The following is a 136,938-nucleotide window of genomic DNA, read 5'->3' on the forward strand; positions in this document are numbered from 1 at the left end:
TGGACAAACTAGTGAAAGTGGCCTCAAACTCTGCCACAGACATACCCTGCTGATTAAGTCGGCTAAACTGATCCCTCAGCTTCTCCCTAGCAACTGCAGACAAGAACCTCTCCTGGAAAGCATTCACAAACGCCTCCCATGTTCCACCAATACGAGCTTTCTCGTACTTCCACCATTGACCTGCATCTCCCTTCAGCTAGAAGGATGCCAAGGTCAATTTCAGTGCTCCGTCCTCGATGCCAAGCATCTCGAACGTCTTACTCATTTGTTCCAACCACTCGTCAGCCTTCAGTAGTTCCTTCGGATCCCCGACAAACTCATCCGGATTAGACCGGAAGAACTCCCTCTTCAAGAAAGAAGGCCCTGCCTCAGCTGCCTGATTTCCTATTTTGAGAATACCCAAAGCCCCTGCTATCTCTCATGCCAAGGCACTCATAGCCTGCTGGCCCGCTGGCTCGGCCACGTTGGCCTGACCAACACCCTCCTGCACTGCCGGAATATCATCCGGTAAAGGTACTTCCTGCCTCGCAGGCCTACCACGCCTAGCACCTCTTCCTCGCCCTGACATCCTAATAAAGGTAATACAGAATGTTAGCACATTCACAAATGTGCCAAAACTAAACACTCACGTCCTAATACATGGACAACTGTAATTCACTCCACGTAAGCACATAAACACAAAAGCACTTACGAATTCCATTTCCGGATAATGATAGTCTCGAGGCGTTACTAGAGTTCTGGTTAGAAACAGCATTGATCAAGTGCCTTTCCAACAAGACTCATAGAAACCCAAGGATCCAATCAACATCCTAGAAACTAAATCCCATACCCACATAGTCACATAAGCATGTTATCAATTAAACACATAGCATGCAACACTATTCCGAAGTCTCTATCAAGCGAGACAAACCCATTGTGATACTAATCACTTCCCACGTACCCAAAGTATTCGAACCCGGTACGCTCTGATACCAAGTTGTAACGCCCTCAAAATAACACATTAAACCCATCAATATAGACATGCATTGGTAATAAAGATAAACATTCTTCTATTCACCAGAGTAGTTTTTAACAAAATTATTACATGTTAATCAACAAAAGCAAATGCCCTACGGGCTTACAGCTTTCCAAGTTAACACTTGGTTACAACAAAAGAGTGCTAACTCATTTACACATTAAGCCCTTGGCTTGAATATACATGTAATACATCAAGAAATAAAATAACAAAAGTCCGCCTGCCTCTAGCCTCCCAAGCTACGTCCTTGGAGGTGGCATGCTACCTGTACCTGAAATTGATATTCCCATATAGGGTGAGCCACAGCCCAGTAGAAATACACTAAACCAAATATGAACAATGACTAAAAGATTAGCAGTTGATAGATGGTCAACACTGATACTTTCCTTTATCACACTTTACATTTTCATGACATATAAGTCCATATTACCATTAATTTTCCAGTTCCTTTCAATTCTCAATTTACAACCATGGCTCAGAACCTGGCCAACAACTCATATGAGACAGTAACTCATATCAAACACTTCCCATTTTATAATAGATAAGCATACTAGCTATATCACACAACAACAGATAAGCATACAAGCTATATCATCACTTCCACATATATGCATATGAGCACTATCACACTTCCAACGACAAGCATATGAGCTCTGTCAATATATCACTAGATAAGCATATGAGCTCTATCTACGGAGTCCATCCCCTATCTCCTCCCAACAACATCCGGTTTAGAGGTCCATCCCCTATCTTCCCCTAAACCGCGGAGTACATCCCCTATCTCCTCCAACACAACCCAATGCATATAAACAATAATTATACACATCATCAACCAATACATAACATTTAATGTATTCATTCAACCGTCATACTCAATGACACATTCAATCGATTAGTTTTAGTTTGCCTAATTATCATGCATTGTCTACAACAATCAAGACTATCCTCCACCGATAGCCCAAAGCAGTTATTTCTATACAGAAAATAAATGCAACAATGGATATATAATCAACATTCCAACTCGGTGAGTGATAAATAATCCAACTACACCTTTTTATCCCATGACTTCCCAAATCAATTCCCCATTTCTCATAATTAATTATGCAAATTAATTAACCAATGTAATTAGGGCATTTTCCATAAATTACATTACAACCCTTAGGTTCCATTTTCATCAATTTCACATTTTCCATGCCAAACATGCATCTAGGTTTGATATACTTAAAACCCCAACCCTTGTAAATTTACACAAAAGCCCCCAAACTTTCACAAATTACTAAACCAACCCCAACATCTCAAAATACTAAAATTTAAAGACAAAGCTCATAAAGAAGAGTAGGATATCCCTACCTCAAAGTTTGAGCTCCAATGGAGATGAAGACCAAAACCAAAATGCTTCAAATTTCGAAATTTTCAGATTAAAATGTAGCCCTCGACGATCAACACAACTTTCGTAAAGACCAAAAGTGAGCAAACAACTCCTACTAGATCAAATCTAAGAGAGAAGGGCCGGTTTTAGAGTGAGAAGCTCTGAAAATGGCTTTTTGGAAAAGTAAGAGAGAGAAAAGATCTTGAAAAAGTGATCCAAAAGTCGGATCTCGGATTTATATAAAAGTCGCCCCGCTCGAGCGTCAAACTCCCCGCTCGAGCGTCACTCACAGACTCCCGCTCGAGCGGCGGATACATACTCCCAGAACTTTTGCAGATAGGTCTCCCGGTCGAGCTTCCAACTCCCTGCTCGAGCGACACTCACACAATCCCGCTCGAGCGGCCAATCCCACGCTCGAGCGTCGAACACTGCACAAGAAATACTGGATGGGTGAAACTCTCGCTCGAGCGTCAAAACCCCCGCTCGAGCGGACAGGTCAAAATTTGGGCAACTAGTTTTGGTTTCTAATCTCAACCAACCTGTAACAAACCTGCCCAACACATCCTATAACTCAAATACAAAGTAAGAAAGGATGTACACCAGGTAATAATCAACTACTATCATCCATAGACACATGTTTAGATCACTGTACAACAAGGGTAAACCCGGGATCGCTATACTTTGAGTATGAAATGGACCAATCTTCCTTGTGTTCAATATAACGTCCGATTGAACACAATGCAATGCAACACAATATACTTATCTTAGTCATGTTTTACTTGTCCAATTCTTTTTTACACATTTTAGCATTACCAAGCCATTCTTTAGTTAATTTGTCCAAGGTGAGTGTCCTCTAATGAGAGAGAGGCCAACCAAAGCATGATTCAAGACATGAGAGAGATCATGCCTTTGGCTAGGAGGAACCCTCAAAAGAGGGTTAAAACCATTGAGCACAAGCTTTATCTCATGATTAAACACAATCATAAGGTTAACCAACCCTGAAAACAAATGGAAAAATGAAGAAATGAGAGAGGTTGCAAACTTTTCAGTGCTGAAATGGCATGAAAAATGGCACTAAAACATGCAAGCAACACATGCACAACATGTTCAAAAGCCAAAAGCATTAAACTAGTGAAGAACACTACACTAGAGGCATGCAATATAAAGCTCAAATGACTAAACCAGCTCAAAACAGAGCTAAAACATGCCAAAACAGTGGTTAAAACATGCTGAGATTAAAGCATAGAAGACAAGAAAAACATGCTCATTTGTTAGCTCGCAAGCAAGGCTCAAGACACAACTCTCAAAAGCAATGAAAGAGTGAAATAAGTGAGAGTGTGATAGATTTATATACACTGAAATCACATGCAAAATGATGCTACAATATGCAAGCAACTCATGCAAATCATGTTTGAAGCCTTAAAACAATGAGCTAGTGAAGAAATTTGCACTATAGATATACAAAACAAGCCTTAAGTGGCCAAACCAACTCAAAAAAAAGCTAAAGCAGGTAAAAAAAGTAGCAAAAACATGCTGAGATCAAGTCACAAAATGGTAGGAAAACATGCTCACATGTTAGGTTATCTACACATGCAAACAAGACATAAGGAAGGGAGGCCAACCCCTCCTATTTTGGACCTAAAAACATGGTTTTTGTCACTGAAAAACCTCTGAGTTTTAGTGGTAAAAAGGCCCAAAAATTTTGATTTGAAGGTGATGAGAAATGGTGCAAAAGGCTTAACAAGCTAAAGAGTAAAAAAAGGGGGACAACCCCCTAACTCACAAAGGCTCAAACCACCACTTTTAGGACTAAAAAATATGGCAAAGCACCAGCCAAAACCAGCCTTGAAATGGTGGAAAAAGATGGCAAAACAAGTATGAAAAACAAGCTTAAAGGCAGAGAGTTATACCTCTTGAAGCACAACACAATTTTAGGCAACAAAACCAAGAAAAATCACCTCCAAGAGCTCCAAGAAGACCTTATAGAACCTCAGCTCAAGGATAACCAACTTTGATCAAGGATGTATAGGCAAAGGAGAAGTGTATCTACACTTGTATGCACTTATGCACAAAGGTTCAAGAGAGAGAGAATTGTAGAGAGAGAGGCTCCCAAAATTTTCTTCCTCAAATGTTCTAACCTTGAAAACCATAGAGAAGGCTCTCTATATATAGAAGAATGAGGCTTCAGGTCGAAAATATCTGAAAATGGATAGCTGGAACAGCTGGAGAACAAATATCTGTAAAAAACTGCCTTTTTGCATCAATGGCCGGCAAGCCATCATTGATGATCGGCACATGTCCCTTGTTGGCTGGCAAGGGTCACTCTTGGACGGCAGGTGGCCGGCATAGGCCATTCATGGTTGGCACATGGCCAGAAAATCCCATTCATGACTAGCAACCTCTATTTCTAGTTGGTCAGAAAAATCTGTTCTTTGGGCCCAACTTCAAATAGGAATATCTCCTTCATCTGGACTCCTTTGCAGGTCATTCTTGAGCCTAAATTGAAGCCCTGGAAGTCTTATTTCCAATGGTGGAAGAATCACATCAAAATTACAAGTGTGCAAGAAGTTATGCCTCTTTTAGTGAAGACTGCTCAGTTTCGATCCTACCCGAATTCATGCCTAACTTCTCCTCAGCTAGTTTTCTTCCTTCCTCTCCTCTTTTCTTCAAACCCAAACCCCTAAATAAGGTGTTTTGAAATATTTTTCAAAGAGTTCACCTCTCTTTCATTTATTTCCACTTTGTCCTAGCTCGGTTTACTGAAAAGTGCAACATTTAACGAAATGCGAGCCTCGGAACATCGTAGGAACTTTGTTTCAAAAATATTTTGAAAGAGAGGATTTTAAGGTCTAAAATCTTTGGTAAAAATAGTTTTAGTCCAAAAATGGGGTGTAAGGTTGGGATTTGACTCTCTCCTTGCCGAAGAAATCGAATCTTTGCATAGTATAGCCTGCACCATCGAATGATCCAATCAGTGGCGCCCAAGTCTTAAGGACGGTCAAAAATGGGGTGTCTACAGCTAATTTCTCTTAAAAATACACAAATATGATCTTAGACGCCACACGGTTGATGGAAATAATTTGATAGTAAATTTGTGTAGTGTGGTTGGCTGTTTCTATTGAGAGATGAAATGGTGTTGTTGTCGGATTACCTTGGAAACAAAAGAATTGACTTAATAAATTATTCAATATTTCTAAAGCAATATTTTATTTTATTCTATATAAAGATTGACACTTTATTTTTTTAAATTTTAACACAAAAATAACAGATTTCATAATTTAAACTAATAACTACTGATTTAAAACGCTACTTAAATTTGCTTTAAAAACATTAAATAATTTCTTGATTGACTTAGGAAATACTCCAAAAAGTATATGAGTAGTTGCTAGCGTTGATATAGTAATGTTTCAACTAATTCTTTGAAGAGGAAACGTGGGCATTAAAGAGCGTGCATGCACCATCGGTTGTTCTCTTTGGATCGTGCTGGCAGGTAAAATGGTAATCATTGCATATATACATATTATGGGTCCATTTGGGAAGAAAGATTTATAGCTAAAAATTTAAAAAGTAATTATAAATTATCATTTCATTCTATATTTTTTACACATTATTTTATAAAAATTTAAAATAGTCAATTTCTAAATGAACCCTATATATATGTGATGGGTGTGTAAGGTGATACATATAAAGAAATACACAGTGAGTGTTTTGTATGTGGTAACATTGTGTGCAAATAGGAAAGCAACACTGTATTTGTGTGTATTATCTCCATGAGGATATGAGATTGAGAGCAATAACAGTAAAGGGTGTGAGAAAATACCAAGGAATTATAGTTGTCTCATCATTGTAATTGTTATATTATTCAGTAGATTACTTCTCACTCATCCTAGACGTAATATTTTTGCCAAATCACATAAAATTTGGTGTTCTCTATTTTTCTTGTAACTATTTTATTTTTAATTGCTTTCATTGCTATAGGTGATATTTATGGAAAATGCTACATGATAGGTGATGCTTTTATGGATCTTGATTTGTTTGTGAGGATTCACTGATACCACACAATTGTGATTTGGTTATTGCGATGCCTAGATCTTGGATGAACCTTAGAGGTACGACCCTATTTCTTATCTCTTCTAACGTGGAAGAACTTTTATGGCCCAATAGCTTTGATATATGCACCTTAAAGATTTCTTTTATTTTCATTTTTTGGCTTCTTCTTTCCATTTTTAATTTTTTTTTCTTTTCAAAAATCTGATTATGGAGTTGCCAATTCACACGTCATGTTTGAATCAAGCTTGAATTCTTAAATTGCTTAAAGGATTTCCTGTGGCCTATGTTTTTGGTTGAATAGAAGTGAAAAGGGAAGGGGGAATTAAACACCCTAACTATGTTTATGTCCTATTTTTTTCTTTCCTATGTTTGTTTGGTACATTGAGTTACCAAAGAGTTGGTTGATCTTTATATCTCAACCTTGTTGTTTTAACCTTTAACATAGCAAATAAAATTGACATGAAACAATTTTATCATGGATAGCACATGCACTATGATATTTTCTTCTTTGCTTCTTTGCATCTTTTATATCCTTTTTCTTTGAACCAGAGTAGAGCATACAAAATAACATAGTCATGTTTTGTGGGTATAGCTTCAATTTTTGTTAGAAAGCATAGTGCTTCAAGATTTTATATGGAGGAATACTTGCCAACAATTTGTCATAACCCCTCTCTTGGTAAATGCTAAGAAGTTTATCTCCTAAGGATATGCCACTCTACTTCAAAGAAGGTTATCACCTCTTGATCCAGGTATGAATTGAAGATTATCTACTCATATTTTGATGATTTCAAGTTGTTGCCCTTGATTTTTAGAATTTCCAAATATGCATTGTATTAAAATAAATAATATATTCACGGTGCAATTGTTGATACCTAATAATTTATTAAGGATCAATTTAAAATGTTACATTTGAGATTGTTAGTGTTAATTTTTTATTATTGCATTTGTAGTTTTTATATTATAGCGATCCTGGTTTTTCCTCTCTTTATTTATTGTATTTCGGACTCGGTTCTGTGGATGTGTTGTTGTCTCATTCTCGTTTCCATCCTTTGCTCTTTGTATTTGAGTCTTGGGTTGTGTTGGGCAGGTTTGAAACAGGTTGGTTATGCTTTGAAACCAAAAGTTGATGCCCAGAATTTGGCCTTCATGCTCGAGCTGGCCCTTTGTTGTTGCTTCTCCACTCGAGCGGGCGTTTGGACGCTCGAGCGTGAATTTCCATCTCCCAGTATTTTTCTTTGCAGGTCTTCGTACGCTCGAGCGGGAGTTTTGACGCTCGAGCGTGACCCTTTGATTTTGTTCCTTCGCTCGAGCGGGGAGTTGACGCTCAAACGGGGACCATGGTCTGCAAAACTTCTGGAAGTGTGCAATTGACGCTCGAGTGGCGCTTTTGACGCTCAAGCATGAGTCTGTGTCTGACGCTCGAGCGGGGGTTTCCACGCTTGAGGGGGGCAACTTTTATATCAGTCCGAGTTTCACCTTTTTGGATCACTTTTTGATTTCCTTTCTCTCTCTTACTTTTCGAAAACCACCATTGGAGAGCACCTCACTCTAAAACTCTACCTTCTCTCTAGGGTTTGATCTAGTAGGAGTGACCTTCTACCCTTTAGCTTTTGTAAAAAGTGTGGAGTTTGTCGAGGGCTACATTTTGATCCGAAAATATTGGGGTTTGGAGCACTTCGAATTTCTTCATCTTCTTCCTTTGAGCTCCAAATTTGAGGTAGGGATAACTACTCATTTTTATGATCTTTGACATAAGTATTTAGTCATTCTAATTTAATGTTGAAGTTGGGTGATTTTGGGTGTTAGGGTTTCTAAATGTATAAAGAGGGGTTTTGTTATTTTGGCTCATAAATGTGTATTTTGGGTCTTAAAATGATAGTATTGATGTTATTGAAGTTATTTTGGGCCTTTGGGTCAATATTGAGAAAAGGGGGAAAAAGCCATAAATTGTTATGACAAATTAATCCATGTAATTAATTTGGGAAATTATGGAAACATGAAATTAAGTTAGAATCCATGAAATTGGCATAATATGAGATGGAGTAGTGGAGTTGGATTTATTAATCACTCACCTTTGAAAATTGTTGATAAATTATCTGTTGATGTAATTATTTTCTGTTTAGAAATAATTGCTTTGGGCTATCGGTGGAGGATAGTCTTGATTGTTGTAGACAATGCATGATGATTAGGCAAACTAAAACTAATCAATTTAATATGTCATCGAATATGACGGTTGAAATAATACATCAAATTTATGTATTGATTGATTATGTATATGATATGTGTTTATATACATTGTATTGTGTGGGAGGAGATAGAAGTTGTACTCCACGGTTTAGGGGAAGATAGGGAATGGACTCCTAAACCGGATATTGTTTGGGAGGAGATAGGGGATGGACTCCATTGATACAACAAATATGTGTATCTATTGAAGTATTGATACAGCAAATCTGTGTATCATATATGAAGTACGGAAGTGTTTTGTTTGAGATTGATACAACAATTATGTGTATCTATTGTGAAGTAGGAAGTGTTTAATTTGAGTTTTTATCTCAATTGAAATGGAAGTACTGTTGATATGAGATGTAATCTCATTTAAATTGTTTGGCCAGGTTCTGAGCCATAGTTATGAATTGAGAAATTAGATAAAAACTGAAAAGTGGAATGAAACATGGACACATTTGTCATGTAATTGAAATGGGTTATGAATTGATTTATGTGAGTTAAACATTTATCAAATGCAAATGTTTTAGTTATTGCTCATATTATGTTTAGCATATCTCTATTGGGTGTTGGCTCACTCTATATGGGACATCATTTTCAGGTACAGGTAGAATGCCACCTCCAAGGACGTAGTTTGAGAGGCTTAGTGGCTGGGACATCTTTTGTGATTACATTTGTGTATTACATGTGTATCAAGCCAAGGGCTTATTATCTGTTTTGAGTTAGTACTCACTCTTTTTGTAACCAAGTGTTGGCTTGGAAAATTGTAAGCCCGTAGGGCATTTACTTTTGTTGTCAACATGTAATACATTTTGTAATGAATACTCTGATGAAATGTAATTATGCTTTATTCTCTTATGTCTAAGCATGTCAAGAATATATGATTGATGGGTTTATTTTAAGGGCGTTACAACTTGGTATCAGAGTGTACCGGGTTTGAATACTTTGGGTACGTGGGAAGTGCTTAGTAACACAATGGGTTTGTCTCCCTTGTTAGAGACTTAGAGGTAATGTTATGTACTTATGTGATAACATGCTTATGTGACTACTTGGGTATGAGATTTAGTTTCTAGGATGCTGATTGGACCCTTGGGTTTCTGTGAGTCTTGTTGGAAAAGCACTTGATCAATGCTGTTTCTAACCGGAACTCTAGTAACGCCTCGGCACTATCATTATCCGGAAATGAAATTCGTAAGTGCTTACGTGATTATGTGCTTACATAGAGTGAATTACAGTTGTCTGTGCATTAGGACGCTAGTGTTATAGCTTCGGCACATTTGTGAATGTGCTAATGTTCTTCGTTACCTTTATTAGGATGTCAGGACGAGGACGAGGACGTGGAGGTAGACGTGGTAGGCGTGGTAGGCAGGAGATGTCTTTACCGGATGATATTCCGGCGCAGCAGGAGGGTGTTGGTCAGGCCAATGTGGTCGAGCCAGCGGGTCAGCAGGCCATGGGTGCCTTAGCCCGCGAGATAGCAGGAGCTATGAGGGAATCCATAGGCATTCTCAAAGCCGAGAATCAAGTTCAGGCCCAGGTTGTTGATGCAGGGCCTTCCTTTCGGAAGAGGGAGTGTTTCCGGTCTAATCCGGACGAGTTTGTGGGGAATCTGAAAGAGCCACTGAAAGTTGATGAATGGCTCAAACAGATGACGAAGACGTTTGAGATGCTTGGCATCAAAGACGGGGCTTTGAAGGTGACCTTGGCATCTTTCCAACTTACGGGGGATGCGGGTCAGTGGTGGAAGTACATGAGGGGTCGTATTGGTGGCACGTGGGAGGCTTTTGTAGATGCTTTCCAGGAGAAGTTTCTATCTCTAGCTGCCAGGGAGAAACTGAGAGACCAGTTTTGTCAGCTCAAGCAGCTAAGTTTATCAATGGCCGAGTTTGAGGCCGCATTTACCAGTCTATCTAGGTTCGCACCTGAGCTTGTGGCGTCTGAGGAACGTCGTTGCCTTGAGTTCGAGAAGCAGCTGAGGCACGGGCTCAAGATGAGAGTTGGGGGTTCTATGACCCAGGATTATGGGCGCCTTGTGGATGCTACGGCTCATATGGAGTTTATGATACAAGAGGAGGAGGAGAGACAGAGGGGCTCCAAGAGGAGTTAGGATGGTTAGGGGGACGGTAGGAGGCAGAGGGGTTCTAACCCTCAACAGTCCCAGGGAGCTTTTGTGAGATCGACCTTTCCAGTACCGAGTTTGGGTTCTGGGAGAGGCAGTCAGGGAGACATCACCTGTTACAAATGTGGTCAGCTGGGCCACAAGTCTCCAGCTTGCCCGCAAAAGGGCAGAGGGCAGAGAGCAGCTTCATCTCTTGCTCGACCTCAGAGCCAGAGTCAGGGCAGAGGCCAGCCACTCTCTTGTTACCAATGTGGTCAGGCGGGGCACCTGAAGAGGTTTTGCCCGCAGTTGAGTGGCACTTCTGGTGCATCTGGGCAGAGGCAGAGTTTTCAGCCAATTTAGTCAGTTCAAGCCTCGAGGGCCAATCAGGGGGCTTCATCGTCCCAGTCTGTGCAATAGTCCTTTGCTCCGAGAGGTGAGCAGGTAGATCAGGGGCCTTCAGGGCGCGTGTATGTTGTTACCGCTCAGGATCTTGTACCGGCTCCATCTATTGTGAGAGGTACCTTTTTGTTTTGCAACTCGATTGCCAGTGTGTTGATTGATACGGGTGCATCCCATTCTTTTATATCTGCTGCATTTGCATATGTTTTGGGTTTGGAGTTGGCACAGTTAGCATCTCCTATTTGTGTTGTATCACCTATTGGGGGTGAGTTGATTTTGAAACAAGGGTGTCGGGGCAGTGATATAGAGGTCGCCGATCGCCGGCTTCCATTTTCTTTTGTAGTTATGGCTATGTCGGGTTTTGATGTGATTTTGGGTATGGACTGGCTATCGTCATACCGGGCTGTTATTGATTGTTACCGCCAGAGGGTCACAGTATGTACCTTGAGCGGGGATTGTTTCCATTTCTTGGGGGATCGGGTTGATAGTGTGTTACCACCGGTGTATGATCCGCGAGGGCGGAGTGAACTTAGTGGTCTTCTTGCTAGCCTTATGAGTAGTGAGTATGATGAGACCCAAATTGTATTGCCGAGAGTGGTTTGCGAGTATTCGGATGTTTTTCCCGAGGATCTTGTTAGTTTGCCACCACATCGAGAGATAGAGTTCTCTATTGATTTAGTGCCTGGCACAGCGCCGATTTCTACGGCACCTTACCGTTTTGCCCCAGCTGCGTTGAGTGAGTTGAAGATTCAGCTCCAGGAATTGCTGGATAAGGGTTTTGTCCGCCCTAGTGTTTTGCTGTGGGGAGCACCGGCCCTCTTTGCTAAAAAGAAAGATGGTGCCTTGAGACTTTGTATCGATTATCAAAAATTGAATCGGGCTACGGTTAAGAATAAGTACCTTATGCCCCATATTGATGATTTGTTTGACCAGTTGAAAGGGTCCCATTGTTTCTCTAAAATAGACTTGAGATCGGGTTACCACCAATTGAGGGTCAGGGAGGAGGATATTTTGAAGACGGCATTCCGTACGCGGTATGGCCACTATGAGTTTCTGGTGATGCCTTTTGGGCTCACCAATGCACCGGCAGTGTTTATGGACTTGATGAACCGGATATTCCAGGAATTCTTAGATCGTTTTGTGGTCGTCTTCATGGACGACATTCTGATTTATTCACCTTCTGAGGAGGAGCACTAGGAACACTTGAGAGTGGTGCTTGAGTTGCTTAGAGTCCATAAGCTATATGCTAAGTTTGGGAAGTGTGAGTTCTGGCTAAGAGAGGTGAAGTTCTTAGGCCATGTAGTCTCCGAGAAAGGGGTGTCTATTGATACATCCAAGATAGAGGCAGTGCAGGATTAGGCACAGCCTAAGAGTGTTTTTGAGATCCGCAGTTTTCTGGGGTTAGCTAGGTATTACCGCCGGTTTGTGAAAGATTTCTCCAGGCTAGCTTCATCGTTGACTAGATTGACGCGGAAAGGGGTCAAGTTTGTATGGAGTGAGACTTGTGAAAAGTCGTTCCAAGAGTTGAAAGTTAGATTGACCACCGCTCCTGTTTTGATTATTCCAGAGAGAGGTTTGGGTTATGCGGTTTATTGTGATGCCTCACGAGAGGGTTTGGGTTGTGTGTTGATGCAAGAGAGGAAAGTGGTTGCTTATGGCTCACGTCAATTGAAAATACACGAGAAGAATTAGCCTACACATGACCTAGAGTTAGCAGCCGTGATTTTTGCCTTGAAGATTTGGAGGCACTACCTCTATGGTGAGAGATTCGAGGTATTCTCGGATCATAAGAGTCTGAAGTATCTATTTACACAGAGGGACTTGAATTTGAGGCAGAGAAGGTAGATGGAGTTCATTGAGGATTACGACTTCGAGTTGCACTATCACCCGGGTAAGGCCAATGTTGTGGCCGATGCCCTTAGTAGAAAATCCATTAGTGATGTAGCTTGTATAGCCATCCGGGAGTGGGAGATGTTGGGTGCACTTGGCGAGTTTGATTTGCTTCTAGGCGAATTCGTTGAGGCTGCGGCCTTGTTTTCTGTTGTTGCGTAGCCTACACTTGTGAATCGAGTGTTAGAGGCACAAAGAGGTGACCTTGAGGTAGAATCCCTTCGAGAAAAGATCTCCAGTGAGAAGGCTGAGAAGGGTTTGTTTGTGTATCCCGACCTGAGTGTGAGATTCCAAGACCGCTTGTTTGTGCCGGAGTCTTGCCGAGAGGAGGTACTCCGAGAGTTTCACCATTCACGCCTTGTGGTGCATCCGGGAGGCACCAAGATGTATCGTGATTTGGGTCGCCAGTTTTGGTGGCGGGAAATGAAGAAGGATGTGGCAATTTTCGTGTCCAAGTGCCTTACTTGTCAGCAAGTGAAGGCCGAACATCAGAGGCCAGCGGGTTTGTTACAACCCTTGCCTATAGCCGAGTGGAAGTGGGAGCATGTCACTGTGGACTTCGTTGTAGGTCTTCTGAGGACTCAGCGGGGTAGTGATGCTATTTGGGTGGTTGTAGACCGGTTGACTAAGTCGGCGCACTTCATCTCTATGCGCGTGAGAGATTCGGTAGATCATCTTACCGACTTGTATATTCGGGACATAGTGAGGTTGCACGGGGTCCCAGTGTCGATCGTCTCTGATAGAGATCCTCGTTTTACTGCTAAGTTGTGGCAGAGTTTGCAGAGTGCTTTGGGCACTAGATTGACCTTTAGCACGGCTTATCATCCTTAGACTGACGGGCAGTCCGAGCGTACTATTTAGATCTTTGAGGATATGCTTCGAGGTTGCGTCCTTGACTTTAGTGGGACGTGGGAGAGGCACTTGCCCTTGGTGGGGTTTGCCTACAACAACAGTTTTCAGTCGAGTATCGGTATGGCACCGTTTGAGGCTTTGTATGGCCGACCGTGTAGGTCTCCAGTTTGTTGGGCCGAAGTGGGTGATGCACCTTTGTTAGGCCCGGAGTTGGTGAGGGAAACGACGGAGAAGGTTGAGCTTATCCGTAAGAGGCTTGTCACCGCCCAGAGTCGCCAAAAGAGTTATGCCGACCGTAGGAGGAGGCCTTTGGCATTTGAGACGCGTGATCTTGTCTTTTTGAAAATATCGCCTAGGCGAGGTTTGATGAGATTTGGGAAGAGTGGGAAGTTGTCCCCTCGGTTTATTGGTCCCTTCCAGATCCTTGAGAGGATTGGTGAGGTTGCCTATCGTTTGGCTTTGCCGCCGCAGTTATCCGGAGTGCATGACGTATTTCATGTTAGTATGCTTCGGAAGTATGAGCTGGATCTGTCCCATGTGCTGGATTGGACCGATTTGGAGGTTAACGAAGATATCTCGTATGAGGAGAGACCGGTTCGGGTCTTGGATAGGCGGGATCAAGTCTTGCAAGGCAAGACCATTTCCTTAGTAAAAGTTTTGTGGAAACATCACGGAGTGGAGGAAGCCACTTGGGAACGTGAGGTGGATGTCCGTGAGAAATATCCGGACTTGTTCGTAAATGTTTAACCATGTACTGGGATTTTGTAATATTGATGAACTTTGAGAGCATTAAATATGTCTTGAGTTGTAAAATATTGTATATGTTTTAATTTATGGAAGTTTAATGTTACAATGCATATGTTGAATGTGTTGTAGAAATGGAAATATATCATGAGCATTGAATATGATATAGAATTATGGAATATGTGTTGAAATTGGTAAATTTCAAGGAATAGCATGTTGTTAATGCATATTGAGTTATATATTGTAATTTGCCTCTTGAAAAGAGATGGGATGACCGGTATTGGGTCAAGTTGATGAATGTTGAGTTGTAATACTGTTGAGAATTGAAAAAAAAAAAACATGTTTTTGAAAACCTGTACTTAATTTCGGGGACGAAATTCCTTAAGGGGGGAAGGTTATAGCGATCCTGGTTTTTCCTCTCTTTATTTATTGTATTCCGGACTCGGTTCCATGGATGTGTTGTTGTCTCATTCTCATTTCAATCCATTACTTTTTGTATTTGAGTCTTGGGTTGTGTTGGACAGGTTTGAAACAGGTTGGTTGTGCTTTGAAACCAAAAGTTGATGCCCAAAATTTGGCCTTCATGCTCGAGCTGGGCTTTTGACGCTCGAGCGGGCCCTTTGTTGTTGCTTCTTCGCTCGAGCGGGCGTTTGGACGCTCGAGCGTGAATTTTCATCTCCCAGTATTTTTCTCTGCAGGTCTTCGTACGCTCGAGCGGGAGTTTTGAGGCTCGAGCATGACCCTTTGATTTTGTTCCTTCGCTCGAGCAGGGAGTTAACGCTCGAGCGGGGACCATGGTCTGCAAAACTTCTAGAAGTGTGCAATCGACGCTCGAGCGGCACTTTTGATGCTCGAGTGTGAGTCTGTGTCTGACGCTCGAGCGGGGGTTCCGACGCTCGAGCGGGGCAAATTTTATATCAGTTCGAGTTTCACCTTTTTGGATCACTTTTTGATTTCCTTTCTCTCTCTTACTTTTCGAAAACCACCATTAGAGAGCACCTCACTCTAAAACTCTACCTTCTCTCTAGGGTTTGATCTAGTAGGAGTGACCTTCTACCCTTTGGCCTTTGTAAAAAGTGTGGAGTTTGTCGAGGGCTACATTTTGATCCGAAAATAATGGGGTTTGGAGCACTTCGAATTTCTTCATCTTCTTCCTCTGAGCTCCGAATTTGAGGTAGAGATAACTACTCATTTTATGATCTTTGACATAAGTATTTAGTCATTTTGATTTAATGTTGAAGTTGGGTGATTTTGGGTGTTAGGGTTTCTAAATGTATAAAGAGGGGTTTTGTTATTTTGGCTCATAAATGTGTATTTTGGGTCTTAAAATGATAGTATTGATGTTATTGAAGTTATTTTGGGCCTTTGGGTCAATATTGAGAAAAATAGGAAAAAACCTTAAATTGTTATGACAAATTAATCCATGTAATTAATTTGGGAAATTATGGAAACACGAAATTAAGTTGGAATCCATGAAATTGGCATAATATGTGATGGAATAGTGGAGTTGGATTTATTAATCACTCACCTTTGAAAATTGTTGATAAATTATCTGTTGATGTAATTATTTTCTGTTTAGAAATAATTGCTTTGGGCTATCAGTGGAGGATAGTTTTGATTGTTGTAGACAATGCATGATGATTAGGCAAACTAAAACTAATCAATTTAATATGTCATCGAATATGACGGTTGGAATAATACATCAAATTTATGTATTGATTGATTATGTATATGATATGTGTTTATATACATTGTATTGTGTGAGAGGAGATAGGGGATGTACTCCACGGTTTAGGGGAAGATAGGGGATGGACTCCTAAACCGGATATTGTTTGGGAGGAAATAGGGGATGGACTCCATCGATACAGCAAATGTGTATCTATTGAAGTATTGATACAGCAAATCTGTGTATCATGTATAAAGTACGGAAGTGTTTTGTTTGAGATTGATACAACAATTATGTGTATCTATTGTGAAGTAAGAAGTGTTTAATTTGAGTTGTTATCTCAATTGAAATGGAAGTACTGTTGATATTAGATGTAATCTCATTTAAATTGTTTGGCCAGGTTCTGAGCGATAGTTATGAATTGAGAAATTGGATAAGAAATGGAAAGTGGAATGAAACATGGACACATTTGTCATGTAATTGAAATGGGTTATGAATTGATTTATGTGAGTTAAACATTTATCAAATGCAAATGTTTTAGTTATTGCTCATTATGTTTAGCATATCTCTACTGGGCGTTGGCTCACCTTATATGGGACATCATTTTCAGGTACAGGTAGCATGCTACCACCAAGGACGTAGCTTGAGAGGCTTAGTGACTGGGACATCTTTTGTGATTACATTTTTGTATTACATGTGTATCAAGTCAAGGGCTTATTATCTGTTTTGAGTTAGTACTCACTCTTTTTGTAACCAAGTGTTGACTTGGAAAGTTATAAGCCTGTAGGGCATTTACTTTTGTTGTCAACATGTAATACATTTTGTGATGAATACTCTGATGAAATGTAATTATGCTTTATTCTCTAATGTCTGAGCATGTCAAGAATATATGATTGATGGGTTTATTTTGAAGGCGTTACATATATTGTTTCATATATGTTTTTTTTCTAGTAAAAAAATTGATACATTTTTATTAAAAAAAAAGTAATTGTATTTCTTTCCACCTTCAATTTTGACAAGAAAGTTATAGTTTGTTTTATGCATACATCCCATTCTTCACTGGACTTCTTGTGAAGTATGCAGTTTTTATTAGTTAATTACACATTTATATAATAGTATGATAACTACAGTTAGATCTTTGCTTCTTTTCTTCTTCTTCTTCTTCTTTTTTTTTTTTTTTTTGTGGTACCATTTGTTTTGCAAGTATGACTGCAAGTCGACAAGTCTTGCTCATTTTGACAGTGACATGAATTAATTTATCAATATGGAGGAGCAGAAGACCCCACTTTAGATGATGATGAATGGTCGCAGATATCTGAAATGCACTCAAGGTATTTGCACAATCAACATTCAATTGCATTTTTTTTGTAGAACATTAAATATTTGAGATAGATAGACCCTCTGGTTATAGTAAAATTTCTGTTGAACTTGCAATTTCTGTAGGTAAAGTGACATTTTGTTTTTATATGCTTCATGTCATGCTAGAGGTAATGTTAAGACATTTGAAGGGGTGTGATCAGTCAGACTTTATCTTTTGTAAGAATAAAACAATCTCTACAAATAGTTAGTTTCTTCATAGCGGTTTCTAAATTAATTTGTGGTTTCATTTTTCAGGTTAGAAATTTCTTGGAGAGATACAAAATATGGTCAAAGAATTCAAGAACTTTTTTCAAGTTTTTTCATTTTTAAATATATGTAAGCACAGTTTAAAATTTTTTATTTAATTTCTTTGTATATACTTTTGAAGATATTTAACTTTCATTTATGAAATGTATGACATTATTTCATTCAATATGTGGTTGTGATTCAAAGTATAATATATAGTATGTATTACATTATTGAAATGCGTGTACAAAAATAATATTGATTATTCTTTAAATATGTTGAATCTTTTTTTTATCACACGCATTAACTGTGATGAGAAATACATATAACGCGTGATTTTATCTCATTATTAATCACATGTTTTATTAGGCATTAATCACACTTAAAAGATGTGATTTAACTGCTTATTATCACAGGTTCTATTAGTTTTTAATCACACTTAAAAAATGTGATCTAAATGTTATTAATCACACTTAAAAGATGTGATATTAAATGTTATAAATCACACTTAAAAAGTGTGATTAAACAACATAGATCACACAAAAAAAGTGAGATCCTTATCTGTTTTTGTAGTAGTGATTATTTTTTCATTTTTCTTCTTTGTTTCATTTTCATGCATTCTTGCTCTACCCATTCTCTTAGATATTTAATTCTATGACCCAAGGTGTCACTTGTAGCATCTCCTAATTCTTTTAACCATTTTTCATATTTTTATTCTATATTAACATTTATAGAATATGGTAATTTATGAAAAAACATGGTTAAATTAATTTTATTTCTACCTATTTGATAATAATAATAAGAGTATTCACATATATAATTTTCTATATATTTCATATTACATATTTCTATGTTACTTAATTTCCTGAGCTATTCTCTTTTTCTTTTATCTTCATTCCACTCTTTTCTTACAAATTCTTCTTTAATATATTTTACGAATATTTTTAACATACCATCCGGGGTAGTTTTTGTTGTTAATTTTTCTTTGTCACTTTCTCTTAGATTGTCATACTAGCTTGCTACTATTCCTATAAGGCTATGTTCAATATAATTTAGAAAACTATGCGCGCACCAACTACTGCTATGGATATTTAAGATATGGTGTATACCTCTCTTCCATTGTTTTATTACCTCACTTGTGTTTATAGCACAATCAATAGCTAATAAATACCCTGTATTACTTACTGGCTTTAATGGTACCTCTCGTAAGAATACTTCCTTCCTAGGGGTAAAATCAGCAAAATTTGATGTTCCTCTAGCAAAAGGCCCTCTATTTAGATAACTATAATGTCCCGTTCTTCTTCTATATTCATAATTTCTGGTATCATTTTCTAGTTGTTGTCTGTAAAATTTCTAAAATCTAGATGATTTGGATTAGGTGGGGCAGACGAGATACTTCCTCCTTGTTTTACTACTGCCATATTCATATCATTAACGTTATTACTTTCTTCTTCTAAGGCATTATTTTTTCTATGTCTTCGAAATTTTCTAGTACATTATTTTCTTTTTCAACCATTTCTTTTAATTGTTTTAAGCTATAGTTACTTAACTCCATTATCTTTTGGTTTTGCAAGTGAAATTAATTCAAAGGGCTCTTCCAGATTATTTCCTTTATATGGATGGGGATATAAGTTTAATTCTTTTTTTTTTTTTTCAAAAAAGGCTACTTGTTTTTCCAGGTCTTGTACAAAATATCTAATTTCACTTATTATTTCTAATTGGTTAGTTCTAAGTTTTTCATTAATTTATTTTAATAGCCTAATTAAGGTATTATTTTGTTCGATTAAATTTAAAGAAGTATTGTTATTTAAATTATCAGATTCTACTTCTTCACTATATTTAATACTCATGCAAGAGTTATTGGCAAGGCCGAGAAACCGGGCTCTGATAACAATTTACAAATTTATTTTTGCGTTTTTGTTGGATCTAATTTAATATTAACTCTTGTAATAATTTTCGTTGATAATTTACACTTTCCTTTTCTAAAGATATTTTATTTTTTACACTAGCAATTCTTTGGCTATAATTTATTATAGATTGTCCAGGGGCAATAGTCAAAAGAGAATTTAATCTATTTAACTCACTCTCTAATTCAGAAATATAATCTAAAATATCTTTTATTTCAACTCTAGGTGTTGTTATTAAAAGCATATAATTACTAATTCTAAGTTCCAATTTTATTTATTTATTTATTATTTTTATTTTTATTTTTTGGTCAATTTATAATTTTATGAAAGTTATTGATGACAAGGATTGCTAAGGTGGCTTTGCTTTGATGAGGTGGATGTCCAACTAAGATTTGAGCTAATTGTGGCTCAATCTTTCGAACTACCAAGGATAATTGTTTTTTAAATATGTAAAATATATATATATATATATAAAATAAGGGAGAAGGGTTTTTGAAAATGTATAAAATGTATGAGAGACAGATTTCATTTGGATGGCTCAGATGAATCCTAAGTGTATATCAATGGTTTAGATCAATGGGTGGTTCCCGCCCAACACATTTCATTTGATTTGCCTGTGTCTCCCTCAGTATCTACCCTCTGTCTCCCCATACCCTCTGTCTACTATCTGTCTTCTCATACCCTCTATCTACCTTCCTTCTCTATCTCCCTCTCTGTCTACCGTCTATCTCCCCATTCCTACTCTACACTAACTCTCCTCTCAGTATCTACCTTCCCTCTCTATCTCCCTCTCTGTCTACCGTCTGTCTCCCCATTGCGGAATTCCCTGCTCTGTTTCAATCTTCTGGGTGTGTTTTTGGGTTTACCCACATTGAAAAACTCCTACAGATTTATTGTTGGTGTGATGTATGTTGTGTGTGCAAATTATCTTATTTTATTGGGTTTGGATTTTGAATGATATATATATTGAGTTATACGGGTGATATTAAGTTATATGGTTTGGATTTTGTATTGGGTGTGTGCAGATTTGGATTACACGGGTGATATGCATTTTATTATGGTGTGTTCTGGGTGTGTGCAGATTTGGATTAATGCTAGATTTCAATGATATATATATATATATATATATATATATATATATTGAGTTATTATGGAAAAGATACACCGTGCAACAGATTTGGATGATATAGATATATGGAAAAGAAATTATGCAAATAAGACAAATGATATATATATTTAGTTATAGGGATTATATTAGACAAATCTATAGTTATTGAATTCTGCACAGAAATTCTGCACAGACCAATCTATAGTTATTGAATGATATAGATATATAGAAAAGTATTTTTAACTACTGGGTTCAATAGAGTTATTGAAAACATGAATTTAACCAATGCAGTATTATTATTTAGTGTTGAAAACATGACTTTAATTGCTGGGTTCAAGAGAATTGATTCGGGATTATTTAATTGAATTAGTTATTTAATTGATTCGGGATTATTTAGTATTCTCTCATTTTTATCTTAACTAATCCAATATGTTCTTCTTGAATTTTTTTTTTCCTCTCTCAGCTTTTGCCTTCATCAGAGCTTCTGTGGATCACTCTGACCACTCTCACTGTTGTTCACTCTGGTTGTGACATCACTTTGGCTGCTCGGCTATTCATTACAGTAATTTTTTTGTTCACTCCGGCTATTCACTTCGGCTACTCGACATCCTGCTCAGCTGCTCGGTTAGTTTATTACTTTGGTTCTTATTTTTTTTCTTTTGTTATTGCTTTGGTACGCATGACTATTGAGTAAAACTGAAGAAGAAGAACAAGTTGACTACATTAAAGAGTAGTCATCAATCTAAAAATAAAAAATTAAAGAGTAGTTGCAAAGGCTATGTTTTTTATCACCAAAATCACTTGGCTCTGTTTTTTATCACCAAAATCAGTTATTGCTTTGCTATGTTTTTTACCAATTTTTCTCTCCCCCTTTCTCTCAATGTGTTGGGTCCCAATTATTAACCAAAATCAGTTATTAACTTATGGTTGTTTTTTTCAGTGTGCTAGCTCTGTGCTTATGGTTATTAGCCATTAATTTGGTTTTTTCAGAGTCATAGAAACTCCCTTTTTTCAGAGTCATGTTAATAATTTTTAAGTTATTTACAGAACCAAACAAGCATCAGACATGCAGAAGTATAGCATGGGCCAGTGGGTGTGAAGTCCATGTCCATGCAGTGTTGTTAGTGAGTTGCTATGACTCTGCTCAATTTGGAATAGTAAGAAAAAGAAACATATAGAAATTCCTATTTATTAGGTTAATAACATCTAAATTCATGCTCACATGCATATAGCATCTAAACTGTAATCTCACACCAAATTTATCAATAGAATCTAAACTGAACATATAATAGATTAAACATAAAGAAAGCTGCAAAACACCAAATTTATGAATTCATTCATATAAGAAATTGGAAATTTGTAACTAATAATACTCACAAAATGTAATCGATGCTCTGGAATAATACTCACTGAGAGAAAAGAGGAGAGACAAAATTAAAGAGTAGTCATCAATCTAAAAATAAAAATTAAAGAGTAGTTGCAAAGAAGGAAATGAGGTAAGCTGTTTGACTCTGTTTTTTATTAGTTGGCTTTGTGCTCATGGTGAGGTAAGCTGTTTGAGTGAGGTAAAGAAGGAAAGGAGGATTGGTAGGTGATGGTTGATAGATATAAACACACTGAGAGAGAGTAGCTGTTTGAGTGATGGTTGATAGATATATACACATTGAGAGAGAGTTGCTACATTGTGCTCATGGAGAGACAAAAATTGGTAAAACATAATTATTTGGCTATTATACACAGGAAAAACATATTTGGCTATTAGATATATTTGTATAGTAGCTGTTTCAGTGAGGTTATACACATTTGTATATTTGGTAATTAGAAGGAAAAGCATAATAGATAAAACTGGTTTGGAGTTGGTGTTCAAAAAAAAAAAAAAGGTTATACACATTGTGTTTACTGTCAACTGTGTATAGTAGTTGGTCTGTCAATTATTGTCAATTATTTGAACTATTAAGCAGAAATTATTTGAACTAAATTTCATCAAAGAATTAAAAAAAAACATTGTGTGAACCAAATTTCTGTCAATTTTGATTAAACATTAAGCAGAATTATTGTGAACTAAATTTCTCTCAGAACTATTAAACATTGAGGAAATGTGTCTCTCATCACCAAATTTCTGTCAATTTTTAATCATAATTATTGTCAATTTTTTTTAATCAAAAAAATATTAAGCAAAAATTGGTTTGGTGTTCAAAAAAAAAAAAAAAAAGTTATACACATTGTGTTTACTGTCAACTGTGTATAATAGTTGGTCTGTCAATTACTGTCAATTATTTGAACTATTAAGCATAAATTATTTGAACTAAATTTCATCAAAGAATTAAAAAAAACATTATGTGAACCAAATTTCTGTCAATTTTGATTAAACATTGAGCAGAATTATTGTGAACCAAATTTCTCTTCGAACTATTAAAGATTGAGGAAATGTGTCTCTCATCACCAAATTTCTGTCAATTTTTAATCAGAATTATTGTCAATTTTTTTAATCAAAAAAAACATTAAGCAGAAATTGGTTTGGTGTTCAAAAAAAAAAAAAAAGGTTATACACATTGTGTTTATTGTCAACTGTGTATAATAGTTGGTCTGTCAATTATTGTCAATTATTTGAACTATTAAGCAGAAATTATTTGAACTAAATTTCATCAAAGAATTAAAAAAAACATTATATGAATCAAATTTCTATCAATTTTGGTTAAACATTGAGCATAATTATTGTGAACCAAATTTTTGTCAGAACTATTAAACATTGAGGAAATGTGTCTCTCATCACCAAATTTCTGTCAATTTTTAATCAGAATTATTGTCAATTTTTTTAATCAAAAAAAACATTAAGCAGAAATTGGTTTGGTGTTCAAAAAAAAAAAAGGTTATACACATTGTGTTTACCGTCAACTGTATATAATAGTTGGTATGTCAATTATTGTCAATTATTTGAACTATTAAACAGAAATTATTTGAACTAAATTTCATCAAAGAATTAAAAAAAAATTATGTGAACCAAATTTCTATCAATTTTGATTAAACATTGAGCAGAATTATTGTGAACCAAATTTCTTTCAGAACTATTAAACATTAAGGAAATGTGTCTCTCATCACCAAATTTCTGTCAATTTTTAAATAGAATTATTGTCAATTTTTTTAATAAAAAAAAAACATTAAGCATAAATTATTTTTTCATCAAAGAATTACTGTCAATTATTTGAACTATTAAGCAGAAATTTGGTTCTTACACATATGGTTGGTCTCAAAATTATTTGGCTATTATACACAGGAAAAACATAATAGATCCAAAATTTTCACTAAATCAAGGATGAACAAAAAATTTCACCAAATCTCCAATAATAATACTTTTAATCTTTTTTGATAAAATTTTAAAATAGAGTATGGATAGGAGATGGTTTTCTTTCATAAAATTTTAAAATAGAGTATGGATAGGAGATGGTTTTTAGGATAAGTTTGGAATTTTTTTGAAAAGATTTGAACATGCGAAGAGAGTAAGGATTGGAGTATTCATATCAAATCAAGCTTTTAATTAAATTTTCACTCAAATTTGATGAACAGAGAGAGAGAGAGAGTAAGTTAAGTAATTTACTAATCATAACCATCATGGTTTGGTTGTCCTGACTCCTTATTGTTGTTGTTAGAACTTAAAGCTTGGATTAGGATTGGTTGTCCTGACTCCGGTGGGTAAATTGAACTGTAAAACATTTGGCTGATTACGTCACTATTCATAAAATTGGTCTGTCTTAAAATTTTAAAATTTGGTCAAGATTTGAAACAAATAATTGGAAAATTTTGTTTAAATTTGGTCAATTTTGCTGCAATATTAGAAAGAAGTCAAGTACTCTCTTTCATACCCTAACCCAAGGACCTTCACAATTATTTATTTTTTGGTTCTTCTTGGAGGCTTGAGTGCTAGATATAGTAGCAGTGGGTAGTTTTGTAGATTAACTTGGTATTGAAAATCATGTGTGCTCTGCTACTTGCATTGTGCCCTTAGTGAGGCATAGTCGGGTTGCTTCATCGTAGTTATGTGATGATATCTTTTGATGTAATGTGGGCTTCCATTCTCCCTTTTATTTATTTATTCTTTCCAAAATAAAAACCTAGGCTTAGGCGCCCATAGGATTGTTTGAGAAAAAGGCATTATTCATTTCTATTCAACTTACTAAACCATCAAGCGCATCACTAATCACTGGAATGCTCAGTTGAAGAACTCTACATGCTCAATTTTGTTTTTCAAAAATAGATGCAATCAACCATGATTTAGTCACCCTTTTAATGAAAGAACATTTCATTTAGTAGGTCACACATGTATGCAAGATATAGAGAGAGACATCACTACGATATACCTTTACACAAAAATTGTACCATTCAAATGTAGTATATTTGTTGTGTGATTCTAAAAAGAAAGGGACTATTTTTTTCATTTAATTTTTTTTGAATATTTAGAGTTCTTAATTAAAAGAAAAATTTGAAAGACTTGGCATTTTAACATTTATGTGTAATATGGAAAGAGAGTTTATGTTTTTTTTGTTTTTTTTTGTATAGATGATAAATATTTTTATCATTTTTTTTTTGAATATTTTTTTATAAATATTTTAGTGCTCTGTGTTGTACAGATGATAAATATTTTTCATAATTTTTTTTTTGAATATCTAGAGTTCCTAATTAAAAGAAAAATTCCAGAGACTTGGCATTTTAACATTTATGTGTAATATGGCAAGAGAGTTTATGTTTTCTTTTTTTTTTTTGGCACCTTTTTAAAGGAGTATAGTATTCTATGTTGTATTTCATGTATTTAATTTAACCCAAGTATTTAACATAATCCGTTTTGCTTTGAATCAAATTCACCAAGTATTTAACTTAACCCACAAAAATGTATTTAACATTTTATTATAAAAACAAATAAAAAATTATACCATTCTGTGGGGATATATTTTCTGAGTACCAACACGTGGCTAAGGTGACGCCGACGTGCTACATGCCCAGATCATGACGCCGAGGTGATCTCGATCAAGCCGAGGTTATCTCCGAAGATATCGGAATCTGAGATAAGCAGATACGGGACAAGAGTCCTAGAATAAAAAGGAGACTTAGCCAAGATAAAGATAAAGCTCTTAGGGAATTTATCTTTATCTCTAAAGGAGTCCAAAGTAAGTACTGAACAGGAATCCATAGAAGTCAGGCTTCTATTGGTATTAGGATTGAGGAAACTATAAAAGAGAGGCACCCCCATGGGTCTAAGGTACGCAATTTTATGCTTTGAGCATTGAGTTTAGCATTATTGATTATCTTTGAGAGATATACTGACTTGATCGTCGAAGTGCCCCTGGGTGGACGAACCACCGCCAGAATCTTCTCTTTCTGTTACAGGTTAGCCAGGTGTCATCTATTCTGCCAGTGTTCTCCAGCTGAGTACTGAGTTGGACAGTGTGATCGGAAAATCACTCACACACATTCAAATGTAGTATATTTGTTGTGTGATTCTAAAAACAAAGCGACTGTTTTGTTCATTTATTTATTTTTTTTAATATCTAGAGTTCCTAATTAAAAGGAAAATTTGAAGGAATTGGCATTTTAACATTTATGTGTAATATGGCAAGAGAGTTTATGTTTCTTTTTTTTTTTTACACCTTTTTAAGGGAGTATAATATTCTATGTTGCATTTCAAAAATTCTGGTCAATGCATATGTGTGTATTACTTTAGTTGCTTGATGAAATAATTATTCATTATTGCTTATAAAATGGCTTTCTTATCTAGTGATTTTTTTTTTCGCATAAATTTATTTTGGACTTTCCAAGTCATAAATGGTGAACTTCAAAATATTTATTATTATAATGGGTTTTGATTTTGGTTTTAATTTCATCTCTATAAAATTGAAGTCAGTTAAGAAAGAGAAAAGTTCAAATTTGGACAATTATTGTACTCCAGTTTTAATTTATCATTTTAATGTGATTGTTAAAAAATATCTATTCTAAACGCTGGGTTGACTCAAAAAATGTAAGTTTGATTATGGGTTTCTCATAGAATGTAGATAGAGAGAGAGAGGTTATTTGGGACTTGGTTTGTGATTAGTGCTCAGTGTTATACAAATTAGTCTGATAGGGAAGGAACTGTTTGTTTGGAGCTATTTAAAAAGAAATTAAGGATGATTTATTTAGTTGATCTTCCTACAACAAAAAAATTAAACTCGCACTCAAAAAAAATTATTTAACATTTTATTTGCTGTGTAATATATTTATTTAGTTGTACCATTCAAATGTAATATATTTGTTGTGTGATTTTGGTTTTAATTTCATCTCTATAAAATTGAAGTCAGTTAACAAAGAGAAAAGTTCAAATTTAAACAATTATATTGTGCTCTAGTTTTAATTTATCATTTTAATGTGACTGTTAAAAAATATTTATTCTAAATGCTGGGTTGGCTCAGAAAATGTGAGTTCGATTATGGTTTCGCAAAGAATGTAGTGTAACGCCCTCAAAATAATAACATTAATCCCAACAAATAAGACATGCATTGATATGTAAAAGTTCCACATTCTTCCATTTAACAGAATTCCATTACATAAGTATTACATGTTAACAACAAAAGCAAATGCCCTATGGGCTTACAGCTTTCCAAGTTAACACTTGGTTACAACAAAAGAGTACTAACTCATACACATTAAGCCCTTGGCCTGAATTTACATGTAATACATCAAAAAGTAAAACGACAAAAGTATGTCCGCCTCTAGCCTCCCAAGCTATGTCCTTGGAGGTGGCATGCTACCTGCACCTGAAAATGATATTCCCATATAGGGTGAGCCACAGCCCAGTAGAAATATACTAAACCAACCATGAACAATGACTAAAATATTAGCAATTGATAGATGGTCAACACTGATACATTCACATAAATCACATATTTATGCCACACGACTTATGAGTCCAAGTTACCTTTCATTTTCTCTTTTTCAACGGATAGGCATATAAACACCACCCACATTCTAAACAGATATGTATAACAACAATATCCACATTCTCAGATAAGCAAATAAGCTATATCCACATTCTACAACAGATATGTATATCAACAATATCCACATTCTCAGATAAGCAAATAAGCTATATCCACACTTCACCAAGATAAGCATATGAGCTCTATCTTCACTTTACTAGACAAGCATATGAGCTGTATCTACGGAGTTCATCCCCTATCTTCTCCCAACACTATCCGGTTTAGAGGTACATCCCCTATCTTCCCCTAAACCGCGGAGTACATCCCCCATCTCCTCCTCTACACATAACGTATACAAACACAAGGGTTCTATATACAATCACTCAATACATATAGTTAATGTATTCTATCAACCGTCAAATTCCATGACACATTCCATTGATTAGTTTCCGTTTGCCTAATCATCATGCATTGTCTACAACAATCACGACTATCCTCCACCGATAGCCCAAAGCAGTTATTTCTAAACAGAAAATAAATGCACAATGGATATTCAATCAACATTTCATTTCCTCATTTCTCACAATTAATTATCCCAATTAATTAAACAATGTAATTAGGTTGTTATCCATAATTACCATTTCAACCCTTAGGTCCCATTTTCATCAATGATTCAATATTTATTCCATTTCTCTATGCCAAACATGCATCTAGGTTTATTATGAATAAAACCCCAACTTTTGTAAAATTGCACAAAAGCCCCAAACTTTCACAAAATTACCAAACCAACCCCAACATCTCAAAATACTAAAATTTAGAGACAAAATCCATAGAGAAGAGTAGGATATCCCTACCTCGAAGTTTGAGCCAAAAAGGAGATGAAGACTCGAAGATCAACGTATTCCAAATCCCAACTTTTTCAGATTAAAACAAAGCTCTCAACGCCCTCTATCTTTTTAACAAAGGCCCTAGGCTAGATTCACACTCTAGGGAGATCAACTCTTAGAGAGAGTGTAAGTTTAGAGAGAGAGAGTCTCGGATCTAGGGTTTGATAAAAAAAAAGAAGTGAAAAAGTGATGTTCAAAAACGCTACTGTCCGCTGATATAAAACACGCTCGCTCGAGCGAAGACTTGGTCGCTCGAGCGACCAGACACAGAAACTCTCGCTCGAGCCAAGGAACTGTCGCTCGAGCCAAAAACTCAGAAGTGCGCTCGAGCTAAGGAATGCTCGCTCGAGCCAACAACTCAAACCCTCAGGTCTGTAACCAGCAACACGCTCGAGCGACAGATCTCTCGCTCGAGCGAAGAACAAACCAGACCGCTCGAGCCAAGAAAAGCTCGCTCGAGCCAAGAAACACAACTCTCAGGTCCAGAACCAGACGCCATCACTCGCTCGAGCGAAGCCACTCTAGCTCGACCCACCAGACACAAACTCAACTATCGCTCGAGCGACCAACTCCTCGCTCGAGCGAAGGTCTAAAAATCTGGGCAGCAACACTAGGCTCCCAAATACAACCAACCTGAAACAAACCTGCCCAACACATCCTATAACTCAATATACAAAGTAAAGAGGATGCAAACAAGGTGATAAACAACTACCAACATCCACGGACACATGTCCGGATCACTGTACAACAAGGGTAAAAACCCGGGATCGCTATAACCTCCCCCCCTTAAAGAATTTCGTCCCCAAAATTAAGCACAAGTTTTCAAAACAAGTTTTCCTCCATTTTAAACAATGTTACATTTTAACATTCAACATTTCGACCCATTACCGGTCACCCCCTTCATTTAACAAGAGGCATCTCACAATATGTAAATCACATATGTACTTTCAACATGCATTAACATTACGCATTATCTTTCCAATTTCAACAATACAATCAACATATATAATGTCACATTCAACTTCCATATGAGGCAAATTCTAAAACATACTTCCAATAAACCAAACCTTTTCAATGTTTCACAACTTAAGACATATATAAAAGCTCTTAAGTTCAACAATAGTTCGAAATGTAAATACAAGATTACATATCAACAAATAAGTCCGGATATTTCTCACGGACTTCCAACTCACGTTCCCAAGTGGCTTCCTCCACTCCGTGATGTTTCCACAAGACTTTCACCAAAGGAATGGTCTTGCCACGCAGGACCTGATCCCGTCTATCCAAGACCCGAACCGGTCCCTCCTCATACGAGGCATCCTCATCTACCTCTAAATCGGTCCAATCCAACACATGTGATGGATCTGGCTCATATTTCCGAAGCATACTCACATGAAACACGTCATGCACTCCGGACAACTGCGGCGGTAAGGCTAACCGATAAGCAACCTCGCCAATCCTCTCAAGGATCTCAAAAGGGCCAATAAACCGAGGGGATAACTTCCCACTCTTCCCAAACCTCATCAAGCCTCGCCTAGGTGATATCTTCAGAAAGACATGGTCACCTACCTCAAACGCCAAAGGCCTCCTCCTATGGTCGGCATAACTCTTTTGTCGACTCTGGGCTATAACAAGCCTCCTACGGATAAGCTCAACTTTCTCCGTCGTCTCCCTAACCAACTTCGGACCAACAAAGGTGCATCACCCACCTCGGCCCAACAAACTGGAGACTTACACGGTCGGCCATACAAGGCCTCAAACGGTGCCATACCGATGCTAGACTGAAAGCTGTTGTTGTAGGCAAACTCTACCAAGGGTAAGTGCCTCTCCCACGTCCCGCTAAAGTCAAGGACACAACCCCGAAGCATATCCTCGAGGATCTGAATAGTACGCTCGGACTGCCCGTCAGTCTGAGGATGATAAGCCGTACTAAAGGTCAACTTAGTGCCCAAGGCACTCTGCAAACTCTGCCACAACCTAGCAGTAAAACGAGGATCTTTATCTGAGACGATCGTCACTGGGACCCCGTGCAATCTCACTACATCCCAAATATACAAATCGGTAAGATGATCTACCGAATCTCTCACGCGCATAGGAATGAAGTGCGCAGACTTAGTCAACCGGTCTACAACCACCCAAATAGCATCACTACCCCGTTGAGTCCTCGGAAGACCTACAACGAAGTCCATAGTGACATGCTCCCACTTCCACTCGGCAATAGGCAAGGGTTGCAACAAACCCGCTGGCCTCTGATGCTCGGCCTTCACTTGCTGGCAAGTAAGGCACTTTGATACGAAAACAGCCACATCTCTCTTCATACCCCGCCACCAGAACTGGCGACCCAAATCCTGATACATCTTAGTACCTCCCGGATGCACCGCAAGGCGCGAATGATGAAACTCTCGGAGTACTTCCTCTCGGCAAGACTCCGGTACAAACAAACGGTCTCGGTATCTCACACTCAGGTCGGGATACACCGTCAAACCCTTCTCAACTTTCCCACTGGAGATCTTCTCTCGGAGGGATTCTACCTCAAGGTCACCTCTCTGTGCCTCTAACACTCTAATCACAAGTGTAGGCTGCGCAACAACAGAAAACAAGGCCGCAGCCTCAACAGATTCGCCCAGTAGCAAATCAAACTCGCCAAGTGCTCCCAACATCTCCCATTCCCGGATGGCTATACTAGCTACATCACCAATGGTCTTCCTACTAAGGGCATCGGCCACAACATTGGCCTTTCCTAGATGATAGTGCAACTCAAAATCATAATCCTCGATGAACTCCATCCATCTCCTCTGCCTCAAATTCAAGTCTCTCTGGGTAAACAGATACTTCAAACTCTTATGATCCGAGAATACCTCGAACCTCTCACCATAAAGGTAGTGCCTCCAGATTTTCAAGGCAAAGATCACTGCTGCTAACTCTAGGTCGTGTGTGGGGTAATTCTTCTCGTGTATTTTCAACTGACGTGAGCCATAAGCTACCACTTTCCCTTCTTGCATTAACACACAACCCAAACCCTCTCGTGAGGCATCACAATAAACCGCATAACCCAACCCTCTCTCCGGAATAATCAACACCGGAGCGGTGGTCAATCTAACTTTCAGCTCTTGGAACGACTTTTCACAAGTCTCACTCCACACAAACTTGACTCCCTTCCGAGTCAGTCTAGTCAACGGTGACGCTAGCCTGGAGAAATCTTTCACAAACCGACGGTAATACCCAGCCAATCCCAGAAAACTGCGGATCTCAAACACACTCTTAGGCTGTGCCCAATCTTGCACTGCCTCAACCTTGGATGTATCAACAGACACCCCTTCCCCGGATACCACGTGGCCTAAGAATTTGACTTCCCTCAGCCAGAACTCACACTTCCCAAACTTGGCATACAGCCTATGGGCTCTAAGTAACTCAAGCACCACTCTCAAGTGTGCCTCGTGCTCCTCCTCAGTAGGCGAATAAATAAGAATGTCGTCCACAAAAACGACTACAAACCGATCCAAGAATTCCCGGAAGATCCGGTTCATCAAGTCCATAAAGACTTCCGGTGCATTGGTAAGCCCAAATGGCATCACCAGAAACTCGTAATGGCCATACCGCGTACGGAATGCCGTCTTAGGAACATCCTCCTCCCGGACCCTCAACTGGTGGTAACCCAATCTCAAGTCTATCTTAGAGAAACAACGGGAACCCTTCAACTGGTCAAACAAATCATCTATACAGGGCATAGGGTATTTATTCTTAACCGTAGCCCGATTCAACTTCCGGTAGTCAATACACAATCTCAAGGCACCATCTTTCTTTTTAACAAAGAGGGCCGGTGCTCCCCACGGTGAAACACTAGGGCGAACAAAACCCTTATCTAGCAATTCCTGGAGCTGGACTTTCAACTTAACCAACTCTGCTGGAGCAAAACGGTAAGGTGCCATAGAAATCGGCGCCGTGCCGGGCACTAAATCAATAGAGAACTCTATTTCTCGGTGAGGTGGCAAACTAACAAGATCTTCGGGAAAGACATCCGAATACTCACAAACCACCCTCGGCAACACAAGCTGGGTCTCACCACTCTCACCACTCTCAAAGCTGGCAAGTAGACTACTAAGCTCACTTCGCCCTCGCGAATCATACCCCGGTGGCAAAACACAACCAACCCGGTCTCCCAAGAAATGGAACCACTCCCCGCTCAAGGTACATAACGTGACCCTCTGGCGGTAGCAATCGATAACAGCCCGGTATGACGATAGCCAGTCCATACCCAAAATAACATCAAAACCCTTCATGGGCATGACAACAAACGGAAAAGGAAGCCTATAATCGGCGACCTCAATATCACATCCTCTAACACCCTGTTTCAGGATCAACTCACCACCCAAAGGCGATACCACACAAATAGGAGATGCTAACTGTGCTAACTCCAATTCCAAAACAGATGCAAATGCAGCAGATACAAAAGAATGAGATGCACCCGTGTCTATCAACACATTAGCAGCCGAGTTGCAAAACAGAAAAGTACCTCTCACCACCGATGGAGCCGGTACTAAATCCTGCGCGGTAACAGCATACACGCGCCCCGTAGGCCCCTGGTCTACCTGCTCACCTCTCGGAGCAAAAGACTGCTGCACAGTCTGGGATGACGACGCTCCCGGATTGGCCTTCGAGGCCTGCACAGACTGAGCTGGCTGAAAACCCTGCGTCTGCCTAGAACCAGACGCTCCCGAAGTGGCACTCAACTGCGGGCAAAACCTCTTCAGGTGCCTAGGCTGTCCACACTGATAACAAGACAAGGGCTGCCCCCTGCCCAAACTCTGACTCTACGGTCTAGCTGAAGCAGAAGCAGCTCTTTGATCCCCACCCTTCTGCGGGCAAACAGAAACCTTGTGACCCAACTGGCCACACTTGTAACAGGTGAAATCCCCCTGACCACCTCTCCCGGAGCCTGCACTCGGGACTGGGAAGGTCGATCTAGCAACACCACCCTGCGACTGCTGAGGGTTAGAACCCCTCTGCCTCCTGCCATCACCCTGGCCATCTTGGCTCCTCTTGGAGCCTCTCTGCCCCTCATCCTCCTCCTGCATCATGAGCTCCATATGAGCTGCAGCGTCCACTAGGTGTCTATACTTCCGCTCAAACTCATAGCAACGGCGTTCCTCAGACGCCACCAGTTCAGGTGCGAACCTGGACAGACTAGTAAAGGTAGCCTCAAACTCGGCCACTGACAAGCCCTGCTGATTAAGCCGGCTAAACTGATCCCTCAGCTTCTCTCTAGCTGCTGCAGACAAAAACCTCTCCTGAAAAGCATTCACAAATGCCTCCCAAGTACCACCAACACGAGCCTTCTCGTACTTCCACCATTGACCCGCATCTCCCTTCAGTTGGAAAGATGCCAAGGTCACTTTCAGTGCTCCGTCCTCGATGCCAAGCATCTCGAACGTCTTACTCATTTGCTCTAGCCATTCATCAGCCTTCAGTGGCTCCTTCGGATCCCCGATAAACTCATCCGGATTAGACCGGAAAAACTCCCTCTTCAAGAAAGAAGGCCCTGCCTCAGCTGCCTGATTCCCAGCTCTAAGAATACCCAAAGCTCCTGCTATCTCTCTGGCCAAGGCACCCATGGCCTGCTGACCCACTGGCTCGGCCACATTGGCCTGACCAACTCCCTCCTGCACTGCCGGAATCTCACCCGGTAACGGTACTTCCTGCCTCGCAGGTCTACCACACCTAGCACCTCTTCCTCGTCCTGACATCCTAATAAAGGTAACACAGAACATTAGCACATTCACAAATGTGCCGAAACTAAACACTCACGTCCTAAAGCATGGACAACTGTAATTCACTCCACGTAAGCACATAAACACATAAGCACTTACGAATTTCATTTCCGGATAATGATAGTCCCGAGGCGTTACTAGAGTTCCGGTTAGAAATAGCATTGATCAAGTGTTTTTCCAACAAGACTCCCAGAAATCCAAGGATCCAATCAACATCCTAGAAACTAAATCCCATACCCACATAGTCACATAAGCATGTTATCAATCAATCACATAGCATATGATACTACATCTAAGTCTCTATCAAGCGAGACAAACCCATTGTGATCCTAATCACTTCCCACGTACCCAAAGTATTCGAACCCGGTACGCTCTGATACCAAGTTGTAACGCCCTCAAAATAATAACATTAATCCCAACAAATAAGACATGCATTGATATGTAAAAGCTCCACATTCTTCCATTTAACAGAATTCCATTACATAAGTATTACATGTTAACAACAAAAGCAAATGCCCTATGGGCTTACAGCTTTCCAAGTTAACACTTGGTTACAATAAAAGAGTACTAACTCATACACATTAAGCCATTGGCCTGAATTTACATGTAATACATCAAAAAATAAAACGACAAAAGTATGTCCGCCTCTAGCCTCCCAAGCTATGTCCTTGGAGGTGGCATGCTACCTGCACCTGAAAATGATATTCCCATATAGGGTGAGCCACAGCCCAGTAGAAATATACTAAACCAACCATGAACAATGACTAAAATATTAGCAATTGATAGATGGCCAACACTGATACATTCACATAAATCACATATTTATGCCACATGACTTATGAGTCCAAGTTACCTTTCATTTTCTCTTTTTCAACGGATAGGCATATAAACACCACCCACATTCTAAACAGATATGTATAACAACAATATCCACATTCTCAGATAAGCAAATAAGCTATATCCACATTCTACAACAGATATGTATATCAACAATATCCACATTCTCAGATAAGCAAATAAGCTATATCCACACTTCACCAAGATAAGTATATGAGCTCTATCTTCACTTTACTAGACAAGCATATAAGCTGTATCTACGGAGTTCATCCCCTATCTTCTCCCAACATTATCCGGTTTAGAGGTACATCCCCTATCTTCCCCTAAACCGCGGAGTACATCCCCCATCTCCTCCTCTACACATAACGTATACAAACACAAGGGTTCTATATACAATCACTCAATACATATAGTTAATGTATTCTATCAACCGTCAAATTCCATGACACATTCCATTGATTAGTTTCCGTTTGCCTAATCATCATGCATTGTCTACAACAATCACGACTATCCTCCACCGATAGCCCAAAGCAGTTATTTCTAAACAGAAAATAAATACACAATGGATATTCAATCAACATTTCATTTCCTCATTTCTCACAATTAATTATCCCAATTAATTAAACAATGTAATTAGGTTGTTATCCATAATTACCATTTCAACCCTTAGGTCCCATTTTCATCAATGATTCAATATTTATTCCATTTCTCTATGCCAAACATGCATCTAGGTTTATTATGAATAAAACCCCAACTTTTGTAAAATTGCACAAAAGCCCCAAACTTTCACAAAATTACCAAACCAACCCCAACATCTCAAAATACTAAAATTTAGAGACAAAATCCATAGAGAGGAGTAGGATATCCCTACCTCGAAGTTTGAGCCAAAAAGGAGATGAAGACTCGAAGATCAACGTATTCCAAATCCCAACTTTTTCAGATTAAAACAAAGCTCTCAACGCCCTCTATCTTTTTAACAAAGGCCCTAGGCTAGATTCACACTCTAGGGAGATCAACTCTTAGAGAGAGTGTAAGTCTAGAGAGAGAGAGTCTCGGATCTAGGGTTTGATAAAAAAAAAGAAGTGAAAAAGTGATGTTCAAAAACGCTACTGTCCGCTGATATAAAACACGCTCGCTCGAGCGAAGACTTGGTCGCTCGAGCGACCAGACACAGAAACTCTCGCTCGAGCCAAGGAACTGTCGCTCGAGCCAAAAACTCAGAAGTGCGCTCGAGCTAAGGAATGCTCGCTCGAGCCAACAACTCAAACCCTCAGGTCTGTAACCAGCAACACACTCGAGCGACAGATCTCTCGCTCGAGCGAAGAACAAACCAGACCGCTCGAGCCAAGAAAAGCTCGCTCGAGCCAAGAAACACAACTCTCAGGTCCAGAACCAGACGCCATCACTCGCTCGAGCGAAGCCACTCTGGCTCGACCCACCAGACACAAACTCAACTGTCGCTCGAGCGACCAACTCCTCGCTCGAGCGAAGGTCTAAAAATCTGGGCAGCAACACTAGGCTCCCAAATACAACCAACCTGAAACAAACCTGCCCAACACATCCTATAACTCAATATACAAAGTAAAGAGGATGCAAACAAGGTGATAAACAACTACCAACATCCACGGACACATGTCCGGATCACTGTACAACAAGGGTAAAAACCCGGGATCGCTATATGCACACACACAGAGAGAGAGAGAGAGAGAGGAGAAGGGACTGTTTGTTTGGAGCTATTTAAAAAGAAAGTAAGGGTGATTTATTTAGTTGATCTTCCTACAACAAAAAAATTAAACTGACACTCAAAAAAATTTATTTAACATTTTATTTGCTTGTAATATATTTATTTAGTTGTATCATTCAAATGTAATATTTATTTGCTGTGTGATTCTAATGCACAAATGATAAATATTTTTCATTTAATTTTTTTGTGAATATCTAGAGTTCCTAATTAAAAGAAAAATTTGAAAGACTTGACATTTTAACATTTATGTGTACTATGGCAAGAGAGTTTATTTATTTATTTTTTTTGGCACCTTTTTAAGGGAATATAATATTCTATGTTGTATTTCAAAAATTCTGGTCAATGTATATGTGTACGTATTACTTTAGTTGTCTTCATGAAAAAAAAAATGTAATAAACTTACAAGTATTTAACTTAACGCAAGTATTTAACACAATCTGTTTTGTTTTGAAACAAATTCACTGAGTATTTAACTTAACCCAAAAAAATGTATTTAACATTTTGTTATAAAAAAATTTTTTTAAAAAAATTGTACCATTCTAAACAGAGAAGGCACGTGCCTTTGGTATCTATTGAATTATTTTTTTTGGCATAAATTTGTGATTATGATTATAACGAGTTTTGATTTTGGTTTTAATTTCATCTTTATAAAATTGAAGTCAGTTAAAAAGAGAAGAGTTCAAATTTGGACAATTGTTGTACTCCGATTTTAATTTTATCATTTTAATGTGATTGTTAAAATACATCTATTCTAAACATTGGGTTGGCCTTTTTCTTTTTCTTAGAAGTTTATATTTTTATTTATTTCTTCTCCTCTTGATTGTAACTCATTAAGTATTTTCTATTCATGGCAGTTATTCATTTAAATAAAATTTTGAATTTTATTATTCGATTTGGTAGCAACAGATTTGGAAATAACATTTCATTGCCAATGAAATCCATGTTAACTTTTATTATTACTAATTTTTTTGTTTCTTTGTGTCTAAACTTATATAACCAAACATTTTTAGGTTGAGGTACAACATTTATGAACAATATCACTATTTTTGGTCAAGTAAGTTTTTTTTTTTTTTTTGTCTTTTTTCTCTTCATATAAATTTAAGTACCTCTCTTATAAATTTAAGTACAACAGTTATGGACAATATCAGTATTCTAATTATTTTTTTTCCTCATATTTTATAGGTGGATGGGGACTTACACCGAACCGTAATATCACCTCCCTTTACTATTTTTCTTATCTATGTGTATAAAGTTTTATTTATCACTCTAAAATTTTTGTATGTATAGGTTCGATTTCTTCATGAAAGAAATGTTAATGTTGTTATTCGCGATGAGCGTGACCTTAATACTATTCGCATTCATGAGGTAAGCCTAAAAGTTACTTGAACATTGGACATGTATTTTCTTATCATTTTAAAAATAATTTATAAATATATTTTACTTATTTTTTATAGGCAAAGACAAAGGAAAAAGACAAAGCAATATCAAAGGAAACAAAAAAAAACTATTCCTTATGGCAAAGGAAAGGAAAATGCACATCCCATGGTATGGTTTCTCAACAATTTTTAAAAGTTTCTTTTTCGAATGTTAGATAGATTTTTTTAGGAATTGCATAATGTCATATACTCTTTTTTATGTACATTTTTCAAAAGTTTCTTTTTCAAAAATTTATTCAATTCTTTTTATTGAATGTGAAATGTTTTTCTAAAGCATGTTAAAGTAAGCATTTGTACAACATTCTAATGCATTTGTATAAACATTAATTTGAATTTTTAATATGTTTGTCAATTTGTATGATAAAAATATGTTGCATTCGTACAATATGTTGCATCTACTACATAGCATAATAAAAATATAATAGAAGAAAACGAAAAAGGGAAATAAGAAGAAAGAACAAATATGTGATGAAAAGGAAACTACATAATATAATTTTTTTTAATTTTTATTTTTCTTATAAGAAGTTCTTAAGGAAAGAAGAAAAAGACAAAAATGCATTTTAATATAACAGAAACAACAAGAAGAGTGAAAAGAAAAGTACAAGACATTACACGTTAATATTCACATTTTACGTACCCAATGATCTAATATTTACCTTTTCAACGTACATTTTGTAAAGAGATGGGTAGTGTCTTTAAACCAATAAGTGCGTGCATAGTGAGTTTGCAGTTTTGTGTACTTAATGTGTTTTCAAATTATTTTTCCCTCCCTTTTTAAATTTCATCAATACATGCATTGATTCTTATATGACTAACAACTTAACCGAGTGAAGATGAAAAGTTAGTTAAAAGGAAGAAAAAAATACATGATGAAAGGAAAACAAGTTAGTTAATCTTCACATTTTATGCACCTTCTTATATAATATTCTCATTTTAGGCACACAATGATAATGTGTTATCAAAAGCTGCATTGGCCCAACGTGCACCGCGAGAACGTGAAAAAAATCAAAAGCCATGTTCTGCATACCAATTGGGACAATGCCTGCGACAAGAATGAGAAAGAGAAAGATCGAAGGAATGTATTAACCCAAGACAACCTTCTTTAACACCAAATTGGTAAAAGAAAAAGAATTTTTTACCCAAGACAATCTTGAATTTTTTTCTCTTACTAATACCACTTTATTATATAGATTTTAATTTGTTCACAATCTATTTCTGTAGGCCTCCTCCTACAACTCCATCTAGAAATATTGATGTGGTCATCCGTGATGAGCACGACCTTAGTGTTATCCGTGTTCGTGCGGTAAGTATAAAATCAAGTCAAACATTGTATGTATTTTATTTATATAAGATTATATAAATTTTTTTTAATCTTTTGAATATTTTATTTATATTTGTTAGGCAAAAGAAAAAGAAAAGGTCAACCCAATGTCTAAAGGAAAAGAAAAGATGGCTCCTTCCGGCAAGAGAATGACAAATGCATGTTAAGTGGTGCATATTATTTTTTAAAAATATGATTCAAAACTAATCAAAATTTTGAATAATTAAAAGATATGAGTGTATAAAATGAATTTATTGTTTTATGTTGTTTTTGTAGAATGATTGTAATATGTTTTCCTGTAACTTGTTATTATTTGTATGTGTTTTTCAAATTTATTTATTTTTATTTTGCATGGATACATGTGCATTTATAATGTACCATTCATAAGTTGCTACTTATATAAGAGAATAGGAAAAAAGAAATGAAGGAATAAAGAAAAAATATATAAAGAAAGGAGAAACTAAATAAGATAAGTTTTTAATTCTTATTTAATATATAAAATAGAAAACAAAGAAAGGGAAAGGGAAGAAATAAGAAGATAGAAAGGGAAGAAATAAGAAGGAAGAAATAAAGATAACACTATTAAATGTATAAAACAAATAAAATAGAAAACAAAATTAAGAAAAAGGGAAGAAATAAGAACATAGTTTCATTTTAAGCATAAAATATTTACATATTTTGCTTCAATGATAAAATATTTCATTTTAGGCATAAAATGATAATGTAATATCAAAAGCTGCATTGGCCCAACAGGCATAGCGAGAGCGTGAAAAAAATTGAAAAGTCATACTTTAAATTTCAATGCTTGCAACGAGAACAAGAGGGATTAGAAGAATGTGTTCAACTAAGACAACGTTCTTTAACACCAATTCGTCGCAATCGCACTTGCTTGGAGTGGGAAACAATAACTGAAGATTCTCATTCGGCACAAAAACGAACAATGGTTACCCATCATTCTACATGTTTGTTTTCTATGCCAAGCACATCTTTAGCTCCACCAAGGAATCGGTAAACTATTGTGTCTAATCTTGAAATACATACTTTTATTCATACCATTTTGTTTTACAGAATTTTATTGATACACAAATATTCGTAGATTTACTCCTATAAATCGATTTGTTTAACAAGATCTATGTACTGATGATAAATTAGAAGATCTGCCTACGAGTATATCAATTGACGCCCGAGCACACAAAGATTCTTGCCACCATTATCTTGGCAAGATGGATGTATTATGTCCTTATTGTTCAGCCTTACATTGGATGGATGAAAAATTGACAAAATCATTTATAAAGCGTCCCTTATTCGGAACTTGCTGTTTGGAATGAAAGATTAGGCTACTTTTACTTATTACACGCCCTTCACCACTTCAGGCATTGTATGATGGGAATAATGATCAATCAAAATCCTTTCGAAGTTATACTCGAGTGTACAATGCAGCCAATGCTTTTACGAGTCTTGGTGGTACATTGGATCCTAGAGTACTCAGTGGAAGGGGCCCTACATCATTCACAATTCATGCGGAATTGCGACATCGAACAGGATCACTACAATCACAACCAGGGCAGGATGCGAGTTATGCTCAATTGTATATCTATGACCCTTATTCAGATTTAGAAATTCGTAATCGTAGAAATCCTAACTTGAGAAGGGATGTTCTCAAAACTATTCAGGATAGTTTGTTGCAAGTCAATGCATTTATAGATAATATCGCCAGGCTCATGCCATTTTACATCAATTAGACTCGGTAGGACAGAATCTACCTGATCATCTTCATTACAATTCAACAATTGATCGACGTCGGTATAACCTACCAACTACAGATGAGATTGCAATTGTAATACCAGGTGATGGAACAGAGGTAAATGGAATTAGAGATATTATCTTACATTTTCGAGGAAATAATGAGTTGATGTAAATTAATGAATGTCACCCAGCATACTTGCCATTACATTATGTTCTATTATTTCCATATGGAGAGCTTGGATGGGAACCTGAGTTGAAATTGTGGAATGTTCAGTATGATCGACCTTCAATTGATCGACTTACTCAAATGAATTTTTATAGTTATCATTTGTTTGAATGACCCACAGAGTATTCAACAATTTTGAGAGATGGGAAACCATTTCAAGAGTTTTTGGTAGATGCTTGGGCTACAACTGAGCAAAATCGATTGAAATACTACAAGCTTAATCAAGGAAAACTTCGGGTTGAGCTTTACCAAGAGTTGTCAGATATGGATCCAGATTATGTGCGACCTGGACAAATTGGTCAAATGTTTGTTTTGCCATCTTCATTTACTAGTAGTTCTAGACATATGTTTGAAATCTTTCAAGTTCAATGGCTTCACACGATACAACCAACACCCAGATATTTTTCTTACCATGACTGCAAATCCCAATTGGCCAGAAATTACTTCAGCATTATCACCATATCAAAAACCTATTGATCATCCTGATTTAATTGCTTGTGTTTTTAAGTTGAAGAGAAAATGTTTGATGAATGAGATAGAAACAAATAAAGTGTTTGGAAATAAAGTTGCACATGTTTTTACAATTGAATTTCAAAAACGAGGACTCCCTCATATGCATGCACTTTTATTTCTCAAGGGTCCAGACAAAATTTGGACATGTGCTCAAGTAGACAAATTGGTCTGTGCAGAATTTCCAGACCCAAAAGATGATCCTATGCTTTTTGAAACTATCAAATGTTGTATGGTACATGGACCATGTGGTGCTCGAAATCCGCAAGCACCATGTATGGAAAATGGTAGATGTACTAAGAGATACCCTCAAGCTTTCACAGAAACAACAACTATGGATCAAGATGGATACCCTATCTATCGTCGTCGCAATAATGGTCAAGTACATACTGTGAGGGGACAAGAAGTTGATAACAGGGATGTCGTACCATACAATGTATATCTTTCAAAACTTTTCAACTGTCATATAAATGTGGAAGTTTGTGCTGGAATGAGATGTGTCAAGTGTATACATAAGTACATTTATAAGGGTTATGATCGTACAACGATAGTATTAGGAATGATAAATGAGATTCAACAATATCTCGATGCAAGGTATATTGGACCTCCAGAAGCTGCTTGGCAAATATTTGGTCATCCTTTGCATGCAGAGATGCCAACAGTTGTACAATTGTCACTTCATTTACCTGGAATGCATCGCGTTGTTTTTAACCCAGAAGAGTCATTACAAACGATTCAATCTAGAGATGGTCAACAAATGTCAACTCTTTCTGGCTTCTTTGCATATTGTGCTGCCAGTGAAGATGAATGTCCATTTACTTATCAAGAATTTCCATAACATTTTGTTTGGCTCAAGTCAGAAAAGATATGGAAATCAAGAGAAATGGGATATGCAATTGCTAGATTGTACTTTGCTAGCCCTAATTGTGGTGAAAGATTTTATCTACGTTTGTTACTAACCGTTGTCAAATGACCAAAGTCGTTTCAGTCTTTACGCACGGTCGATAATGTTGTGCATGACACATTTAAATTAGCATGTGTTGCAAGGGGGATTTTAGAAGATGATGAAGAATGGATACAATGCTTGAAAGAGGCTACAGTTATAAAAACTGGATATCAATTGAGGAGATTGTTTAGTATTATTCTCACCTAGTGCTCTCCACTAAATCCATGTGCATTATGGAATCAATTTTCAATGCATATATGTGATGATCTTGCACATAAAATTTGTACATTGTTTGTCATTTCTAAACCAACTGAGGCTCAAATTGAAGATTATGGTCTCCATCTTTTGAATCAAATACTTCATGAATTAGGCAAAAGTTTAATTAACTTCCCACCCATGCCACTACCTACTGCAAATTGGAGTGCAGTAATTGGTAATCGATTGATATTTGAACATCAACAACTGTAGAGTGAGGCACAACATGTAGGTCCACAAATTACTATTGATTATCTCAATAATGGACAGCGGAATGCTTATAATACAATCACTTCTTTAGTTTTTCAAAATAAAGAAACTGTTTTCTTTCTGAATGAGGGTGCTGGAACAGGGAAAACATTTATGTATAATACGATTGCATTAAAATGTCGCAGCCTTGGGCATATCGTTGTTACTGTGGCTTCGTCTGGAATTGCATCATTGTTACTGGTAGGAGGTCGCACTACACATTCAACATTTTTTATTCCGTTAGATGTCTTGGAAAATTCACTTTGTGGGTTTAGCAAACAATCATTACAAGCTGAGTTATTTAGAGAAACAAAACTCATAATTTGGGATGAAGTTCCTATGTAACATAGACATTGTGTTGAGGCGGTTGATCGTACATTGAGGGATATTTGTGATAGTGAAAAGCCATTTGGGGGTATTATTGTTGTTCTTGGTGTAGACTTTCGACATATCTTACCAGTTATACCCAAAGGAGTTCGTGAGCAAATTGTGAATGCATCATTAAGACACTCTGTTCTATGGAAGCATATATATCTTGACTTTGGATTTGACTATGCGCTTGAATCATGAAGGCAATGAAAATGCTAATTTTGCAAATTTCTTGATGGAGGTAACACTACTTTAACCAGTATTATATAGATTATTTTAAATTAATAAATTGTGTTTACACTTACTTTTTTATTGATTTCACTTTTTTTTAGATTGGGACCAATCCTCCAGAAATCGTTAACCTTTCATCAACAATACACAAATGTCAAGATTTGAATGAATTACTCTCTACAGTTTATCCACAATTGAATATGATAGAGACGTCAACCCCAACATTTTTAACTGAATGCACAATTCTGTCTGCGCGTAACGATGATGTCAGTGACATTAATACTACTGCGCTGAATATCTTTCCAGGGAGATTATATACTTATCTTGCAGCAGATAAAATGTCTGAAGATAATGAAATTGATCTTACCATTACAAATAGATATCCTAATGAATATTTAAATTCATTGGATCCTCTTGGGTTGCCAACTTTTAAGTTAAAGTTGAAAGTGAGTTGTCCTATAATATTGTTGAGAAACATTGCACCGAAAGATGGACTATGTAATGGTACAAGATTGATGGTTACTAGGTGCGGCACTCGCATAATTGAAGCTCAAATTTTAACTGTAGAAAAGTTTGGCAATTTGGCATTTATACCAACGATATCTTTGGCACCATCTTCTTCAGAAATGCCTTTCCAAATGACAAGACGTCAATTTCCAGTCCGATTGGCATATGCCTTGACCATTAATAAATCTCAAGGACAATCTGTGAAATTTGTTGGGGTTGATTTGCGTATACCAATGTTTAGCCGTGGGCAATTATATGTAGCATTGTCCAGATGTACATCCTTTGATCGTATAAGTATTCTCTCCCATAAAGATAGTTTGGATTCTACTACAAATATTGTTTATCCTGAAGTGTTGCTGTAGTATTCTATGCAGATTAAATGACGTTTTGTTAGAAGGTAACCATGTAGATTTATTTCTGTTGATTATATAACTTTTTATAAAATTTCAATTTATTAATAATTTGATATTTGGACTTTTGTAGGATTGGACCGAAAAATCTATGGAGCTTAAAAAGAGAAATACGACTAGCTTGCTTCGACGAGGATGTAATAAGGTAATTTCAATCTCAAAGTATTTTGACATGTATATTTCCAACAAATGTACTAATCTATATTTTTTTTGTTTCCACAAATTACTAGATTGTTGTGTATATTCCTCATTGAGGATACATACAAGTTGATACAAAGACTTTTTAGAAAGCAATGAGGAGGAAGTTTGGGCAAACACATATTTGAAGACACGTTATTGACACATCTTTTGTAAAGCATACATATTTTTGGTGTATGAAAATATAATTTTTGGTGTATGACATGTTATTGACACATCTTTTGTAAAGCTTTAACCCACTTTTTATAAAGTTTTAACCTACTATTTTGTTGTATGACAATATAACTTTAATTTTTGTTTTTTGTTTAGTGTTTAAATTTTTTTTTACTGCCTTTTATATTTTGATATGCAATATAACTTTAAATCTTATATGTTTGTTTCTTAATTTGCATTAAGATTAGGGAGAGTTGTTATTTTATTTGAGTTTTGTTGAGTATGTAATACAAGTAAAATTGTTATAAGTTCTTTAAGAAGAAAAATATTTCAATATATTTTTTCAGTATCTTTATCAAAAAATGATACAAACTTTATAAATTTCAACATAATACGTATAAATTATAATTACATTTTAATCTTAAAATTATTTGCATCGCGCCTTTAGACACAGGCATACGCTAGTATATATATATAAGAGATGTAATTTAAAAAAGTTTTAAAAAAATTGTTTTTAATCATGTTTCCAAACAAGATGGTCTTTTGGCCATAATGGCCTAATTAATTGTTCAGTCCAAATCACTCACTCCGGCCCTGAAGCCTAAATCTTTTATAACATAGAACCAATTTGTTTTTAGAGATAGAATGGAAGTGATTTTAGTGAGGTAATTAATAGTGAGAGGATTGTTAGTGGGGAGATTGATAGTGAGAAGATTAAGTAAAATTGTGTTTGTTTTCATGATAATTGTTGGTGTAAGAATTGTTAAATTATTTTTATATAAAATAAATATAAAATAATAAAACAAATAAAAAAATATTAAACATTAATGTTAAAAAAAATGCCCAAGATGTAAAAAATAAATAAAAAAAATCAGAAAAAAATAAAACAAATAAAACAATGATTTTTACTTAACAACAAATATAAAAAAATAAACATTAATGTTAAAAAAAAAAAGTCCAACATGTAAAAAATAAAATAAAATAAAAATTACGAATCTTAATCCCCTTCCCAAGGGGATTCATGAAAATTACAAATCCTAAAAATTACGAGCCTATTTAGTGAGTTTTTTAAAGTTTTTTTTTACAAATATTATTTTTAGGTATATCTAAAAATTAAAAAAATTGTTTAGAATATTTTAAAAAATTCAGTGAAAACAAAAATTACGAAAAATAAAAATTACAATTTTTTAAAAAGTGAATCTTGAAAGTTTAAACCAAACAAGTTGAATGACTTTTCTTGTTCAACTTGAAAAAAAATGTGTTTAACCTGAAAAATTATTATAAAAGTTGACATTTTTTGGGTACTTTTGTAGGTGTGGTGAGGTAAAGATCAAGATTTGGTTTGAGTTGATGAAAAGTGATTTTTTTAGTTGTAATTTAACTTTACACAAGTTAGTATTCTATAATCTTGATTAGATATGTGAGATGAGAAGAAGACCTAAATTATATATTAATGTAATTGATCATATAGCAATTGATAGACCGAATTGGTGGAAAAAGATTTAGATAATTCACTTAATTGAGTGACAAGATTGGTGATGTAGGCCGAAAAGTACCATATTGAGGCCGCTGAAGTTACATTTTTAGTATTTCAATATTGTTTATTTAGTGGAGATGATGTGTTTTGTGCACTTATACAGATTTGGCAGGTAACATACAAATTCAATCAAAAAGTGCGTGAAAGCAGATTCTTCGAGCGAGAAACGAAAAATCCGAGCCAACTAGACCACCGCACATGCGGCCCACCACCGCTCGAGCGGCCCACCTAGGGACGCGTGCGCATAATTTTTGGGTCTGTTTTGCTGAGAATAAAAGGAAGAAAAATAGGCAAAATTAGGGTTCAAAATTTATTTTGGAGAAAAGGGAGACTATGGTTTTAAAGAAGTGATTTCTTCTCAAGCTTAAAAGAGACTTCCATGGAGGCTTCTTCTTCATCCTTTTCCTCTTCCCACTCCTTCATGAGTGGCTAGTCTTCTTTTCTAGGATTTTGATGAAACCCTAGCCATGTAATTGGATTTTTCATAAGCTTTGATTGTGAATCGATTTGAATCAATGTATGGATGATTTAAAAGTTTTTAATCATTGTTCTTTTAATCTCTTCAAGTATTTTATCTCTGTGATTGTTTAATGCTTTCCATACATTAGTTTTCTTTGTATTTGTATTCAAAGTACGAGACAAGTCATGCTACAAGAGACAGGTTGTGTTGCTACCGTAGTTTAGAGCAAATGCCTTGTGCTACTCGGGATGACTTGTGCCTGTACGTTGAATGCAACAACTCTCTTGATCAATATTTCAAACTTGTAGTTGTGAAATATTGGGTATTTCAAATCGGATTACAATTGATAGCCGATGTTTAATCTCGTTTATATGGTTAGTGGTGAATTCTTTGCCCTAGGATTTTTCCCAAAAATTAATACCTCAAACCCTAATTTTAATTGTCAATTTAATTTATCAATTTCATCTAATTCATTTTTAGTCATAAAATCTCGTAATCTTTTTAATCAAAATTAATTTAGGAATTTAGCGATTAAATTAGTCTAATTTCACAATTGTTTCTGTAGATCGATACCTGGACTTGCCATTATTCTAAAAGAATTTGGTATAGTTTAGTGTTTAATTTTGGTGTGTAACGTCTCATCAAATTTTGGCGCCGTTGCCGGGGACTTTTGGCAAAATTAATTAATTTAAAGTTATATTCTTATTTTAATTTTTAGTTTAGGATTTTATAAATTCGTGTTGCTAAATGTGCAAAGCGTTTGAAAGTGGAAGCTATCACTGAAGTGCAAGCGGAGCCAATTGAGCTTTAAAAAAGATAAAATAAACATACCACAGCACTAAAGTGCTTAAAAAAGAAGCAAACACTTGTAAGCAAGGCACTAAAGTGCAACAAAGAAAGACAAAGCTCAATTGGAGGTTGGAGACAACATCTACACACCAAGCACCCGCAAGACGAGTAAAGCATTTTCGTTAAATCGCTGTGAGTATTCTTCTTTGGTATTTTTGCTTACATAACTTAGTGCACAGAGTCGGAACTTAGTGTGTGTGAGTGAGTAGTGTATGCACGGGCACCGTTCTTGTCGCCCTGAATTGTGGAGTTTGGACCTTGAACTAGAAAGGACTCTTAGGAAACTTAGAGCCTCTGCCCGTGCTCCTAGGCTTGAATATTCATATCCATACATTGAACCAATAGAGATGAAAAACCTGAATGGCCTAAATGGGCCCAACCAGACCCTTAAGGATTACTTCACATCCACTGCATACACATCACCATCATGTATCCAACTAGCAGACACCACTGCTGCTCATTATGAGATTAAGTCCAGCACTAAACAAATGCTCCCATCATTCCATGGACTAGCTCATGATGATCCTTATAAACATTTGAATGAATTTCTGGAAATTTACTCTATAGTAAGGATCTAGAATCTCACAAATGAGGCCTTAATGTTGCGATTATTCCCATTCTCATTAAAGGACAAAGCCAAACACTGGTTGAACACCTTACTTGCTAATTCTATCACAATTTGGGACCAATTACAACAAAATTTTTTGGAGAAGTACTTTCCCATTGGAAAAACCAACCAACTTAGGCAAGCCATCACCAATTTTGCTTAAATTGATGACGAGCAATTTCACGAGATATGGGAGAGACTTCGTGACCTTCTCCAACAGTGTCCCCACCACCAAGTGCTTGATGGGCAACTTGTTCAAATATTTTACTATGGCTTAATTGAGCCTCACATCCAAATGGTGGATTCATCCTGTGGTGGGACATTTATGTCCAAAAATGACTCCGAGGCATGGCAATTATTTGAGAACTTAAGTGATAATTCCCTTCACCATGCCTCCGCAGCCCGGCAAGTTCGACAATTAGTAGTTGGAGCCCCGAAAAGAGGGGGCATTTATGAGGTGGGGCAAACCTAGAGTTAGCCCAACAAGTAGAGGCACTGTCCCACAAAATGGACCAATTATTAGTTACGGGACATGCCCCTACACAGCAAGATCAATCTCAATTTCACGAGGCGTGTGCTATTTGTGCGAGCCCTGCTCATGACTTGAGTGAGTGCCCTTCGGCATCACAATTTCTGTAGTTAGTCTAAAAGCATGTGAATGCGGCTCAAGAATTCTCCAACCCGGGTAATGACCCATACTCCAGCACATACAATCGGGGATGGAGAAATCACCCTTAATTTTCATGGAGACCTCTTTCATAAGGCACTTTTTATAACCTTCTACCACGGGACATGCCCCTATGTATGCAAAAGTGTAAATCTATGACACATGTGTCCCAAAAGGTCATACTCACGAAGCAAGTAAGCTCCATTTTGTTGAATGGCACTCCCCCTGAGCTTAAAGACCCAGGTGCCCCAATCATTGCATGCATTATAGGAGACCATTTCATTAATAGGGCCTTGTTAGATTTAGGGGCTAGTGTCAATTTGTTGTTGTACTTTGTGTACGAGGAATTTGGGCTTGGTGAGTTGAAGCCCACTACTATTACTCTCCAGTTGGCTGACTGGTCCCTCAGAGTGCCACGTGGCATGATTGAGGATGTGCTAGTAAAGGTTGATAAGTTTTACTTTCCTGTTGACTTTTTGATGTTAGATATGGAACCGGTAGCCAGTTCTAGGGAACAAATTCCGGTGATCTTAGGTCGACCTTTCTTAGCCACAGCCAATACATGCATAAATTGTCGTACAGGGATTATGGAAGTTTCATTTGGAAATATGCAAATGAAACTTAATAAGCATCCCAACAACCCATGAGAGATTTGGCTTTGGATAGACATATTGGATATGAGAATTTGTTTCTAGGTTGCAATTTTCAAGCTACTTACAAATATCGCTATATCATGGAGATTTATTAAGAATTTTTTTTTTAAATACTTGTATATTTTTATATTTTAATAAATTCTATTATTTAGACATTTGATCATTAAATCTTAATTATTATATTAAAAACATTTTATGAATAATTTTATTTTTGTAAATATTTTTTGAACAGTTAGCAATTTTTATCTTTATAAATAAATTTTGAACAGTTAGCAACTTAATGATGTGAATATTTATATTCTTACAATATGAATTTTTATGTTGACATGTGAATATTTACATTGACGGTGTGAACATTTACATTGATAATGTGAATATTCACTTTATAGAAACATTCACACTATCAATATGAATATTATTATTTGGAATATTTTGATAATTATATTATTTATAAGACTTATTAGAATATAAAAAAATAATTTGAATTAAACGAAATAGATAAAAAGAAATTTATAAATAAGTGCCCTGCCTATCAATTATTTTTACCAAACTTGAGTGGTTTAAAATTCTTGTTTCTAGTGAGTGCCATTTTCAACTCATTTTGTAAAACCCATGTAATATTTTGTGAAGTCTGTTTTCCATTGAACTTGTTTTAAACTAAATTGATGATGCCTAGTCCTCCAGATCAACCAAGATTGGGTTGGGCCTTGCTTAGGCCTTTTGATTGGCCTCTGTTTGATTTCTTCAAACTCGATACAGCTAAGCCCAAACCCACAGTGAAGGGCAGTTACGGATTGGGACTTAAACCAAACCACGCCTTAACCCCTTTAAATGAAATCGGCTATATGAATAATTCTTCTTTACTTGACTTTATCAATAGCTATTTGGTTATGTAAATTAAGAAGATTCATATTTCTATTTATTACACTAGTTCACGTCAATTTAAGTCTGCTCTTTACCTTAATACTTCATCTATCGTTAGCGTATCGCATCTATTTGTAATTGTTCCAAATTTTTAATGATAAATTTATTGTTGTATATTTTAATAAAACAATAATTTAGCTACTTATACTTTAATAATACATCATAAAATTAATATATAAAAATAAATAAATGATTATAAATAAAAGTAAAAAATGTCATACATTACTTTTATAAATTCCTTAATATTGTTACTAGTACCAAAGCACAAATAATAATAATAATAATAATAATAATAATAATAATAAAATAAATAAATAAATAAATAAACTTGTATTTTTTAAAAAAAATATATCATTATCAAAACAGGCAAATATGTAATTTTTTTTACTTAGTACTTGTCAACAATAAGTCCGGTTCATAAGATTGCTAAAAATTATCTTTAAAATGAATTAATTGACTAATTGAAATTTTGTCTTGGAATAATTCATAAGGTATAAAATAAGTAAAATTTGAATATATTTTAAAATATAAAAAAAAACTTAATAATAATTAATCAAAATGGTAAAGATTTAATAATAAGATCGAGCAAAAAATATAAGCAAATTAATAATTAATTATAAAAATAAAAATAAAATTTAATTTAATTATATACATTATGAAAAAAAGTTTAATTTGAGTTCCACCCCAAAAAATAAGTAATTTAAATTAAAATCCATCAGGTAGGTTTCTGCCACGTTCGCGATTTCACGAAAGCCCAAAATCACAACAGGCCAAAATCATGGGTTATGCTGGAGAAATAATTTGCTAAATTTTTTATCAAACACATGATATGAAACCTGCACATGTAAATTTGTATGGCACTTCCACTAACACTGTGTTTGGAAAGTTAGGAGAAAAAAAAAAATGAAATGATTACTTAAGTAATAAGAGAAAATAATAGAAATGAAATGATTGTAATTTTTCTTATTTTTGTTTGGATAAGAAAGAGATAAAAGAAATGAAATGATTATGATTTCTCTCATTCTTTCATTAACAGAAAAGAAAAGAAAAGAAAAGAAATTATTTTATGTTATATTATCAAAATAACTTTTATATATTTTCAATTAGTGTATTTCTTTTATTTTTTAAGGATAAAATTGGTATTATGAAAATAGTGATTTCTTTTCTCTCCCAATCTCTCTACTTTTAAGAAGATTGAAAATGAGATGAGTTTCTCTCTATTTCTCTCAATTTCTTTTCATTTCTCTCCATTTAAATTATTCAAACAAATAAAAAATATACATTTCATTTCTTTTTTTTTTTTTTCTTTGTTCCCAAATCACTCCGTCCAAACATAGTCATTTGGTCCATTTTCACAAATCACATGAAATTAAACGCATGATTAGCACGTGGAGGGTTGACTCATCCACGTCTTTTCCATTTCATTGCCATTGCACGACACGTGTCCCAACTCAACGGCATCCATATGTATAAGGGCAAGGAAATCGCATCAATCAATCATCGTCGATTAACAAGTTAAGTGCGTGAATTCACCAATGGGTACTGCACGAACTGTAGGAATTGTTGCGATCTTCTACAATGACGAACCCTAAGGTCTTCTTCGACATGTCGGCCGGCGGCGAACACGCCGGTCGAATCGTGATGGAGCTATTCACCGATACGACGCCGCGCACGGCTGAAAACTTCCGAGCTCTCTGCACCGGCGAGAAAGGAACCGGACGGAGCGGCAAGCCACTTCACTACAAGGGGTCGTCATTCCACCGAGTTATCCCGGGGTTCATGTGCCAGGGCGGCGATTTCACTGCAGGGAACGGAACCGGAGGGGAATCGATCTACGGATCGAAGTTTGCCGACGAGAATTTCATCGAGAAGCACACCGGACCGGGCATTCTCTCCATGGCGAACGCTGGACCGGGAACGAACGGTTCGCAGTTCCTCGTATGCACGGCGAAGACGGAGTGGCTCGATGGAAAGCACGTGGTGTTCGGGCAGGTGGTGGAGGGAATGGACGTGGTGAAGGCGATTGAGAAGGTCGGATCTTCGAGTGGAACGACGGCCAAGCCTGTTGTGGTCACTGATTGTGGTCAGATTTCTTGAATTAGGGTTTAGTTTTTTCTATTTTGATTTTTGAGTTTCGTTCAGTCTCAATCCATGGGAAGTGAATTTTTTTTTTTCCAACACCCCCCTAAAATTTGATGTTCTAGTGGAGGTTCGGATGGTGAGAAGATATAGAGCGATAATTAAGCTGTAAAATAAAAGACTTATTTTTAACGGAAATTTGCTTTATAATATGAAAAATGCTAGCACTCATGGCCACACTGTTTGGTACCTTTTTTTTGGTCTCTAGGTTTTTTATATAAAATATAATAAAGTGTATCTTATGCATATTTGCTAGGAGTAGGCTGATTAACGAGTCATACGAGCTGAGTTAATTTTTTGGACTTAAGAGTAAGTTTTAAAAATTTGTTCAAATCATTAAGGCTCCGTTTGGTAGAACTTTGTAACTATGATTTGAGAATATGAGTTGTATTTTGAGTTTGTGTGTTTTAGAATTATGATTTGAGTGTAGAAAATTTGTTTGGTTATGGTTTTTGAATAAAGTGTTGAATTGAGTGTGGAATTGAGTGTAGAATTGAGTTTTGAAAGTTTGATTTGACATGTGAAGTAAGAAAATTTGTTTGGTTATGAGTTTTGAAAAGAGTTTTCAAAACTTAATTCAAATTGTTATAACTCATAACAAAACACATTACTTTCACATTATTGAAAATTTTGATCAACACTCATAACCCAACTCTTTTTACAATTCAATTAAAAAAATTTATTATTAACAAAAAATAACATTAATCAATTTTTTAATTGAAAATACTACAAAGGAAATAATTTTTTTTCAAAATAAATATTCAAAAAATTTAAATTATAAATATTTAAATAATTTAAATAATCTAAAAAATTTAATAAGTAAAAAATTAAAATAAATATTCAAAAATTTTAAATCGTAAAAATTTAAATAATTTAAATATTTAAAAAATTTAAATAATTTAAAATTTTAATATTTTAAATTTAAAAACAACTCTACACTCAAATCGTAACCAAACACATAAAACAAAACTCAATTAAAAAATTATTTTTAAAACTCATAACCAAACACATAAGTCGAAACTCCATACTACTTTCACAACTCTATACTCAAATCGTAACTAAATACATAACAAAAAAATTAAAATATTTAAAAATATTTTTATAAAATAGAGTTTGAATTTATTTTTATAAAATATTTTAAAATTTAAAAAATTAAAATCGTAATATTTAAAAATATTCAAAAAATTAAAAAATTAAAAAAATTGTAACATATTTAAATATTAAAATATTTAAAATCTTAACAAAATTAAAATATTTTTAAAATATTGATTTGAATGGAGTTTTGAAAAGAGTTTTGAATTATGTGTTTGGTTATGAGTTTTGAAAAGTAATGATTATGTTTTGAATTGAGTTTTGAGAAATGAGTGTAGAATTATAATTTGAAAACCCTAAACAAACACCACACTCAAAAGTGAGTGTGGAACTAGATTTTGAAAACTCCACCAAACGGAGCCTAAATTTCTAGTCATTCTCAAACGAATTTTGTGTGAAGCTTAAATAATTTAATATTTTTATATAATTTTAGATTTATTGAATCAATTTAGAGAAATTATTTGTTTGAGTTTGAAAATTTTAACAAGTTTTATTTAACAAAATAGATGAAAATAAATTTTTAACCAGACGAACATGAATTTAGGTGAACTTCTTCCGGTGTTTTAAACAAGTTATTTTAGTAATTTTTTTATTTTTTACGAAAAGATATGTAAAAAGATAAAGAGTGATGTGACAGTAATGTGATAATTTATAATTATTTTTTGATTAAAATGTGGAGTTGTTAAATGAAAGATTAGTTCATTTAAAAGTTTGAAAAGGTGAACAAAATTGATAAATGTATATAATTACCTTACATTTCTTCACACAATCACTCTCTAGTCCTAATATTAATAATTGGTTCATTTCTACCTTTTATTCATATTTTTACCATCTAAAAAAAAAAAAAAAATCATAATTTGTTTCTTGTTACTTTTATTGTTTTCTATACTAATTTTTTGAAATATGATTTTCAATAGCATAATACATTTGATTAATTAGTAAGTCTTGTGTAATGATTTAAAATCAATAAATATTTTATTTGTTTGAAATTGATAAAATAAATAAATTCTTTTTTTTTATTTTTAATTTGTTCAACTTTTTGAAAAATTCACAATCCATCAAAGTGGATGATCTCTCCTTAAAAGGGGAAAACATGTGAGTTTACAGTCTCATACTTGCATATAGTGTTTGGGTGTGCAACTTAGGTGGGTAACGGTTTATCCGATCTGTAAAATCCTTCCGACTCGTATATAAATGGGTGATTTCGCAGACACAATGCGGATAGATACGGTTTGAAATATGACATGTTTGCGATTTGCAGACGAGTTGCAGGTTTAACCCACATCCACAATAACCCGCTTGCACTTTATTTTTTTATTTATTTTTATTAATTTTAATCGTTGATTTCATTCCTATATTCTACCTAAATATTTTTGCCCAAAACCAAACACCTTTTATTCTTTGAACTTACTCTAGCATTACATTGCTAATAGTATTATATCAACTGAAACTAAATAAATATTGATCATATTATTATTGTTTCATAACTAAACTTGTTTCGGATGAAGTGTGATTTGGAATTTTAAATTCCTTAGTGAATATGGAGTTCTAGTTTAGGATTTTGAAATATGTGCTTGTGTTAGTTTATGATTTGATTTAGGATTTTGAATGATTTATTTGTGTTACGAATTGATTTTGTTGTGTTTTTAATTTTATAAGTTTTAATTCATTAATTATTAATGTTGAAGCATTTTAGAAAATGGGAAGAAAATGGTCCAAAATAAATATTTACAAAATGAAAAAAAAAAGGCTCAAAAAAAAATTTTTAAAGAAAAAAATTCAATCCGCAAACCGCACTGTAGACGATTACGAGTTAATTTTTTTCCAAATTACATACATGCAGACGGGTCCAAACCGATTCGTAAACCGGCCAAATTCAAACCCTGGACCCTTAATGCAACCCACCCCTTCCCTCAAGGCGTTGTGCAAGGGGTGAGGGGTATGTAAATTTGTGTAAGTTTTCATAAAAAATAATATTTAAATTATTTTATAAAATTATGTAATTTATATATAAATTTGTATAAATTAACTTACAAAAATTTGGAAAATTATTACTTAGTGTAAATTATTACAAAAATACTTAATTTATTTCATAAAACGGTGTAATTTAAACATAAATTTATGTAAGTTAATTTATAAAAATTTTGAGAAATTATAACTTGATATAAATTATTTTATAAAATTGTGTAATTTAACACAAATTCGCATAAGTTAATTTATAAAATGTGCCATAAATTTTTATAAAAATGTATAATTTAAGTCACAAAAATATATAAGTAAATGGCATATTATATGCCTTGTACACTCAATAATTATCTATAAAAGAATTGTTCGGATCAAATTTTATTTTTGGGTGAAAGACAATCTCAGTCAACGCCTTGAGCCGATATATATATATATATATATATCTATTTAAAATATTTTTAACAAATTCATTAAAATATTTATGTTTAAATATTATGAGAGGTTTAAATATTATTTTTTCACAATTAATATTATTTATATTTTTAATAAGATTGTTAGTATGGGTAGAATTATTCTTATATATATATATATATATATTGTCTAGAGTGTGAAGGAATATAGAATTTGATTTGAGTTTATTAATTTAAGAAATTGAAAATTTGAATAAAAATATTATTAATAAAATGCGAATTTTGTCATTTTTTTAATAATTCATATAACAGGCAATTGAAAATTGTAATTAATCAAATTTCTCTCGTATGAAAATATATTGAGAAAGTTTTGAAATTAAGAAATTTCTTATTTTTGTGAATATCAAGAAATTTCAAGAAATTTATTTTATTTTTACATAGTTTCATATTAATGAAGATGAATAGGTGCCATTTTTTTTTTGTTTATTATAAAGTTAAGTATAACGTAAGTTTTGATGTTTTAAAATTTCAAACAAAAAAATATATAAACCATTGTCTTGTTTTAAAATTTCATATAAAATATAAAAGTCATGGTTGAGTCATCATGTTCATTAGGTAACAAGGGGTGTTTTGAAAAGATAGTTAAAACTTGAATTTTTATTTTTGTTTTTTTTTAAATGTGTAAAAAAATAAGTGTGACAGATGATGTGGCAAAAAAATGAATTAAAAATTAAAAGATGATTTTTACTCATCTTTTCAAAATAATCCAAAATACTCATCATTTATTGATCATTCAAATTAAGGATCTTGTTTTAAAATTTCAAATAAAAAATAAAAAAAATCATCGCTAAGTCGTCACGTTCATTATGTAATAAAATGCCTATCGTTTACTGATTATTTAAATTAAAAATAGAGTGAATAATAATGAAATTGTATTTTATATAATTAAATGTATAATAAATTAAAAATTAATACTTAATAATTTTCTCTTAAAAAAATAGAAACATTATATGAAAATGAAAATTAATATATAATAATTTTGTCTTAATTGCTTTGATCTATTTTTTGTATAATTTTTTTTTTTAAAAGTCAATTAAACTTGGTGAAAATGACTACTATAAATTGCATTTACTAATTCAAACACCTGTTTTCAGAGGACACGGATCTCACGATTGTATAGAACAAGTCAATCTGGAAACTTATTTTTATTTTTATTTTTAAAATTTTATTATAACAATCTTCAACTAAGATGGCACGGTACAGCCAAATCCACCCAATGAGAAGAAACCACGTGGGCAAATTCAATGACCTCACCTCACGGCACAACCGACCTATATAGGTGCGGTTTGGACGGAAAGTTTTAGACTAAAATAATGAAGATAAAATAAATTAAAATAATTAATAATATAAAATATTATATATAAATTACAATTTTTTTATTTTTTATTTTATAGGTATGAAATCAATTAAAAAAATTAATTTTCTTTCAAGGCATATCTTTTTTTAATCAAATTAAAATAATTAATTAAAATAACCACTCCTAACTATTATGGCTCTGTTTGTTTATATTTTCAAACTAGTTTTCTACACCAGAGTTTGAATATGATGTTTGTTTAGTGTTTTGGAATCACGTTTCCAAAGCTCTGCGAAGAGCTCTGTCTCAGCCGTGCTTTTCAGAATTTTTTTTTAAAAATTTGCCTGACAGGACGTCTGGCTGGTTGACCAGAATAGTATTTTTTTTTAGATTTTTTGCAATTGATATGTTAATTTTTATACAATCGAAAAAAATATCTTTTGAAATTTTTAAATTTTTTTATGTGCTTTAAAATAATTTTGAGTTGTATGTTTAGTTATGAGTTATAAATTTTTGTATCAAATATCAAATGTCACATCAATAATTCCTCACTCAAATCAAAACTCTTTTCAAAACTATTTACCAAACAAATTTTCTACACTCAAATTATAATTTTAAATCTCACAAATTCAAAATATAACTCACACTCTCAAATCTTAATTACCAAACACAACAAGCATAGTTTCTCTCATTTTTTAATATTCCGAATAATGACTTTTTCCATTCACAAATTCGTCTACTAGTAACAAAGACACCCCACAGTAATGGTGGTGGGCCTGTTTTGCTTCTAAAGTCTACGACCCTGACAAGTCTGACCGACGTACATATTGGTTTAGTCAAAGTGACAATTACGCCCTTTCAGTTACGCTTTGTACTTTCGCGTGGATTAATACTCATTAATTTAGGGGTGATTTGAATGATTAAATAAATATATTTTTTAATTTTTTATGAAATATGAATTAAATTTGAAGTAATGTAATAGAGATAATATGACTTAATAAGATAATATAATTTTAATAAAATAATAATTTTTTAATTTTTTAACTTTTTTAAAGTATCCAAAACAAGACTTCAATATACTAATTTCTTAAAAAAGTCAAAATGATATAAACAAACTTTGTCTTATCTTAAACCATATTAGGTGCAATCATTAATTTAATTGGGGAAGTTTGATTCAGGTGAAAAGCTTGACCAAAACCATAATTAAGGAAGATGCCAATTTTCGTCTCTTTCATCGCCCTTTCGTGATGACCGGTATAAAGTAGTTGTTGTTATTTATTTATTTTTTTTTATTGTGTAAATCGACTTACAAGTTTGACTGTTTTTTTTATTTATATAAAAGATAATGTTAATGTAGTTAAATTATAATTTAATAATTAGACACTTCTCACACAACACACCCTAAGGAGTGCCCATTAGAACTATTTGAGTCACCCCCTAACGTTTTAAAACTTGGATAAATTATACTCACACTTTGGAGATTTTGATTTAATACATATAATTCTTTAACGTTTGGAAAATTATATTAATTTTATGTCATTATAATTATTTTGACGGAATAAAAATATTAAATTTATGCATTCTCTCTTTCTTTGCTTTGTTTTGCTTTATTTCTTCTCTTTCCTTTGTTTTAAATTTTTTTAATGTAATTTTTTCTATTTTTCTATTAGGAGTTGTTGCATTTTATATAAGTATGATATTTGTGAAATAAGACTATTAAACCCATGAGTGAAAATGTAATTTTTAGAAGGTTAGAGAAAAATGTAATCTGATCAAATCTGAAGATGTGTCAATATAATTTACCCTTCAAACTTTGAGTATTGAACTCATGATTTTATTAATATTTTTTTAAACAAATATTAAGAAATTAAAAAAATAAGGGTAAATTATAAAAACACACCCTGAGGTTTGATTAAAATACGAATTACTCATTGTGGTTCTGAAAATTACATTTCACCTGCTGAAATTTCTAATTTCATAACAAATTATTTTATTAATAAATTATGAAGTCAATTATCAGTTTTTAATGATATTAAAAATATATTTCAATTAATAATGTAGACAATTTTATTATTGTATAAGAGAACAATTATGAATTTTATTTTTTTAGTTAATTGTGTTAAATAAAAAATTCTGACAATGGAATATTTGTAATTTTTCAAATCAGATGGGACAATTTGTATTTTAAACAAATCTCAATAGATGTATTTGTAATTTACCCAAAAAATAATAAATTAAAATGTTTGTCATCTTTGTAAGTTTTCTTAACTTGTATTTCAAGTTAATAAATTTTTAAAAATATATTATAAATTGCATTGTGTGTTTAAGCACTTTTATCTCAAATCTTATTTTGATATTTTATTCTTTTAATCGTCATAGTTAATTCAATACAATTTGGTCAACTAATAATGTGAATTTTTCTTATGTTTGATTTGAGAATTTAATGAGAAAAATGAAAAAGAAAAATGAAATATGAAATGTAATTTTGTTCGGTTATAATAGAAAATGTAAAAGGAAAAAAAGATGTGACAGCAAAATGGAATCTCACTTTTGTCTTTTGAATTAATTTAACTCTTTCATTTATCTTTTTTCTAACTCAACCAAATGTAGTTTTAGGCCTGGTTTGGCATACCAGGAAAAATCTAAAAAGTTAAAAAGTTACTAAAAAAGTTAAAAAATTATCACTATTCACAAATTAAAAATATAAAAAAATTAATTTCTACAATATTTTAATACAAACAAGGAGTGACAGCGTTGGTACTGATTGATGGTTAATGGCCTCTTCAAATGAACCAAAAAAAAAAGGGACATGCACCAATAAATCCCAAACTCTTATATTTTGACCCATTTGGTCCTATTTTTAATCTTATAATCTAATTAGTCCTACTCTAGTGTTAATGACAACATTACCCGTGTTTGACTCTGTTGACCACCTTCTCGTAAGGGTAATTGAGGAATACTCCAATGTGGATTTTACTGAAATGCCCAAAGTTCTTAATTTGTTGATGTTTGTTCTCCCTCCAAGCATATCGGAAATGAAGAGACGTCGATAGAAAGTTGCACAATACGCCGATGTTAATGGCGTAATGTTAGGCGTTGCAGTTGAAGATTCTTTATTGGCAATGTGAAATCCTTGTGGATTGGGATAATAGAATAGGAAATTGCATTTTACTCGAAACCCTAACGAATATGCAACCAAATCCCCTGTTCATACGTCGATACCGGCGAAGTGGGTGGCTGTGACACTGACGTGCTTTGGAGCAGCGTTCGGAAAACCTTCGTAATCCCGGTGGAAGTGACTGTGGTTGGAAATAATGACTCCAGGTATGTTAATTGTTGCTTTCGTTAGTGTTTGTGCGGTTGGGTTTTGCGCAAAATGTGATGTGTATATTATCTGGCGAATTGCAGAGTATTGTGCGTTTGATATAGAGTTGTTAGTATGGAGGATTTTGTGAAATGCATGCTTGTTGTATAGAGTAGTTTGTCAATGTTGTTGGGACGTTATGGGTTCTCAGTTTGTTACGTTCTGCCGGTTGTGTGCTCATGTTAGTTTGTTCAATGTAAATTTGATGTTAATGAAATTTTGTGATCAGGTTTGTCCTGGATTTTTGCTATTTTTTTTGGTGGTGCATATGGTCCGGCATTTGTGGGGGTATTTTGAATGGGCTTGTGGGTTTTTTACATTGATCGAGATAGTCGCATATTTTATATGGGGGGTCATGTGTTGTGGGGGTTTTCCACTGGTGTGTGATTAGTCGTCATACATTGATGAAGTGTGTTACACAACATTCAATTCAAAGTAAAGTAATGACACATGCCTTAGTTTTTTTAATGAATGAACATCATCTGGTTATAGTCAAAATTATTGTGCGCTGCAATTGTGGTGGGGTTTTGCATGAGTGCATGATTATGGTTCATTGGGTTTGTATGTAATGTAGTTCAAAGTAGTGAATTTTCTTCGTTGGCACGTGATAATACATTGGTTTTTATGGTGTTGCATGTAATACGTAGATGATGTGTGGTATGCAATGGGTTGTTTAAATAAAACGTTGGTATGCCATGTTAATGGCATTTTCATGTTTTATATTTCGGTGACCTGTTTGATGGTGGTGTTTGTTGGCATGGTTTAATTTGGCGGGGCATGCTGTACTAATGTTCTACTACTGTTGTACTAATGTTTTTCATGATTTGATTTGGTGTGTAGATTACTAATGTTCTACTACTGCTGTAGTAATGTTATTCATGATTTGATTTGGTGTGCTAATTTACACGTAACATATGTTGCAGGTGGCAGTGGAAATAGGAATGGTAAACGGAACATTGTGACGAGGTCACCGCAAACATCAACACGGCTGGACGCAAAGAAACAATCCAGGCTGCCATTCAAAAAACAAAAAAGGCCGGCTGACAATGTTAAGAAAGCTGATGTTGATCCGTCAAAGTTGATGTACAGATCGAACATTTCAAGACTGATTAGCACAGTGCTTGAATTAGATTTACGTGATGGACACATTAGACAGCTGCAAAAAACCCCATTTTGGGTTATGATTGATGCTATTTGTGTTCACGAGCTTGATCCGAAAGCGTTCAAGAAATGTGATGCAACTGTCTGTCGAATTATTCAATGTTACAACCCGAAAGATGAGAAGTTCCACGTTGGTGGAGCAAAGTTACCATTGAGGAATAACTATATCAGGCTGATATTTGGGGTCTAGTGTGGGCAGGAGAAGTTGGATTTGGCTCAAGGTAGCAAATGGCCCTCCGATTTTATGCAACGACGTTGTCCGAATGTTAGCCGGATCTCTTCAAAAGTTATAAAGGATTTGCTGGCAGAAGCAATCTGTGGTCGTACAGAGCGAGACGAAGAAGACGTGGCGAAATTGCTGTGTCTCTATGTTTGTGCGAAGTTATTTTTCGCAACCACCGGCGAGCATATTGGTTGGGCGTTTGTTCGTGTGATTGACAAGCTGGACACATTAAGACAGTATGACTGGACTGTAATAATAAGGAACACGTTGATTGGCTCACTAAATGAGATGTACCACAGGCCAGAGAAAGTGACTGGTTGTGTCGTAGCGTTGCTGGTACGTACAATACGGACGTACCAAAATTGCATACATGATATAATAAAAATAAGATCAAAGTTTGTCATAGTCACATGTATATTTGATGGTGGTTTCATGTTTTGATTTCAGTTTCTAATTTGTGAACATTCGAACATAATCATACCAAAACGACCTAATGTCACTCCACGGTTTTGTTGATGGAACATTGGAGCAGCTGTGGCGAAACTGAAAGTACTAAATTTGACGGAAGAAGGTTCCATTGAGGTATGAAATAAAATAGTTTCCATGTTTTTAATTTGTTTGCCCAAATCAGACACTGAATTTTTTTTCCTTAAATGTTTTGTATCCCTAGGTGCAGTGCACGAAACTTGTTGGGACAATTAGTGAGTGTCATATTCTGAAACTGGCTGCTGCTACGAATGAGACAAACGAATGTCGTACAAGTAGGATAGATGTGGATCGCGAGGGGAGTGGGGTTGCTGTTGGGACGGATGATGTGGGGAGCGTGGAGCCTAGTTTGAATTGTTGGCAGGTGGATACACCAAATGCTGGTAACATCAAAATGAAAGGTAAAGACGATTATGAGAATAAAAATACTGGTACATCAACCAGCAAAGTAAAAGTGGGTGGGAAGATAGTGGCAGGTGGAGAAGTGTGGCCAGTCTTGTTCCCGGATCTTCTAGAACTGTTCAGCACTCCAGATGGTGAAGCCGTGGGTGAAGAACAAGGGGGGGTGAACGATGAGTTGAGATCTTGTAATGTCAAAATTGCTGAGTTTGAGAGCCAAATACAAAGTAAAGACGCACGGGTGCGTAAACTGGAGCAGCGTGCCGAAATGATGGAGCAACTGCTAGGGATGCATGCTGGTAATTTGTTTGTAGACTTAAATAGTGTGATTGTGGAAAAGGATTCTGAAATTGATCGACTCAGTAAGGTGGTTGATCGATTGGAGTCAAAGATAAGCAATTTGCAGGATAGTCTTGATGATTTTGAGGTGCACGAGGTGACGCAATGTTGTCAATGACAGGTCAAATCAGCGAACACCGAGCAACAATCTTTCAGGTAAAGTGAGTGGTTCTGGCCACATCACGAGTGTAGAAAGTGCACAGCACTCTGCGTGTCCTGTAGGCCAACCCAAATACGTTGACACCAGCGAATTACAGATTGTTGAGAACGCTGCTAGGATTGAAGATTTAACGGCTGACTTTGCCCATGGGAATGTACATTCGACTGTGGCACAGGCGGAGGGTAGTTGCAGTCCCCGAAATGAGCAGCTAGCGTCAGATGGAAATGTAAATGTTGGCACAACTGTCGTTGGCGTGGGTACTGGTTGTGAACACACAAATGCTGAAACAATTTCTGGGCCGAAAATGACGTCGCTGGTCAAACGGGTGAAGACCAAACCAAGACGGGAATTTAGGCTGTCTGACTACGAATATCCTGCCATATTTGGGCGACAACAAGTAAATGCAAACGTGAGACTAGGTAAATCGTTCGAGCCCGGGGTCATTTATAGTGTTGAGGACGTCGAAGTGGAGCGGAAAACCTGGCATGGTTTTGGTATGAACAGAAGGCACACTGTGTGGAACATGTTGAAGAATGAAGATAGACAACTACTGGAAAGAATGTACAGTTTAGAGGGGGGACGGGTAGGTTGTTTGTATGGAATGTTGTACTTTTTGACATTTAGAAGTTGCAAATGTTGTTATATGGTTGTTCTTAATTTTGGTTTATGATGTGTAGGTTAATAGTGTGGGACGGTGGACACAATGGAATACAAGTGCATTTCACAGATATCAAAGATCTGGTGTAGCAGAACTCCATTCATGGCAATGTAAGCTGGTGTCATATAATCTGCCCTTTATATAAATATTTTAATTCCACAAGAAAAAACCCCACATGGACATGTAAACATTGTATCATTCATATCGTGGTTGATGTGCCTGTGGAGAAATGACAATTGAATTTAATAACACACAATTACGTATATGTGAATACATGCACTCTCACCTGATGGTGCAAAAATGGTAGTAGCACATACTGGACATTCATTTACAAAATGTTATTAATAGTGCACTGTGATTGTAATGGGTAACATATGTGTGTAGGTAATTGATGCATACGCTGCTATGTTGACTGAAATGCGTAAGACGGTGTCTGGAAGAGCAGAATTTGTGGGTACGACATACGTTTACACTAGTGTGTGTTCAGTATGGAGCACAACTAGCGTTCATTTGTACGAAATCCGAAAGTAATATTTTCTGTAATGAAATCTGACATGACTTTGGTGGCTTTGGAAAATTGTGCAGGATATAATGCGGAACAGCAGCGTAATGTCGCGAACGAAGTACTTGAACGTACACATGAAGGCTAAGCGAGGGTGCAGATACACACTATTCCCGATCTACAATGCCAACCATTGGACAGTCATGGCACACAATTCAGAAAGTGAGAATTGAAAACATTACAACTCCATGAGGCCAAGACGTGGAGTGCGTGATGAGCATTACAATGAGGCTCTAAAAGTTGTAAGTACATCAACACAAGCAGTAGTTCATATATGATTTTTTCTCGATTTGTAGTGGTGGTGCAATGGTAGATTAACAGATTGAATTCTGAATGTGCATGGTTGATGAATTGTAATCTTTGTTGGTTTCAATGTCACACAGTATGTATCTAAACTAACATGTGAGAAATCAACAGAAACAATGGGTGGCCGACCACCACAATAAGTTTGTGAAACCAAGAGTTACAGCTGACGGCATTGGGGCAGACCTTTTTGATGGGAGTTTTGTATCTGTTGTTGATTGTCCGCAACAAGTTCCAGAGTCGTAAGTAATTGTCATATTAGAATGAGTTCACTGTTTTGATGATGTGTTATGTAAGTGACGCTGGTATCGGTTTTTGTGAGTGCAGGTCGGATTGTGGAATTTTCATATGCTTCATTATCATGCAGTACATTCGTGGAGCAGAAGTCGATACTACGATGGACGGTCTCACACCAACTGGGCTACGAGCTGCGATGGTGGACATGTTCTTGAGTGACCCGGGCAGAGGACTCCGTGGTAGGACATTGTAAGAGGTGTTCACGTTGCTCATTCCAGAAGGTGCAAAAACGTGGTTTCGATGTTTTCTTCTTGGGTTTTATGGACGTACATATATGTTTTGTAATTCTGTAAGAACAGAACGTTAGCAAGGAAATTTTAAATTGGGTAGTTGTCCTATGTTGCTTTATTATCATGGCAAATGGTGCACAAACGGTTTAAGCGTCGGTTAGAATTAGTTTTTTTGGGGGACGTAAATGTTGATATTATTTTTTAAGCAATTAAAATAGTTTCTTGGATTCCATATTAGCAGCTTTGAACCTTACGTGCGAAAAATTATTTCTTACACGTCTACTAGTATGCCATTGTCCTTTTATTATCATATGATGGAGATGTGATGGTAATGTCCTTAACAATGTGAATTGTATGTTTACGTTTTCATGTGCATAGGCATGACATTGTCTCTTAATGCCAGATGGTCCTTGGTATATATATATGGTATGATCTACACAGGAGGTTACATTTTAACAGTGAGTTGGGGGGAACCTGTTTTGCCACTACGAGAGTAAACGTGGTTTGTTGGTAACTGAGTAAATGTGGTTTGATCTCTGCGTAAGTTGACATGCGCACATCGGCTACGTGGTTAATATGGCATGAGAGTAGAATAATTGGCCATTGTCATTTTAAGTATCATTGTAGGGACAACATTCCATTGTAAACGTAATATTACATTGCATTCAATTTTTTTTTAAACAGTGGGTTTATGGTGCATATTGTGCATGACGTACAGTGAATTGTAAACATACACCCAAACATTAAAAACCATTAGCCTTCCATTATTTGAAACAGTGGGTTGTGGGTGACTGACTGGTATGATGTGCACAGATATGAAAACAAACGACATACATTACTGTTACGGTATAGCAACATGAAAGTGATGTCGTAATGTAATGTCCACGGTGGTTGGTTGTTAAGGGTGCATTATGTGATTGTTCAACAGTGGCCACTGAAATTAAACCCATAATAGAAAGAGAAGTGTATATTCTACCAATTTGAATAAACCCATAACAAAAAGTAAATGAGTAATTATAAAACAATGTCAAAAACATTTCGGAAAACAGAATAAAAGTCCAACTGAACCGCAATTTGTGAGCGAAAGAAAATTAAACCACATGGCAGGCCGTCTGTAACGGCTCTTTGCATGTCTTCCTATTGTGATTGCCCAATTTTCCGCAACGCCCGCAACGTATACTTTGCACTACCTCGCCTTTGGAGGGAATTCTTTTCCGTTTGGGCCTACTGGGAGGACGCTTGACTGTCGGCGGTGCTATCAAATATTCATTTGGGGTAAACGTCGGCCTCTACACTGTTGGAATGGGGTATATAGTTCCGCTATAAGTAGCTCGAAATGTCTCGATGTAGAATCCAAAGTCTATTGAATCATAAATGTTTCTCCCACTATTATGGAATGCAACAACAGCATGAGAACACGAGAACCCATTAATCTGCCACTGAAAACAGGAACATGTCTGCTTGACGACGTCAACCAACATCGACGGGTGGGAATGAACCTCATACGCATCATCGTTAGCCTGGCTTACACACCATGCCCTGCTGTCGTTATACGCTGACACCAATTTTTTCTCCATCTTCGGGCATATTACACCGGCCCATTTAGTGCATTTAACTCTGCGCTCCGACATCTGCTCCATGATTTGACCCCTTACCATATCAACCCATCTAGTAATAGGAAGATGACGGGCCTGGCCAACCCAATTGTTGAAAGATTCGGTGGTGTTTGAGCACATCTCCCCATACCGTCGCCCACTAAAAAAATGACCAAAGTAAACGTTTACGGAGAGCATAAATTATAACAAAAACATATTATTAAAAATACATGCAGGGATTAACAATACGCCATAACCCATTAAGCGGATTGTGAAGTACCTGAAATACGCATTAGACCAATGTTTTGGATGCAAGTCTTTAAGAAAATCTTCAATCACAGCTGGGTTGCACTTCTTCAATACCTCAAATTTCTTATTAAAGCAAGTAACAGTGGGCGCGTAGGCACATCCCGCAACTTGCGCATCAACCCAATTTTTTGCGATACATTAACATATTTCATTCGATCCCGCAAGTTCATTTGGAGATGCAACAAACAAAATGCATGATGCGCCGAAGGGAAAATTATTGGTATGGAGTGTATTAATCCGATGTGACGGTCAGATACGAAAGTTAATGTCCGCTTGCCCCCAACAACTTCTTTCAAATTACGAAGAAACCATTCCCAATTAGATGAATTCTCGGAATCAACAATAGCAAAGGCTACCGGAAACAATCCTACAACCAAACATACAACATAAACAGTTTGCCATGAGTAAAATTGTACAACTTCCACACAAAATAAGTACAATGTAATTTTTAAAATGAAAGCAAATTACCATTAACTTTGCAAATGAAAGCTAAATGAAACCATTACCTTGATTGGCGTCTTTAGCAATAGCCGCAAGCAAATTGCCTTTGAACCTACCTTTCAAAAACGTTCCATCCAAAAACAACTAAGGTCGACAATGATTGAACCCATCTATACAAGCGCGAAATGATATAAAATACCTAACAAACCCCCTAATTTTTTGGTCAAACTCAAGGTTGATGTAACTGTTTGGGTTTTTTTGCATAACGACATCGCTATACCACCTGAGTTGATCGAAGGACGTAGCGTGATCCCCGTACACTTCACCTCTAACTTTCTCAACACCCAACCATGCCACCTGGTAACTAATGTCCAAACCATACTCATTTTTCAAGTCAAACACAACATCAATAAGACGTGTCAATGGCTGATCGCGCACTCGATCCGCAACAACAGCAGACACCAAATCAGAACCCATACGAGGGTTCCTACAAGTACGTACAGTAGCCCCGCAAGTATGCACACTATCGAACCTCTTAATACATAACATCCCAGTTGACGGTAACATCCTCGCATGAACTGACCACAAACAATCTGTTGACGCCGCAAACTTGCACACTACTGTAATTCGAACAAAATCATTTTTAATGTACTTGAATTGAAATCCACGTTCAATGGCGTACTTACATAGAACTTCACGGAATTCAGTTGCTCTACCATCAAAACATTGTCCCACATGGGTAATCCCATACGCCCATTGCGCCGACAAAAACGTCTTCGATCTGTTCAGACAGTATGTTGGTAATAAGTCCATTTGGTCATCCACACAACCATTCTGACTAGCATCTCGGGAAATTACCCCATCCTCCGTGGAATCCACCACACCACAATTACCCCCCACACCAACACTACTTTCCTGAATGAGGACCTCAATGTGATTTATTCCAAACGACTTAGCAAGGCATAACATGTTTTGAATATCGTTGTCATTATCCACCTTAAACTTCTTGTACCCGGGAACATTGAACACCAAACACACCGCTCCTGGTATCAATCCATCAAACTTCGCACAAATATTATCAACAATCTGAACGAATGACGAATCTTGATGCAACCGAATAAGAACATTGACTAAACCATACGAACACACCAACAATATCCCTCCGTCCAAACCTGTGACACATTTGTTGAACCCATTACTATGGCAACATACCCAGGAAAAAACATAACAAAAACACCTTTTCTATCCATCAATTTGCTGTAATTAATCGATGCCACCTCACTGAAAGATCACAAACATTGGGGGGGGGGAACAAAATAAAATAAACCAACACACACTCGTTTTGAAAATGTTACCCACAGCAGTGTAAACACAACAATCCAATACCCCTGCATTGTATAGTTACGTTGCCACAAAAACGACAGTCAACCGGAAAACTAACGCCCACCACCGGGAAAAATGGTGGCCACCGTTTTCGGCCTCCAAAAACCAATGGTGAAAAACAATGTCAATGAAGGAGAACCATGGTAATCAATTATAAATGATGAAAACAATGGTAATCAATAACCACGCAATGTTAATCAATCAAAAAACCAGTACAAAAATTGGCCATCAATGAACATGGTACAAACCATTTATGGATAGATTGCAGAAATGGTGAAAACCTATGTTAATAACTAAAAAAACCCACAAACCATTAACATTACGTAACCACATACAAAACAATGAAAACAATGAAAATGGCAGTCACCGTATTCTGAGCGGAAATGGCACTCACCGTGATCGGACTCTGAATAACAAAGAAAACAATGGTAATCAAACCCCAAAATTGGTCAACATTACGGAACCAGTAGTATGTTAACAGAAACAAACATGGAAAGGGTATAGACATCAAAACAAATAGAATCAAATCACACCCCCAAATCTCTGCCACTAAAATAGGACTAAATGGTATAGATAAAAACTTACAAGACTAAATGGTTTAACTTTTCTGTAGATAGGATTTATGGGTAATTTTTCCAAAAAAAAATTAGATGTATATATTCATAAGTTGGAGCGTAATGTTGGGCCCGTAAGGGCCCACCACGAGTCCGCTTTTGATAATCCAAACCGTTCAATGTGTAGAATTCATCGCGTACTATATGCCTGTAAAAAATCATGTTGATCGGATATGGATAGCTATGTGATTGAATCAGATTTTTTTTCAGCCGTTTATTTTTCACTATCCATTAATTTCATACAAAACTATTTTGATTATATAGCTATCGATATCCGATTAAAGTAATTTTTCATAAGCATATAGTACTCAGCGAGCTCTACACATTCAACGGTTCGGATTATCGAAACGGGACCATTGGTGGACCCCACAACCGAACTGTACCCGTGAAGCCTCATGCACCATTTCAACCCAGCCGCACTTCCCTCTGCCGCCTGTCACTGATGATTCTGCCATGTAGGGGTAAAAATGTAATTTTGTTATTTTATACAATATTTTAATACACATTTTTTCATAAAAAGACAAAAAGTTATCTCAAACAATCATATTTTTTTTCTCAACTTTTTAGTCCAAAAAGTCAAAGAGTGCACTTATTTAGAACATCCCAAACAATTCTTAAAATTCGAATTCTATCAATTATTTCTCATTTTCTCATCAAGCCAAACACAACCTTAATGTTAAATTTTACTAATGAAATTGACAGGTGACCATCACATGAGACTTTTTTTTGCAATAAAAATATATGTTTTTTTAAAAAAGAAAACTTTTTTTTTTTTAAAAAAGAAAACTTTTTTGTCTTTATATATATGTATATTATTTTGCTTTAAACTTGACAAAGTTACTTTAAAAATAAATTAAAAAAAACTTATAAGTTAGCGTAAAAAAAAGAGTTAGGTTACTTGGGGTTGGTTTGGCAAAGGCTCATTGGGCTTTTTTGGCTCAATGAGTCATAAAAGACAGAATAGGCTCATGAGCCACAACAGACAAAACATCCCATCCAACCCCATAATCATTATACTCTTCTCTCACAAAAAAATCAAAAAAGTCAAAAAGTCAAAAGCCCTTCTCAAACCAAGCTTTTGAGCCCAGGCTCATATAATCAAAAAAGTCAAAAAGTCAAAAAGTCAACCCACTTCCCAAACGAAGGCTTGGTATTCTAAGAATGTTTCCTATCATTGGTGTGATTGATGCATATAAATGGAGTAACACATGTCCCTCAAATTAAAAAAAAAAATGTCCAAACTATTAGTACACCAAAAAAGTTAAGAAAATAAGTGATTGTTATCAAACAATAAATTTTTTTAATAATGGTATAATAAATCATCTTTAACTCAATATATTTGTAAATATAAAATAATATTATATGTATTAATTAGTGTACTAATTAGTGTACCAATTAATGATGTGACACAATTTAAGAGATTTTTAATATTTGTAATTTGTATAATGAGTGAGATCAAAATAATGTTATAACTAGTGTTGATATACTAATTAGTATATTAATTGGTGCATGTAGCACCATCAGTAAATATAACAATATACAAAGCAAAATTTATTGAAATTAAATTTTTATTTATTTTAACTTAACAATTGTAGAAATGCCAAAAAGAAAATAAATGTGGAAACAACGTTTATTGTGCGGCTTTAGCACCATCTAAAAAAAAATGAAAAATATTCAGTGCGTTTGGTTTGAGTTTTCTGGAGTAAGTTTTTTGAAAATTGAGTTTTTTGATTTTCGTATTCTTTCGTTTTTAGTGAATATTTTTTAAATTTTAAACATTTTTTTAGTTAGAGGTATCTAAAAAGTAAAAAAATTGTGAAAAAATATTTTAAAAAATTAATAAATACATAGAAATACAAAAAATGTACTAAATTCTTGTATTTTTTTTTTGTAATTTTGGTATTTAGTGAATTTTTAAAAGATTTTTTTTTACATTTTTTACTTTTTAGGTGTATTTATGTTAGGTGTGTTTAAAAAGTAAAAAAATTGCTTAAAATATTAAAAAAATTCAGTAAAAACAAAAAACACGAAAAATAAGAAAGTAGAATTTTCTGAAAAGTGTTTTGAAAAACTGGTAACCAAGCACAGTGATTCATATTCTTTCATTTTATTATCTCTAATTGTGCTTATAATGATGTGACAAATAATAATAACTAATCAATTATCTTCAAAATGTGATATCACTTCACATAGGAGTGAGCTACATTGTTAGGGATGGAATTAAAGGTGCAAAATTAAAAGAATGTAGTATCACTCAAAAAAATAATGCTACATTCTCTAATTTACTCTCACTAAATAACCCATAATGACGTAACATTAATGTTAAATCTCACATAATTAAATATTTAATAAATTAAAATTTAATATTTTTCAAATATTAAATTTAAAAAATGATAAATTTACTGTATTAGATCATCTCCAACGGTGAACCAAAATTTTTATTAAATTTGAGTAAAAAAAAGCCAATTTTCTCAATCTGATACCATTTGCTCTAACCGTGCATCAAAAGGGAAGTCGTCGACCGGTTGGTTGACCGATCGGTCAACCGGTAAGGTAAATTTATTTATTTATTTATTTTTACCTGTTTGAACCTTTTTGACCGATTTGAACCTACTTATTTGAAGGGGAACCGATCAACCGATTGGTCAACCGGCCGGACAATCGGTTGGTTGACCGGTTGGCCCACCTCAACAGCAACCCACAGTGAATGGTGAAATCTGGAGTCTATTCTTACTTTGATGAATTTTTTATTCCATTCTTATTTTAATACTAATTTGATGAAACCATTAAGATTCTAAAAAGTAATTTTTTCACAAAATTTTAAATCTGATGCAAAATTAGTTCACTTTTGGAAATGGTCTCAAGCACCTTTAAAAAAAAAACCAATATGGCATGTAAGGCAAACGACATTCTCCGGGTCCACATCTGCTAAGATATTTTTATAAGGCAAACCTAATCAGTAATTACATTAGAACCATAGGGACAATATTGTAAAGTGGTCATTCCAAGCCTCAACGCAGAACCGTGGGCGGGACTTCATATCCCCGCTCTCACATTCTGGAGTAATTTTTATATGTAAAACAATATCAGTAGTGTTATCTATATATTAATTAAATTATTATTATTGATGTTATTTATTATATAAATTATAAAAATCTAAAAATTTTAAAATTATACCATTTATTAATTAATATATACAGTATTATCCATACAATATGAGTGATAAAAATTTAAAAATTTTAAAATTATACCATTTATTAATTAATATATACAGAATTATCCATACAATATGAGTGGCGTGATACCTGTGATTGAATTTATAATAAAATTTATTATATTTATATTGAGTGACATATATATTTATAATTAATAAAAAATAATGTGGCGTGATATTTTATTTATGAAAAATGTTTGGGAATACTAAAAAGAGAGTATTAGGAGGAACATTAATGATATGACAGTAAAACTCGTCCACTTTCTATGCCTTATTCTTTTTTAATCATTTCTAATACATTAATACTATTAATAATGTATTTTTTACTGATCTAAATAATTGTTGTTTGTTTATATACCAAACCTTTCCCACATTCAGACGAGACTTTTATGCGAAAAACAAAACTATAGAGACAGAAGACAGAACTAGTCAAGCATTTCTGCAGATAACTTAATTACAAGCCCGTGTCGTGTGGTTAGCAATTGTGGCCATCGAATCGAGCCTCTTTCAACAAGATAAAATTCAATTCATCAGTCAATCCGATGCGTACCAGATTTGATTTGCTCACATAACGCGGTATTAGTACTATTCAATTCAATCAATCCGATCCGGTTCATTGAATCTGTTGATTTTTTTTGTTTGGTTTTAAATCTCATTTTTTCTGTCAAACTCACGCTTACAATCGTTCTCTAGTTTTAATCTTTCATAATCTCATCGTTCTCGTGCTCTGAATTCGATTTTCTACATTACTTTGTGTGATCAGAGAGGTAGCTAGATTTTCTAAACCCTGTTTGGTTACTGAGAAAGAAATGTAGTGATTTATATACATATATTGCGCAACTAAATGAATTGTTGTTGTAAAATTGTTTGTTAGGTTTAAATTGGGAGAGTGCTTGAAGTAGAATTGTTGGAAGCAAAATGGGAGGGGTGTGTGCAGGTGGGACGATGCAGCCGAAGTCAGAAGTCCGAGAGCAGAGGTCGGGGTTTTCGGGGAAGCTCAAATCGATAAGGAGTTTCACTAAGAAAAAGGAGGATCGTTATTCCTATTCCGATGTGGACGTTTTCGAGAAGAATTCACAGAGTTATGATTCCGGCGAACTTGGGTTGTCCATTTCCGGCGAACTCAAGCAGTCAACTCCTGCTAGGACAGGGCAAAGCAAGGTACTTTTCATTCTGCGCTTTGGACTTGTTTAATTGGGCGGGCTATAGCATAATGGGACTCACATTCCATTATTTTGTTGCCAGTTTTATTAATCGTATTAGATTTCAATAACCATTCTATTCAACAAAATTGATCCATTTTTTAATCCTAACAACTAGTAACGCAAAAGATACATATATAATTGAGATTATATGTTTCCGTATCTATTGCAAAACAAACGTGGACAAGAGGAAATTATGTATCTCACTAATTGAACTGGATAACCAATCCTATACTAATCTCACGGATTGTTAATCTCCTCACAATTAATCATGCTAATCAAACTGGCCCTTTTATGCCTTACTTGGAAACAATTGTTTTAGTTGTTGACTTTGATAGGTATTATGCATAAGCAATTCTAAGCATGATTGGCAGCAAAACAAAAGAACGAGGAAAGAACGCATGTTGGTTATGAACTTTGTTGTGTATTTTTGTTACTGGCCTTGCAGATCGTGAGAACAGAATGGTGGTTTCTTTTGTTTCTATGGGAAAGCAAGTTTGGGTAGGGGGGATGAAAAAAAGAAAAAGAAAGAGATAATATGAAAACGAAGATTTTAGTGGCGAAAACCTTTTTAAGTCTTGTTTGTAGGGTTAGTAGTACAAGAAAAGTGAAGATAATTAATCAATTAAGCAGTTTGAGGGCAAGAGGAGGTGAAACTGTCTGTTGATCTGGAACAGAATTGTATGAGAAAATGGAGGAGGCTCCACTTTCATGGAGTTTGATATCTAAGAAACCACGGTGCATTAACAAAACAAGGAAGATGGGAGGATAAAGGAGAGAAGCAAGAAAAACCATATAATGCGTTCGGACTATGAACTGTTGTGCATTGGGATCCCAGAAGAATGCAACTGTGCTATCTGATATTTGGGTCTTTGTCACGCCCTACTTTTTATTACACGGAGTCATTACCAAATTCTTTAACTTAATTCAATTTCAGAGATAACATGCGGAAATAAACTCATACATTCAATCCGTAGAAGTGATTAACAATACTCTCATTCGTATGCAAAGTAAATATTACATGAACTAACTTAATAAATTGCCCTTGGGCTTACATCATTAAAAGTACAAGAAGAAGGGTGTAACCCTTTACAACAATGGCATTCCGCCAACATAACTGAGGCCCCGTGGCCAACAAATAAGAAGATCCAAATCTTGTAGCACACCCTGCTAAACACCTGAAAAAGATTCAACAACGTGGGATGAACATATAGTCCAGTAGGGAACTCAACATGCTCCTTAACAATAACAACATTACAGATAGCTATGATCATGAACACCCACTCTCATACTAGAATAATAATGTGACAGTTTATACAAAATATATATATGAATATATATATGAACTTTTCTTGAAAACAATCATTTAATTCACCGCTATAAGCGATTTATTCTTCCTTTTTCCTTTCATTAACCCCCGTTCCCAATCTTTTATAACATTAACAACTACTTAGAAAAATAGATTCACTAAGCCCATTACTCTTCCATTTGCCACACATACAACAGATGTGCCTTTTCAAAACATATTTGGCATTTCAATGCAATTCCAATTATATCATAATTATCCATGCACACCTTTATAAAAAGATAACAACTCAGCTACATACATAAAATCAATCAATGAGTCAACTCGTCTCTCCAACACTGTAACAAATACAATCCACAATGTTTCCAGATACACTGAAACAATAACAAAACAACACTGCACTACTAGCTATATGCGTAGTAAGCCAAAGATACACTTCTCACCACAATCTACCAGTTTACTAGGCGCTAGCTGAAAGGGTATGGTACCTTAGATTATCAGCGCGTCAGTTCTCCAGGCGCTAGCTGGAAGGGTATGATACCTCTGATTATAAGCGCTGAACAAATAAGTGTGTGGAGTCCATCCCCTATCTTCTCACACACACTGGAGTACAACCCCTCTCTTCTCCCCAACCAGTATACAAATATAATGTAATTCAGCATTTCATTACATATGATGTTCAATCAACAATGGTGTATTACATACACGGCAATTCAACACAAGCACGTCATCCTCCACCGATGACCAAGGACAAAACCTCTAGATGCATGTATATTGTACATCAATTAACAAACTCAATTATTATGAGACCACAAACCTGACAACAATATTAACATGATAGTTCAAGATACAATTCCACACGTGTGTGTTCGACACTCATGAAACAACAAACCAATTTTCATACGTATTTCCAAAATACTTTTCCCATTTTACAAAACAAGTTCCATTCCTTTTTTTGTTTTCACAAAATCAACTCCATCACTTTTGTTGTTACAAGACCAAATACATTCCGTTTATTTACAAAAACAATTCTATTGATAATAAAACCATAACTCACATTAGTCCACCACATTCATTTCAAACCATTCCAAAGCCAAAGTTAACCCCTTAGGCATTAACACCTTCACCCAACTCACATCAACAATAGAGATTTACAATATAGATTCACTAATCTCCATTTTAATTTATCAATCAAAATATGATTTAGGCCTTTTTCCTTTATCAACTACAACATGCTAATTTACACTCCAATTAGCCCAAAACAACCATTAATGACAACATAACCATTTTTCAACACCCAACCCTAGGTTCCTTTTCATGATTTCAAACAAATCCAACATGGATATGATTTTTATACAATACAAAACTACCACATGTCTATCTATAGATGAAGTATTGAAAAAGAACAAGGAGAATCCCTACCTCAAATGTAGAACTCAAGGAGAAGATGAGCAAAACTCGGAAGTGCTCCAAATCCCAAAATTCTTGGATCACAACGAAGCCCTCGACGATCAACACACTTCTTACAAAGGCCTAAGGTGAGGAAAACACTCTAGCTAGATCAATCCTAAGAGAGAAGTTAGGTTTTAGAGTGAGGTGCTCTCCAATGGAGGTTTTGAAAAAGTAAGAGAGAGAAAGGAAATCAAAAAGTGGCCAAAAAGGTGATTTCACGGACTGATATAAAGACAGGTCCGCTCGAGCGTACAAAACCCCGCTCGAGCGTCAGACACAGGTTCACGCTCGAGCGTCAAAAGATCCGCTCGAGCGCCGGATGCACTCTCCCAGAATTTTCTGCAGACGTCCAAAATGCTGAGGGAAGGAAATTCACGCTCGAGCGTCCCAAACTGCCGCTCGAGCGGAGAGGCAACAACACAAGCCCGCTCGAGCGTCAAATCGCCGCTCGAGCGGAGAGACCAAAACCTGGGCAAAAATTCAAAGCTTAAAAACACAGCCAACTTATTCCTAACTTGCCCAACACAACCCAAAACTCTAACACAAAGAGTAAGGGATAGAAATGAGGATAAGACCACAACGAATCTACGGAACCAAGTCCGGATTACAGTTAAACAACAACAGGGAATACCGGGATCGCTATAGTCTTGATTACAGGGATAGAATAAAGGTTTCGACGGTGATCAAGATGAACATCTCAAAGCTACTCACATGCTGTTCAGATGCAATGTAGTGGATTTATGTACTCTGCAAGGCTTGTCATGATGGTTGGGAGCGGGAATGCATGATTTTCCCTCCTTGCTGAGTTATTTGAGCATAAATAATTATACATTGCTGATTTAGCAAGGCATAATTTCCCACGTGTATCAAGATGATATTTCTAGCCATATAGGTGGCAAAAATGCAAAATGGTTCCCTGACATAGTTTGCATTGCTTCGACTTTGGCTTTGTTGTTAGAATGCACAGAAAAATCTGCATTGATCATGCCTCGTATGAAATTTCTGCAGGAAAACTTTACGATGTAGATGCAAAAGAAGTGAGATACGCTGATTGACCAGTTCATTAAGATCTTTAATTGCTTAAGCAATAATTAATCATAACCCACGACAAAAGGCAGATGTGGTCTATTTTCTTAAACAATAATGAATCAAGCTGCTATCAGCTTACGATGATTGACCAGTCCATATGTAGAATGTTATCATGCTCCATCAACCTTAGACAAGGGGATGGACTTCCTTCCTTGACTATTCTTTTAATGTATAAATTTGAGCAGAAATTTGTCATCATTGGTGCTAGTCATCTTTTTTCTATTGTTTTACTCTATTTCAATTGGGTATTATTGTAGGAACCCTTTTTTTTTTTTTCCTTCCTGATGTTCAGCTTCACTAGTTTTCTGTATGTTACCCAACAGTTATAATCCTTTGATACAAAACAACACCCACCCCCCCGAGGAGATATGCCAATGGGACATAATATTAAAATGAAACTTACTCTTGCATTGCAGTTTACGTTGTGTCTCTTCTTTTGTAGGTGCCTCAGATGAGCTCATTTTTGGGAAGAGCTGGAATTGTGGGCCTAGAGAGGGCAGTGGAAGTTCTAGACACACTTGGAAGCGGCATGTCAAACTTGAATTCCAACAGTGGGTTTATCTCTGGCATGGCTTCAAGGGGGAATAAAATCTCCATTTTGGCATTTGAAATTGCTAATACAGTTGCCAAAGGTGCAAATTTGGTGCAATCTCTTTCTCAAGAAAATGTCCAGTTTCTAAAAGAGGAGGTTTTACATTCAGAAGGAGTGCAGCAATTAGTTTCTAAAGACATGAAAGAGTTGCTAAGTATTGCTGCTGCTGACAAAAGGTTTCCCAGTTATTACATAAAATGCGCTTTCTTTTTCTTTTTCTTTTTTTCCCGGGTTTTTGAACAGCTTCACCCTTGCTTGACTGCCTTGTCTGCTTCATGCACTAGGGTTTGTCACAGGATTTTCATCTTTCTAAATGGTAATATGTTTGCATTTTGTAGGGAAGAATTTAATGTTTTCTCCCGTGAAGTAGTTAGGTTTGGAGATCTATGTAAAGACCCACAATGGCACAACTTGGGCCGATTTTTTTCAAAGTAAGCAAGATGCTTTTTAGTTTATATTAGTGAAACTGCTGTTGTTTTCTAATGTTGGAAAGTCATTAATGAAATATTTGTAATTTATCAGATTGGGCTCAGACCATGCAATCAATAAAACACTAAGAGAGGAGGCAGAAATGACAATGCAAGAGTTGACTAACACAGCTCAGCATACTTCTGTAAGTTCTGTTGTATTTTGGAGATGTCATACTTTACTAATGCAGATGTGCCTTGGTTCTTTGATTAGTGCCTAGTAGGGTGCTGCAATTTTTCAGTTTCGTTTTTACTCTCACACTTAAAATCTTTGGCTTTTGGGGGCAATATACTGCACAATATAGTTGTAGACTTCTGCTCTAATCTGTTTTCCTTTTATAATGTTTTGCTTTTTGCAGTCATGAATTGCCATGTTGCCATTTTATTTTCAACGTGCAGCAGTTAAGTGTTTAGGTTGCTGTAGGACTTAATATTCGCGACTTGTAGTTTGTACGTGTAACTTTGGAACTAGTGGTCTTCTTAGATTGCATATTCCAGTTCTGTGTCATTTTGTAGTTGTCAGTGTCACCCAGTTGACTCATTTTAGTGCATCTGTGTGTGCTTGTATAAAGGCACATACATAGATTATATGGTGATTCAACAATGATTTCCTAAAATTTGCCAGCAGCAGCAGACATGGTTTATTTTCTTTGTAAAATTATGCTGAATGTTTTTCATTAGCCAATAAAGATTGCTGTACTACGAGACTGCCATGCACTATGTTGTTGTATGTGAATTTGTTTTAGTTTCCAAAAGCATTCATGAAACCTTTGAAAGTGTTTTTGAAGTGAGCAAACTCATAAAATTTTGGGCGAACAATTAAAAGTTCAAGATATGTTTTTCAATACTAGAATAAGATCTAATTTCAATTTGCGGTTTTTAATAGCATTTTAGTCAGTTTGATTTACACTAAAAGGCTTGCTCCTTGATTTGTAGGAACTATATCACGAATTGAATGCTTTGGATAGATTTGAACAAGATTATCGGCGGAAGCTTGAAGAATTACAGTCCTTAAATCTCCCTCGTAAAGGTTAGAAATGGTTATTGTTTTTCTTCCAAAGTGGTCTTAGATATAAATGAATTTCAATTCTAGAGGTAAAATTGTCATATTATCTTCTTTTCATCTATAGATATATATGGTTTCCTAATAAATCAAAGACTGGATAATAACTGGGGAAAGCATTCACACACACACACACACATATATATTTCCAGGCAACCTACTAGCTACTACTTTTCTATTTTTGTTCAGCTTTCATGAACATTTTGATTTGGTTCATGTTTGTAATTGTCTTTAAGTGGATATGCTATGATATAATTTTAAATTCTCATACTAATGATTTTTTTTTTCCGCATTGGCTTTATTGTTTCTCTGCTTTTCAACATTATCATGAAATGAGGCCAGGTTTTTCTGTGGTTATTTGGTCCTGTTTTTATGAGAAATGGTTAATGTGTTCATTTTTTGGCTATATTTTGTTTGCCCATTCTAGCAATGGGATGCAAAAAGTTAAATGGTGTTATTTTTAGTTGGAGGTTGGGGATCAAAGCCTCATTTCAATTTTGAAATGCTGAATGGCATATGTCCGAATCTGTTATTTTGTGCAGAGCTTATCGTTTTAGATGGAATTGATTGTAGTTTCGTGGTTTGGTTTTACTGTAAGAACTTGTCCTATGGTGTTAGTTTATCAATAGTTTGATATATGAGGACATATACCATTTAGACTTCATGGCATGATTTAGTTATCTCATGAAGGTATAGGGCTATAATTACCAAAAATAAAAACAACATCAAATTAGTACACATTAATGTGTGTTTGGGAGAGGAAAAATTGGATATACACCTAACTTTTGGCATAATGCACATAGTGGTTTCCTTGAGACTTGAACCCATAACCTCAAGGTTATTAGGCTAAGGTTTTACCATTGAACCCATGGTCACCCCTTTATAATTACCAAAAATAAATAAAATAAAGTAAAATAAAAGGGGATTAATGGACTCTAACTATTTCTCTCATGCTATAGTTGATATTGCCGTCCACATTTTTTTTTTTTTTTTAAAACTGGTTGTGGCATTTTGTGCTATAAATATACCGTATTCGTAGTGGAGCACACTTAAAAGTTTTTGTGCATATTCAGGGTGCAAATTAGGATTTTGTTGTTTCACAAACAAGTGCAGCAAGGCCATCTTACTGTCTCTCCCAGAACTCTATGGTAGTGTTCTAATGCATATAATGAGATATTCAATTTCTAGTGGCACTGATGTGGTGTGCATGCTTGCATTATTACGGTGCATTTGTGAATAAGTGTAACCTATGTGCAAATTATAAGTTCTATGAAACTTCTGGATATCTTGTGAAAGCTTTTTTTTTAATCAAAGATGTAAATGCTCAACGACATTGTTTAATGGAAAAAACTTGTTTTTTAATTTTTTAGTTCTTTTTTTGCTATGTTGGGCGATAAGAGTTTGTCATTCAGCATACACCTTCTATTTGTAGACGTACTTCGCAGGGTTTTTTGTTTTTCTATTAACAACAATACATGTTCATTTCAATTATGTCCATCTGCTTCTCTCATTAACTGACTGTGATGAAATTCATGTATGATAATTTTCTGTGGATATTTGCAGATTTTTGATGTTGATTGTCGGCATTAGTTTTCTGATATCCAGTACAGTAAGTTGGATTCTTTTAATTAACTGGCATTTCTTGTAATTGTAGGAGAGAGTGTCATGATTTTACAAAGTGAGCTAAAAAACCAAAGAAAACTTGTGAGGAGCTTGAAAAAGAAATCTCTTTGGGCTAGGAGTTTGGAGGAGGTACATGATTGTGCATCACTTTTATTTATCAATTGGCTGAAAATGCAAAAGTATTGATGATCTTCAAGCTGGATTGGATTTCTTGATTTGTTTCTATAATTTAATCTTGAAGCAATTTTTGCTATAAATCAAGGGTCTTTTCTGTCAATAGTTGATTTAATCTTCTTTCCATCTCTGGAACTGACATTCTGCTGCCTTTCTTGATGTGGATGGCAGTGTGTAAATATGTTGGATTCTATTCGTTAATTGTTCCACAGGATATGGTGCAATGAATGCATTTCTGCTGTTTTGATGTTAACAGTCAAAACTTCTTTTAACCTATATATTTTTTGTAGGTCGTGGAGAAGCTTGTTGATATTGTTACTTTCTTACATCAAGAGATCTCAGAAGCATTTGAAGATAATGGTATGAACAACATAGTAATAAATACAAAATAATCAATATTAATTGCATGAATTGATATATTTAAATATATATATATATCAGCCATTGTCATAGTTTGCTTTTTACAGTTTTTTTTCTTGAAACAAGCCCCTTTCACCTGTTCCATCACATGCTTCCTCATTTGGTATCTCATAATTTGTAATGGCCAAATAAATGATAATTTAAAAGAGAAAATGTAGACTCATTTTATGCACCTAAACAATGACATGGGTTCATTGAATGCCCATGCACGCTAGAAGAATATTTCACTTGAGCCTCGAAATTTCGTTAAGCAAATGCAACACACCAGCAAATCTGCTATCTGTTTCCCAATTCTAATTGGTTGTACAAGACATTTACTGTTATCATTTAGCACCCAGGCCTTCAGATTGTGATTTTGTGTTCTAGTGGTCACTAAAGTGTATTTGGTATTTATATTCACTTTTCATTGTGCGGTCATTTCATGGCAGGTTTGGTTTTGGTTGGCACAGAGCGTGATAACAAACCAGAAAGACTAGGTGTAGCCGGTCTTGCGCTGCACTATGCCAACTTAATCAATCAGATAGACAACATTGTAAGTTTAACTCTTTCTTGTATTTTATTGGTAATACTTTTCATAGGGTAAATTACACTGGCTAGCCTGATCTTTGGTGAAACTACACATACTATCCCTTGTGTTTTGGAATTTACAATGACCTCTTCCACACTACTGGTTGTTTGCAAGTAACAGTGTTAATTTAGTTTGTCCAGTTATGCATGCCATTGCCCTTAGTTTTTTTGCAACATAATTTAATTTAAATATAATAATTTTTGGGCAAAGTCAATAAATACACTTTCTTCCACCACAAAACCACCACAAAAGTTAATTAAAAATTTTATATTTTTATTTATTTGTTTGATGAAGACTTGGACCAAATTTATCAAAGGGCAAAGTAGGCATTTAAATAATTTATCACATGTCATCATCATAATATGTTTATGTCACTAACGGTAGGCGGGAATTTTTTTGAAGGCTTTTTTTTAAAAAAAATTAATTTATTACGGAAGTTTTTGCATGAAAGAGTGTAATTTTCAGAACATGAGGGGCTGCAGGTGTGCCATTGATAAACCTCAGAGGTGTTGGCATAGAGCTCGTTTGAAAAGTTGACCATTTTAGGGATTATTTGGCATGATTGATATAAGTGCACTTTTTTGGGTCATATCACCTCTCTACTTTTCTGCATATCTTTACGTAAAAAGTCAAAAAGTATACTTATTCAGATCATCCCAAACAACCCTTAGTTGGCCTTTTGGCTTTTTAGTTATTTTTGCCTGGCTAAAAATTATATTTGGGAAGTTGGTTGGTTTTTTATTTATTTTTATTTTTTATTTTTTTATAGTTAATTTGATGGTTGTGAGAGAAAAAGTGAAATGGTTATGGTTTGGATATGACATTTTGTCTTATTGACTATTTTAACTTATTTTGTCATTGTTGACTGTTTTAGCCAGAAAAGCCATTGCTGAAGAGGGCCATAATTTACCCTTTTTTCATATAGATGGTGTTGCATAACCAAATTTATGTTGATTTTCAAATATAAATTCTTTTTTTTTAGGCATCTCGGCCTACCTCCCTTCCTGCTAACATGAGAGACCAACTATATCATGGGTTGCCAAACAGTGTCAAGATTGCTCTACGTTCTCGGTGCCAAACCATTGATACCAAGGAGGAGGTATGCCTTAAATAGAATAGTGTAGTTCCTGTAATGCTTTGCATGCTTGTTTCCATGGACTTCTTTAAATGATTCAATTTGTATTCTTTAAGTGTACAAATGCAATCATTTAATTTGTATTCTTTAAGTGTACAAATGCAATGTGTGTATTTACGTAATTAACTTAGGCACTTCAACTTTTGGCCTTTATGCAGCTTACAATTCCTCAAATTAAAGCTGAAATGGAAAAGACACTTCAATGGCTTGTTCCGGTGGCTACAAACACTTCCAAGTATGTTGAATGGGATTGTTTAATGAATCTGTCAGCTTTCTGCTTTGCCTATGCTTGAATTTGAAATCTATGAATATTTTCCTGCTCAAGCTTTTAGCTGCCATAATATGGTAATACATGCATTTACATCTTTTTTCCTTCTTATTTGGGCGACAGGGCTCATCAAGGTTTTGGGTGGGTTGGAGAGTGGGCGAACACCTGGTTAGTTATTCGCCTTTCTCTTACCTAGTGCATCATATTTTCTTTTTTGCCAACACTGACATTTAGCCGCACGTGTTCTTTTCTTGCAGTAATGAGTTTGGCAAGAAGGGGGACACCCATAATAACGTGATTCGCCTCCAGACGCTTCATCACGCAGATATGCACAAGACAGACCACTACATCCTTGAAATGGCAGCATGGCTTCACCGTCTAATCAGTGTTGTGAGACACAGAGATAATGGAATCTGCAGAGCTTTGCCAGTTCGATCTCCAACAGGCAAAGGACTGCATCTGCAGCCAGTGACGATGCAGCGACTCCCATCCCTGATTGATTCTCCAAAGGTCCACAGTGCCCAATTGTCACTAGAAGATAGAAATTTATTGGAAAAAGTGATGAACCGGAAAAAGTTGGGTCCTGGAATAAGCAAAAGTCAGGAATTTGGTTTGGCCAAGAAGAGAGGGAGCAAAGTTTGGGCATTGAGCAGGAGTACGGGGAACTCTCCGAGCTGGCAATCGGAGGTTCCAAAATCTTGTGTTTTGGATGTAATGGATGGGTTAGATACAATATTTTGAGAGCATTCATTAAATTTCATTATGAGCATTTTTTCTTCATTTATTTATTAAATATTTACATATGTTTATTCTCTCATTGTTGTATATACCTTTTTGCATATGGTCTTAGATTGATATATGGAATACAATTAAGATTTTGTGGACTCATAATTTGTGCACCCAGGAAAAGGAAAAAAGAAAAAAAAAATGTTGTGGTAGACCCTCACGGTCAAATAGCCAGTGGCCTGTTGTTGGAAGTGGGGATGTAAGAAAAATCAATAAAATTGGGTTGACCGGTTGAAATTTTAATTTTTGGTCTGTTTTTTATAACATATGGTATGTTTCGGTTTTAAAATTTTTTGTACCAATGTAAATCGAACTGATTGTATATTATATTTAAATATTTTTACATTATAATTTCTTGAACATTATATGAGAAGTAGCTAATGTAATATATTTTTGTAATAAAAATTAGAGAGAAAAATATTTATAGAACAATTTTCATATATTTTCTTCATTTATATTTAATGAAAAATTTTATAATCTATTATAAAATTTTCTAAAATTTCATATAAATTTCTCTCCTACGTCAAACTGACAAAATCGAACCGTAGCATATAGTCTATATCAGTTTCTTGATCATAAAAATTGAAAATATTAGTGCGGTGCTAAATATACTCTAAACACCGATCAAACCGAACTGTTTACACCCCTAGTTGTAAGACATTAATGAATGCTCATTTTGTTTTAAAAGTTTGGAATAGTTGGGTCTTTCTGGTATATAACCTTTGAAATTGAATGTAATATAAGCTTGGGGTATTGTCACGACCTGAACCCGCCCCTATGGGTTAAAGCTATAACCGGCTAGTAATCACGAGATTATCTACGGCCTGAAACTAAATAAAACAAAACTCATCAGAGTAAAGGGGCCAAACGGAAGCAAATTTAAAACTTTGTCCATAGAGTTGTGCTTATATGCACACCATAACATTCCAAACATTTATATGTTAATAACTCACATCAAAATATGTACTAACACAGAACACTGTACATACAGGATCATACAAGTTTAAGTCAGTTGAACCCAAGACTTATATACAAAAGTAGTCTAATGCTTTCGCCAGCATAACAAAACTATGAACAAAGGACAAAGGCGAAGACAGTCTCGTGAGTGAGACGTTTGGGCTAACTCCTCAACACTTTGACTGTTTCTCACAATTTCACCGCGGCTGGTTCTGGACGTCCCTTGGCTCACCTACATGAACATGAATGAGCGTGAGCGAAAACCCAGTGAATAATATCAATAACGAAGATACATAAGCAATCTTTGAAACAGTTACAGCAGACGACCTTTGGCTCGGTCACTTGTATCAATCGGTCTTCGGCCCAATCATTTATGTCAATTGGCCTTCGGCCCAATCATTTATGTCAGTTAGCCTTTGGCCCAATCATTCATGTCAATCGGCCTTCGGCCCAATCATTTATGTCAATAGGCCTTCGGCCCAATCATTTATGTCCATCGGCCTTCGGCCCAATCATTCATGTCAATCGGCCTTTAGTCCAATCATTGATATCAATCGGCCTTTAGCCCAATCATTCATGTTAATCGTTGTCCACCATTCAAATTAATGAATTTACAAAACTTACATAGAAGTAAACAATTGGACGACAACATATTTCAAATATCTTGTTAAGATATTACTCATAGTGATTGGTTGGTTGGTTTGCTCTGGAGCTCGACCCTACACATTCCATGAACACAAAAGGGTCACAAACAATTCAATTCGTTCCAAATTTACATTTTCCTCTTTAGGCTTCATTCTTATCTCTTTAACTCAATTACAATGCTCAATACATGCCTAATACTTGGAAGTGAAAGAGAATAGAAAATGAAACACAGAATGTCTTTTCAAAATTTCAGAAAACAGGGTCCCCGCTCGAGCGAACCCTTGAGGCCTGCAAAAGTACTGGATATGCCAAATTTACGCTCGATCGCGAACTCTGGCACTCGAGCAGAAGGCCTCTCTACATGGCTCCCCGCTCGAGCGTTAACTTACCAGCTCGAGCGGAAACCATGTCTGCAGAAAATACTGGAACCACGAATTTCACGCTCGAGCAGCGGGAATCAAAATTCTGGAAAATCCAGAACATGTTCTTGAGCTTCAATTCGACATTCTAACCAACATTTCTTGCATGCAATAGCTCAAACTTCAAATACACATGCACTAACATCGTATAAATCCTAATTTACAACCCAATGAAGCTCAATCTCATCATTTAATCACACGTATGCCCCAATCTACACCAAATTCACCTCCAACATAACAATTTCATGCATTCAAGCTCATGTTCTTATAAATTGTACATGCATGTGAGATATAACTCTCCTTATCAACTTAAGTGGTGCAAATGGTGATCACAAGCATGAATTCTAACCAAAATCTTACATGGATCAAATATTTTGTGGTTAAACATGCAATTTCAAAGCAATTATACACATGCATGCATACATTAACCTTCTATTCAACATTATCAACTCAATTTCATTTCAATTCTTACTCTTGATCATTAATCAACTTGAATACACCAATTATACATTAACTCATGAATTCAAAATCAATTGCTTACCTAGAAGCCCAATCTTCTCAATCTATAGCAAATTCTTGAGTTCAATCCTCCAATCTTGACAAACTTGAGCCAAACGCCCAACTCCCTTTTTTCCTCTCTCTAGCCGACCCCTTTCCCTTTTCTTAGAGTTTATAATAAGCCAAATGAAGCTAAGAAGAGAAATTGAGTGTATAAAGGTCCCTTATAAGTTCCCACTCAACACATTATTTTATTATAAAACAATTGGACACTAATTCCTTAATTAAATCAATTTAATCTAATCCGAATCAATTTCTAATTAAATTTCACCGTAGGCTCTAAAAATTACGCTAATCACAAAGGCGCAATCGATTTCAGTTTCTGTGGCCGATAGGGCCTTCAATTTAATTTCCACAGTAGATAATCAAACAGATATTCCTACGGTGAACAGATAGAACTTCAAAGCCACATATTTTCACATAATGGCACACAAAATCACATTAAACACATAATCATATTCATATTAAGGACCAATTAACACAAAACGGAACAGGGTTATCACAGTCTTCCCCCCTTTAGGAAGTTTGGTCCCTCAAACTTATTTTACCTTCATCGGGAAACAAACGTGGATAGCGTAGTCGCATTTCCTCCTCTTTTTCCTATGTAGCATCCGTCTCATAATGTTCTTTCCATTCCACTTTCACCATTGGGATGGACTTGCTTCTTAATTGTTTCACTTGCTGATCAACAATTCGTTCCGGTCATTCGGCGTATTCCATATTTTCATCAATAGCTACCCGATGATAATCAATCACATGAAACGGGTCTCGGAGGTAACCCCTCAACATCGACACATGAAACATGTTATGGATTTGTTCGAATCCCGGTGGTAAAGCAACTCTATAGGCAACTGGGCCAAGCCTTTCCAGAATCTGAAACGGCCCAATGTAACAGGGCGACAACTTGCCATTCTTTCCAAACCTGACTTGGCCTTTCATCGGAGATACACGGATGAACACATGGTCACCAACCTCATACTCAAGAGGTTTTCTCCGAACATCTGCATAATTCTTTTGTCGGTCCTGAGCTATTTTGAGCCTTTGTCGAATGATCTTGATTTTTTCAGAAGTGTCATGCACAATTTCAGGCCCAAGTAAAGCTCTATCCCCGACTTCTGTCCAACAAACAGGTGATCTACACCTTCTACCATACAAAGCCTCGTATGGTGCCATACCAATGCTGGAGTGGAAGCTGTTGTTGTATGCAAATTTTACAAGTGGCAAATAATCTTTCCAACTTCCCTAAAAATCTAAAGCACACATTTGAAGCATATCTTCCAAAGTCCGTATTGTTCGTTCTGATTGCCCATCTGTCTATGGGTGGAATGCAGTACTGAACCTTAGTTCTGTCCCCATAGCTTCCTGCAAACTTTTCCACAATCTAGATACAAATTTCGGATCTTTATCCGACACAATAGATACCGGAACTCCGTGTAAATGGACAATCTCATCAACATATATGGTAGCTAATCTATAAGCATTAAACGTAGTTCTAACAGGTAGAAAATGTGCAGATTTAGTCAGTCTATCAACTACAACCCAAATAGAATCCATACCTTGAGGAGTTCGAGGTAGGCCGACAACAAAATCCATAGTCACATGTTCCCACTTCTATTCAGGAATTAGGAGAGGTTGCAGTAGACCGCCTGATTTCTGATGTTCAGCTTTAATTTGCTGACACTGAAGACATTTGGACACATATTCTGCAATTTCCTTCTTCATTTTAGGCCACCAATAGGTTTATTTCAGATCCCAATACATTTTATTGTTACCCGGATGCATAGCAAATACGGATCTGTGGGCTTCTCTTCTTTAGTTCCGGAATGTTTGGGACACACATTCAATTTCGAAATTTCAACACTTCGTTTTCAATACTGAACTCTGCCTTCGGACTTGTCTCAAATTCATCAATCAATTTCTTGAAGAATTCATCCTCTTTCTGTTTCCGCTTGATTTCATCAATGATTGTCGGCTCGGTTGTAATAGCGGCTATCAATCCGCCCTGTTCACACATTACCACTTCAATTTCAGACCTCTCAAAATCTTGCAAGATCTCTTTCTGTTCAGTAAGCAAACAAGCCATACTCCCCGTTGATTTTCTGCTCAAGGCATCAGCAACTGTGTTAGCTTTCCCAGGGTGATACTGAATCTCTAAATCATAATCTTTTATTAATTCCAGCCATCTCCTCTGTCGCATATTCAACTCCTTCTGCGTGAAGAAGTATTTCAAACTTTTGTGATCCGTGTAGACTTCACACTTTGCCCCGTACAAATAATGCCGCCAGATTTTCAAAGCAAAAACAACTGCGGCCAATTCTAAGTCATGTGTTGGGTAGTTTTTCTCGTGCAGTCTCAACTGTCGGGAGCCATAAGCAATAGCCTTTCCGTTCTACATTAGCACACAACCCAAACCTTTATAAGATGCATCACTAAAAATTACAAAATTTTTCGTACCTGATGGTAGTGTCAAAATCGGTGCAATGGTCAATCTTGTTTTCAATTCATGAAAGGCTGATCCTCTTTCATCATTCCACTCAAAAGGTTACCCCTTGCGTGTCAGTTGGGTAAAAGGCACAGCTATTTTCGAAAAATCTTTCACAAACCTCCTGTAGTACCCAGCTAAACTCATAAAACTGCGGACTTCTGTTACATTGGTCGGTGTAGGCCAATTCACAATTGCCTCTATTTTCTGTGGGTCCATTGAAATCCCTTCCTTGTTGATCACATGCCCTAAGAAAACAACTTCATCCAACCAAAACTCATATTTCTTTAGTTTAGCAAACAATTTCCTTTCCCTAAGTATTTGCAGGACAGTTCTCAAATGCTGTTCATGTTCAAGTCTATCTTTAGAGTATATCAAAATGTCATCAATAAAAACCACAACAAATTCGTCGAGGTAGGTTTTAAAAATTCGGTTCATTAGGTCCATAAATGCTGCCGGAGCATTAGTCACTCCAAATGGCATAACAAGAAACTCAAAATGTCCGTACCTCGTTCTGAATGCGATTTTCTTAACATCTTCCGCATTTACCTTCAATTGATGATACCCGGATCTCAAATCAATCTTGGAAAACACTTGTGATTCCTGCAACTGGTCAAACAGGTCATCAATACGGGGTAAGGGATATTTATTCTTTATTGTTACTTTGTTCAATTCCCGATAATCGAAGCACAAACGTAAAGTTCCATCCTTCTTTTTCACAAACAAAACTGGTGCACCCCAAGGCGAAGTGCTAGGTCGAATAAACCCTTTGTCAAGCAGGTCTTGCAACTGTTCTTTCAATTCTTTCATTTCAGCTGTAGCCATTCTGTAGGGAGTTTTAGAAATAGGCTGGGTGCCTGATACAGTTTCAATAGTGAATTCTATCTCCCTGTCCACCATTTCCCCTGGTAGTTCATTTGGAAACACATTTGGAAATTCTCTAACAGTAGGGATATAATTCAATTTAGCATTTACAGATTGTTCAGACAACACATAGCACAAATAACCCTGACACCCTTTCCTGATCAATTTACATGCTTTCATTGCAGATATCAAATAAGGTAGAAGCACTACCCTGTTACCCACAAACACAATTTCTTCTTGTTCTGGTGGTCTAAACACAACCCGTTTTGTCACACAGTCAATGATGGCACAATATTTAGTTAACCAGTCCATGCCCAGAATTATGTCAAAGTGCCTAAAGTTCAAGGGTAACAAGTCCACATATAGAATGGCATTTCCAATTCGCATGTCACAAAAACGATAGACAGATTCACACAATACCGATTCGCCAGATGGAGTAGACACACATAGTAGATATGGCAATAATTCTAGAGGTCTACTCAGTCTAGATGCAAATGCGCATGTTACAAATGAGTGTGTTGATCCAGAGTCAATTAACACAAAAGCATCCTAATTACATATAGAAATGGTACCTGAGACAACTGCGTTGGCATTCCGGGTATCGCCCAGAACAAGCGCAAAAACTCTCCCTTGTCTCACGGCTTCTCCGGCGAGAGTAGATTTCGTAGCATTTCCTGGTTTTGGAACTGATGCTGTCGAACTAACAGCAAATTTTCCACTGTTCTATTTGCAATCTCTGGCCATATGCCCCTGTTTATCACAATTAAAACAAGCTCCCGACACACGGTAACAAACCCCACGATGCCTGTTACCACAAGTAGTACACAACGGGGTTATATCTCGGGAAGAATTAGAAGTATTCGAGGAGCCCGTATTTTGCTTCTTTGAAAACTTCTTCTTTGAAAAGAAGCCCTGCCTTTTACTACCCTTCCAGTCAGTTGTCGGTTTAGTTTGCCTAGCTATATTAGCTTTTGATATTATGGCCCTGTCTAGTACCTCGATGTAGGTTTCCAGCTTCAAGACATTCACCCTCTCTAGAATGTCGCTTCGAAGCCCGCCTTCAAAATGTCTCGCCTTCTTATAGTCTGTGTCAATCACGTGTGGCGCAAACTTGGCCAATTCAGTGAATTTGGCCTCATATTTGGCTACAGTCATACTGTCTTGCCTCAGTTCCATGAATTTTGCCACCTTCCTACCCCGGACACACTGCGGGAAGTACTTGTCATAGAAAATTTCTAGAAATTTTGCCCAATCAGCATCTTTGTAATTCTCACGCATTAACATCCACCATCTTCTTGCTTCATCTTCTAGCATAAAGGTGGCTAGAAGCCTTTTCTGTGTCTCCGAACACGGGAACACTTCAAACAGTTTTTGATGCCGAGGACCCAAGCTTCAGCTTTCAAAGGATGTAATCCACCATGGAACTGTGGTGGTTTCATTTTCTTGAACTCTTTGGTGAGAGCTATGATTCGGTCATCATTCTGATTATCTGGCACATGAGGTGCCGGAGGTGGAGGTGGAGGATGTGGCTGCTGCCACTGTTGTTGCCATTCTTGTTGTTGCCTCAATGTCTCTGCCATTTCTTGAATCAGTCTTTCCATTCTATCCAGTCTGGAAGTAGAAGATTCCTCTATCTCATCACCTCTTGTTCTCACCATCTGATTAAACTTGCATTATACTTTACACAAAAGATACATAGGTATGCATATACTAAAGAGCATACATAATCAAATAATTTGAAATGCAAGCAGTTCACACACTTATAACACATAGTTGTTCACATTTAACAGTTAAGCATATCCTTGATGCTTTCAGATTCATGCTTATCACATGAATGCATCCTAAATCTTTTCTAGACGCTTATTGCTCTTTTGGACAAGTGTGTGAGTTATTAACTCGTGCTCTGATACCATTCTGTCACGAAACGAACCCGCACCTATGGGTTAAGGCCATAATCGGCCAGTAATCAAGAGATTACTTACGGCCTCAAACCAAATAAAACAAAACTCATCAGAGTAAAGGGGCCAAACGGAAACAAATTTAAAACTTTGCCATAGAGCTGTGCTTATATGCACACCATAACATTCCAAACATTTATATGTTAATAACTCACATCAAAATATGTACTAACACAAAACACTGTACATACAGGATCATACAAGTTTAAGTCAGTCGAACCCAAGACTTATATACAAAAGTAGTCTAATGCTTTCGCCAACATAACAAAACTATGAACAAAGGAAAAAGACGAAGACAGTCTCGTGCGTGAGACGTTTGGGCTGACTCCTCAAAACTCTGACTGTTTCTCACAATTTCACCGAGGCTGGTTCTGGACGTCCCTTGGCTCACCTACATGAACATGCATGAGCGTAAGCGAAAGCCCAATGAATAATATCAATAAGGAAGATACATAAGCAATCTTTGAAACAGTTATAGCAGACGGCCTTTGGCCCAGTCACTTGTATCAATCGGCCTTCGGTCCAATCATTTATGTCAATCGGCCTTCGGCCCAATCATTTATGTCAATCGGCCTTCGGCCTAATCATTTATGTCCATCGGCCTTTGGCCCAATCATTTATGTCAATCGGCCTTCGGCCCAATCATTTATGTCAATTGGCCTTCGGCCCAATCATTCATGTCAATCGGCCTTTAGCCCAATCATTTATATCAATCGGCCTTTGGCCCAATCATTCATGTCAATCGTTGTCCACCATTCAAATTAATGAATTTACAAAACTTACATAGAAGTAAACAATTGGACGACAACATATTTCAAATATCTTGTTAAGATATTACTCACAGTGATCGGTTTTGGTTTGCTCTGGAGCTCGACCTACACATTCCATGAACACAAAAGGGTCACAAACAATTTAATCTGTTCCAAATTCGCATTTTCCTCTTTAGGCTTCATTCTTATCTCTTTAACTCAATTACAATGCTTAATGCATGCCTAAGAGTACTTGGAAGTGAAAGAGAACAGAAAATGAAACACAGAATGTCTTTTCAAAATTTCAGAAAATAGGGTCCCCGCTCGAGAGGACCCTTGAGGCCTGCAAAAGTACTAGATATGCCAAATTTACGCTCGATCGCGAACTCTGGCGCTCGAGCAGAAGGCCTCTCTACATGGCTCCCCGCTCGAGCGTTAACTTACCCGCTCGAGCGGAAACCATGTCTGCAGAAAATACTGGGACCACGAATTTCACGCTCGAGCAGCGGGAATCAAAATTCTGGAAAATCCAGAACATGTTCTTGAGCTTCAATTCGACATTCTAACCAACATTTCTTTCATGCAATAGCTCAAACTTCAAATACACTTGCACTAACATGGTATAAATCCCAATTTACAACCCAATGAAGCTCAATCTCATCATTTAATCACATGCATGCCCCAATCTACACCAAATTCACCTCCAACATAACAATTTCATGCATTCAAGCTCATGTTCTTATAAATTGTACATGCATGTGAGATATAACTCTCCTTATCAACTCAAGTGGCGCAAATGGTGATCACAAGCATGAATTCTAACCAAAATCTTACATGGATCAAACATTTTGTGGTCAAACATGCAATTTCAAAGCAGTTACACATATGCATGCATACATTGACCTTCTATTCAACATTATCAACTCAATTTCATTTCAATTCTTACTCTTGATCATTTAATCAACTTGAATACACCAAATTATACATTAACTCATGAATTCAAAATCAGTTGCTTACCTAGAAGCCCAATCTTCTCAATCTATAGCAAATTCTTGAGTTTAATCCTCCAATCTTGACAAACTTGAGACAAACACCCAACTCTCCTTCTTCCTCTCTCTAGCCGACCCCTTTCCCTTTTCTTAGAGTTTATAATCAGCCAAATGAAGCTAAGGAGAGAAATTGAGTGTATAAAGGCCCCTTATAAGTTCCCACTCAACACATTATTTTATTATAAAACAATTGGGCACTAATTCCTTAATTAAATCAATTTAATCTGATCCGAATCAATTTCTTATTAAATTTCACTATAGGCTCTAAAAATTACGTTAATCACAAAGGCGCAATCGATTTCAGTTTCTGTGGCCGATAGGGCCTTCAATTTAATTTCCAAAGCAGATAATCAAACAGATATTCCTACGGTGAACAGATAGAAATTCAAGGCCACATATTTTCACATAATGGCACACAAAATCACATTAAACACATAATCATATTCATATTAAGGACCAATTAGCACAAAACGAAACAGGGTTATCACAGGTATGCTTCTCACCCGTCCTCATCTCGACTGGAGAGGTGCTGTCTGATTATTTTTTAGTATTCTTCGAGTATATTATTTATAAAAAAATTAAATTGATTCTATAATTATAACATATTTATTTTATTTCGCATTTGTCCTTAAAAAAATAAATGATTTATTTTTAAAAAATATACTTGTCCATTTTTTATGGACAAATATGATAAAATGAAGATGTTACCATTATGGAATCATCTTAATTAATTAATTAATTTATTATTTTTTTATATAGATGATTTACATGAGGAGATCTTAAAATCTTCTTTTATTTCTTGAACATTATATGAGAAGTAACTAATATAATACATTTTTCTGATAAATATTAGAGAGAAAAACATTTATAAAGCAATTTTCATATATTTTCTTCATTTATTTTTAATGTAAAATTCTATAATCTACTATATTTTTTTTAAAAATTCCATATAAATTTCTCTTATACATCAAACCGATAAAATCGAACAGTAACATATGGTCTGTATCAGTTTCTTAATCATAAAATCGAAAAAGATCGGTGCGGTGCTAAATATACTCTTAACACTGACCAAACCGAACCGTTTATACTCCTAGTTGTAAGAAATTGATGAATGCTCGTTTTGTTTTAGAAGTCGGGAAGAGTTGGGTCTTTCTGGTGTATAATCCTTTAAATTGAATGTAATATAATTTGGGGTATGCTTCTCTCCAGAGAGGTGCTGTTTGATCATTTTTTAGGATTCTTCGAGTATATTATTTATAAAAAAATTAAATTGATTATATAATTATAATACATTTATTTTATCTTATATTTATCTTTAAAAAAACAAATAATTTATTTTTAAAAATATACTTATTCATTTTTTAAAAACAAATATGATAAAATAAAAATATTATGATTATAAATTTTTAATAGATTAATGTACATGAAGATACCTTGAAATCTTTTTACTTTTTAATTCGGGGAAATCTTCTTTTATTTTTTGAAGTGTATATATTATTCCCCCCTCCTCTGTCTTGCCCCCTCCCTTTTCCCATTTCACGTTTTGTAGCCCTCGACAACTCTCTTTCTCTCTCTCACTTGAATGGAGGCGAGCGGCGATAGTGGGGGCCTTTTCCCAAATTAAGCCAAATTAGCAACTTAATCCCCAAACTAGGCCTAGTTTGGATGGAATTTCCAAACTAGGCTAAAACGTGGTTGTGAACTACGCTTTCAACCTTTTTGTGCCTACCGTGCGGAAATTTTATGAAATCGTAAAAGCATATTTCCAAACCACACTTTTAGTTAAATTTGGTTTATAAATAAAGCGTGATTAGGAACCACGCTTTTAAGTAAATTTTTTTTTTCCTGAAAGCGTGGTTGTGAACCATGCTTTAACTAAATTTTTTTTTCTTCTGAAATAAAATTTTTTTTCTTCTGAAAACGTGGCTGTGAACTACGCTTTTAAGTAAAATTTTTTTTTCTTCTGAAAGCGTGGTTGGGAACCACACTTTTACTAATCACCAAAGAAAGCGTGGATGATAACCACGCTTTTAACCAAAATCAGTTTTTAAAACTTATATAAAAACTCCCCCAGCCCTGTCATTTGCCAAATCTGTTTTCTTTAAAACGGCTTTTCCAATGCCCTTTTTGATGAATAAAAAAATAATAAAATTTTCCTTCGTAAAACGGTTTTTGTAAAACCATTTTTTAGTAATTTTTTTCCCAATTTATATTTTTCAGCATAAATATAAATTGCCACAAAATAATGTAATTCAAAAAATGGGTTTAGTAAAACCGTTTTCATGTAATTTGTTTTTCCCGTTTTCATGTAATTTATTTATTTTCTGTTGTCTTTGTTCTGGTGTAATTCAGAAAACGGTCAGAAAACGGGTTTGCTAAAACCGTTTTCTAATACGACTTTCCTAAAGCCGTTTTCATGTAATTTTTTTTTTCTCTGTTGTCTTTGTTTTGGTGATAATGTAATTCAGAAATTTTTTTTGGCTTTACTAAAATCGTTCTCATGTTAATTTTTTTTTTCTTTTGTCTTTGTTTTGGGTTAGAAGGTGTAATTCAGAAATTTATTTGGCTTTACTAAAGCCGTTTTCATGTAAAATTTTTTTTTATTTTTTCTTTTGTCTTTGTTTTGGGTTAGAAGGTAATAATGTAATTCAAAAATTTGTTTTGGCTTTACTGAAGTCGTTTTCATGTAAATTTTTTTTTTCTTTTGTCTTTGTTTTGGGTTAGAAGGTGTTATTCAGAAATTTGTTTTGGCTTTACTAAATCCGTTTTCATTTAAATATATATATATTTTCTTTTGTCTTTGTTTTGGGTTAGAAGGTGATAATGTAATTCAGAAAACCGGTTTAGTAAAACCGTTTTCTAGCCGTTTTCATTAATTTTTTTTTTCTTTCATCTTTGTTTTGGGTTAGAAGGTGATACACATGCTCTACAGTCCGAAGCACACCCACACACTGTGCAGTTCGACGAACAACGACGAAGGGTGAGACGCGAAGAGCACCGCGGATGAGGCCAAGAAGACGAAGGCCACCGCGAGAGCTACAGCAAGAAGGAAGAAGAAAAAGACCTCAAATTTTGGTGATGTATTTTTACATACGAATGATACTTTTTCCATTTTTTGATATGTAATGTAACTTGTATGTAATTTGAATTCTGATTACGAACAAAAACTTATGTAATGTAAATATTGGGTTGGAGTTGATGTTATTGTGATTCAATTGGTTTCGCTTATTTCATAAGACTGATGTTGTGCAATGAATGAATGAATGGAAAGGTTATTTGTTTTATTCAATTGGTAGTGTATTTTTTGTAAGAATGAGAACGTTATTTGTTATATTCAATGAATAATGGTTACATTTTTGGGTTGTCACGATTGAGAAGATGAACAAGTTAAGAGAATGTGTATTTCCCCTAAAATAAATTTTGTCAACATTTTTGTAATAAAACTTAATACATAATATACGAAGTCACTAATTTGCTAAATACTCATACAGGCATGAAAACAACATAACTGAAGTTGCAAATGTAACAGTTTTCAGTTACATAGGTAGTACAAACATAAGTCTCCCACAAAAATACATTTTGAACACCATGAACTGAACACACAATACATACATCCTGGACACCCTGAACTGAACACACAATACATAAACATTACAGTTAGATAGACAAATATTAGGCAGACAATCTAGCAAACTCATTACGGAAACACTTAGTCTAACACAGACATTACATATTAATGCATGACCTAATATTGCCGAAGTATAGACATAAACACCTAATTCGCGCTTAAATCGGCAATCTCAGAGTCTGAATAATCCGAAAGCTCAGGGTTAGAGACAAGTTTAGGATCCTCCATGATACCCTTGATAGCTGCAACATTTGGTTCTGTTCTGTTCTTCCGGGCATCCTTCTTAACTATGTATAGTTGCATATCGCGGGCTAACCTACGGTGCATTTGAGAAATCTCACGTTGTAGTCTTTCACATAGTCGATCAACATTATCGGGATCTTCTTTTTGGATCTCAACAGAACGTGCTTTTGGCACCTTAAGTTGATTTTCCCGACTTAAGGTTTCCAACTGTACCCGCTCTATAACTAGTGCGGGCCACTTGAGACGAGCAGCGTCAGATAAACCATATCCTGTTTGATTGTCAGATGGCTCCATACATGAACCTCCTTGAACTTGATAATACTTGGGCATCAAAAAATGTCGCTTCCCAAACCTATCACGATAACCACAAGCATAATCTAAAACATGCATTGTTGTTTCGTCTTCAGCATCGCCACGTCCCCTTCCCCCTCATCGTCGTGAACTGTCACCCCTTTGCAAGTTCCTACCACCTCTACAATTCGCACTCCCTCCCATGAATCGTGTAGCCATGCTAATTTTTTTAAACAAATGAATGACAATTTCGTAGGGCGAAATGAGTTGTAAGGTTGTGTCTTCACCATTAGTCGTTTATATAGTTGGTTATGAACGACTTTACAAAGACATTGAAGGAAAAACCATAGAAAATAAATGCCTCTGCATGACAATCCCACATATACGAACAAGGTATGAGTTGTCACTAGAATGAAAAAACAGAGAAAAGAAAATACTGTGTACCAAGTCACGTGACTTGACAATCCATCTGCATATACCGACAAAATAAGGGCATGCTCACTGTAAAGTAGATCAGTGAATTCACTGTTGCCATGTGCCTTTCTGAATTGACAATCCCACATATATCAATAAAAGATGAGTTGTCACTGTAATCAGAAAACAGAGAAAAACAATGCCTGTGCACCAAGTCACATGACTTGATAATCCATCTGCATATATCGACAAAATAAGGGCAGGCTCACTGTAAGGTAAATCAGTGAATTCACTGTTACCATGTGACTTTCTGAATTGAGAATCCCACATATATCAATAAGAGATGAGTTGTCACTGTAATAAAAAAATCGAGAAAACCAAAGCCTGTGCACCAAGTCACATGACTTGACAATCCATCTGCATATACCGACAAGTCTCTTCACGATTTGACTACTCAATGTGTGAAAAAAGGAAGCTTATGTAGGCAATGTTGTGTTTCACTTAGCTATGCATCATTCGTTGTTATGACCAACTATTTGTATTTCATTGAAAAGTATGACTATTTGAATTTTTGTTGTCATTTGGAATTTGTAACGCCCTCAAAATAACAACATTAAACCCATCAGATAAGACATGCATTTACATATAACTAACCACATTTCTTTATTCATTAGAGTTCCATTACATAAGTATTACATGTTAACATCATAACAAAATGCCCTACGGGCTTACAGCTTTCCAAGTTAACACTTGGTTACAACAAAAGAGTACTAACTCGTTTACACATAAAGCCCTTGGCTTGAAGTTACATGTAATACATCAAAAGTAAAACAACAAAACATGTCCGTCTCTAGCATCTCAAGCTATGTCCTTGGAGGTGGCATGCTTCCTGCACCTGAAAATGATATTCCCATATAGGGTGAGCCACAGCCCAGTAGAAATACACTAAACCAACCATGAACAATGACTAAAATATTAGCAATTGATAGATGGTCAACACTGATACAATCACATAAATCATATATTTATGTCAAACGACTTATGAGTCTAAGTTACCTTTCATTTTCCCTTTTTCAACAGATAAGCATGCTAGCTCTATCATCATTTCCACAGATATGTATAAAAACTATATCTCACATTCAGATAAGCATAAAAGCTATATCCACATTCTCAAAAGATATGTATAACAACAATATCCACAGATAAGCATTAAAGCTATATCCACACATCACAAAGATAAGCATATAAGCTCTATCTTCACTTCTTTAGACAAGCATATGAGCTGTATCTACGGAGTTCATCCCCTATCTTCTCCCATCACTATCCGGTTTAGAGGTACATCCCCTATCTTCCCCTAAACCGCGGAGTACATCCCCTATCTCCTCCTCTACACATAACGTATACAAACACATTGGTTCTATATACAATCATCCAATACATACAATTAATGTATTCTATCAACCGTCAAGTTCCATGACACACTTCATTGATTAGTTTCAGTTTGCCTAATCATCATGCATTGTCTACAACAATCACGACTATCCTCCACCGATAGCCCAAAGCAGTTATTTCTAAACAGAAAATAAATGCACAATGGATATTCAATCAACATTTCATTTCTTCATTCTTCTCAATTAATTATCCCAATTAATTAAACAATGTAATTAGGTCAATACCCATAATTAACATTTCAACCCTTAGGTCCCATTTTCATCAATGATTCAACAATCATTCCATTTCTCTATGCCAAACATGCATCTAGGTTTATTATGAATAAAAACCCCAACTTTTGTAAAATTACACAAAAGCCCCAAACTTTCACAAAATTACCAAACCAACCCCAACATCTCAAAATACCAAAATTTAAAGACAAAATCCATAGAGAGGAGTAGGATATCCCTACCTTGAAGTTTTAGCCAAAAAGGAGATGAAGACTCGAAGATCAACGTGCTCCAAATCCAAACTTTTTCAGATTAAATCGAAGCTCTCAACACCCTCTATCTTTTTAACAAAGGCCCTAGGCTAGATTCACACCCTAGGGAGATCAAACCTTAGAGAAAATGTAAGTTTAGAGAGAGAGAGTGTCAGATTTAGGTTTTGCTCAAAGAAAGGAACTGAAAAAGTGATGTTTAAGACGCTACTGTCCGCTGATATAAAACACGCTCGCTCGAGCGAAGACTTGGTCGCTCGAGCGACCAGACACAGAAATCTCTCGCTCGAGCCAAGAAGTTCTCGATCGAGCGAAGAAAATCCCAGACCGCTCGAGCGAAGGAAGCTCGCTCGAGCCAAGAAAGACAGCTCTCAGGTCCAGAACCAGGTGCAACCGCTCGCTCGAGCGAGCCACTCTGGCTCGACCCACCAAACACGAACCCCACTCTCGCTCGAGCGACCAACTCCTCGCTCGAGCGAAGGTCCAAAATTCTGGGCAGCAACACTAGGCTCCCGAACACAACCAACCTGTAACAAACCTGCCTAACATATCCTATAACTCAAATATGAAGAAAAAGGAATGTAAACACGATAATAATCAACTACCAACATCCACGGACACATGTCCGGATCACTGTACAACAAGGGTAAACCCGGGATCGCTATAGAATTATTTTAAAATCAACTTTTGAATATTCAATTTGTAATATTTTGGGAAATATTCACAACATCAACTGAACATTGGTCGTAACGTACCCAACCGCAGATCAATCGTAACAAATTTGTAAATCCCACGCACGCCCACTTAACCCCGTAGGTATGGAAGATTAATTGTTATTTTGATTTTTTCTGGAAATCACTCGTAATAAATTTGCAAATCTCACGGACAACCACTTAACCCAATAGTATTGGAAGACTAGTGTATGAAAATATTGTTGGAATGAAAATGTATATATTAAAATAATTGTTATAAATTTTAAATCCAAAACTTACTTGGTTTTCGAATTTCCAAGAATAGTTTTTGGAAATTTATTAATCCCCCAACTGGACCAACCACTTGGCTTTGAGCTTGTTTGTCTAGCCCCCAAGTTTAGTTTTTTGTCAACCCCCAATTCCTTACTAGAGTCATCATTTTCACTGGACCTCCAGGAATTGGAAGGTGACTCTTTCTTCTTTCCTGATGGAGATTGAAATTCTTTACGTAGAGGTCACTATTTGATGAGCCCTTGATGAGGGAAAATTTTGACTGAGCTACCTGTTCTCTGAGAAACCGAATATAAAAGTTAAGTAAATAATTAAATAATAATAATATTACGATCTCAAATATTTTTGTGGTCAATCCTAAAGTGCAAATTAAATATTTGGAAGGTCTTTTAATTAATTTTTAAACCTAAAATAAATTTATGGTGGAAATCTCTAATTTAGAGATAAAATTTTAATAATAACAAAATAAATAAATAAATAAAGCAAAGGATAAGGGAGTCAGATTTTTTAAAGTGTGTGGGTAATCCTAAACTCTCATATTATTCAACTAGTAGCCATGAAAAGGAGATAGGAGTAGCTTTTGGTGAAAATTGAACAACTAGTTTGGTGCTTTAATAACTCCATCTCCAAGGTTGAAACCAATATTCTGTGAATATAGTTATTTTGTATTTATGTTTCTGTGCATTCATTGGAAGAAGATGGAATGAAAGCTTAATTGATTAGGTGGCTTGAATATCTATCAGGTTAATAGTTGGTGTGAAATAGTGTAATGGGTATAGTGGATGTATGAAGAACAAGTATATGGCATGGGTTATATTCCATGAGTGTTTTTGCTTGTAATGGTGGATCTTGTGAGTGAAACGTGGGTTAGGTAGGAGTACTTGGCCACTAATGTTTGTGAATATCATGTGTAGTTTATGTAGTTTGAGGAATATCAGATGGGTACATAAAGTTGAGGGTACAATCTATGAGTATAAAATTCTGCACATAACCACAATCTTTAAAAATGAAGAAACCTTTATCAAACAGATGAATTTTGAACTGAAATTTTTACAGTTGATTATTTACATATTGAATTGCATATCAAAATTTTCTCATAATTTTTGGGAGTCAAAATCTATATTAACTGGTGCATTCAAATTTGTCCAGAAAACTGGTGTTAAACAGTAATTTCGGAAGTGTTGTTCTCATAGGGTATAAATCCGAAAAATATCAAATCAGCGTCATTAGAACTGGTTACAAGTCTAGTTTCTTACATTTTTGGCCTTGCGTTGATTGCTATTCTATACTAAGAGAATCGTCAATTTCTTTAAAGAGTTGCAGAAAACAATTTGTTTGGGTATAATTAATTGTAAATAGTTATTTTGACAAGCAAATCAAGTAAAACCAATTGGGTTTTAAACTTAGTCCCCCAACTGGACCAACCACTTGGCTTTGAGCTTGTTTGTCTAGCCCCCAAGTTTAGTTTTCTGTCAACCCCCTTTTCCTTACTAGAGTCATCATTTTGACTGGACTTCTAGGAATTGGAAGGCGACTCTTTCTTCTTTCCTGATGGAGATTGAAATTCTTTACGTAGATGATCACTATTTGACGAGCCCCAGTTAAGGGAAGCTTTTCACTAAGCTACCTGTTCTGTTTTATGTGTTGTTGAAGGCGGTAGTTCGTTTGTCTGAACTTTATTAGTCCCCCAACTGGACCAATCACTTGGCTTTGAGCTTGTTTGTCTTGCCCCAAGTTTAGTTTTCTGTCAACCCTCCATTCCTTACTAAAGTCATCATTTTGACTGGACTTCCAGAAATTGAAAGGCGACTCTTTTGTCTTTCTTGATGGAGATTGAAATTCTTTACGTAGAAGATCACTATTTGAGGAGCCCCAGTTAAGGGAAGCTTTTGACTGAGCTACCTGTTCTGTTTTCTGTGCTGTTGAAGGCGGCAGTTCATCTGTCGTAAACAAAATAAAACCAAAATAAAATTAACTTTTTTTCATAAACAAAAATTTTTAAAATTAAACAAAATTAAACAAAAATAGCAGTTCGTCTGTTGTAAATAAAAATTTCATAAACAAAATTAAAAAAACTAAATAAAGTACAATTTTTTTTCGAGATGGAGAAGCCTAAACTTTTTAAAATAGTAGTTCAATAAAAAACCAAAATAAAACCAGTTCACTAAAAGCAAAAAACAAAAGTCATCAAATAAAAAGGGTTAACTTTTTAATGTTCCCTTTTCCTTTCACTCAACAAATTCCTTTCATATTCTAAATCCAAATACAGCCCAAGAAAAGAGAAGAAGAAGAAGACGAAAAAAAAAGACCTACCATATTACAAAATTAAACTACAACAAAATCTTTTTTGCAAACAAAAAGAAAATAATAGTTATTCAGGTGGAAAAGTTAGACCTACTTTATAAGTCTACTGATATGTCAAGAAGAGGATTGATTGATAATTAAATATTATCTGATTATCAACCAATCATCTTCTTCACACATCACTGAGTCTATAAAGTGGGTACAAAAAAAGGAGTTGTATATCATGTTTGAACAAAAAAAAAAAAAAAAAAAACTTTAAGTATTCACATAGTTCAACATACATTAATCCATTCATTAATCCAGAACATTCATTAACTCATTGCAATTCAATAAAGAAAGTCATGAACTAATAAATGTGTACTTATAAATGTAGTTATTTCATAAACTTTAGGTTCATATAACAAATAGTTGAAATACATCCGTAAGTTAGATGAATAACAACATTGTTTTACACTCCAGTAACGAAGATACGACACAACATACAAACATATATGAAAGATAAAGGTGTTTGATTTCTCATTCCTCATCTAACATGTAGTAGTCAGAGAGATATTTTTCATTGTTTAAGACATTATTTCGCTTAATCACTGTCAAATCTCTGTTGCTTGCTTCTGCCATTTCGGTGGCTAACTGAAGCATGAAATGTCGATATCTCCGCATCAACATTCCATTGTTTTCATTCTTAATTCTACTAACTTCTTTTTCATAGTCACTCACATTTTGTCTAGCCATGGTCAATGAACAACGATGCGGTACCGGTGCCCCAAAGTTACATAGATCATTAAACAATCCTTCTTGCTCCATTACCCTAAACGCCCATTCTGCTCGGATACCAGCATAATAATCCTTCGGACTCAAGTACTTTTCGCTCTTGTAGTCATAAGTAAATGGAGGTAGCAGCCACACTTTCAGATTTCTTTGCCGGCGTGAACTTCCTGCATCTCTTGAAGACATTGTTCATAAAATAAAAAAATTAATAATGATAGTAATTGTAGATATATTACTATTGTTATGACTTGAACAAACATCATACTGGGGGTAGCGCTATTTATAGACATCATACTGGGGGTTAACTAGAGATGATCTGGTGACGATTATTGAGTTGGGGCACTATGGAAGAAGTGATACCCGTGATATTATTTTATCTTATTCATTTCATGCAATCCTGAGTACCTGTGACTTTGTGTACTTGTGATGTAGTCACAGACGTGATTGTCAGATAAAATCATAATTGTAGGCTATCATTTTCACAATGCAATCCCTTCATATTCGAGCAGCGAGTTGTCAGATTAATCAGTAATGCAGTGAGTTGTCACATCGCCACATTAAACTATTTTTTCATGCTTAATTTTTTAATACAGAAAGTAGTCACTTCGAACTGACAATTTCAGTACAAATTGGTGTTTTCAAAAAATTATAAATTAAATCATAAAATGAAACAACAACTTTAATTTTCTTTGTTTTAAAGTAATACTGTTCATAAACAACTATGAAACAGAGTGCAAGTAAATACACAACCTTCCAACTCACTTCGACCTACAAAACTATCGTTGATTTTTTCACCAAAACAATGTTCAAAACTAAAGAAAACAAAATAATAAAATGGTCACCTGATATGAAAAGAAGATTGGCACTGCAGCCTATATTTTATCTTATTTTCACTTAATGAACTTCATAGTCATCCCCTTTTCTCCTCTTTGCATTTTCTACTTCTTTTTATATTCGGTAAATTACACTTCACTACTTCAGTCCTTTATATAATTGTTTTTCAACACTATTGCCATGTGGTCGTATTAATGTGACTTAGATGAATTCTGAAATGTGATGAAAAAACAATGCATCTAAGTTGCACTGCACAAAGTCACATGCATCATGTAATGTGAGGAAAAAAGTCACAAAGTATATAATTTACAAAGTCGGAAAGTCACATGTATCACTGCATAAAGTGACATGCATCACTGTACAAAGTCATATGCATCACTGCATCACTGCACAAAGTCACATGCATCACATGGATCACTGCATCGCTGCACAAAGTCACATAGCATCTGAGGAAAAAACAAAGCATACAAATTATTACGCCTGTTCAAGTCACTGCACTACATCACTGAGAAATGTTGGACGTCTCTTCAATAAGATAGTCAATTTGATGGGTAATAGCCTTCCCCATTGGATTAAGCATCGTTGTAATAATATAAATTTATTAAAATGCTTAAAATGCATCAAACGAGTAGAGCCATCCAAGCACTATCATTAATTTAATCTTATTTATTTTAAAAAAGCCCTAATTAATTTTATAATATGGTAACTTTTGTATATGATTATGTCACTTTATGCGACATCAAAACATTTCTTTTTGAGGTTGGATATGCTTTGTTCATATGATCCTTTTTGAATTCATACACATGTATAGATGTCCGATACAAAAATGTTTATTGAATTTGAATCGCATAGCAGCAATAACTTTAGGTTTTAAATAAGTCTAAGAACACAAAAATGGTTATAGAATTATACACAAAATGTATATAGATGGATAAAATTTTTCAAAATGCTAACAAACTCTATAAAATTTTATACGTATATATGTATTTGTATTCAATTTTATGATCAATTTTGTTTCTTTATAACAAAACTATAAGATTTTTAGCTAGTAACCCATTTTGATTTACAAGATCTGTAAAGGGGCAATTCCAAAGATTACAGTCATGACAGAGTTTAGAGGAAGATCATATATATGCACGCGCCTTATTGAGTATCCAGAGACATTATTTCTATGATTTGAATCCATAACACTCGAATTATAATAGAATTATTTTATTTTATATTTTTATCAGCATAATAAAATGAAGGGCCTCCCTCCATCAATATGATCAATTTGTAAAAGTCATTGTCTCCAAATAAATAAATAAATAAATAATAACTCTACACAACCCTTAATTTAGGCAATGATTTAATCGTACTCATGTAAGTGGGAGCAATTTAAAGAACACTTATTTTGTTTTCTTTTGATAAATCTTGATCTATTTTTTAGTATTTTGATAAAGTAGACAGATACATCACACATTTAATTTCTATTTTTTTAGTATTTTTATTTAATAAATAGCGTCATGGATTACTAATTTTGAATCTTATTACATTATGAAGATTCTTGTTTTATTTTTCTCTTCATACAATTTTATAGTATAATTTTAAAACAACTTCATTCTTTCAAGTATTGTTTTTATTCAGTGAGATTGGACTAAATTGGACAAGTCATACAAAAATCTTAAATCATAGTGTAAGTTTTGTATGAAATTATTATTTTTTTCATTGAGTTGAAACAACTCGATTGATTTGGACAATATCAAATAAAGGTTTCAAACATTGTTCTTAATTTTTTAAAACTGGTGATCCAATTCTTGAGATTTATGGACAATTAAAGAGAAGTTACTTTTATTTGCTCAAACTTGTGCCATTAGGGACCTTAATGGCAAAGTTATTTCCTATGTGAAATGGTAACCCTCGTCCACTTTTTAGAGGTCATAGAGGCTTTGTTATGAAATTCAAACAAAAAGCTCATTTTGAAAAGTAAAAAAAAATAATAATTTATTTACTCTTTTTTTTAAACATACAAAAAAAAAAAAAAAAATAGAGAGATAATATAATCAAAATATACCAGTAAATTAATTTTTTTCATGTTCTCAAAAGAGGCTTGTGGCTTGGCTTATAGGCTTATGTTGGTGGTTAAATCTGTTGTTCAAATTGTGAAATTAAATACATAGATTTATGAAGAAATCAAATTATATACCAAGAACATATGCTGATAATTACAATTAAATTTCAACAGAAATACACAAAACAATAAAAGGGTAAAGAGACGAAACCGGAGCCCGCACGGAAGCAGTTTCCTTAAAACAGATTTCGCCGCCTCACGGGTCGAGTGCTTGAGGAATCCCGGCATCTGTCTCCCAGGATACGACGGTCAAAATCAGCTACGGCAGAAGCACTTTCTGTCTAGCTTAGCGAACAAGAACAGTGGCAGCACTCTCTCAATGTAGGAACTTTCTGGCAAACTGACTTGTAAAATGGAAGCAAAAAATTTCTATATTGAAACTTGATAGGAGGGTCTCAATTTATACATGTAAAGGGGAGAGAAGAAGAGCCTCCAGCCTTTAAGGTTGGTCATTAAAACACCAAACATCCATAGCCCCTTTCAAAAAATATGAAAGTTTGGATGCCCAAAGGATTCACACCCTTTAGCCAAGAAAAAGGATTTAAATACTCTTTAAAATCCTATTCATGAATCTAATATCATGAGGCAATTTCTTGGCAATTTCTTATTCAAAACCCAATGGTTTTTGGCTCACTTGGACCTAACACAATAAAAGGTTGGGACCCAATTTAATATTTAATTAAAGTCACCACACTTTAATATTAAATTAAAGTCACCAAAAATTATTTTTTCCAACAATCCCCCACATGAATAAAAATTGACCGAAAGACTCAACAAACGGACATCGTTCAACAATAATGACTCGAAGAGAGAGTACAATGAACTAACCCCGACATCAGAGAAGGTAGCTTTTGGCTTTGAACCTCTCCCAGTGAAAACCTATCGAGTTTACTGACTGATCAGTGAATAAGACATCTTGAACTGCTCTGCCGTTTATGTAAACTGAGATAATAGATCTCACACGGGAATTACTCCTACCACCATTCTGTTCTCACTGGTGTGCCCTGTGTGGCCCTGGACACTAGCCTGGTTTAGCGAGTAGTTTCAAAGAATCTTGGCCTGCCCAATTCTTCTAGAAGCGGCCCCACTTCACACTCACATAAGTGACTCTACTTGAGTATCCTGCAATACTCAGCTCAATAGCTTAACACACTAGAGTCATTAAAAGCTCAGCTTAACCTCTACACTTGCAGGTATCACTGATAGAAGGAATGGCTGGAGGTTTAACCTCCTCAGTGACATACCACCGTTATACGCAATTAGGTTGTCCCATTGAACCTAGATCTTGGGATCTCCAGTCAACTAGGTTGGGATTCCATTCCGGTAACTTCCAAAGGCCTCAACCCCATTCCTTTTGACGACGTTTCGACTAACACTGGAGATAATCCTTTGGTTAGTGGATCCACAATGTTGTCCTTAGACTTTACATAGTCTAAAGAGACAACTCCATTCGAGAGTAGTTGTCGTATGGAATTATGTCTACGACGGATATGTCTAGACTTTCCATTATACATATTACTCTGTGCCCTACCAATTGCAGATTGACAATCACAATGAATACAAATAGCTGGCACAGGTTTAGACCAACGTGGAATATCTTCAATGAAATGACGAAGCCATTCTGCTTCTTCCGTTGCTTTATCCAAAGCAATAAACTCTGATTCCATCGTTGATCTAAATATACAAGTTTGCTTGGAAGATTTCCAAGACACGGCTGCCTCACCAAGAGTGAATACATATCCACTAGTGGACTTTGAGTCCTTTATATCTAATATCCAATTCGCGTCACTATATTCTTCAAGCACCGCTGGATATCAAGTATAATGCAGTCCATAATCCCGAGTGTAGCGTAAATACCTTAACACCCGCACAATGCCCTTCCAATGAGAAGCATCGGGATTACTTGTGTATCTACTAAGCCTACTAACTGAGTAAGCTATATCCGGCCTAGTACAACTCATCAGATACATTAAACTTCCAATTACCCGAGAATATTCTAACTGTGAGACACTTTTATTATTATTCTTGGTAAAATGTAGACTTAAGTCTACAGGTGTCGATGACACACTCATATCTAATCCACTAAACTTCTCAAGTATCTTATCAACATAATGAGACTGAGATAGTACAATTCTGCCAGAGATTCTGGTAATCTTAATTCCCAGAATAACATCTGCAATGCCCATATCCTTCATGTCAAACTTAGAGTTTAACAACTTCTTGGTAGTTTTGATCATTTCATCGTTACTACCGATAATGAGCATATCATCAACATATAGACACAAAATGACATAACCTCTGTTAGTGTCTTTAACATAAATACACTTGTCACATTCGTTGATTCTAAACCCATTTGACAACATTACATTGTCAAACTTCTCATGCCATTGTTTAGGCACTTGTTTCAAACCATACAAAGATTTGACAAGTTTACAGACTTTCTTGCTTTGTTCTAGAGCTGAAAACCCTTCAGGTTGCTCCATGTAGTTTTCTTCATTCAAATCTCCATTTAAGAAAGCTATCTTTATATCCATCTGGTGTATCTCAAGATTGCGCAAAGCTGCTATCGCAATCACCATGCGAATGGATGTTATCCTAGTTACAGGTGAGTACGTATCAAAGTAATCCAGGCCTTCTCGTTGCCTGTACCCTTTGATAACGAGCCTTGCCTTATACTTGTCAATTGACCCATCGGCCTTCATCTTTCTTTTAAAAATCCATTTGCAGCCTAAAGGCTTGCAACCTGGAGGTAAATCTACCAACTCCCAGGTGTGGTTCTGTAAGATGGAGTCAATCTCACTTTTGATCGCTTCTTTCCATAAAGGACTCTCAGGAGAAGTCACAGCTTCGTGGAAAGTTTGAGGTTCGTTCTCAACCATATAAGTCAAGAAGTCTGGACCAAAAGATTTGGATATCCTAGCTCTTTTACTCCTAGGCTCATCTAAAACCTCAATTTGATCATCACCTGAATCATCAACATGATCATCCTCACTAGCAAGCTCATCAAATTGCTCCAAAGACCTTGGAACCCCTTCATGGGTTCGGCAAGGAAAAATGTCTTCAAAGAAACATGCATTCCTTGACTCCATGATGGTATTCCTGTGTATGTCTGGAATTTCAGACTTATGTACAAGAAACCGATATGCACTACTATTATGTGCATAACCAATGAATATACAATCCACGGATTTCAGGCCTATCCTAACCCGTTTGGGTGTAGGAATCGCCACTTTTGCAAGACACCCCCACATTCGTAAGAATTTACACAAAGGCTTAACGCCTTTCCATAACTCATACGGCGTCTTGTCCACATTCTTCCAGGGTACTTTATTCAAAATGTAATTTGCAGAGAGAATTGCTTCCCCCCACAAGTTCTGTGGCAATCCAGAACTTATCAACATTGCATTCATCATTTCCTTTAGCGTCCTATTCTTCTGCTCAGCAATCCCATTAGACTGAGGAGAATAAGGCACCGTGGTTTGGTAGATAATCCCAAATTGAGCACAAATCTCAATAAACGGAGATTCATACTCACCACCACGATCACTTCTTAAAGCCTTAATCTTGCAGCTTACTTGATTCTCAACTTCATTCATATAAAGAACAAACTTCTCAATCGCCTCATCTTTGCTTTTGAGCAAAAAGACATAACAATACTTAGTGCAATCATCAACAAAAGTGATGAAGTACTTATTGCCACCACGTGATTGTATAAATTTTAAGTCACACACATCACTATGCACTAAATCCAACGGTGCTGAACTTCTTTCAATAGAATGAAACGAAGATCTTGTCAACTTTGCTTCAACACAAGTTTCACACTTGTGTTTCGGATTAATCTTAAAAGATGTTATGTGATCTAACTTGATTAATCTACGTAAAGATTCAAAGTTCACATGTCCTAGTCTACCATGCCACAAATTGGAAGACTCAAGCATGTAAATAGAAGAAGATGTATCTTTATTCATCTTTGGGATAACAGTCATAACATTGAGTTTAAACATACCTCCCAATATATAACCCTTACCCACATACATTCTGCTTTTGGTAAGAACGACCTTGTCGGACTAAAAAACTATGCGAAAACCATGTTTACTGAGAAGAGACCCTGAGACAAGATTCTTACGAATGTTCGGAACATATAGGACTACGTTCAAGGTCAGCTCCTTTCCTGACATCAACTTCAGGACCACCTTTCCTTTCCCCTCAATAATCGAGGTAGTAGAGTTTCCCATAAACAACTTCTCACCGTTTGTAACCGGTTCGAAAGTTGTAAACAGCTTCTGCTCGGAGCAAATGTGGCGTGTAGCCCCAGTATCAATCCACCATTATCTTGGGTTTGAACCCACCAGATTCACCTCAGAGACAACGGCAGACAAGTGCATATCATCCTCCTCATGGGAGTGCTCTTATAAGTCTGCCATATGAGCACGAGGTTTGGTCTTGTATGGCTTCTTCTGCTTGCGGCAGTCACTAGCTCGATGCCCCTCGTTACCACAGTTATAACACTTCCCAAAGAACCGATAACCTGGTTCTTGCGGCTTGTAAGCCAACTTCTTTGCAACACCACCCCTTGTCCCCAGCTTAGAGCTCTTGTTCATAGGGGGCTTCTTCCTTATCCCATAAGATTTGCCATGCTCAACGACATTGGCCTTTACTGAGGAGGTACTCCCTCATTTCTTTCTATTATCCTCCTCAATCCGGAGTCGAACAACCAGCTCTTCAACTGACATTTCCTTGCGCTTGTACTTCAAGTAATTCTTGAAATTCTTCTAACCATTGGGAAGTTTCTCAATGATCACAGCAACTTGGAATGACTCGTTCAAAGGCATCCTCTCAGCATGAATATCATGCAAGATCACTTGGAACTCCTGGACTTGGTTTATCACAGTTTTAGAATCTACCATTTTAAAATCAAGGAACCGGCCAACCACAAATTTCTTTGCCTCGGCATCCTCAGTCCTGTACTTTTTGTCCAGAGATTCCCATAATTCTTTTGCTGAGCTCTTGGAACAAAACACACTATAGAGTGAGTCTGCTAAGCTGTTGAACACATACTTCCGGCAAAGATAGTCTGTCTGCTTCCATGTGTCAAGCGCCATGACTTTCTGCCTGTCAGGCTCATTCTCTGCCACGGCTGGAGGATCCTCGCTCAGAACCTTGGCAAGGTTAGGCGTGGTCAAGTAAAACAGCATCTTTTGCTGCCATCTCATAAAATTTTCCCAGCAAATTTTTCTGGGCGCTCATGATGACTAAGCGGTCCTCCCGGAACAGCTGGGGTAACACCAGGGTTGACCACAGAGGTCACAGCAGTAGGGGTTGGTAATCCAGTTGCCCCGGGGTTCAAATCCCCACCAACATTAGTAGTAGCAGCAGCATCAGTGATAGTTGCCATTTTCTAAAAATTACACCAGAATATCACTTATGTGTTTCCAGAAATTAAACTTAACCCTTAGAAAATCCCTTAGAAGAAAAATTAATTCAAAAATTAGTCTCACCACAAAACCTAGAATCGAACATGGTCAAAAAAGTTCCCAAGAAGACGGGAGGGGTCACATCGGTCCCACTTAAAACCCAGTTAACCTTTTGACAAAACTTTTAAGAACATGTTGACTCCTAGTCCGTGATAAACAATTTTAAGAATTAAATTTTCTTAGGGATGAACTAGGTTAAAACAAACCAAGGTCCGAAATTTTTACAAGCAATGTAAAATGATTGCTACAACAATATAAGCAAATAAAACTTGCTACTACAAATTGGTAAACAAACCAACTACATCTCAAGCAAACATGCTTCAAACATTTAAATAAAATAGCCAATCCATAAGGATTCTTTTTAGTCCAAAAGCCTTTCCATGCTTAGGTATTCCTATTCAACACAAAAGTTAGTAGTCCAAACATTTTTGTTTTTACATCCCAAATACTATTCATTTGGTTTTATATTTGTTTTTCGCATTGGTATCCTTACAAAGAAAGTTAGTAGCAAACCACAACAAAATACAAACAAATAATCTAAAAAATTTAATAAATTAAATGAAACCATCTAGCCAACTTTTAATTATATAAGTAACCAATGCATTAAAATGCCAATTAAATTAAAACTTTAAAATAAAGTTCTATACTCATGGGTTATGAATGAAATTAATTCATAATAAACATTGAAACTATTAACTCCAAATAAATAAGTTAAATTCAAAGTTAATGCACCCAATTAAATAATTCAGATTAATGCTCCCAATTAGATAATTTAGATTAATGCACCTAATTAAATAATTCACATGAATGCACCCAATTAGATAATTTAGATTAATGCTCCAAATTAGATAATTTAGATTAATGCACCTAATTAAATAATTCACATTAATGCACCCAATTAGATAATTTAGATTAATGCACCTAATTAAATAATTCACATTAATGCACCCAATTAGATAATTTAGATTAATGCACCCAATTAAATAATTCACATTAATCATGTACACAATTCATAAAAAAAAAAAAAACTCTATAACTCCAAAATGCGTTAAATTATGTAATCTAGTCTAGAAAATAATAAGCATGTAACAAATTAAAACTAGAATAGAATTAGCATGTCAAAATTGCAACATCCATAAATTATATTTTATAACCTTAAATTCCATGCAAATTATGATAGAGAATTCTAACTAAACTAAGCAATTAGAGAGTACCATTGCATAATATACAATCATTGAAATAGTGAGCAATACCGCAACAATTCCTAGTAACATTATACAAAGCTAACCTAATAGTCTATATAAATCTATTCGATCAATTTTATAGAAAATATATATAAAATCTGTTTTAAGCTTGTTGTTTAAATTGTGAAATTAAATAAATAGATTTATGAAGAAATCAAATTATATACCAAGAACATATGCTGATAATTACAATTAAATTTCAACAGAAATACACAAAACAATAAAAGGGTAAAGAGACGAAACCGAAGCCTGCATGGAAGTAGTTTCCTTAAAACAGATTTCACCGCCTCACGGGTCGAGTGCTTGAGGAATCCCGGCGTCTGTCTCCCCAGGATACGACAGTCAAAACCAACTATGGCAGAAGCACTTTTTGTCTAACTTAGCGAACAAGAACAGTGGCAGCACTCTTTCAATGTAGGAACTTTCTGGCAAACCGACTTGTAAAATGGAAGCAAAAAATTTCTATATTGAAACTTGATAGGATGGTCTCAATTTATATATGTAAAGGGGAGAGAAGAAGAGCCTCCAGCCTTTAAGGCTGGTTATTAAAACACCAAACATCCATAGCCCCTTTCCAAAAATATGAAAGTTTGGATGCCCAATGGATTCACACCCTTTAGCCAAGAAAAAGGATTTAAATACTCTTTAAAATCCTATTCATGAATCTAACATCATGAGGCAATTTCTTATTCAAAACCCAATGGTTTTTGGCTCACTTGGACCTAATACAATAAAAGGTTGGGACTCACTTTAATATTTAATTAAAGTCACCACACTTTAATATTAAATTAAAGTCACCAAAAATCATTTTTTCCAACAAAATCTATGTAGTAAATTTTGGATACTAATCCATGTCAATCTATTGGGCCATCCGTAGCAATTATTTGGTATTATGAAATACAACCTTAGCCATCAAAGTGCCATTTTTTTTTTCTTTTCTTCTTATCTAGGAAATTTCTATGGACTATTAATTAGAATGTTTTAAGACTCTCTTTTGATGCATATATTATAATTTTAAATTTAGTCGAGATGTGTATAAATTGGCTTAGATACTCAGTTATAAAAGATAAAAATAAAAAATTTGAAAGTTAATAATTATGAGTTGTAATTTTATATTATTTCTAGTAAAGTATGGTGATATTTGAAATACTTGTCCCAAATTCCTAATCATGAGTCTTTCAAATAGGGCTGCAAATGACCCGAACTTTTCATGAACAAGCTCGATTGAGCTTGTTAAGGGCTCGGCTTGGTTCGTCATGCTCGACTCATTTATTTTTATTTAAACAATATAAATAACATTAAAAAAAATTATCGAGCCAAACCGAGTCAAACTTGAGTTTCATTAATATTAATGAGCTCTCCTTATGTGTTAAAAATTAGGTATGCTCCTTTCAGGTCTCAAGTTGAACTCTCATTATGTGTTATCAATTTCTTGAGGTCATGTTTATTGGTATTATTTGAGATTTGTCCGATCTATGTGGAAGGGACGTTTGGTGTGGTTCTAAGATTAGTCGAGAAATACTTAAACTGATTCAGACATCCGACTATCATAAAAATATAAAGCTTAATTGAATAAACATAATCCAGACACATAGGGAATAAGTCAATTGGATAGTTCAAGTGGGTAAAAATTATCGAGAATGAGTCATTTTATAAATCAAAAATTTTAATTTTTTCAAAATTAATTTTTAAACAAAATTTTTTAATTTATATAAAATGTTTTGGTAATAGCATTTTTGAGGACGACTTCAAAGGCCTCTTTTGGCAAAAAAGTTAAAAGTCATTTTTTGACTTCTAATTTTTTTTGGATCACATCATTTCTCTACTTTTTTTATACGTTTTTCCAAAAAAAGTTTTTTTTAAAAAAAAAAAACGAAAAATTAGCTTTTAACATATTTCCTAAAACAACCCAAAAAAATTGTTTGTACTAGTTATAGTGGCCTAATGATGTAGCTTAAGAGATAAGCGAAAGAATAAGAAGATTTAACCATATAGACAAGATTAACAAGCAAAAAATAAAATTTTCAATTCAAAAAATATAGACATGATTCACAATTAAAAATTCAAAACCCTAATTTCAAAAAATACAGACAGGATTCACAATTCACAATACAAAAAATATAGTCAGGATTAGAATTATATTTATTATAAAAGTTATTTAAAATTAGAATTATATTTTCTTGTAAAATTTTCACCTTAATCAAATTTATACAATAATATAAATATATATTCTTTTACATCATTTTTTATCATTTATGTCTTTTTAATCACACAGCCTTTCACCATTCTCTTGTAACTACCAAGTCTGAAACCCTAACCCTAATTTCTGATTTCAAAATTCAAAACTCTAATTTCTAAAACCCTAATCCTAATTTCTAATTTTACAATTCAAAACCCTAATTTCTGAAACCCTAATCCTAATTTCTGATTTCACATTCAATTGAAAACCCTAGAAAATTTTAACAATTCAAAACCACAACATTTTACCAATTCAAAACCACAATTTCAATTCACAACATTTCCACATTCACAAACCCTATTCTACCAACATTTTCATCAATTCACAACATTTTCACATTCATGAACCCTATTCGACCCACATTATACCCACATTGTACCCACATTCACATTTTCACAAACACAATAAATGCGTAAAAATCAAATGAGACAGAGAGAGACAGACGCCGTACCAATGAGAGAGAGCAACCCACGGACAGAGAGAGAGCACAGAGAGAGAGAGTGAGAGTAGGGAGAGAGAGTTTGAGAGCAGAGGGAGCGAGAGCAGAGAGAGAGCGACAACAGAGAGAGCGAGAGCAGAGAGTGAGCCTGAAGTCGAAAAAAGCTAAGTGTAAAAAGCGTGATTGCAAATGACGGGGGTGGGGGATATTTCTATAAGTTTTAAAAGTGTGGTTACGAACCACGCTTTCACTTAAAAACGAATTTTGGTTAAAAGTGTGGTTATCATCCATGCTTTCTTTTATGAACAGTAAAAACGTGGTTCACAACCACGTTTTCAGGGAAATTTTTTTTTTTTGCTTAAAAGCGTGGTTCACAACCACTTTTTCAAAAAAAAAAAAAAAAAATTTACTTAAAAGCGTGGTTTCTAACTACGCTTTTACGATTTTACGAATTTTCCGCGCGTGAAGCAGAAAAACAATGAAAGCGTGGTTCACAACCACATTTTAGCCTAGTTTGGGAATTCTGTCCAAACTAAGCCTAGTTTGGGAAATAGGTTGCTAATTTGGCTTAATTTGGGAAAAGCCCCGCGATAGTGGTGGCGATCGACGATCGACTAACGGCGACAGTGGCGGTGCACAGCGATCGAAGCATCGATTCGAAGGTGTTCTTCTCTTCTCTTCTCTTCTCTTTGATCGAGCTCCTCTTCTTAACCTTTGTTCTATGAGTGTGTTTTGTTATTTTTTTTTAATATATTTTTAAAATTTTTTATTCCAGTAATTAGGGTTTCTGATCGGTAGCGAGCGGCGGCAGTGGCGATCGAAGGTATTGTTCTCTTTTTTTCTCTTCTCTGCTCTGCTATGTTTTTCTCTTCCCTTCTCAAGAATCGTTATTTGATATTTTTCCAGTTCATGTTGGTGTGTTTATCAAAATGATTTTTAGTTGTTATATATTGAAAGGGGTTGCAGTGAGTGATTGTGCATTGTTGAATTTTCCCCATTTGTTCAGTTCACTGTCATCCACTCAAAACACTTCACCTTCATTGAGTAAGCATTTTAATATGACAATATTTTAAAGAATCATTATTTCAAACCAAACTTACTAGAAATGTATGGGTGTGAATGTATATTTTGTCTGTTAGTTTGATTTTTGATGAAGAATCATTATTTCATATTTTTTCAGGTTGATATTTTTTCAGTTCATGTTGGGTGTGAATATATATATATATATATATATATATATTTGTCTGTTGATATTTTTTTCCCAATTTTCAGTTCATGTTGGTGTGTTAAAATTTTCTGATATTTATGATTGGTATTTGACAGTTTACTTGCTAATCTTTTTATTACGAATAACTTTGCCTTTAAGAAGTGTCAAATTATTTTATTACTACTCTCCCTTGCTTGTTTATATGAATTTTGTTATAATTTTGCATCTTGTGGGATTTGGACACTTATTTGATGAAGAGAGACTTGCTATTTGGGTTGTATTTGATTTCTTGTTTCTGAGTCTCTTTGGTGGTTATTGTCAATGAACGAGAATTGCTTTGAAAGAGAGATCATTCTTTCTTTGTCTGTTTTCACACATCTCATGTGCAATGTGCTTGCATTCTTTGTTTGTTTTGAGATGCTTTGGAAGAGAGATCATTCTTTCTTTGTGTTTCTGTGTAGTTTTTGGCTTTTATCATGATTATGAAAAACATACTTGGAAAGTTTATTGAAAATATATAGTTTCTTCTATTGACAATTATAGAAGAGAACTACACCATGATTATTTGTAATGAGAATGAACTATTTTCAAGCACATAAAGAGTATAAACAGAAAAATATATAATATATAAACTTCCCAAGCATGTGATGAGACTTTTTTTTCCCAATCTTTGTTGATTATTGTAGTACATGTGTTATAGTAAACCGCCAAACCGATTCGCATTCATCTGCCAATTTGCTCAATCCGTATCCGCCAATCTGGTGGGCGGTTGTGGATTGATTTTTTCTAACCTGCCAAGTTTCGGACGGATGACGGATTGGGGGTTCCAAGGCCGCAACTGATCCACAATCACCCCTAGTATATATCACATTTACTTTCTCATTCGGGAATTTTTTTTCTTTCAACTCCGTGGATGGGGAAGTGTTTTATGAGATAATAACAAAAAAAGAATTCAACCTCGAAAAAAAATATATGAACAGTCATTGAAATTTTTGTGCAAAAGAATTTTCTATATACAAAAATTATGTAAATTTCATTATTTTTGCAAAAAGAAATGGTGATGGGTGAATTATTTGTTTACTGAATATGTTGATGTTTCCAATTACAACTGTGTGTGGTGTGGTTAAGTGAAAAGGGCATCTGGTTGCCAAGGTATATATATGTTTTGTTTTGTTTTGGGGCCAAGGCTAATTAGTAGTATTTATTGTTTTTTGGGGGCTAATACTAACAAGTGCTAACATGGCAGGCTTAATGGTCGAGCTTTTCAGGTGACCACTCACAGACTAACATGTGGGCCAAGATCCAAAATTCAAGCCCAGACCCAACCCAAGTATTATGCAAACTAGTCTAAGCTTGTTTGCATAAAAAAAAAAAAAATGAAAATATCATTTTTTTATCAATATGATTAATAAATTATTAATAAAAAAGAATTAAGTGTAAGGCATTCTAATTTAGTTATATTAAAATTATGAAGTTCACTATATTTTATCCAAACTTTTTACAGGAGGTCAGTACAATTTACCCTTAAAATAACGTTGGTGGAAAATCAAACAATAAAGCTCCTGTAATTTACATTCTAGGTATTAAAATTAAATGATGCAATAATAATAATATTAAATACATAAAATACTGTAACCATGATCTACTAAATTCATATCTACACTATATATTGTGAATATTTTACTAAACATTTGGTTTAGTACGTAGCATTTCTAATCTCTAATACAATAAAGCTATGCTAATGTTATCAAATCATGCCCTGTTTGGGATCCAAAGTTTGGCTAAAATAGTCATTAAAGACAAAAAAAATTGAAATAGTTAATAAAATAAAATATCACATCAAAACTATAATCATTTTACTTTTTCCTCACAATAATCAAATCAATTACAAAAAAAAAAAAAAAAACCCGACTAAAATAGTGAAGGTTTCAAAACAGGCCTCAATATCAATTTAGAGAGTTATTTTAATGAGGAAGAATGAAAAACCAAAAAAATGATTTATTACATCATCACCATGGTGGTTTGATGGTTGCAACAGTGCCTTCATCTCTTTGATCTTAATCATTCTCTTTCTCCTTCCTTTAGCTCTGTCATCCATGAGCAACAGTTGAGAAGAGTCCATCCCATGCAACTAACATCCCAAAGTAGAGAAATTTATACCATTACCATCAACAAAATCTATTGATTGATTCGAATATTTGATTTGGAAATTTCAATACTTATGTTTAATTGATTTCTCGAAAAGCAAGTTTCACTTGCTCATAAGTGTGCAAGTCTGAGACTCCGAGTATGATTGCTTACGTCTGCCAAAGTTTTTCCTCTTTGAAAATTGCATATAACATGTGCTTGCAAATGCATTGTGATAATGCCCAAGCACTAATACCACATTGTGATAATTTGTGTTTCAATTAGCATATTTCCCTTTAAAATCATGCTTAGTTTATGACAAAAACCCAACAATTTTGAAGATGATGGCTATGGCATAGAAAGGGAAAAACCTTCAAACCATCCAAGTAATCATACCTCTTCTGGTTTCGTTGAATGATCTAAAAGCTGAAACCTTAATCAGCCACTATAAATTCCTGTCTTATTAGCACCTTGAATCAAGGTTTTCAATTCCCCTACTCTGTTTTCCATGCCCTTCTCTTTCTTTCTTCTTATGCACACAAAAACACATAATTAATTAAATGAAAAGATAAAGTGATTTCAAAAAACAGCTAGTGTGTTTAATGTAATTATTAGTTGTATACACAAATAAGAAAATCACATAGAAAAGTGGTGCCCTTATAGCAAAATATATGTAACTAAAGCACACTTCAAAAACAAAAACAAAATCAAATTTTCAATTAAAAATCAAAGTTTGTTTATATGACAAAGAAGATTATTCATACTGACAATTGGCAATTGAGACGATTCTAGAAAAAGTCCAATCAACATCATCAACAATTTAAATTAACCAACTAAAAACAAAATAGGCATAGAAATTTATGCCACAATAAGGTTTCAAAGTCAACTTCAAAAGTTATTAAAAACCACAAATTGAAATTAGATCACGAACAATAAGATCAACTCCGATCGTGAACAATAAGAACAACTCCAATCGCCTTATGGCCGCCAAACACTACCCTATCAAAATCAATTTTATAACAACTTGCTAAGGGCACACTCTACCGAGTTACTGAGGGCGACGAAGAAGCTCATCTTTCACCGATAACACAAGCACGCACGTGACTAAACTCCATCACCAAATCACTTACCATTCAAACAATTTTTCCTGCATTTTTGTAATTATTATTGAAAATGACTTGGTTACAAGATGACCATAATCCCCAACACAAAGCCACAGAAAGCCGCACCCATGTGTCATCAAATAAGCTTTCAACCCCACAAAACCAATGATGAAAATCAAAACAAGAACGCAACTGTGAACACAACGGGAAAAGGCTTATTTGCTACACTTGATGTGCCAACGAGTAGGTTTAAAATCATACTTAAAACTCTTGTGGAGTTATTATAATCAAGATATATCTTTAATTTAAAAAAAAATTGAAATAAATGAGAGAGAGGATTCAACTGATAAAATTAGTAAATAGAGGATTTACAAACTAACATTGATTTATTTCTTTCACATACTTCTTAACCTCTTTCTCTTGATCAGAAGCAAGGTGGTCATTTTCATATTACTAAACAAAGTTTTGAAATATTTTTATAAAAAAGCTTCTAAAGTAAAATTAGACGTATTACTGAACTAAAAACAAAATAATTTGCACCCATTAACAAACAAAAACAGACTTGGGCATGGTGGAAATAAAGATTGTAATCTCCAAATCTCTACTTGACTACTTGAATTTCACTTGCAACATGACATCTTTGCTTCCCGTCATCCACTGAAGTCTCCACCTCCACATTAGCATTTTCAATTCTATTACCCACATAAATTTTAGGTATCTCCTCACATTTATCATGGTATTCAATCAGAGGAGTTGGAGAGTGAATTTGGATATCCAAAAGATTATTGTCGGGATAACTTTCATGCGTCATTCCTTCTTCCAAGAACAATTATTTATTTATTTATTTATTATTTTTTTGCGATAAGTAAGACATTATGACCAAAAAAGAAAGATATACAATGAAGTGTAATAATTCAAGAACAATCTTAGGATTGAAAGACTCAAACACCCAATATATGTGTAATAAATAATTAGGAATGATGGTTTCCATGCCATTAAAATTTTCTTGAATGTTTGATTAACCATCAAACTATACAACCCAAAATCGGTAGATGACTTATAGATTTGAGTGTTTAAGAAAATTATGAAACATGAAGAAATTAAGAGACCCACTATATAGGCTGATGAATAGAAGTGATATGAGACAAGTATTTCCAATCCATTTTCCAAATAACCAATTTTTTATAGCAATTGATTGATGAATTTCCTTCCTTAGAATATACTCGACTTCTGAAATAGTTCCCAGTAAGAGATTGCTAATAGTCAGCATAAAATTCAGTTGGATATGACTAAATTTAGAGAAGAAGTGGAGAATATCAAAACATGCTAGGATGTGTTTTGATAATGCAGTTCAATCGGCAGGGTATGGGTCGGATTGATCCAAGCCCTCCATGGGTTGACAGTCCTTCATCCTTCTAATCGCACTTGCAATAAGTCCAGTAGTTAGGTTCTGAAATGGAGGTGGTTCTTTCTTGTGGACTCTCTGACGATCAAGTTAGATGAGGATATGGTCGGAGTCACAGTTTAAAAAGGTTCAAAATAGAGAGAGAGTGAATTACTTATTGTCAAAACGTTCTTCAGGAGCTTCCTTATATCTCTTACTAATCATTTCTTTGTCCATTCATGTTGTCCCATTGGACAAAAGCTTGCAACCTATTCGTCGTCGGCCATGGCAGTCTCACCACGTCCCAGAGCGAAAGGTTTTGTTGCATTTAATGCTTTGACAATCTCATTTAATGCTTGGCATGTGGGCTCAGTAACTCTGCAAAATCTGTATGCTAGGTGGCTAATTCCCTACTCAATACGTGTCAAGCTGTAACTAGCTTGGACCACTATGGGTTCTTTGTTCTCTGTTGGGCTCCCTGTTGGGCCTTATTTGCAGGCCTTTATAGTGATAACTAGCCAAGTAATTATCTGGGCAACCTAGGGTAATCGTGGGTTGGGCCCTCTTGGGCTATGTCTATCATGTTTAATCTGCAGTGTGATTAGTTTGGCTGTTTGGGTAACATGTTTTGATCTTCTCCACTTCTTCTCTAAATTTAGTCGTGTCAAATTGAATTGTACATTGACTATTAGCAATCTCTTACTGAGAACTGTTTTGGAAGCCAGGTATGTTCTGATGAAGGAAATTCATCAATCAGTTGTTAAAAAATATGGGCTATTTGGAAAATGGATTGGAAATGCTTGCCTCATATCACTTCTATTCATGTTTCGTCTTTTGACTGAGAATTCAATCTATGCAATGGGTCTTTTCATTTCTCCATGTTTCATAGTTCTTTTAAACACTCAAATCTATAGGCCATTTACCGATTTTGGATTGTATAGTTTGATAGTTGATCAAACATTTACGAAAGTTTTAATGGCGTGGAAACCGTCATTCCTGGTTATTTGTTATGCATATATTGGGTGTTTGAGTCTTTTAATCGTATGATTGTTCTTGGAAGAAGGAATGATACATGAAGGTTCTCCCAATAATGATCTGTTGGATATCTAATTTCATCCTTCCAACTCCTCCGACTGAATACCATGATACATGTGAGGAGGTAGTTGAAAATTTTTGTGGGTGATAGAACTGAGAATGCTAATGTGGAGGTGGAGACTTCAGTGGGTGACGGGAAGCAAAAATGTGATGCTGCAAGTGAAATTCAAGTAGTCGAGTAGAGATTTAGAGATTACAATCTTTATTTCCACCATGCGCAGGTCTGTTTTTGTTCGTTAATGGGTGAAAATGATTTTTTTTTTAGTTTAGTAATACGTTTAATTTTACTTTAGAAGTTTTTTTTATAAAAATATTTCAGAACTTTGTTTAGTAATATGAAAATGACCTTCTTGCTTCTGATCAAGAGGAATAGGTTAATATGTACGTGAAAGAAGTAAATCAAAGTTAGTTTTTAAATCCTCTATTTACTAATTTTATCAGTTAAATTTTCTTTTTCATTTATTTCAATTGTTTTTATTTTTGTTTTTTGAAATTAGGGATATATCTTGATTATAATAACTCCATAAGAGTTTTAAGTATGTTTATAAGCATGCTCGTTGGTACAACAAGTGTGGCAGATGAGCCCTTTCCCGTTGTGTTCTCAGTTGTGTTCTTGTTTTGATTTTCGCCATTGGTTTTATGAGGTTGAAAGCTTATTTGATGACACAAGGGTGGGGTTTTTCGTGGCTTTGTGTTTGGGGTTGTGGATGTTCCGTAACCCAGTCATTTTCAATAATAATTGCAAAAATGCAAGGGAAATTGTTTGAATGGTAAGTGATTTGGTGATGGAGTTTAGTCACATGCGTGCTTGTGTTATCGGTGAACGATGGGCTTACTTGTTGCCTTCAGTAACTCGGTAGAGTGTGCCCTTAGCAGGTTATAAAATTGATTTTGATGGGGTAGTGTTTGGCGGCCATAAGGGATCGGAGTTGTTCTTATTGTTCACGATCGGACTTGGTCTTATTTTCCATGATCTAATTTCAATTTGTGGTTTTTAATAGCTTTTTAGTCAATTTGATCTACACTAAGAGACTAACTCCTCGATTTGTGTGAACTATATCATGATTTGAATGCTTTGAATAGATTTGAACAAGATTATAGGCAGAAGCTTGAAAAATTAATCCTTAAATATCCATCATAAAGGTTAGTGTTAAGTGTTGGGGGTAGTTTGGTATTTATGTATTATTCTTATTAGTATAAATAGTTATGTGTAAGGGGGAAACCCTATGTTTTTTAATCAAGGAATATACAACAGCTCTCTCTCGTTCTACTTCTGAAACTTCTTCTTCTTCTTCTTATCATCTATATATTCAACATGGTATCAGAACACTATCTTCCTCCTTGAAGATTGTTCCTCTCATTCTTCTCTCATTGTTCTTGTAGGTAGGTACGCATACAGCAGCCAAAAAAAAAAATAAATAAAAAATTGTATGCTCGAAATTTAATGGGTATTCACCTTGTAATCTCCTTTTGATATTTTAGTCATTATTGAATGCTTTTTCCATTTTTTTTTTATTTTTCGTCATAATTGGATGATTTTTCGAAAGTTCTTGTTTGAACCTCTTTTGCTTGGTTTTGTCCCTTCCCCTCACTTCTATGGGAGCCGACTGGAACTCTTCAAGGGTTTGTTGTCCTTAGTTTGAGGTATTTTGGCCCTACCTTGTCTTTTTTCTGCATTTTGGATGGTCTGGTTCAGTTTTTGGGCTTGTAGGTGATCTGGTTGCTGTGTTCTGGGATAATCTTGCCCTGTTTTAGCCTTAGAAGGTGAGTTGCTGTGCTAGTTCAGTGTTTTCTGGATTTATTTGATATCCTGCTTGTGTTTCTACACCCTTTTTCTCTTATCTCATGGCTGCCAACGAGGGTAAGAGCAAGGAGAAGAGTGGACTGAGTTGTGGTATGACTCTTGGTGATGGTCCATCTCTCCAGATTAGTCCGGTCAAGCTTAATGGTACCAATTACTTGATTTGGTCCCGCTCCTGCAGTCTTGCCATTGTCGCTTGGTGGTTGACTAGCTATATTACTAGTAGTACCCAGTAACCTCATGAGGATAATGCTTTGTCTGCTCAATGGATTTTTGAGAATGCTTGAGTTATGACTTGGCTCATCAATTCTATAGAGCCTACCATTAGTTGGACTTTTCTCTTGATGGATATTGATCACAAGATTTGGATAGATACTGATCACAAGATCTGGATAGCTGCATCTCAGATGTATTCTTAACAGGGTAATGATGCACAGGCCTATGAATTGCGAAAGAAGATTACGGGCTTGGATCAGAATGATCGCTCTCTGGCAGCCTATTATGCTGAGTTGAGTGGTTTATGGTAGGAGCTAGATTACTACCACAGTTTCCACCCAGTTTGCTTCACCGGATGCCACTATGTTTCAGCAGGTTGTGGAGAAGGAGCGGGTGTATGACTTTCTTGCTGGCCTGAATTTGGAATATGATCAGATACAGGTTTAGGTGTTGGGTCGCTCTTTGTTTCCTACATTGCGCAAGGCTTATGCACTGGTTCAGTAGAAGGAGAGTTGTCGTGGTGCTATGGTGCATGCCCCTGTTTAGGATCGGTCAGCGATGGTTGTCGATCCCAAGTCACGTGATACTTCGCCTTGTTAGCCTCAAGGTGGTGGCAAGGGTCCATTGGTTGATCGAGGCCGGTTGAAGTGATTATTGTGGAAAAGATTGACATGATAAAGAACATTGGTGGAAGTTGCATGGCCGGCTTACTCGAGGCCGTGGTTGTGGTGGTGGTGTTCATCTTCAAGCACATGTTTCTGAGACTACTGCTAGTGCCTCAGATGATGTTGGTTTTATTTCCCAGGATGAGCTTCACAATCTTAGACGTTTGATGGCTCGACTTGATTCTTCATCTGCCTTAGTTCTTTCCTCTTCTGCCTCTTCCAACTTTGCCCACACAGGTATTTCTACTAGTGCACTTAGTACCTCTTCGTCGTCTCCTTGGATCATTGATTCCGGTGCTACCGATCACTTGACGGGTACTTTTAGCTTTTTCCATTCTTATTCACCTAGTTCTGGGTGAGATAAGGTTAGAGTGGCTGATGACACTTTATCTTCTATCTCCAGCAAGGGTTCTGTTTATTGCACCTCCTTACTTTTGCTTTTATCTGTTCTTCATGTTCTTAGTTTTTCAACTAACTTACTTTCTGTTAGTAGCCTTACTATTGTTCCCAATTGCTCAGTAACTTTTTTTTTGACTCATTGTGTCTTTTAGGAACTGGCTACGGGAAAAATGATTGGCAGTGGTAGAGCACAAAGTGGACTGTACTTTCTGGATGCCATTCCTGCATCAACTTTGTCCCCCCAGGCTCGTCAATGTACTTCTGGCTCCTCCCTTCGTCTTTTTCATCAGTGGTATCAGCGTTTAGGGTATCTTTCCTATAGTATTTTAGAGAAACTTTTTCTTTCATTAGTTCGATATTGTCCTAGGAATAACTTTGTTTGTGATGCTTGTGAGCTTGCTAAGTATAAACGTATTTGTTATCCTTCAATTAATAAAATAAGTACTTTTCCTTTTCTACTTATTCATACCGATGTGTGGGGTCTTTCCCCTGTGGTTTCTACCTTTGGTTTTCGGTGCTTTGTCATGTTTTTTATTGTTAATCCCGTGTGACTTGGATTTATTTACTTCGTACTAAATATGAGGTCTTCTCGTCCTTCAAAAGTTTTCATAAAATGGTATCCAATCTCTTCAATGCTACTATCAAAATTCTTAGGAGTAATAATGGGACTGAGTATGTTGATGGAGCTTTCAGGGCATACCTCGAGGAGCATGACATTCTTTATCAGACTAGTTGTGTTGGTACTCCTGAATAGAATGGAGTTGCTGAACGCAAGAATGGCCATCTCCTTGAGGTTGCTCGCTCTCTCTTGTTTACCATGAACGTTCCTAAGTCTTTTTGGGAGATGCTGTTCTTACCACGGCTTACCTTATTAAATGTATGCTCTCTAGTGTCCTCCACTTCCAAATTCCTCTCGAGCTTCTTCTTGTGACTTATCCCATTTCTTCCTTTCCGCCTCGGGTGTTTGGTAGTGTCTGTTTTGTTCATCTTCAACCTCGTACTCGTGGGAAGCTTGATCCTAAGGCTATCCGGTGTGTCTTTCTTGGTTATTCTGCTACTCAGAAGGGCGACAAATGCTATGACCCTCACACTCATAAGCTGTATGTTAGTATGGATGTCACCTTCCATGAATCTGAGTCCTTTTTTTTTTTTTTTTTCCTGGTCCTTTGCTATCTCCTCAGAGGGAGAGTAGTGGCATTGATGAGATTGCGGATGAGCCAACATCATATCAGCATAAGTTGTCTTTTTTCCTTCATAATTAGCGGGCTATTATTTGTGGTGAAGGGGAGCCTAGCATTTCTGTTGATGAGGAGTCGGATATCGGTGGTCGTTTGGATAGAGCTGATCTCAAGACTTATGACGACGTCAGAAAGAGCAGGCTTCTCTTGGGCCACCAAGTCAATCAGCATCTCCTATGCCAGTTCCATACCCAGTTTCCACTGACTTTACAGGTAACGATCCTCAACCCATTTCTTCACCTGATGTTGATAGTCCTATTACTGATGATTTGAGTCTTTCTATTGCTATCAGAAAGGGGGTTAGAGCCTATATTCAACACCCCATTTCTAAATTCGTGTCATATGATTCGTTGTCTTCTCCATATTGTGTTTTTATTTCATCTCTTTCTTCTGTGTGTATTCCGCAGGGTTGGAAAGAAGCCATCAATCATTCTAAGTGGAAGGTAGCTATGGTAGAAGAGATGCAAGCTTTGAGTAAAAATCATGGGAGTTGGTGTCTCTTCCTAATGGAAAAAAACCAGTCGGATGTAAGTGGGCGTTCACCATTAAGCACAATGTAGATAGGACGATTGAACGGTACAAAGTAAGACTAGTGGCCAAGGGATTTACCTAGACATATGGAATAGATTATCAAGAAATTTTTGCCCCTGTAGCAAAGATGAATTCCATTCGAGCTATTCTGTCGTGTGCTGCTAATTTGGAATGGCCTCTACGGCAACTAGATGTGAAGAATGCTTTTTTTCATGGGGATTTGGAGGAGGAGGTATATATAGATGTACCTCAAGGATTCTCATCTCAGTCTACAGTTGGTAAGGTTTGTAGGTTGAAGTAGGATTTGTACGGTTTGAAACAATCTTCTAGAGCCTGGTTTGGTAGATTCTTAAAGGCAATGCTAGGATTTGGGTATCAGCAAAACAATGCAGATCACGCCTTGTTTGTCAAACGCAATGTACATAAGGTAACAGTGCTTATTGTATATGTCGATGACATAGTTGTGACAGGTAATGATGATGAAGAGGTAACCCATCTTAAGATGCAGTTAGCCAAGGAGTTTGAGATAAAAGATCTTGGTCCAATATACTTTTTTGGGATTGAAGTTACCAGATCGGATAAAGGCATCTTCATTTTTCAAAGGAAGTACATTTTAGATCTTTTGGAGAAAACGGGCATGTTGGGCTGCAGACTATCTGATTCACCGATTGAGACTAATCATCGTCTTTGTAGCGGGGTTGGTGAGCTTGTGGAGAAGGAAAGGTACTAAAGACTTGTGGAAAGACTGATATATCTCTCGCATACTTGTCTAGATATTGCCTATGCAGTTGGGATAGTGAGTCAGTTTATACATGATCCTCGTGCAATTCATTTGGATGCAGTCTATCGTATTTTGAGGTACCTTAAATTTTTCCCTGGAAAAGGAATTTTGTTCTCTAATCATGGTCACTTGAGGTTGGAAGCGTTCACAGATGTAGATTGGGTAGGCTCTATAGATGACAGACGCTCTACCTCCGGTTATTGTGCTTTTGTAGGGAGAAATCTAGTCATATGGCGTAGTAAGAAGCAGGCGGTCGCTTCCAGATTTAGTTCTGGAGCTAAACACAAGGCTATGGCACATGGAACATGTGAACTAATGTGGTTTCAATCTTTGTTGAGTGATATAGGGCTCGATTGGAGTGATCCCATGACTTTGTATTGCGACAACAAGGCTGCTATTAGTATTGCACACAATCCTGTTCAACATGACCGGACTAAGTATATTGAGATTGACAGACATTTCATTAAGGAGAAGTTGAATAAGGGTGTGATATGTATGCCTTTTGTTACATTTGAAGATCAACTGGTGGATGTTTTTACTAAGGGTCTTAGTAGTAAAGTCTTTCACCCTATTTGTTGCAAGTTGGGCATGAGAGACATCTTTGCACTAACTTGAGGGGGAGTGTCAAGTGTTAGGGGTAGTTTGGTCTTTATGTATTATTCTTATTAGTATAAATAGTTATGTGTAAGGAGGAAACCCTATGTTTTTGAATCAAGGAATATATAGCAACTTTCTCTCTCTCTCGTTCTACTTTTGAAACTACTTCTTCTTCTTCTCATCATCTATATATTCAACAGTTAGAAATGGTTATTGTTTTTCTTTTTCTTCTAAAGTGGTCTTAGATACAGATGAATATCAATTTTGGAGGTAAAATTGTCATATTATCTTCTTTTCATCCATAGATATAGATGGTTGCCTAATGAATCAAAGAATGGATAATAACTCGGGAAAACATTCATAAATATATATATATATATATATATATATATTCTAGGCAGCCTACTAGCTACTGCTTTTCTATTTTTGTTCAGCTTTTATGAAAATTTTGATTTGGTTCATGTTTGTAGTTGTCTTTAAGTGGATATGATATGATATAATTTTAAGTTCTCATACTAAAGATATTTTTCCTCACTGGCTCTATTGTTTCTGTGCTATTCAATATTATTATGAAACGAGGCTAGGTTTTTCTGTGGCTCTTCGGTCCTGTTTTTATAAGAAATGGTTATCATGTTCATTTTTTTGGCTATATTATGTTTGCACATTGTAGCAATGGGATGCAAAAAGTTAAATGGTGTTATATTTAGTTGTAGGTTGACGATGAAAGCCTCATATCAATTTTGAAATGCTGGATGGCATTTGTCTGGATCTGTTATTTTTGGCAGAGCTTAAACTTTTAGATGGAATTGATTGTGGCTATGTGGTTTAGTTTTATTGTAAGAATTTTCCCTATGGTGTTAGTTTATTAATAGTTTGATGCTTATGAGGGCAATTGCCCTATGGTGTTAGTTTATTAATAGTTTGAAATTTATGAGGATATAAACCATTTAGACTTCATGGCATGATTTAGTTATCTCATCAAGGTATGGGGCTATAATTACCAAAATAAACAAAAAATAAAATAAAAGGAGATTAATGGGCTCTGACTATTTCCCTCGTGCTATAGCTGATACTATCTTCCATTTTTTGTAGTGGCTCACTTAATATAATAGTAGTGGCTTAATGGTCGGGCTTTTCCAGTGACCACACATAGACTAACATGTGGGCCAAGATCCAAAATTCAATCCCAGATCCAACCCAATTATTATGCAAACTAGTATAAGCTTGTTTGCATTAAAAAATAAAAATAAAAGTATCATTTTTTCTTTATCAATATGATTAATAAATTATTAAAAAAATAAAGTGTAAGGCAGCCTAATTTAATTATATTAAAATTATGAAATTCACTATATTTACCCTTGAAATATCATTGGTGGAAAATCAGACAATAAAGCTCCTATAATTTACATTCTAGGTATTAAAATTAAATGATGCAATAATAAAAATATTACATATATACATAAAATACTATAACCATGATCTACTAAATTCAGATCTACACCATATGTTGTGAATATTTTACTAAACATTTGGTTTAGTACGTAGCATTTCTAATCTCTAATACAATAAAGCTATGCTAATGTTATCAAATCATGCCCTGTTTGGGATCCAAAGTTTGGCTAAAATAGTCATTAAAGACAAAAAAAATTAAAATAGTTAATAAAATAAAATATCACATCAAAACTATAATCATTTTACTTTTTTTTCTCACAATCATCAAATCAATTACCAAAAAAAAAAAAAAAAACCGGACTAAAATAGTGAAGGTTTCCGAATAGGCCTCAATATCTATTTAGAGAGTTATTTTAATGAGAAGAATGAAAAACCAAAAAAATGATTTATTACATCATCACCATGGTGGTTTGATGGTTGCAGCAGTGCCTTCATCTCTTTGATCTTAATCATTCTCCTTCTCCTTCCTTTAGCTCTGTCATCCATGAGCAACGGTTGAGAAGAGTCCATCCCATGCAACTAACATCCCAAAGTGGAGAAATTTATACCATTACTATCAACAAAATCTATTGATTGATTCAAATATCTGATTTGGAAATTTCAATACTTATGTTTAATTGATTTCTCAAAAAGCAGGTTCCACTTGCTCATAAGTGTGCATGTTTGAGACTATAAGTATGACTGCTCACATCTGCCAAAGTTTTTCCTCTTTGAAAATTGCATATAACATGTGCTTGCAAATGCATTGTGATAATGTGCAAGCACTAATACCACATTGTGATAATTTGTGTTTCAATTAGCATATTTCCCTTTAAAATCATGCTTAGTTTATGACAAAAACCCATAAATTTTGAAGATGATGGCTATGGCATAGAAAGGGAAAAAACTTCAACCATCCAAGTAATCATACCTCTTCTGGTTTCGTTGAATGATGTAAAAGCTGAAACCTTAATCAGCCACTATGAAATCCTGTCTTATTAGCACCTTGAATCAAGGTTTTCGATTCCCCTACTTTGTTTTCCATGCCCTTCTCTTTCTTTCTTCTTATGCACACAAAAATAACTTAGTTGTATATTAGATGAAGTAATAGGGTAACACAAAACTCATAGTTAATTAAATGGAAAGATGAAGTGATTTCAAAAAATAGTGTGTTTAATGCAATTATTAGTTGTATGCACAAATCAGAAAAGCGCATAGAAAATTTAAGTGGTGCCCTTATAGCAAAATATACGCAACTAAAGCACACTTCAAAAACAAAAAACAAAAACAAATTTTCAATTGAAAATCAAAATTTGTTTATATGACAAAGCAGATTATTCATATTGACAATTGGCAATTGAGACCATTCCAGAAAAAGTTCAACCAACATCATCAACAATTTAAATTAACCAAGTAAGGAGTTGTTTGGGATGTTCTAAATAAGTGCACGTTTTGACTTTTTATGAAATATGAGTTGGGTTTGAAACGATGTGGTAGAGAGGTGATGTGACTTAAATAGAATAGTGACTTTTTGACTTTTTTAGGGGATGCCAAACCTAGCCTAAAAACAAAATAGTACATAGAAATTTAAGCGCAATAAGATTTCAAAGTCAACTCCAAACGCTATTAAAAACCACAAATTGAAATTAGATCACGAACAATAATACCAACTCTGACCTTGAACAATAAGAACAACTCCAATCACCTTATGGCCGCCAAACACTACCCTATCAAAATCAATTTTGTAACAACTTGCTAAGGGCACACTCTACCGAGTTACTGAGGGTGACGAAGAAGCTCATTTTTCACCGATAACACAAGCACGCACGTGACTAAACTCCATCACCAAATCACTTACTATTCAAGCAATTTCCCTTGCATTTCTGCAATTATTACAAAATGTCCACAACTCCCTAACACAAAGTCACTGAAAGCCCCACCTCTGTGTTATCAAATAAGCCTTCAACCCCACAAAACCAATGGCGAAAATCAGAACAAGAACGCAACTGAGAACACAACGGGAAAGGGCTCATCTGCCACACTTGTTGTGCTAACGGGCAAGCTTAAAACCATGCTTAAAACTCTTGTGGAGTTAAAATAATCAAGATATATCCCTAATTTTAAAAAAAATAATAATTGAAATAAATGAGAGAGGATTCAACTGATAAAATAGTAAATAGAGGATTTAAAAAGTAACATTGATTTACTTCTTTCACATAGTTCTTAACCTATTCCTCTTGATTAGAAGCAAGAAGGCCATTTTCATATTACTAAACAAAGTTTTGAAATATTTTTATAAAAAAACTTCTGAAGTAAAATTAAACGTGTTACTGAACTAAAAACAAAATAATTTTCACCCATTAACGAACAAAAACAGACTTCGGCATGGTGGAAATAAAGATTGTAATCTCCAAATCTCTACTTGACTACTTGAATTTCACTTGCAACATCACATCTTTGCTTCCCATCACCCACTGAAGGCTCCACCTCCACATTAGCATTCTCAGTTCTATCATCCATAGAAATTTCAAGTATCTCCGCACATGTGTCATGGTATTTAGTTAGAGGAGTTGGAGGGTGAATTTGGATATTCAAAAGATCATTGTCGGGAGAACTTTCATGCGTCATTCCTTTTTCTTAGAACAATACTTTTTTTTTTTTTTGGATAAGACATATTATAATAAAAACAGAAAGATATACAATGAAGTGTAATAATCCAAGAACAATCTTAGGATTAAAAGACTTAAGCACCCACTATATGGGTAATAAATAATAAGGAATGATGGTTTCCATGCCATTAAAACTCTCTTGAATATTTGATTAACCATCAAACTATACGACCCAAAATCGGCCATGGCTTATAGATTTGAGTGTTTAGGAGAACAATGAAACATGAAGAAATTAAGAGACCCACTATATAGACTGATGAGTAGAAGTGATATGAGGCAAGTATTTCCACTCCATTTTCCAAATAGCCAATTTTTTTTAGCAATTGATTGATGAATTTCCTTCCCTAGAACATACTTGGCTCCCAAAACAGTTCCTAGTAAGAGATTGCTAATAGTCAGCGTAAAATTTAGTTGGATACGACTAAATTTAGAGAAGTGGAGAAGATCAAAACATGCTAGGATGTGTTTTGATAATGCAGTTTGATCGGCAGGGTATGGGTCGGATTGATACAAGCCCTCCACGGGTTGACGGTCTTTCGTCCTCTTAATTGCACTTGCAACTAGTCCAGTAAGAACGTTTCGAAATGGATGTGGTTCCTTCTTGTGGACCCTCCAATGACTAAGTTAGATGAGGATATGGTTGGAGTCACAGTTTAAAGAGAAGGTTCAAAGTAGAGAGAGAGAGAGAGAGAGAGAGAGAGAGAGAGAGAGAGAGAGAGAATTACTTGTCAAAATATTCCCTAGAAACTTTCGTATATCTCTAACTAATCATTTCATTGCCCATTCAAGTTGTCCCATTGGCCGAAAGCCTGCAACCTACTCGCTGTAGGCCATGGCAGTTTCACCACATCCCGGAGCCAGAGGTCTTGTTGCATTTAATGGTTTGATAGTCTCATTTAATGCTTT

The 136,938-nt window shown here is 35.4% G+C and overlaps 4 protein-coding genes across 5 annotated transcripts; 3 read left to right on the forward strand and 1 right to left on the reverse strand.

Moving 5' to 3' along the window:
- The first annotated feature begins 42,625 nt into the window (after nucleotides 1-42,625).
- Nucleotides 42,626-43,186, forward strand: LOC114278530 (uncharacterized). Its single transcript, XM_082918850.1, has one exon. It carries the CDS (start codon nucleotides 42,626-42,628, stop codon nucleotides 43,184-43,186), a length of 561 nt encoding a protein of 186 aa, XP_082774976.1.
- Nucleotides 43,187-52,843: 9,657 nt separating this feature from the next.
- Nucleotides 52,844-53,661, forward strand: LOC114278549 (peptidyl-prolyl cis-trans isomerase). The gene has a single exon (XM_028220617.2). It carries the CDS (start codon nucleotides 52,942-52,944, stop codon nucleotides 53,458-53,460), a length of 519 nt encoding a protein of 172 aa, XP_028076418.2. The 5' UTR covers nucleotides 52,844-52,941; the 3' UTR covers nucleotides 53,461-53,661.
- A 14,133-nt stretch (nucleotides 53,662-67,794) lies between these two features.
- On the reverse strand, nucleotides 67,795-70,046 carry LOC114309761 (uncharacterized). The gene is made up of 6 exons (XM_082918851.1): nucleotides 70,023-70,046; nucleotides 69,177-69,936; nucleotides 68,916-68,966; nucleotides 68,667-68,776; nucleotides 68,381-68,454; nucleotides 67,795-68,260 (listed from the first exon to the last, which is right to left on the reverse strand). Exons 1-6 carry the CDS (start codon nucleotides 70,044-70,046, stop codon nucleotides 67,795-67,797), a joined length of 1,485 nt encoding a protein of 494 aa, XP_082774977.1.
- A 4,381-nt stretch (nucleotides 70,047-74,427) lies between these two features.
- LOC114278548 (protein PSK SIMULATOR 2) lies at nucleotides 74,428-86,308 on the forward strand. Of its 2 annotated transcripts, none has more exons than XM_028220615.2 (13): nucleotides 74,428-74,637; nucleotides 74,936-75,222; nucleotides 79,553-79,878; nucleotides 80,041-80,133; nucleotides 80,225-80,315; nucleotides 81,106-81,199; nucleotides 82,887-82,984; nucleotides 83,320-83,389; nucleotides 83,878-83,981; nucleotides 85,000-85,116; nucleotides 85,311-85,387; nucleotides 85,544-85,588; nucleotides 85,678-86,308. In XM_028220615.2, exons 2-13 carry the CDS (start codon nucleotides 74,980-74,982, stop codon nucleotides 86,159-86,161), a joined length of 1,842 nt encoding a protein of 613 aa, XP_028076416.1. In that variant the 5' UTR covers nucleotides 74,428-74,637; nucleotides 74,936-74,979; the 3' UTR covers nucleotides 86,162-86,308. The 2 variants fall into 2 exon arrangements, with proteins under 2 accessions (XP_028076416.1, XP_028076417.1); XM_028220616.2 differs by having other exon boundaries at nucleotides 74,503-74,828.
- The last annotated feature ends 50,630 nt before the right edge of the window (nucleotides 86,309-136,938 follow it).

Source organism: Camellia sinensis, chromosome 3, assembly GCF_055761805.1.
Source record: "Camellia sinensis isolate YWXY chromosome 3, ASM5576180v1, whole genome shotgun sequence".
NCBI classification, from domain to species: Eukaryota; Viridiplantae; Streptophyta; class Magnoliopsida; order Ericales; family Theaceae; genus Camellia; species Camellia sinensis.

What these genes read in the sequence shown, in the direction of transcription:
- LOC114278549 (XM_028220617.2), top strand. Translation starts at nt 52,942, where the DNA reads ATGACGAACCCTAAGGTCTTCTTCGACATGTCGGCCGGCGGCGAACAC.
- LOC114278548 (XM_028220615.2), top strand. Translation starts at nt 74,980, where the DNA reads ATGGGAGGGGTGTGTGCAGGTGGGACGATGCAGCCGAAGTCAGAAGTC. An exon ending in ACACAGCTCAGCATACTTCT is followed by an intron (nt 80,316 to 81,105) that starts GTAAGTTCTGTT and finishes CTTGATTTGTAG; the next exon opens with GAACTATATCACGAATTGAA. An exon ending in AGAAGCATTTGAAGATAATG is followed by an intron (nt 83,390 to 83,877) that starts GTATGAACAACA and finishes ATTTCATGGCAG; the next exon opens with GTTTGGTTTTGGTTGGCACA.
- LOC114309761 (XM_082918851.1), bottom strand. Translation starts at nt 70,046, where the DNA reads ATGGGTTCAACAAATGTGTCACAG. An exon ending in GGGTGTTGAGAAAGTTAGAG is followed by an intron (nt 68,967 to 69,176) that starts GTGAAGTGTACG and finishes CGTTTTTGAAAG; the next exon opens with GTAGGTTCAAAGGCAATTTG. An exon ending in TGCTAAAGACGCCAATCAAG is followed by an intron (nt 68,777 to 68,915) that starts GTAATGGTTTCA and finishes GTTTGGTTGTAG; the next exon opens with GATTGTTTCCGGTAGCCTTT.
- LOC114278530 (XM_082918850.1), top strand. Translation starts at nt 42,626, where the DNA reads ATGGAAAATGGTAGATGTACTAAGAGATACCCTCAAGCTTTCACAGAA.